Here is a 144,179-nt window from a genome sequence, read left to right as displayed (position 1 = left end):
TAAACACACAGGTGGTGCCATTTGAAAGAAGAAAGAAGAGAGAGCTACCCATCTGGCACTCACCCAGAGGAGACAGCAGAGTCAGTGTCTACATGATAAAATGAGGAGAGAAGAAAAACAACAGAGATCAAACAGTGGATCACAGGAACAGAGGGGAATAATATCTGGAAAGGAGGAACCTTACCATCTACCCCAGGAAAAGTCCTAAAATCTAGGAGGGATACAGAAAAGATTCTGAGTGTCCAATAGAAGAACAGATTTACTTATTAAATGTTTGTTGTGCTTTCTGGGTGGCACACCAAAGAACTTTACCAAATGTCGTTATATTTATTGAAGAAATGCCTCAATAAAGTTTATATTGTGTTGGATAGGGATGTTAATTCATTTGAAACTAATTGGCAATCAAAATAAAATAGCAATTTTCATTTTATTTCACTGAAAAAAAAGGGAATGGAAAGTGTTTTTTAATTCTATCCAAGCCTATGGGGCAAGCGACATTGCAGGGTTTATATATTTTTCCTATTCAAGGTAAGACACTGACACTAGATTGAACAGAACTGAGATGAGAAAGTGACAGGAAGGAGAAGAACCAATCAAAGTCAAGCACTTTTTTAACCAGCCTATCCTAGAAGACATCTGCATGAATTGACAATGAGTTCCTCATTTGACTTTCAACCTGAAATTGAAAGCAAGCTACTGCATAGTCATCATTTTTTATTGATTCATTGCTCTTCTGGATTTAGGAAAGAGAGGTTGCACTGCTGAAGTTGTTTCATAGAACCAAAGAAAAGATTGAAAAAAATATTTAGAAAGGAAAGGAAAGAAAAACCTAAAGCAAGGTGGACTGTGCAGTTTCCTGTTGTTACCCAGTGTCATTATGTAAGAGGAATCACTGCAATTTTCAGTCAGATCATTGTTGCAGAAAGATAGCATATCATTGAACATGTTGCATGTCCCGGCCACGGCAGGCCCGCGACCGGCCCTATACACCCCTGGCACCTGGGTCCCGGATCTGGCCCTTCCTCTTTAGCAATGGTAGGTAGCCGCCTATGTGCCCACACTCCTACCACTTCCCCAGGTTCCTCCGGCTGCTCCGCAGTCTCCTCCGGTCCCAGTCGGGTCTCCCCATGTGCGCACAGGGGAGACGCCATAACCTCGTAATTCCAGTCATTACCTTAGGAGTGCAAGCATGCACCTTTCCCAACTTTAAAGGGGCCATGGCAGGAAACCTGCCCACGGCCCCAGATGATGATGTCACCGGGCCTGCTATTTAAGGCAGGCCCCGCCATTTGGTCTTTGCCTTGACAACAGGTCTCCACATTTGTCGTGTGCTTAATTGATACTCCTTCGTTCCTGTTCCTGCTCCTGTGCTTGTTCGTTCCAGTCCTGCGTTCTTGTTTCCAGTTCCTGAGTTCCAGTACCTGTTTCCTGTTCCTGATTACCTTGGATGGATTCCTGGCTTTGACCTCCACTTGTTCCTGACCATGCTTTGGACAGATTGCTGGTTTTGACTCTCGCTTGTTTCAGACCATGCTTTGGACGGATTCCTGGCTTTGACCCTCACTTGTTCCTGACCACGTGTTGGACGGATTCCTGGCTTTGACCCTTGCTTATTCCTGACCATGTTTTGGATGGTTTCTTGGCTCTGATCCTTGCCTGCACCTGACCTCATCTCCAGCCGCCTGCCCTGACTTCAGTCTGGACCTAACTTCATCTCTAGCCGCCTGTCCTGACTCCAGCTTGAACCTGACTCTGCCTCCAGCTGACTACTTGGACTTGGCCTTTCTTAGGCTCTTGCCTACTTATAAGCCTATGTATTTCTCACCCCTTGTTTTATGTATTTCTCACCCCTTGTTTTATGTAAATGTATTTCTCACCCCTTGTTTTATGTAAATGTTTTATGTAAATGTATTTTAATATTTATGTATTTAATATTTATGTATTTTATGTATTTTAATGTATTTTATGTATTTTAATATTTATTTTATTATTGTATTATTATATGTATTATTATTATATGTATATATTATTATATGTATTATTATTATATTATATGTATTATTATTATATGTATTATATGTATTATTATATGTATTATTAAAATACATAAAATACATATTAAATACATATATTTAATATGTATTTTATGTATTTTAATATTTATGTATTTAATATTTATGTATTTACTCACCCCTTGTTTTATGTAAATGTATTTCTCACCCCTTGTTTTATGTAAACCGACATGATACGAACTCCGTGAATGCCGGTATAGAAAAATACAAATAAAAAATAAATAAAAAATAAATAAGCCCAGATTTAATTTGTTCTTGTTCTTTAGCCTGCCTCAGCCTGTCCGGGCTTCTGGATCCAGGCCCTGTCTTGAACTCAGTTCCTTCGGACCCTGTATCTCCGTTGCTTCCTGGCTTCCTGCCTCGAACATCTTCCTCAGGAACCACACAGAGGCCTGTGCCACCAGGGACTTTTGGCAAGTCTTGGGGGACCCTCCTGACCCCCACAAGACTTGCCAAAAGTCCCTGGTGGTCCAGCGGGGGTCCGGGAGCAACCTGGGCCGTTGGCTGCCAGTATTCAAAATGGCGCCGATAGCCTTTGCCCTCACTATGTCACAGGGGCCGACCAATGGCACCGGTAGCCCCTGTGACATGGTGAGGGCAAAGGCTATTGGCATCATTTTGAATACCGGCAGTCAAGGGCGTGAGTGCAGGAGATGGCTCCCGGACCCCCCGCTGGACCACCAGGGAATTTTGGGAAGTCTTGGGGGGGTCAGGAGGGTGGGGGGGGGGGGTTTGTTTAAATTTGCTCCTTTAGATGGCCGAATAATTCGGCAAAGATTTGTTGTATTCGTGGGGAATCGCGATTGTTTTGCTTCCCCACGAATACAACGAATATGGCCCTATACGTTGCAGATTACCAATATGTAAGAAATGAATGCACACCCCTACTGTTCCCTCAAGTGCTTTCTCTTTGCTTACTCCAATGACCAGCAAGACAACTGGGCTCAACTACTTCCATGGGCCAAATTTTCTCATAATTCGCACTTTGCAGCAGCCACAGGAGTCTCTTCTTTCTCTCTGGTGTATGGCAGATAACCACAGCCTCCTTTGCCAGTTCCTCTCTCAGTGCATTCTCCAGCAGCTCAGGCAACTGTGGACGCCCTTCAGGCCCTTTGGACCCGCATGAACCAATGTTTGTGCCAAGCAGTCATACGTGCCAAGAAATCCTCAGACGTCCTTTGCAGACCTGCCCCAGAATTTCAACCGAATGATAGGGTATGGCTGAACACCCGCTATATTCGTTTGAAGCCTCCCTCCCAGTGGTTCGCTCCCAGATACATTGGGCCTTTTCTGGTCACTCGAAGCATTGGCCCAGTGACCTACCAGCTTTGCTGGTACTCATATTGGGAATATACAATTCCTTCCATGTCTCGCTACTTAAGCCTCTAGTGCTCTCTTGGCCTTCGTGTAAGGCTCACAAACCTTCTCAAGTCATCTCGGAGACTGACACAATCACTGAGTTCAAGATGTTCTAGACATCCGGAGGAGAGGCTGCCGTTGGAAATACCTCCTTTCTTGGGAGGAGAACGGCCCCGAAGAAAATTCCTGGGAACCAGTGTGTAATATGCTAGACAAAGGGCTTCTTCAGTGATTCCATCAAGCCCATCTGGGCAAACCCAGCCCGCCAAGAGGGGGGTGTAAAGGGATGGTACTGGGATGGTACTGTTGCATGTCCGTGTTGCGGCAGGCCCGCGACTGGCCCTACTCAGTCACGGTACCTGGGTCACGGACCTGGTCCTTCCTCTACAGCAGCGGTAGGCAGCCGCCTACGTGTCCGCCCTCCTACACTTCCCCAAGTTCTTCCGGCTGCTCCGCGGCCTCCTCCGGTCCCAGTGCGTGCAGGTGAGATGTTGCTACCACGTAATTCCAGTCATTACCTTAGCTGCGCGCATGCACCTTTTTCAACTTTAAAGTGGCTGTGACAGGAAACCTGCCTATGGCCCCGGATGATGATGTCACCGGGCCTGCTATTTAAGGCAGGCCCTGCCACTTGGTATTTGCCTTGGCAACAGGGCTCTACGTTTGTCATGTGCTTAGTTGCTACGCCTTCATTCCTGTTTCTGCTCCTGTGCTTGTTCGTTCCAGTCCTGCGTTCCTGTTTCCAGTTCCTGAGTTCCGGTTCCTGTTACATGTTCCTGATTACCTTGGATGGATTCTTGACTTTGACCCCCACTTGTTCCTGACCACGCTTTGGACAGATTCCTGGCTTTGACCCTCACTTGTTCCTGACCACGCTTTGGACAGATTCCTTACTTTGTCCTTTGCTTGTTCCTGACCATGCTTTGCATGGATTCTTGGCTCTGATCCTTGCCTGCACCTGACCTCGTCTCCAGCCACTTGTCCTGATTCCAGCTTGAAACTGACTCTGCCTCCAGCTGGCTACTTGGACTTGGCTTTCCTTAGGCTCTTGCCGAACTTAATTTGTTCCTGTTCTTTAGTCTGCTTCAGTCTGTCCGGTCTCCTGGATCCAGGCCTGTCTTGAACTCAGCTCCTTCAGACCCTGTGTCTCCACTGCCAATGCTTCCTGGTTCCCTGCCTCAAACATCTTCCTTGGGTTCAACCACATGGAAGCCCGCTTAATACCAGCCGACCCCAGTACCTAAGGGCTCAACCTGCGGGGAACGAGGGCTGGTATTGGTGAAGCTCCAGTCAGCCTCTGCTTCCCAGTCTGCTCCACCTCCCAATGGTGGGAACCCATGGGGATTTCCCCATGGGTAGCGTCAACTCCACCTCGGGCCAAGGGTCCACCTCCGCAACAGAACAGGCAAGAGTGTGCCTCTTTGTGTTGATTTGCAGTACAGAGAGAGATCTGTGTTTATTTTAACAAGTGCAGTGTCTCTGACCTGATCACAGACTATTGCACTGACCTGATTCAACAGTAGCCTCTCCTTTCTTTGTTCTCTTTAAATTTTACAGTATTTTATTTCTAGTTTTTTAGCACTGTAGGTATTTCTCTGTCCCCAGAGGGCTCATAATCTAAGTGTATACCTGAAGCAATGGAGAGTGAAGTGACTTGCCCAAGGTAGCAAGGAGCAGCATCAGGATTTGAACGCTGGCTTACCCCATTCATAGTCCAGTGCTCTAACCCCTAGGCTACTCCATGTGACTTTTTATTTTACACAGGTTGTGTCATTTGCTAGTGGAAGTCTACATAGTAATAGTCAAGCAGACAGTGATTGGCATACTTTTTAACAAAAGACTGTATGTGGTATCTGTATGTCTTCAGATGACACTAGCACTGGTAGAGTACTACAGTATACTATATTTATTTATTTGTATTTATTTATTATATTTAAGAAAAAAATTCCCAGTGAATAAGAGGCTGGTACAAATTCCATCATGTCACAGGGATCGAAATGAAGACATGATGGTGGCATTAGTAGCATCAAGAAGGGGAAAGGAGGAGAAAATGTTTTTCCTCCAAAGGTAACTAGGACAAGCACAAGTAGCACTGCTTATGATAGGAGAGAGATGATGGTGACTCCCAAACCTATAATAAAGATATAATTTTTTTTTAACAGGGAGAAATCACAGGCAGAGTTGGATAAGATTTAAGGTTTATTAATTTTTTCTATACCGTCATCTCGGTAAAACTGGTGTACAATGTATCCAAAGCATGAAAATACAATAAAAGATAATCAATAAAAACAGAACTAAATATAATAACAATAGAAGCATCATAATAGTTAAAACAGCATAAAATATAATTATAATAAAATAATCTTTAAAAAATAAGTTAGAAATAAGATTAATAAAATAGATAAAGTGACAAACAGTGCTTGGTTAAAGCTATCCTTGTTTTTTTTATCATTGCGCTTCCGCGTATGCATGCTTAAATAGCCAAGTCTTGAGATCTGCTTTACATTTTTTATATCGGCTTGTAGTCTTATATCCATAGGAAGAGTATGCCATAGTTTTGTACCAGCTATAGAAATTACTCGTTCGCATACTTGGCTAAGTCAAGCTGATCTGATTGTTGGAACCGTTAGTAGACCTTTATGAGCTGACCGCAGATTTTTTTGAGGAACATGTAAGTGTATGGAAGTATTTAACCATTCTGTATTGGTACCATATATTATATTACAAGTCGTTAAGCCCGTTAAAACGGGCTACATTAACATTTTTTTTGGATCATTTCCTTCCCCCTCATTCTCCCTCCCACCTCCCCCACTCTCTCCCCTCAGTCACTCCTCTCTCTCCCCTCCTCCCCCTTCCCCTCAGTCACTCCTATCTCCCCCTCCCCCAGTCCTCCCTCAGTCAGCTCCCCCCTCCCCCCAGTTACTCCTCTCTCGCTCCCCCTCCCTCTAGTCACTCCTCCCCCTCCCCTCATTCACTCCTCCCGTCCCCTCAGTCATTCACTCCTCGTCTTCCCCCTCACCCCTCATCACTCCTCTCTCGCCCCTCTCCCTCAGTCACATCACGGCCCCCATCCTCCTCCTCCCCTCAGTCACTCCTCTCTCTCCCGCCCTCGCCACCCTCCCCCCCTCCCCTCAGTCACTCCTATCTCCCCCTCCCCAGTCACTCCTCTTCACTCCCCCCTCCCTCGAGTCACTCCTCCCTCCCCCCTCCCCTCAGTCACTCCTCCCCCCCCAGTCCCCTCAGTCACTCTCCTCCCCTCCCCTCCGTCAGTCACTCCTCTCTCCCTCCTCCCTCCTCCCCTCAGTCACTCCTCTCTCCCCCCTCCCTCCTCCCCTCAGTCACTCCTCCCTCCCCCCTCCCCTCAGTCGATCTCCGCCGAAGACCCAGAGCGGCGGCGGCATGCGCGCGAGGGAGGGACAGACTTCCTTCCGTCCGTCTGTCCCTCCCTCGCGCGCATGCCGCCGCCGCTCCGGGTCTTCGGGCCGCCGCCCCTGCCCGGGTCTTCGGGCCGCCGCTGCTGCTCCCGCCGCTCCAGGCCGCCGCTCCTGCCTGGGTCTTTGGGCCGCCGCTCTTCGGGCCGCCGCTGCCGCTCCCGCCGCTCCGGGTCTTCGGGCCGCTCCGGGTCTTCGGGCCGCCGCTCCTGCCGTTCCGGGTCTTCGGGCTGCCGCTCCGGGTCTTCGGGCCGCCGCTGCCGCCGCTCCTGCCCAGGTCTTCGGGCCGGTGCCGCCGCCGCCGCTCTTCGGGCCGCCGCTGCCGCTCCCGCCGCTCCGGGTCTTCGGGCCGCCACTCCCGCCGCTCCTACAGTGCCATTTTTATTTTTAAGAGGCACACTGTGACCGACGTGCTCGCATGCGCGGTAGAGCTGCTCTCTACTGCGCATTTGCGGCACGTCGGTCAACCTTCGTTTATTAGGTTGATGGATAATGCAGGCCGTTTTGTATTGTATTCGGAAGTTGATTGGTATCCAGTGCAATGAAATAAGTACTGGGGTTATATGGTCAAATTTTCTGTTGCCCGTTAAAACCCAGGCAGCAGCATTCTGCAGTACCTGGAGTGGTCAAATGATGCTGTGTGGCAGACTCAATAACAGGGTATTGCAGTAATCAATGTTCGCAAATATCAGTGCTTGGAGAACTGATCTGAAATCATTTAATAAGAAGTTCAAGCTAGAACCACATCTGTCACTCTTATTTTTCTTCCTATGGTGCAGGGGAAGAAGAAGGTTGGGTCAGTGGAGGATAGCATCAGCAGTAGAAGGGTAAAGTCACTAGGAATAGAGCACCCTATAGCAGCAGATCACAATCTCCAATTCCTCCTCAACAGTATCTGCTGCAAATCCTTGGAAAAAGCATTGATACTATTAAATAATATGATGATTTCTCAGATTTAGAAGATTTTGAGAGGTCAATATTCAAAACTAAACATTTTAATGGATAATTTGTAGTTAGATGAATAACTTGGATAACATGGAGTTAAATGAATAACTTATGAGTTGCATGGATAACTTGGCGTTAGATAGATAACTTGTGACTTATCCACCTAAATTACTTTGGATATTGACCTCTGGCTGTCTAGTAGCTCAGGAGGGTTTGGAGAGTCTATTTACTAGCATGCTATTTCATGAGCAGCCACAGGCAGGGGCAGATTGAAGGAAAATAGCCTGGCAAATATTTTCAAAACCAGTCTAAGGGGTATCTTATGCCTTCATGCACTTTCCCTGCAGCACGTATGTCAACAGCTCCCAAAAGCATGCCAAATCAACCATGGAACCTGGCAGACTTAAACCAAAATATCTCTCCAAAATAAACTTCATCTTTCTTAAATAACTGTGAAATTGAACACATTCTAGACCAGGGGTGAGCAGAGCTGCAGTCCGTGTTCTATTCATGCAAATTGGTTGGGCACTCTTCACATCTGCTTATATCTCTTTTGCAAGTATAATATTATACATGACATTTGTGCTACAAATTGTACTTGTTTACCTAGGCAGAAGGGCACTATAAGCTAGATAAAGATGCTGAGCTACAGGTTGTAGAACTGATATGAAGTTAATTGAAATTCCATCTAAAAACAGAAATGAGGTCAGTTTACATTCCATCTAAGATTATAGAAACATATCTAGAAATAGAATAAGAATGAGGCCAATTGACATTCTATCTAAGATTATAGAAAATATTCTTAGAAAAAACACAAGGTTGCTAATGTTGGAAAATTCTAAGAAAACCTTTACATGCAAGATGATAATTAAATTATGATATGGCTATTTAGATTATTTGTTTTAATAAAAGGCCAATCATAGAAACTTTGAGAATTATGTAAGCTAGTTTAGGGGTTGGAAATATACAACTGAAATTCTATAATATGCTTTGTTATTAGTAAAATTATTTGAGAGGGAGTTTATGCTAGTGCCTTGCCTGACACTCTGCCTCTCCAGAAGGCCTTATTATTTAATATTATTTTATAGCATTTAATAAAAAGCTTTTCTCTACAGCTATTGTTTTTAATCAGACTATTTCAATGAACCACAGGTAAAACAGTAACTGCAGGCTTTGTCTCAAAATGCACAGTTTGAAGACTGCCCTCTTAGGGGTAGATTTTAAAAGAAGCGCACATAGGGGCGGATTTTAAGAGCCCTGCTCGCGTAAATCCGCCCGGATTTACGCGAGCAGGGCCCTGCGCGCCGGTGCGCCTATTTTACATAGGCCTACCGGCGCGCACAGAGCCCCGGGACTCACGTAAGTCCCGGGGTTCTCCGAGGGGGGCGTGTCGGGGGGCGGTCCCGGTCGTCGTGGCGTTTTCGGGGCGTGTCGGCAGCGTTTTGGGGGCGGGTACGGGGGCGTGGCTATGGCCCGGGGCGGTCCGGGGGCGTGGCCGCGCCCTCCGTACCCGCCCCCAGGTCGCGGCCTGGCACGCAGGAGGCCCGCTGGCGCGCGGGGATTTACGCCTCCTTCCGGGAGGCGTAAATCCCCGGAGAAAGGTAAGGGGGGGGGTGTAGACAGGGCCGGGCGGGTGGGTTAGGTAGAGGAAGGGAGGGGAAGGTGAGGGGAGGGTGTTAGAGGATTCCCTCCAAGGCCGCTTCGATTTCGGAGCGGCCTTGGAGGGAACGGGGGTAGGCTGCGCGGCTCGGCGCGCGCCGGCTATACAAAATCGATAGCCTTGCGCGCGCTGATCCAGGTTTTTAGCAGATACGCACGGCTCCGTGCGTATCTACTAAAATCCAGCGTACTTTTGTTTGCGCCTGGAGCGCAAACAAAAGTACGCGCTCACGTGTTTTTTAAAAATCTGCCCCATAGGGCTTTGAAAATCCGGCCTTTAGTGAATAAATATTACAGCTCTATCTGTTTTTCAAATCATGCTGAGAAAACTCTTTGCCATTTTGTGCCAAATATGTTATGTGGGTATTTTAAAAATAGTTTCTTTGGGATCACCAGTCTTTCTTAAACTTAGATCCCTGCATTGTGCATTCCAGTCTTTTTGACTGGTTCTGGAAGTTTTGTGTATTGCTGCTGTCTTAATTACTGTCCTATTCATCATTAATATTGATGCTTGACCATCTTCATTTAAAAGAGATCATGGTTTCCTTAAGAAGGATCTGGGGTTGCACTTAGAAAATTTTTCAAACCTTGAAGGAGGTTTTAAAAATTCCAAAATTGTTCCTGCCTTGTATTAAGTGAAAAATTCAACTTGTTATATTTGGAACGCCCACATTTTCTCTTGAATTTATTTTCTATTCATTTATTTGGAGTTTTACCCTACCATATCAAATGCAAAAGAGCAGTCCATAAGCCTACCTGTAGAAAATGTCACCCAACCCATGTCACAAACCAATTATGGTTTATAGTTTATTGTTTTTATATACAGTCACATCGGTGTGGCCTTCACAATGGTTCACATTCGATAACATACAGGAAAAATACAGAACATTTATCAAAATATAGTGGCATCTAAAATCTGTTAGAAGTACATAAAATATATTTTAGATGCTTAAACGATAAAATTTTTTAAATAGTAATAGTCTTAAAAGTCAAAATACATAACAATCTATCTATTGTCATAAAAGCCTAGCGACGGATAAAATAATAAAAACTCATAAACATAACAATATAATAACAACTATTTAAAACAGATTAGTTTAAAATAAAAGACACTAAAATAGCTAAGGGAGAGAGATCATACTGTACTGATAAGATTCACTATTCATTTTCTGCATATGCGCATTTAAAAAGCCAGGTTTTCAACTCCGTTTTACATTTTTTCTTATCTGTTTGTAGCCACAGGTGCGTGGGGAGAGAGTTCCAAAGTTTAGATCCTGCTGTTGATATTGCCCATTCTCTTATTTGGCTTAAGCGGGCTGATTTGATAGTAGATATTGTCAAAAGACCCTTATTGGCCGATCTTAAGTGTTCAGCCATTCTGTCTTTTCTCCATATATTGGGGTAGATTTTACAAATTTGAGCACACGTGTACTTTTGTTCGCGCACCAGGCGCAAGCAAGAGTATGTGGGATTTTAATAGATACACGGGTAGCCGCGCGTATCTGTTAAAATTCGGGATCGGCGCGCGCAAGGCTGTGAAAAATTGGCAGCCTGTGTGTGCCGAGCCACGCAGCCTGCCTCCGTTCCCTCCGAGGCCACTCCGAAATCGTAATACAAACAGTCTAACTTCAGTTAGTCAGCCAGAGTGACTCACTGCTCTCTTGATTAATTAATGTTCTTCTTCCACTGGAGCCCTATGATTGTGCCATAAGACTGAAGCCCAACACTGAGTCACTGAGCCTCTTGATTAATTAATGTTCTTTCTCCACTGGAGCCCTATGACTGTGCCATTAGACTGAAGCCCAACACTGAGTCACCGAAGGGTAGGATGTACCCTCTCTCAGCTTTTGAGAATAAAGCAATGTCAGAAAACATGGAAGAAAATCTCCAGAAGGGTTTTTCCCTACCATCAGGGTCATCAGCTGGTGCAGACTTTTGCTTTGGGGGAAGAGAAGACGATACTATACCCATTGAATGTTCTTCAATATCTTGAGACGAAGACGATACTATACCTAGTGAGTATTCTTCAATATCTCTAGACCCGAAGAAGATACTCTTGGCAACCAGCCAGTCTGTATCTGCTGGCAATGCCATCAACTCATATCCAGCAATAACTACTGGAGAATCACCAGTTGAAGTGGTTTCTGGACGTTCCTTATCACCGCCACTTCCACTGAATCCTTCAGTGACGTCCACAGCAGCTCATTCCTTTGCTGCTGATATCTACAAACTTCTTCCAGAACTCAAGATCCACCTGTCATCGATGCAGAAGTCGACTTAGAGATTAAGATCAAAGAGATTCTGGATGTTCGTAAAAGAGGCAAGACTTTTGAATACCTTCTGATATGGGAGGGTTTCGGCCTCAACATAATCTCTTGGGAGCCTCAGATCAATTTCTTGGATAAAGAGATGCTTCGTCAGTTCCACCTCACGCATCCTTCAAAACCTAAGCCTGGTACCCGAAGAGGAGATCGCCCTTTGAAGGGGGGTACTGTTGTGACTGTCGCTGCTCGACATCTTCACTCTGCCCTCTTTACCTCTGTGGCAACTCCCTCCAGGTCTGAAGGACAGCTGGCTGCCACGGAATCTCCCTGCCGTCTCTCTCTGGTGTCCCCGGGCCGGCTCGAAGCTGCAGATCTGCAATGTTGCCTGAAGCCTAGGGTGCGCGCGCTCTGAGTGAAGTACCAACAAGGACGCGAACCTCAGGGACATCTCCCTGAGATGACTTCATCCACTTCTGAAATTTAAAGGTATCTGATATCACTACTAGTGGAGTTAGCAAGGACTCGGCTAAGGTTCAGATTGGGTTCCCTGCCTAAGCTACTCTGCCTCCTCGGACTTACCAGAGGTACCCGCTCCTCAGGAGCCTCGCTCTCTCTCTCTCTTTGCCTTTCAGGTTACAGACAAGAACCGGTACTCGCTTCTCGAGGGCCCTCGTTCCTGACTTTCTGCTGATTCTCTTCTGCCTGGAAGTCATCATTATCTATATCATTGTGAGTTACCATCACCGTCTCAGAGCTTTCCCTGGAACCAGGTACTCGCTCCTCGAGGGCCTATCCTTTCTAGCTCCTGAGCTCCCTGAGACCAATATGTGAGTGTTGTCATCTAGTTCTGTTCATGAACTCTGCATAGTCTGCCTACTCATTGTCTACAGTTTCTCAAAAGCTCAGCCTTCCAGGGATCACTGTTACAGTATCTGAGGGACTTCAGCCCTACCGGGCACTTCAGCTCACTACTGCCACCTCTGGTGGTTTCAAGACCTGTTTAATAAAAGAACTAGTGTGTGTCTGTCTCCATACTCTAAGCCTAGCCGGTGGTCTCTCTCGGGATCTTCCCCCGGGGGCATGGTCATCTGCCACCGGCCCAAGGATCCACTTACTACTGTCTTCGGCAGACTATAACAACAGATTGCTAAGTCTGCCTATGGAATACATCAGATTGACACTCCTATCTGATTGATCCTCCCATCAGCATAGTGGATCATGACAATTGGCTCCCTTCTTAGTAAGAGCCGTGAGTGGCGCCATCATCCAGGAATACTGGGGTATAAACTGGCGATAGAAATTCACGAATCCAAGGAAACGTTGTAGTGCCTTAACCCCTACCGGCTGTGGTCAATCCTGAATTGCTGCCACTTTATCTGGGTCCATGTGGAAGCCCGTGGACGAAACTATATATCCGAGGAAGGGTAGAGATTCTTGCTCAAACTGACACTTTTATAGCTTGGCAAAGAGACGATTGTCCCGGAGCTTCTGGAGTAATTGCCACACCTGTACGTGGTGCGTGGACTGATCTTTGGAGTAGACCAAAACATTGTCAAGATACACTATGACAGAGGTATGCAACATATCCCTCAAGACCTCATTCATAAGGTTTTGGAAGACCGCTGGGGCATTGCATAAGCCGAAGGGCATGACCAGATACTCGTAATGCCCGTCTCTAGTATTGAACGTGGTCTTCCATTCATCGCCTGGTTGTATTAGTACCAAATTGTATGCTCCCCAGAGGTCCAGCTTGGTAAAGATTTTTGCTCCTTGGAGCCTGTCCAGTAATTCAGGAATCAAAGGCAGGGGGTATCTGTCCCGCTGCATAATGGCATTGAGGCCGCGGTAGTCAATGCAGGGTCGGAGTGACCCGTCCTTCTTGGCCACAAAGAAGAACCCGGCCCCGGCAGGGGAATTGGAGGGTCGGATAAAGCCTCTGTCGAGATTCTCCTGGATATAAGCAGACATGGTTCGAGTTTCAGGGAGCGATAAGGGGTAAATCCATCCCCTGGGAGGCGTGGTGCCCCTGGGAGGTGTGGTGCCTAGGATCAAGTTGATGGCACAGTCAAAGGGCCGATGTTCAGGAAGAAGTTCTGACTTCTCCTTAGAAAAGACATCCACGTAGTCTTGGTACTGTGGTGGAAGTGGCAAAGGGGTGGTCAGAAGAGGCATACTGGGGCAAGGAATAGTTGTCATGCAGGAGTCAATGCAAGACGAGCTCCAGGAGGTGATCTGGAGGGTATCCCAGCGGATAACTGGGGAATGTTTCTGAAACCAGGGCAAACCCAATATAATTGAGTGAATGGACTTTTCCAGGATGAGGAGTGAGATTTCCTCCTGGTGTAGAAGGCCCGTACGTAGCACCAATGGCTTGGTGCAAGTAGAAATACTCCCTGGGAGGAGGGTACCATGAATGGAAGATACCCGGATGGGAGGAACTCGAGGGTGAACCCAAATCTGCAACTGCCGAACGAGGTCGGCGAGGATGAAATTCCCTCCGGCCCCGGAGTCGACCAGGGCCAGCGTGTCGAAAGTACCCCCTGGGTAGATAAGAGTAACCAGAATGGTGCATGAGGAGGCGGGACTTGTATTACCTAGGGTCAGCTCCTTGATGACCCTAAGTTCTGGCGTTTCCCGGCCGCTCACCACATTGAGCCAGAAAGTGCCCTTTATTGCCGCAGTATAAACAGAGACCTTGGGTTCGTTAATGTCTTCTCTCTTCCTAAAAGATCAGGCCTCGTCCCAATTGCATGGGTTCCTCCCCTTGGGCACCAACCGAGGAGATGGGCATCGGTCAGGGAAACATAGAGCCCGAGTTATTGGGCTTAAGGCCAGATTTCCCTTCGCGAAAGCGGCGTTGGATTTGGCGGTCCACCCGCCCTGCTAGCTCAATCAGGCTATTCAGGTCATCAGGAAGGTCCCTCATGGCTAGTTCATCCTGGAGACGAGAGGACATACCTTCTAGGAATATGCCATGAAGGCTGTCTTCCCTCCAGTCCAGCTCAGTGGCTAAGATACGAAATTCCATGGCATATTCGGCGAGGGACTGAGTGCCTTGGCGTAGCTGAAGTAATTCGGTGGCAGCGGTGGATCTGCGAGCAGGCTCGTCATAGATATCTTGAAAGACTGAGACAAACTGCTCTAGGTTCCCAAGGATCGGGTCCTTACGTTCCCATAGCAGGGAGGCCCAGGCCAGGGGCTTCCCATCTAGTAAGGATATAATATAGCTGGTTTTTACCAGGTCTGTCGGGAACTGAGAGGGTAGTAGAGAGAAGTGGATGTAACACTGATTGAGAAATCCGCTGCACTATGTTGCCTCTCCTGCATACCATGAAGGCACCGGCATTTGTGTGGGCGTGGCTGGTATGGAGTCAGCCGAGGCGACTGGCGCAGGTGTTGCAAGTGCAGGTGCCACGTCAATCCGGTTGGCTAGTCTCTCTACTGTTGCCATCATGGCATCAAGGCAGATCTGCTGTTGCTGTAGTCACTGGGCAATTCCTGGAATGGCCTTCAGGCCCGTCACGTCCTCTGGGTCCATGGCCTTGTAAACTGTTAGAACGGTGGACCCTTGAGCTGACTGGGACAGATGAAGATACACCGTGGGAGCCCCACAGTGATGGTCTCCTGTGAGACCCGAAGAATGCTTCACCACTGGAAACCCAAAGAATGCTTCACCACTGGAAGTCTGAAATTTCTCCAGGAGGAGCCCATGAGGATCCGGACCGCTTGGACTTAAGGGGTCTCCTGTGGTCGAGTCTCTGAGAAGGTATCCAGAAGCGTGAAGATGTAGGAAGTTGCTAGGAGGCCAGCTGGAACTTCATCACTGGAAGCCCGTGATCCCCCCGGGAGGAGCCCGTGAGGACCCGAGCTGCTTGGGCTTAGGAGGGGCCTCCTGGATAGAGTGGACAGGATAACAGAAAGTGTGCCAGGGTCCAAAGTCAGGAACAGCAGCCGAAGTCAGAAGCCAGGAACAAGCCGAAGTCAGAGGCCAGGAACAAGCAAAAGTCAGAAGCAGCAACTAGCAACTCAAAAGAGTGAACCTCGTTGCAAGGAACTGAGATGCTTGTCAAGCCAGTTTAAACACTGGCAGCATCTTACGTCACATCTTGAGGCAGTAAAAGGTTTTCCCGTGCTGGTCCCTTTAAATGTTCGGGCCTCTGTGCGAGCGCCTAGGGGGCGGGGCCTGTATTGATGTCAGCGGCGTTTCCCTTGCTGAGGGAACACTGCGAAAGAAGTCGCGGGCCCGACTATGCCTCAGCCATGCTGCCGCTGCTGCCAAACGCCCCAAGGTAGGTGGGGGACCGGCCCGCGGACTACCGCGGGTCAGGCACACAACAATTTCAGTCAAAGTACAGTGGATTTTTGTTTTTACCAATTGTGTCTTGAAATTTGTTGATGACTTACGTTGGGATTTTTTTCCACTGTTTTTCCCGTTATTCATGCAGATTGAAATTTATTGTGATTGGGAGATTATTTTTTAATACATTGTTGCTTCTGAATGAGTTAGCTTTAAAGTTAAGGGAATGTAGATAAAGAAAATATGTGGTTCTCACGAATGGGTGCATGAAGGGGCACACAAAGGGGCTTGCCCCTTTGTCGCACTCCTTGGGCACATGACGCCCCGGCCCGGTGCACACACTTTATGGCCCCCCCCGACGCTCTGTTGGAAACACCCAGAGGCAGAGCTACAATAAGAGGGGAACAAGTGCGGCAGCTAACCGGGCTTCGGCGGAGCAGGTAGACAGTTTAATCCCCACACTCTTCTTTTACCTCCAATGGAAGTTGAGGTAGGAAAAACAGACAGCACAGCGACAGCAGCTTTAACAACTCATTTGCATTCAAGCAACTTCATGCAGATATACTGGTCTGTGCAGTGGGCCTAAAAAACTTTCTTGCCCTGACCTCTGCCCACATCACAATAGCCTTGCTGTTCCATTCTGATCTGAGCCCTACCACACCTGAGTTGTCTGTGCCACTTATTCCCCCCCATCCTCGGCATTCTCCTGGGCCCTTTCCATCCAATTTGTTTGCTGATTCTCCAACCATGGCTCTGGTTCTGAATGCTGGGACTCCACTGCAATTTCACTTGCCTTTCCAGCAGCCATATAATATGTTCCTCTAACCAGTACTCTTGGGTGTATACAACTTATAGAGTTTCTTCTTTCCCAGTATCATATGCAGACTTTTGCACTGGTTGGCCTCGCTTTTGCTGTTGTACCGTTTTCTGAACTTCTCTGTGATCAGGGATTTCCTTCTTCCTGTTGACATGAAAGTAGCTATATTTATACTGCCCCTGGAGTGGACTCACTCACATACAGTGTCTACCCTACACAGTCTGATGACTGATTGGCACTGGAGACACCCAACTTTCTATCAGCTCTCTTATAGTCTGGTCATCAGCCTTCCTCAATGGATCTCTCTGTGTCAAATTAGGGACACACAGAGTTCATTACATTTCTAATGTCTTTATCCCATTTTTCACAATATCTTTCTCTTGCCCTGATTCTTCTTCTTGTCCTACGCTCTAGGAAATAAATGTATTGAGAATTTGCAGATTATCCATGATTTTCAAAGCCCCTTTAATCTCCTGGTTATTCAGACATTTCCTTAAGTTGTTTTGCTGCTATTTTTCTTCATTCTCTTCTTCTTATTGAATCCCACACAGTGCCCTTCGGCATGCTACTCAGTCTCTGGAAAAGTGACTTTATCATGTGCTATCCTAGTAAACAAGTAAGGACTGCACTGAGTAATAGGGATGTGCCTTCATTTTACAAAAAAATGGTTTTTTGAAATGATAAAGTCTATTTTTGGTTTGTTCCAAATAGAATGAAATAAATAAATTTGCCCAAATATATCCAAATATTTTCAGATATTTTCAGTACATTCCAAAAAATATAAACACATTTTTTAAGAGGTAATAGATATCCCATACCCCTCCTGCTGCTTCCTCAGGTCCCAGAGGCATCCCAGAGCCATAATGGAGCCTTCCACTCCTCCAATTGCCACCACTAACTCAGGGCTGAGGCCTCCCTGAGCTGGATTGAGCCAAGCCTAGCTGAGGGTTCCCCAGGCCTCTCAGATTCCCTCTCCCCCTACCCCCTACCCCCCCCCCCCCCCCCAAAGAAGCCAATGCCTGGGTTTGGGCCTCTCATTGACCATTTATCCCTTCTGCAAGGGTCATCATTTTCCAAAGGGGAAGGAGTGATTTCCAGTCACACCTGCCCCATTGGCAACCCTTTCAAAAATGGCACCGATCAGCCCTAAGACCTGTGCTAAGTTTGATAGCAAAATATACACCTATATCACGACAGGCGGGTGCCATTTTTAAAAGGAATACAAGTAGGACAGGAGCAAATGGGGATTGTTCCTGCTTTTTGAAGGATGAAAACCCTTATGAAAGGGATAAGTGGGTTGGGGGAGGCTAATTCTCCAGCATCAGCTTCTTTGTAGGTGGGAGGTAGCCCAGTCCAGGAAGGCTATGGCCCTGATTACTGGTAGGAAGCTGAGAGTAATAGAGGGGCCTGGGCTGGCTCTATAACCTGAGAATGCAGTGAGGAATCCAAAGAGACCCCCATTTCTTTAATTTGCTTTGATTTTTTTTTTTAATTTACAGTTTATTTTGGTTCAGCAAATGAACTGAGCAGAAATAAACATTAAACAAACCAAAAAGACAAATAAACACCCACAAAATAAAAATAACAAACGAAACCAAAATATTGTTTGTGCATATCCCTAGTGAGCAAACATATGCATTACTAAGAAAAAGCAGTTTATTAAACCAAATATACAGAAAGTAATTTTCAATACTGTGCATAAGCCATTACAAACACACATAAATATGTGCAATACAGTCTGTAAAATACCACTTGTGCATATTTCAGAACACACCTATTTTTTAATGCAGGGAGCTACATACTTTCTACACTTCTTTTATAAAAGTACACGCATATCTTCTACATGTGAAACAATTCCAAAACGTGTGCACAATTTCTGCAGTTTTTATGCAGAGGCAGCTATTCTTCAAAGTATGCACATTCTCTGCCTATGAAAATACTTGTGTATGTATTTTTAAAAACCAGTTTGATGATATCTCCACTGGTTAAGAACATGCCATACTGAGTCAGACCAAGGGTCCATCAAGCCCAGTATCCTTTTTCCAACAGTGGCCAATCCAGGCCACAAGAACCTGGCAAGTATCCAAAAACTAAGTCTATCCAATGCTACTGATGCTAGTAATAGCAGTGGCTATTTTCTAAGTCAACTTAATTAATAGCAGGAAAAGGACTTCTCCTCCAAGAAGTTATTCAATCCTATTTTAAACCCAGCTACACTAACTGTACTAACCACATCCCCTGGCAACAAATTCTAGAGTTTAATTGTGTGTTGAGTGAAAAAGAACTTTCTCTGATTAGTTTTAAATGTGCCACAAACTAACTTCAAGGAGTGCTAGGTGAACACTCTGATGTCAGTACTGCCTCTGAAACAGCTGTGGCAGTGCTGTCATCTGTGTCTTAGCAGGCTCATGTGACACAATGCATCCAATGTACAAGTGCATATCTTCAGATGCACATGGATGTCAGCTAGGGAAGGTGGCTGTAAAATGTTGACTTTTTGATTGATACTTTTAGCTGTCAACTTGTAGCTTTAGGTTGCGCCTTTAAGCAGCTGAGCTACTTGTGATTTATATGATTTCTAGAGCAGTTGGGCTCCATGTTCATGGCCCTGCTGGAATTCCATCAGACCTATACAACTATGACACCCACACGTGAGGGCTAGGGCAGGGTCCAAGCAGTAGGGCAGCCAAGCAAGAAAGCACAAGCTAGGGCAGGTTGTGCTGGCAGTCCAATACAAACACTATTGTGAGGCATGGCACTTTTAGACTCACTATCAGTCAGAAAAAACTAGGCCAACCAAATGTCTTTGGAGAACATAAGAACATAAGAAAATGCCATACTGGGTCAGACCAAGGGTCCATCAAGCCCAGCATCCTGTTTCCAACAGTGGCCAATCCAGGTCATAAGAACCTGGTAAGTACCCAAAAACTAAGTCTATTCCATGTAACCATTACTAATGGCAGTGGCTATTCTCTAAGTGAACTTAATAGCAGGTAATGGACTTCTCCAAGAACTTATCCAATCCTTTTTTAAACACAGCTATACTAACTGCACTAACCACATTCTCTGGCAACAAATTCCAGAGTTTAATTGTGCGTTGAGTAAAAAAGAACTTTCTACGATTAGTTTTAAATGTGCCCCATGCAAACTTCATGGAGTGCCCCCTAGTCTTTCTACTATCCGAAAGAGTAAATAACCGATTCACATCTACCCGTTCTAGACCTCTCATGATTTTAAACACCTTTATCATATCCCCCCTCAGTCGTCTCTTCTCCAAGCTGAAAAGTCCTAACCTCTTTAGTCTTTCCTCATAGGGGAGTTGTTCCATTCCCCTTATCATTTTGGTAGCCCTTCTCTGTACCTTCTCCATCGCAATTATATCCTTTTTGAGATGCGGCGACCAGAATTGTACACAGTATTCAAGGTGCGGTCTCACCATGGAGCGATACAGAGGCATTATGACATTTTCCATTTTATTCACCATTCCTTTTCTAATAATTCCCAACATTCTGTTTGCTTTTTTGACTGCCGCAGCACACTGCACTGACGATTTCAGTGTGTTATCCACTATGACACCTAGATCTCTTTCTTGGGTTGTAGCACCTAATATGGAACCCAACATTGTGTAATTATAGCATGGGTTATTTTTCCCTAAATGCATCACCTTGCACTTATCCACATTAAATTTCATCTGCCATTTGGATGCCCAATTTTCCAGTCTCACAAGGTCTTCCTGCAATTTATCACAATCTGCTTGTGATTTAACCACTCTGAACAATTTTGTGTCATCTGCAAATTAGATTATCTCACTCGTCGTATTTCTTTCCAGATCATTTATAAATATATTGAACAGATCCCTGAGGCACTCCACTGTCCACTCCCTTCCACTGAGAAAATTGCCCATTTAATCCTACTCTCTGTTTCCTGTCTTTTAGCCAGTTTGCAATCCACGAAAGGACATCGCCACCTATCCCATGACTTTTTACTTTTCCTAGAAGCCTCTCATGAGGAACTTTGTCAAACACCTTCTGAAAATCCAAGTATACTATATCTACCGGTTCACCTTTATCCACATGTTTATTAACTCCTTCAAAAAAGTGAAGCAGATTTGTGAGGCAAGACTTGCCCTGGGTAAAGCCATGCTGACTTTGTTCCATTAAACCATGTCTTTCTATATGTTCTGTGATTTTGATGTTTAGAACACTTTCCACTATTTTTCCTGGCACTGAAGTCAGGCTAACCGGTCTGTAGTTTCCTGGATCGCCCCTGGAGCCCTTTTTAAGTATTGGGGTTACATTTGCTATCCTCCAGTCTTCAGGTACAATGGATGATTTTAATGATAAGTTACAAATTTTTACTAATAGGTCTGAAATTTCATTTTTTAGTTCCTTCAGAACTCTGGGGTGTATACCATCCGGTCCAGGTGATTTACTACTCTTCAGTTTGTCAATCAGGCCTACCACATCTTCTAGGTTCACCGTGATTTGATTCAGTCCATCTGAATCATTACCCATGAAAACCTTCTCCATTATGGGTACCTCCCCAACATCCTCTTCAGTAAACACCGAAGCAAAGAAATCATTTAATCTTTCCACGATGGCCTTATCTTCTCTCAGTGCCCCTTTAACCCCTCGATCATCTAACGGTCCAACTGACTCCCTCACAGGCTTTCTGCTTCGGATATATTTTAAAAAGTTTTTACTGTGAGTTTTTGCCTCTACAGCCAACTTCTTTTCAAATTCTCTCTTAGCCTGTCTTATCAATGTCTTACATTTAACTTGCCAATGTTTATGCTTTATCCTATTTTCTTCTGTTGGATCCTTCTTCCAATTTTTGAATGAAGATCTTTTGGCTAAAATAGCTTCTTTCACCTCCCCTTTTAACCATGCCGGTAATCGTTTTGCCTTCTTTCCACCTTTCTTAATGTGTGGAATACATCTGGACTGTGCTTCTAGAATGGTATTTTTTAACAATGACCACGCCTCTTTGACATTTTTTACTTTTGTAGCTGCTCCTTTCAGTTTTTTTCTAACAATTTTCTCATTTTATCAAAGTTTCCGTTTTGAAAGTTTAGCACGAGTCATTAAATCAAATTTGATCATATTATGATCACTATTGCCAAGCGGCCCCACCACCGTTACCTCTCTCACCAAGTCCTGTGCTCCACTGAGAATTAGATCTTTACTTTAAGTAGACTTTTTATACTCCACTCTCGTGCTCCATTGTCAGGATGTAACCTAACTAGGCCTAAGTGGTTTCTGTTTCACACTGACCCAGATGGAGGACCACTGAGTAAAAGAAAGATAGAGAGGAGAGCAACTGGAAACTGCTGGGCTCTCTTCCATGGAAAAGGAAGATGTAGTTGAGGCCTAACAGGCAAAGTAGTATAATATGACCCTTTGATGAAGCTGGTTTCCAGTTAGATTTGTATCCTCAGCTTCTGCAGGTGGACATGAGGGATCTCTGCTACTCTGGGTGGGGCATACATTAAAGTTCCCCATGTCCATACAGTGAAATCTACTTTTGAGAACTCCAAAGGTGTATTCTATGACACAACAAGTAGAACATATAGCTTTTTTGTACCTCGTCTCCACCGGTAAATTGGGAATAGGAATGTGGATTAGAAGTCTGGTCCTGCAACTGTATCCCAAATCTCCTGTGACAAAGAGAGAATGACTGCATCACTCACACCACCATGATTTTGTGATATCGCTGCCAACCCACAGCATGCTATAAGACAGTAAAGGCTTAAAAGTATCTTTCCCAACCCAAAGTCCATGGCATCTTTTTCCATGACACTATATGAACTCTACAACACTTGTTTATGCTATGCAGATCTTCAAGAATGGGAAACTGCATCTGGGGTTCTTATCTAATGGGTGCATGTCACTCATAACCAAGCTATTGCTACTGTTTCTACTACTCCTCTAACACTGAAGCAGTACTTCACAGCTGCCACACACATCATAACAGAAAAACATCCCTGGCTGTTCTACAGTATGTCTTCCAGAGATATACATTTGTCTGATTTAACAACAGTGAATATGCTAGAGCCAAAACTCACAGCCCCCAGCTTATGTTTTACCTGTGTGATGATCAAGAAAAACTTTGACTGACATTCTAGATGACCAGTCACTAACAGGGAACACCTGATCTAGGAGTCTCTACCGTGTAGATAACAAAAGTTTGTGAATAACAAGTGGGATTTCAACTGCTCCAAATGTGATGACTTGAAAAGGCAATTGTTTAAAGTGAACCCATAGAAAGTGTGTAGTGGCTGCTCACACTCAAAGCTTTAAGGCAAGTGCATTATTTGGGCATGCAACATTAGCAGGCCTCTCCAGTATGGAGAGAGAAAGCAAAGCCGTGGCTCAATGGCTTGTAGATGTAACTGTACTAGCCACTTGTCATGTAACCATGCTGTCCATCCACGACAGCCCCTCATGTCAGTACCGTTGGCTGGAAACAAATAGCCAGAGAGGGAATAGAAAAAGAAGCATCGCTCTTACCTATGAGCCTACCATCACCGTAGAGGCTGTCTTCAAAATTGTCAAACAGGGCCAATTGCCTAAGTATAAAGGAGTCATGCGGAGCTTCCAGGTACCTGGCCACCATGTTGAAGATGCACATTTGAGTGTCATAGACCACTTGCATGTTGGTGGAGTGGAAGTGCTTTCTGTTGCACTAGATCTCCTCCCTGCCACGGGGTGGGATGATGGCTACATGAGTGCAGTCAATAGCTCCCAGAATTTTAGGAAAGTTGGCAATGGCATAAAACCCTCGATTCAATTCCATCAAGTCCTCCCTGTCACTAGGGAATGCTATGTAGTGATTAATGTTGTCATGTACAGCTGTTATGACCTGGCCCAGACAACAGGAAAAAGAGGTTTGGGACATTCACCTGATTATCCCTGACTTGTTTGGAAGGAGCCAGATGCCATGAAATGCAGGGTAGACAATTTTGGTGAGGCCCGGTATAGCATGGGACCTTTTGTGACTGGATCGAGATCTCCTTCGAGTTCTTCATAAAATTCCATGATAGCCTGAGTGCTGAGGTGATACTTGGTAATCACATGTTCCTCTGGCATGTCCAACAATGTGATTCGTGGAGGAAAGATGCGCTCCTGTGTGATCACCATGCCCTCCTGTGTGGCAAGCGCTTCTATGGGCCCTGATGCTCTCCCGGAAGGGACAGTGGCTTTGACTCTGGTGCAGGGACTTCCCTAGGAGGAATTTGACCTTCTTTTGCCTGTTGTTGTGGTTGATGTCTTTGTTGTTGTCAGCTCTGAGCATCCTGAATCAGCCAGTATTCCACTACAAGTAAACATCCTCCAAACATTGTAGCTTTAGGAAGACAGAGTAAGTAAGGAAAGGTGATTTTATTGGCTCACGAAGGCTTGGTAATTGTGCCTGATAGAAGGCCACATTTTGTTGCATGTGACAATAGCCATAATCCACGATTACGGCTGCTGTCATGCACTAAAAACCCATTGGCCCCACTAACACAAAAAAGAAATAAAGGTGTTCTTTCCCACAATAAATCCCACATTATTGTGTGTTAAATCACCGCAAAATATGATAGGAAACTATAATTTGCATTAACTCCTCCCATTTGCATGATCAAAATAAAATGTACATGCTTCCTTGAGTTGCAATATTTATTGTACATGTAATGCACGTTAGACACCGTTTAATACACATTAGAGCCTCAACTGATTTGAAAAATAACCCTGTTAGCCAGATAACGCTGAAAATCGGCTATTAGCCAGATAACTTTACTCCTCCCTGAAACATTTCCAGAATGTCTCTTTTTTTATCTGGCTAAAATGTAGCCAGATAAGTGGCTCAATATTCAAAACCTTGCCATTTATATGGTTAATTTGTGAGTTATCTGTCTAAATGGCTTTGAATATTGACCTGTTAATTTTTTCTGAATTTTATTGCATGGGTTTCTAAATGCTGAAACTGAACTGACATAAGATGCAAGCTGGAAATTAAGGTATATAAATAATTTTTTTTAAATAAATGCAATTATTTAAACTATGTTTATAATATTTGAACATCGTCATAACTTTAGAACTTACAATGCTGATGAAGAAGATGTTAAACAGTTTGATTTTAGAATTATCGAAAAGCTCTGGTAGATTTTACTGTTTTCCACTTGTATTGATCTATAGCCCTACCAGTGGCAATAGTACACGTTCTGCACACCTTGGACAGGGAATAAGAACAAGCAATGGCAGATGTAAGCAACTGAAGTGCACTACAGGTGCCTGAGCATATGAAGTGGGTACAGCTGTCACTTAACAGATGACTGCTTTCTCACCAAGCAGTGGAAATGATACTAGCACCTCTGTGTCCACAGAGAGGAGCAACTAAAATTGCTAAGGATGATTGAAGGGGATTATGTCTTTCCGAAATTTGCTGAGTCTAAAAATAAAAAGAAATTGCTCATAGATACACATCATTACTATTTATTCCTCATCCACTCCTTCATCCTGAGTTTTTACCTTGGTTCTTCAGCTTGATTCATATAATGCAAAAAAAAAAATAAATTACACATTTCGAAGCCTTATACCTACAAATCAGTGCTAAATGTAATGCATGTCCATATCAAGCTAAAAAGTATGTGATACTTACAGATTAACTGACAGCGGGGTTGATTCACCTTTAGCATTTTTGGTGGTGCAGTAGATGAATAGAAGTTATATATCAGGTTTTCCTGAACATCTGCTGTCATAAAAGAGATATTCAGCCAATGTTCAAATGATCCAAATGTTAATCACAAAGATCTGAATGAAGATATTTGCAGCATGCAGGAGGTGGAGCTGGCCTATACTTTCTTTCTTTCTGCCTCCAGTGTAGGGTTTTCACCTCCGCCAGTTCAACTCAAATAGGCTAATTGAATCTGGGTTCATCCCACTGCATGCATAGCATGAGTTCCCAAAGAAAAGCAGAACTACATTTCCATGCATGCAATGGAGCAAAACCAGAATTGGACCAGCCTGTGTGGGTTAAAACCTAGGTATGTGGCTTTTATTCATCTCCCCAAGGTCTCTACTCCAAATGCACCTACGTTCAGAGCAAATGTAAGTCCAGTTGATCTCCCTTTTGACTGAAGATCTCATTATTTTCTTTAGGAGGAAACATTTATTCTTTATTTTATTGTACATCCATGAAAAATCCTGGGTGTTGTAGGATTCCACACTCTTTTTTTTTTTTGCTTTATTCAATTCCATTAGATTGGAATTGGAAAACTAAAGTTACTTAAAAGTGCTTCTGGGATCTGTTTCTGACCATGATTAAAGAGCAAATCAAAGCATTTCTTTGATGAAAAGTAGCTATATTGGGTCCTACCTGCTGTACAAACATCATTAATACTCCAGTTGCACATGTTACCCTGTGCTCCATCCCAATTATATCACTATAGTATCTCACAAGCACTCTTACAACTATATACTTTCTGGACCTATGATGCTCACTTGTGCTCACATTTCTGCTGTGACACCCGTCATTTATGCATACACACCACTAAGCTTAGCAAAACCTATTAAGCTTAGCAAAAATTAGAAAGAATACCAAGGGGCCTATTCATCTTTAGCGTGCATGTTAAGGATCTCTTCAGTTTGCTAAAAATAGAAAGCTATGCAGAAGGACCTTTCATACACCACTAAAGGCTTCTGAAAAGTTGTCAGCATGAGCATAAGCAGGATAGGGGAGACATAGAGATAGGGAAAGATTGACAGAGAGAGAGAGGGAGAAGAGGTGACAGGAGAGTAACACAGGAATACACTTACGCACGTCAAAAATTAAGCCACTTTTCTTTACATAAGGCAAATGTATTTCAAAGCAATAGAATCCCAAAGGACAAAGGATGACATTGTCAGCATAGTCAAAGACCAGCACATGTGTTCAAAAGCTTGAGGCTAAAAATAGTCTGAACCTCAAATGCTTTTTGAAGCTGTCCATTTGTTTTGGTTTGAATACTGAGCTCAGGTTTGTGAGCTTTGAGGCAATATTATTGTGGTGCTTACACTATAGGGTGGTCAAAGAGGGGGAAAAAGTAAGATGCTGGTGTCCTGAATCAGGGTGACCAGATTCTTTCCTATTTCTCCCATTGCTTGCTCCTTTTTTTTCCCCAACCATGTCTTCTCAGATCTTTGGACATCTTTATTGACACAGAAGACAGATGGTTCTAAAAACACAGTCATGTCAGTTTTCTGTTCCTCTAGACTCGCTGCTGTCTTTTGACTTCATCATCTAGCGTGTAGTTGATTGCCCACTTCTTTCCACTATACTAACAAGCAACCCACAAGTAAACCTGACTTGGAATCTTAAGATGAAGAGAATTCATATTGAGTACCAGTGCTAATTCCTTGACTCACCCTTCCAAACTCTGATGTAGGTTCTCTACTAGGGAAAAGAAAAACTTCCAAAGCCTGAAATGTTGTGTGCTCTTATTCTCTAGTGTCAATTCTTAGTCAGGACTCTGTGGTGGTGTTTCAACATTAACTACTGGAATTTTTGTTCAACATGAAAATTGTGGCCCTGGTATAGTTTTCTCTTGGTAGTATCCAAAACTCAAACTTAAACATTAAATTAGTGACTGTGTTTATCTCTCCCTGAGAGTCCCTTCTGTTCTTTTACTGGAATTTGAGGCTGCCTTAGGCAAACTGGAAAAGGTCCTCCCCGATAAATATCCCCTTAAATACATGTGATTCACTGCTTAATCTTTACTCTTCAAATTCTCTCGTTTCCTTTTCTGTAGACTTTGTGGACACCTCCTTTACTATCTCCACTGGGTAAGTACAAGATTGGTAGCTCTTTTCCTCCTCTCCTGGATTGCTAAGGTGGGATATAAATGCAATAGAACAATACTGACCCCCAATTCAAGGCTGCTTTAACCACTTATTGGGCTTGGGCAAATTTTGTATATGGGCCCTCCCAGATTGACCCCACCCTGTGTAAGGAACAGAGACATGCTATACTATTACATGATTTATTTTATGTTTAAAATTTTTATTAAATAAAGATGTTCAAACAAGTACCCAGTACAGATTGATTCCTTATGTACCTAATGCCAAAAATATAATACGGTTTTCAACTTTTTCAAATTTCAAAAACATGGAAACCCTCTCTTCACCTAAAACATTATCAATACAGACCCCATCACCATCTACCTCATGATATGTGGTAAATTTACTAAATAAGCCCCTTTTTTAAAGGACATCTTCTGGCAGAGGATCATGGACCTAGGGAGGCAGATGAGAGGGAGAATGAATGCAAGGTATCAAAGCAGGCTGATGAGAGGGAGCAGGCGATACATATGATAAAGATATTGATGGGACCACCAACTGTGAAAGTATCAAATGTCACATTAACTCTAGTAGAAGAGGAGATTTTAGGAAAAGGTCTCTTCTTTATACCTCATTGAATCATTTACTTGGAAACTTGAGTACAGCATTTTTTTGCAAAAAAACTGCAAGGCACGTGGATTTTTCTCTGGTCAAGAAGAAATCTAAGTGGATACCTCCTGGGCCTATCAATCCATTGATACATACAGTTCAAACCCTTGTTCTGAAGGATATTGAGGAATTGGAGCAGAAGAAAAATAGGGTCATCTATAATCTTACTAACAGGATCAATCATCGAATCATATTAGGGCCTTAACATATACGAAATGGGGGTCTAACACATGTAAATAACACAATATTTATTGTGGAATGTGTTAGAATACAAATTTGATAATAAGTATGCAAAAGTGAGAAAATTATGCAAATTAGGGTTTCCTACTGCATTTTGCAGTGAGCTTTAACATGCTAAATAGCAAAACCTTTTTTTTTTTTTTTTTTTTTTGTGAAGAGGGCAAAAAAAAGTTTTTATCACATCACAGAGCTGCTGTTGTCGTGGATTGCGGCTATTTTCATGTGATAAAATGAGGCCTTCTATCAGACAAACCTACCAAGCCCTCTTGGGCCAATAAAAACACCTGACCTATCTGCCTACAATGTTAGGGGAAAGTTTACTTATAAAGGGATACTGGCTGCTTCAGGCTGCTCGGTGACAAAGACAGCAACAAGAACAACAAGGATCACAACAACAGGCAAGGGAAATTCAAACTCCTCATAGGGAAGTGCCAGCACTGGATCAGAGCCACTGGGCCTATGATCAAATGACCTGGCCCTCGGCAGTGTTGGCTAAGCAGGAGAGCATAGAGGCAATACAGGGAGCACATATTTCATCCATGAATCATATTGCTGGGCATGCCAGAGGAACATGTGGTTAGCAGCTCTCAGACTATCATAGAATTATATGAAAAATTTAGAAGGAATCTGGATCTTGTCATGGAAGTTCCCATGCTATACTACGCCTCATTAAACTTTTGTGCACCCTGCATTTCATGGCATCTTCCAAACAACACTTGGGGCCATCTGAGGAATGTCCCAAATCTCTTTTTCCCGTATTCTGGGCCAGGTCATAACAGCTGTATGTGCCCTCATTTCTCAGCACATATCATTCCTTTGTGAAAGGCTGGACTTGATGGAACTGAAGAGAGGGTTTTATGCCATTGCCAACTTTCCAAATGTTCTGGGAGCTATCAACTGCACTCGCATAGCCATCATCCTACCCCTGTGGTAAGGAAGGTGATCTATTGCAACAGAAACTCTTCCACTCGCGGACCCCAGCTGGACCCCCAGGGACTTTTGGCCAGCTTGGGGGGGCCTCCTGACCCCCACAAGACTTGCCAAAAGTCCAGAGGGGGTCCGGGAGCGACCTCCTGCACGCAGGCCGTATTGCCAATATTCAAAATGGCGCCGGCGCTACCTTTGCCCTCACTATGTCACACGGGCGACGTCGGCCCGTATGACATAGTGAGGGCAAAGGTAGCGGGGGTCCGGGAGTGATCTCCTGCACTCGTGACGTCGGGAGCCAGGAACCAAAATGGCGCCGGCGCTACCTTTGCCCTGTCATATGATAAGGGCAAAGGGCAACCGGCGCCATTTCTATTAATGCAGCCATGGCCAGAGAGCGGGAGATCGCGCCAGGACCCCCCCACTGGACCCCAGGTAATTTAAAACATTTTGGGGGGGTTCGGGAGGGTGGAGGGTTTGTTTTAAAGGGTCGGGGTGGGTTTTAGGGTTGTTTTGGTGTGCCGGTTTTCCCGCCCTCCCCCCTCCCCCGATTTACAATTTTTTGACGATAAATCGGGGGAATTGCTATTGTATCGCGGCTCTAATGATTTTTGACAATTTAAAATATATCTGACGATTGTTTTAAATCGTCAAAAAACGATTCACATCCCTAAACAGCAATGACTTGGGGTCTGTTGGGGATGTGACATCGTAGGTGACATGACAAGTGGCGTGTACCATTAGGTTGACAAGAAATCAAGGCAGAGCCTGGCTTTCTCTTTCCATGCTAGAAAGGCCTGCTCTTGTTGCGTGTCCAAACAATAAACTTGCTGAAAAGCTCTGTGTATGACCAGAGACTACATTCTTTCTACTGGTTGACTTTAGGTAAGTGGCTTATCAAATACTCCCATGTGTAGGTATTGAAATGTCATTTGTATATCAAAATTCTTTGGTGTGCACCTTGCAGAGGCTCCCAGGTCAGGTATGCCATGTTAGTGATCTGCTAGCCAGGATTCAGCCATACTTTGGTTAAAGAGAAGCTAGTGTTGTGCATTTACACCCTATCAGAGTCACTGTTGCATGTTAGACAAATGTGTATCTCTGGAGGACAAACTGAAGAACTGCCAGGGACACACATTAACATACCATAAGGTTGCTGTCTTTCTGCTATGACATTAGTGGCAGCTGTGATATGCATTTTAGGTATTAGAAGAGTGCTAGAAATGGCTACCGAGAGCTGTGTTGTTAGTGACATGGACACATTGTGTACGAACCCCACAAACTGTTTCCTATTCAGGAAGATATGATATAGCAAAAGCAAGCACTAGAGCATTCACATTGTGTGACAGTAAAAGGTGGCCATGAACTAAGGGCTTGCTAATAGCATTTTAAAGCTCATGTGAGTCCAGAGCCTAGATTCTATTGTTTGATAACATGCTGTGTGTTGGCAACAAGATCACAAAGTTAGGGTGGTATGAATGATGCAACCGTTCTCTGTTTCCCACAGGAGATTCAGAATACGGTTGCAGGATGTGGCATCTCACACCAGTCACTATTCCCAACACACTGGCAGTAATGTGGTACAAGGAGGCCTTATATTCTATCCACTGTGTCATAGAGCGCACCTTCGGAGTTCTCAAAAGTCAATTTCACTGTTTGGACTAAATGGGGGGAGCTTTAATGTATCCCCCACCCAGAGTCAATGAGATAGTGCTGCTCTGCTGTGTATTCCATAATATTACTATACAGCATGGTCTCCCAGTAGATGTCATTCCCGATCTACCCCAGGATTTTCCGTGTCCCCCCACAGACGCCAGGGAGACCTCATGGACTGGCAGCAGGCTTTGACAAAGCATCATATAATGCTGCTTTGCCTGTTAGTCCTCATTTACTCCTTCCTCTTCCATGGAAGAAAGCCCAGCAGAAGGTTTACAGATGGTTTCATCTCTATGTTTCTTGTACTCACAGGTCCTCTGTCTGGGTCAGTGTGTCACAGAAACCACTTAAGCCTAGTTAGGCTACCTACTCATAATGGAGCAATAGGTACAAGAGACTGTAGAAGACAATATACATGCTAAATAAACCTAACACTAATGATATGTGGCTGGCCTAATGTTTTCATGGTGATTGCCATCCCAAAAGAGTAACGTCTCACCATAGCTTCGTGTAGGACTGGCATCACAGTATACAGAGCTTGCCATAGCTGGTGGATTCTTGCTTGTCTCGGCTATGCCTTGGACCCTGTCCTAGCCCTCACATGTTGATGAGATATTGGCCTAGGTACGATGGAACTCCAGCAGGGCCTAGGACATGGAGCCAAGTGCTCTAGAATCACAAGTACCTCAGCTGCTTAAAGGCACAAGCTGAAGTTACAAGAATATACTTAATGTCATCAATCATAGACTCCTCTTCTTACAGCCTGATTCCATAGCTGAAATTCATGTGCATCTTAAGATCTCTACATGTATATTGGATGCATAGTATCACTTGGGCCTGCAAAGACACCAGTAATAGCACTACCTCAGCTGTTGCTGAGGCAGTGCTGACAGCAGATTGCTTACCTAGCAGCCCTTCATTTAAAGTGTTTTGGCAAGCACATGTCAAAGATAGTGGCAAGCCCAAACTTCTCACAGTTCATTGCCAACTAGCATATCTCATTGGGGTTGTACACCCTCAACATAGCTGGCCCCTACTACACCTAGCTAAGCAGTCAACTCTCATGTACAGATGGTGAGAGCCTTGGCCCTTGAGCTGTCACATTATTTATGTTAGCTGCTTGGGGAGGTTGCACTAGATGCTGATATGACTCTCTGAAGGCTGGATTGGAAATAGGATGCACTGATACCTTTACTTGTAGTAGAACGTCAGCTCAGAAAAGTAAAGCTCAGAGTATATTTAGTGATGACTACAACACTCACAACTCATGGAATCCAAGGCAAAGCTGTTTTATAAGCTAATAACCTAGCCTGGCATGTCACAGTTAAATACTGGGAAATATTGAGATGTGAGGGTACAGCAAGGCCCTTGGCCTGTCCAACTCAGGTCTAGTCATGGTGTCCTACTCTATGTAGGTACATAGAAAATAGGCAGAGTAGTTTGTATATTCCAGTTTGTAGTAACTGTTACAGCCCTTATCCTCTTTGTGGTGGGGAAACAACCTTGCAGAATGGTTATTTTCCAAGCAGAGTGGCCACCATTCATCTCTTTTATGATTTGAGACCCTTGCTTGTCCACAAGGCTGCCAGGACTGGTGGCCAACCTAACACACTAGCTGTCCTATAGGAAGCATCTCCTATGATGTTTGAGCATTTTGGACATTGTAGATACTGAGATCCAGGTAGATGTGTTGATAGACTGTCACTTATCAGCTCTGTTCATAGCATTAAGGCTAGAGAGGGTGTTGTCAGCTGATGACCTCATGAGCCTACACCCAGCCTCTATCTAAAGCCTGGCACTGTGCTAAATAAAGAAGATAAGGCCATCACAGAAAGATTAAATGATTTCTTTGCTTTGGTGTTTACTGAAGAAGATATTGGGGAGTTACCCATTCTGGAGAAGATTTTCATGGGTAAAGATTCAGATGAACTGAACCAAATCATGGTGAACCTAGAAGATTTGGTAGTTCTAATTGACAAACTGAAGAGTAGTAAATCACCTGGTCCAGATGGTATACACCCCAGGGTTCTGAAGGATCTAAAACATGAAATTTCAGATCTATAAGTTAAAATTTGTAAGCTATCATTAAAATCATCCATTGTACCTGAAGACTGGAGGGTAGCTAATGTAACCCAATATTTAAAAAGGGCTCCAGGGGCGATCCAGGAAACTACAGACCAGTTAGCCAGACTTCAGTGCCAGGAAAAATAGTGGAAAGTATTCTAAAGATCAAAATCACAGAACATATAGAAAGACGTGTTTAATGGAACAAAGTCAGCATGGCTTTACCCAAGGCAAGTCTTGCCTCACAAATCTGCTTCACTTTTTGAAAGGGTTAATAAACATGTAGATATAGATGAACAGGTGGACGTAGTGTATTTGGATTTTCAGAAGGCATTTGACAAAGTTCCTCATGAGAGGCTTCTAAGAGAAGTAAAAAATCATAGATAGGTGGCGATGTCCTTTCGTGGATCACAAACTGGTTAAAAGACAGGAAACAGAGAGTACGATTAAATGGACAATTTTCTCAGTGGAAAAGGGTATATATAGTGGAGTGCCCCAAGGATCTGTACTAGGACCCGTGCATTTCAATATATTTATAAATTATCTGGAAAGGTGGTGCATATAGGGAAAAATAACCCATGCTGTAGTTACACGATGTTAGGTTCCATATTAGGAGCTACTGCCCAGGAAAGAGATCTAGGCATCATAGTGGATAATACTTTGAAATCTTCAGCTCAGTGTGCTATGGCAGTCAAAAAAGCAGAATGTTTGGAATTATTAGGAAGGGAATGGTGAATAAAATGGAGTACGTCCTAATGCCTCTGATCGCTCCATGGTGAGACTGCATCTTGAATACTGTGAACAATTCTGGTCGCCAGATCTCAAGAAAGATATAGTTGCGATGGAGAAGGTACAGAGAAGGATGACCAAAATAATAAAGGGGATGGAACTGCTCCCCTATGAGGAAAGACTAAAGAGGTTAGGGCATATCAGCTTGGAGAAGATAAGGCTACGGGTTGATATGATAGAGATCTTTAAAATCATGAGAGTTCTAGAATGGATAAATGTGAATCGGTTATTTACTCTTTCGGATAATAGAAGGACTAGAGGGCACTCCATGAAGTTAGCATGTAGCACATTTAAAACTAAATGGAGAAAATTCTTTTTTACTCAACCCACAATTAAACTCTGGAATTTGTTGCCAGAGGATGTGGTTAGTGCAGTTAGTGTAGCTGGGTTTAAAAAAGGTTTGAATAAGTTCTTGGAGGAGACGTCCATTACCTGCTATTAATCAAGTTGACTTTGAAAATAGCCACTGCTATTACTAGCATCAGTAGCGTGGAATATACTTAGTTTTTGGGTACTTGCCAGGTACTTGTAGCCTGGATTGGCCACTTTTGGAAACAGGATGCTGGGCTTGATGGACCCTTGGTCTGACCCAGTATGGCAATTTTTTATGTTTATTTATTTATTTATTTATTATTTTTTTTATATACCGACATTCATCTCAATTGAGATATCACACCGGTTTACATTCAGGTACTGTAGGTATTTCTCTATCCCCAGAGGGCTTACAATCTAAGTTTTTGTACCTGAGGCAATGGAGGGTAAAGTGACTTGCCCAAGGTCACAAGGAGCGACAGCAGGACTTGAACCTTGGTCTCCTGGTTCATAGTCCACTGTTCTAACCACTAGGCTGTTCCCAGAGATATCCAGAGTGCAGGAGGTCATTCAGCGGCGGTCCGGAACCCCCGCTGAACGACCTCCTGCAGTCGATCTCCTGCCGGCGCCATTTTCCGTACGAAAAAGATTTGCGGCAAGAAATCGCTCCCGGAACCCCGCTGGACTCCCAGGAAACTTTTGGCCAGCTTGGGGGGGCCTCCTGACCCCCACAAGACTTGCCAAAAGTCCAGCGGGGGTCCGGAACGACCTCCTCCGTCGAATCGTTTTTGTCTATGGCCGCCGCCATTTTGCGGCGGCCATTTTGAAAAATGGCGCCGGCTGAAGACAACACGATTCTATTGAGGGGGCCGTTCCGGACCGCCGCCGTTCTGGACCACCGCCGGATCCCCAGGTAATTTAAAGCATTGGGGGGGGGGTTCGGGAGGGTGGGAGATTTAATTTAAAGGGTCGGGGTGGGTTTTAGGGGGTTTTAGTGTGCCGGTTTTCCTGCCCTCCCCCTTCCCCCGATTTACGATTTTTTAACGATAAATTGGGGGAATTGGTATTGTATCGTGGCCCTAACAATTTTTTGACGATTTAAAATATATCGGACGATATTTTAAATCGTCAAAAAACGATTCACATCCCTAATACAGATGAACAAGAATTAGGGTTCTATGTACTTTTTAAGTAGGCTTCAGACTAAAGACATATGTGATGCCAGCATTTGGTGATAGACCCATTGATTGGTCCGAGGTGCTATATCTTCACCAAGCAAGAGGCCAATGGTTTGTTATAGCTGCACTATGACATTCACATAGCTATATAACCTATTGGTCACCAACAGAGTGAAGACATAGCAACAGCACCTCTAGCCAAGCAGTTCTACACCTATTCCACCAGACAGCATTTAGAGGTGAACACTAGCTAAATAGTGGCCATCTCACATACATGCCCATTTCCCTAACTCTTAGTTAAGAGTATGCTCTTTGGAGAAGGCACCAGGAGCCAATTGTGAAGCTCCACAGTAAGGATTTTCCTGTTTTGCTCTTGCTGTCTTCCTTGGGAGCATACAATGAGCTTTCTGTGTAATGGCCTAGGCCATATGGACTTGCATAGTGCCTAGATGCAATGGCCAATCGCATTCCATCATGCAAGATTATGTAAATCCCAAACTTTTTACCTTGTAAACCCTTCAGACAAAAACCTCACAAAGAAATGAGACAGCAAGATAGATACATTTCAAAACATGAGACCAGTTTATTAGACAATTGTAACAACAGAATCAAAGTCACCGACTTTGGTAATCACATTCTGCAAGGACAAGAGATCAAATAGCATATGACACTGTAACAGAATGATCAGCACATTTAGTGTAGAACTGTATATACATAGTTATAAATGACAACATGACTTATACAGTAGTAGCACATTATCCTGTTCCAAAAATCATGATTACAGCAAAGAACATAGAAAGTAGAAATGACAACCCAATAGCTAAAGTGCAGCTCTAATGTTAAAGCTGATACCAGCACAACTATATGATGGTAAATAGGAGGCCCAGACAGTCCGTATTGAAAGAGTGCACTCAAAGTGGGGGGGCGGGGGGGGGGGGGGGGGCAGCCTACAGGCCACAGCAGCAAAATTCAAATAAAAGGCCCAGATAGTCCATGTTGAAAGAATGCATTCAAAGCAGTGGTGGAACACAGCCTAAGGGCCACAACAGCAGAGTTCAAGTAGAAGGCTCCAGGACCAGGCCTGGAGAGGGCAGCAAGGAGGCAGCAAGACCAGGTGATGACACAGCAGCATGGAGGAAGGAGTCCCAGGATATGACCCAGCAGCATGGAGGTAGCAGCAGGATGAGAAGAGACACCAGCAGCAGGAACAGGAGATAAGACATGATAAGAAGAGACACTAGCAGCAGGCCCATGACTCGAGACTACATCAAGAAGACAAGAGCTTAGAGGATTTAAGAAGGAAGCAGCAGGACAACGCATGATGACAGTAAAGCATCCTCATCAGCAAGCTGGCACAGGTACTCTGTAGTGAGGACAGGCCCATCAGGCTTCTTCCATCTATCTGGCACTGGAACTCTGTAGTGAGGATGCACTCAGTAGTTTTTCTTCATCTAGCTGGCACAGGAACTCTGTAGTGAGGACAGGCCCAGCAGGCTTCTTCCACCTATCTGGCACTGGAACTCTGTAGTGAGGATGCACTCAGTAGTTTTCTTCATCTAGCCAGCACAGGAATTCTGTAATTCATTAGTTTAAGAGAGCAGTTACAGACACTTTTGTGAAGTAGTCAATTAGTTTATTGTAGCAGCATAAGGTTTAATATGCTACAAATATTTATTTTTTTATTTTGGTTTTTGTTTATAAGTTTGCTACAGTTACACAGTGAAAAGCACTATAATGAAAGATAAACAGAAATTATATGCATTATCCATAAGCCAAATTTTCACTTAGTAATTTTGCAATGCCAAACTAATTAATCCAGATGAAAGGTAATTAGGCCAGTGTTATCTCACCCTTATCCAGTCAGGTCACACTCCTGCAGAAATCAGGAATCTATCTCAATATGCCTCAATACAAGAACTCTGTAGTGAGGATGAGCCAAGCAGTCTTCTTCCATCTAGTCAGGATAGGAACTCTGTAGTGAAGACTGCCCTAGCAAGTTTGAACAAGTCATCTTTAAGTGAAATGGAAACCCTTTAAAAGGATTATTACTTGGAGATGAGGCCTCACAGTCTCGACTTTTCCTCACCTCAACTTTTTGGTTGGTTGGGAGTGGAATTTGTTTGGAGGGCCTACCATTAGCCTTCCCAATAGCTGGGGAATGCTGTGGGAGTGGACTCGGGAGGATGGGGATGGCACTGGTGGAGGAACTGACAATATTTGAAAAAGTTACCTGACAGCAGATGTCAGGTTGTTGACAGAGGTGGCAATGGTGGTAAGGTTCTGTGTTAGGGCAGCTGTGTACACCTGCAAGGCACTGGTGGTCATGATGTAAGCCCTCTTCAAATGTACCAGATATGCCAGTACATGGTGCAGTTGAGAGGCTATGCCTCTTCTTAATGCTGTCAATGGTTTTGTGGACTGCTGTTCCTCTGCTACTGGTACTGTGGTGCTGTTGGAGTTGATGGTGTTGCAGGTGGAGGCTGAAACAGTGTCTGCGGGACCAACACTGGCATGTCTGGGCTGGTGGGCTGACCAAGCTTGGTGTCTGTAGGATCTTTCTGGGAAATGGGCATGCTGGAGCGAGTTGGGTACTGGGCAGCTTGGTCTCATATCAACAGGTTGGAGAGAGTAAGGTTCATGCCCAGTTATAGGGCTGAACCAAAAGGTGAGAGCAGATGTTGCTTTTCTGATGGCTGCTGCTGGAGCTGCTCCTCCTCCTCTTCCTCGCTCCACTGTGTCTGTGTATCTAATTGGAGGTTTGCAGTATGAGCTGCTGCTGCTGCTGCAGTGCTGGTCTCTGGAGGTGTGCTGCTGGTCATGGGGGCTTGATGGCTGAGACCAGCAGTTTCCTGGGTCAGAGCTGTGGAAACAAAGAAGAAGACCTAAGTATAAATGCTAAGAAGTTCATATGTAATGCTTGGCATAAGATATGTACTTTGCATCAATCCATCTATCTACCAATGTGAGCAACTTGTGACAAAATATGTGTAGATCTGTAGCAGACTAGACATTTATAGGTGGGGTGAACTTTCTGGCCCCAGCTCGTATGGTGTCCAGGGCCTCTTCCATCCCTGTTAAATCAGACACTGCTCCATGGCAGTCAGGATGATAGGGCAAGGGGATCCTCCTCCTGTCTGCCGGTGATACCTGTTCCTGTTTTCCACCTTGGTCTTGAGCTAGGCATTTATATCGCAGTAGTGGTGTGCCACCTGCTCTCCAGTCTTCCTTATTCCACTGTGCCAGGATATGGCCTGGGCAATGGTGCGCCATATCTCTTGCTTGGCAAGCCTGGATGGCTTTGTGGGGACGTTTTCCAAAGAGCAGACTATAGTTCTCAAGGACCCCAGTGATGAGCATCACTTTGTTCTCAATGCTGAAGTTTAAGGCCCTTAGATGAGGCATCCCTAATGCCTAGCTGCCAGATGATCGGGTTGCCACTTCTAGAGAGGTATCACTATCCTTGCTCTTACTGTCGCTCCCACTCCCCCTCCCCTCCCTTCTTCCCCCCTCCTTCACCTGTCCTGCAATCTCCCCTCCCTACTGCCCACTTTGTTTATCCTAAGCCTGCTGTCCTTCACCCACCACACTCGCTTGTCTATCCTCTTCCTGCTCCCACCTCCTCCTATTCCTTCCCTTCTCCCTATTTCTACTCATTTCCCTGTCCTTACTAGGGATGTGAATCGTTTTAGGACGATTAAAATTATCGTCCGATAATTTTAATATCGTCTTAAACCGTTATGGAACACAATACAATACAGATTCTAACGATTTATCGTTATAAATCGTTAGAATCGTGAGCCGGCACACTAAAACCCCCTAAAACCCACCCCCGACCCTTTAAATTAAATCCCCCACCCTCCCGAACCCCCCCCCAAATAACTTAAATAACCTGCGGGTCCAGCAGCGGTCCGGAACGGCAGCGGTCCGGAACGGGCTCCTGCTCTGAATCTTGTCGTCTTCAGCCGGCGCCATTTTCCAAAATGGCGCCGAAAAATGGCGGCGGCCATAGACGAAAAAGATTGGACGGCAGGAGGTCCTTCCGGACCCCCGCTGGACTTTTGGCAAGTCTCGTGGGGGTCAGGAGGCCCCCCACAAGCTGGCCAAAAGTTCCTGGAGGTCCAGCGGGGGTCAGGGAGCGATTTCCCGCCGCGAATCGTTTTCGTACGGAAAATGGCGCCGGCAGGAGATCGACTGCAGGAGGTCGTTCAGCGAGGGTTCCGGCGCCTCGCTGAACGACCTCCTGCAGTCGATCTCCTGCCGGCGCCATTTTCCGTACAAAAACGATTCGCGGCGGGAAATCGCTCCCTGACCCCCGCTGGACCTCCAGGAACTTTTGGCCAGCTTGTGGGGGGCCTCCTGACCCCCACGAGACTTGCCAAAAGTCCAGCGGGGGTCCGGAAGGACCTCCTGCCGTCCAATCTTTTTTGTCTATGGCCGCCGCCATTTTTCGGCGCCATTTTGGAAAATGGCGCCGGCTGAAGACGACAAGATTCAGAGCAGGAACCCGTTCCGGACCGCTGCCGTTCCGGACCGCCGCTGGACCCGCAGGTTATTTAAGTTATTTGGGGGGGGGTTCGGGAGGGTGGGGGATTTAATTTAAAGGGTCGGGGGTGGGTTTTAGGGGGTTTTAATGTGCCGGTTTTTCGATTTTTCGATTTTTCGATTTTTCACGATTTTTAACGATTTTTCACGATATTTTACCCCCCCAAACGGCAAAAATACGATTCCCTCCCCCTCCCAGCCGAAATCGATCGTTAAGACGATCGAGGACACGATTCACATCCCTAGTCCTTACTTCTACTTCTCCTTCTCCTATCACTCCTGCCTACTTCCTCCCTCCTCCTCTCCTCCCTTCTCTTCTCATGCCTCTCCTCTCTTATCTCCCCATTCTCATGCTCCATCCTCTCCATCTCCTCACCATCACTCCTCACCACTACCATCACCAGCACTCCTCATCACCAACCCCACCCTCATTCCTCACCAACACCACCACTCCTTCTCTAGCACCCAAAGACAGACAGACAAACTTGACAAAGTAAGAAAAACTTTCACTCATAGCTCAAGACAAGAGAAAAAAGGAAAGGGAAACAGATGAGAAACAATAAACAGGACACCTCACTCAGAACACACAAAATACCTCCACTGACCTCCAACCAACTACCAACTCACCTCCTCTCTTCCCTCACATGCCTTTAACACCCTCAAAGAGGCAGATGCAGGAAGTATATATAAACAAAAAAATCTATGTGCAACATGTAAAATGACGCACAACACATAAAATGATGCACTATGTGCTACAGCATCCCGTGACACACTAACCTACCATGAGCTGCGCAACTTTGTTACGTGATGCGCTAAATAAGATATTTCATAACCACACCCCTTTTTTTTATCACAGTCACTACTGTGCCATATTTCTGCATTATTTATTAGAGATGTGAATCGTGTGCCGATCATCTTAACGATCGGGTTCAGCTGGAGGGAGAAAAAAATCTGATCACTGGAGATGTGAATCGTAATCGGTTCCGATTACCATCGTTAATTTTTTTTTAGTGAGGCCCGACCCTTTAAAATTGACCCCTTACCTTCCCCCACCCCCCCAAACCCCCCAAAACTTTTTACGAGTACCTGGTGTTCCAGTGGGGGCGCGGGGACCAATCTCCCGCTCTCGGGCTATTGGCGCCATTTTGACTGCCACTCAAAAATGGCGCTGATGGCCCGATTAAAAAAAACCCCACCCGACCCTTTAAAGATGACCCCTTAACTTCTCCCACCCTCCCGATCCCCCCAAAATATTTTTAAATTACCTGGTGCTCTAGTGGTGGTCCCGGGAGCGATCTCCCATTCTCGGGCCGTCGGCTGCCACTCATAAAGATGGCGCTGATGTCCCTTTGCCCTTACCATGTGACAGGGTATCCGTGTCATTGGCCCGCCCCTGTCACATGGTAGGAGCACTGGATGCCCGGCGCCATCTTTAAAGATTGGATTGATGTATATGATTGGAGTGACATCCTGTCACTCCAATCATATACATCCTCCTTAAAATCCATAAGTCAATGCAAGTTCTACCAAACCACCCTACAGTTGCAGAAATTGTCTCTATTTTAGAGACATTGTCAAAGTTCACTGATGTGTTTCTTAGACTCTTTGTACAGAAAATTCCTTCACATGTGCAGGATTCATCACACATTATAAATATGTTGAGATCTAATAGATGTAATGTTGATGATGTTATGTTAGAAATATTGGACATTGAATCATTGTACACAAACATCTCTCAAATGGAAGCTATCAACATTATCAGGGAGACATTAAACAAGAGAGAGAGAGAGAACAACCTGAGGGTTACTACGGAATTCACTGTTGAACTTGCAGAAATAGCACTGACAAAGAATTACTTCAAATTTCAGGACAACTTTTAGCAACAAATCAAGGATATGGCCATGGGAGCTGCCATAACCTGGATATTGATAATCTATATGTGGCTGATTTTGAAAGGAAGTTTTTTTTACTAACTATGCCTTTAAAAACTATGTTAAATTATAAAAAAGGTACATACATGATATCTTGATTTTATGGAAGGGGATTCGGAGCAGCTGCAGGAGTTTTATGATTAGCTCAACCAAAGGGATCCTAATTTGAAATTTCAAATGAATGGTAGTTATGTTGAAATCCCAAATCTAGATATACTGATTGGAAAGGATGCAAATGACAAGTTCTTTATCACAATTTATAGAAAACCTACTGATTGTAACAAGTTATTACATTTCCAGAGTGAACATTATAGATGTTTAAAGGAAAATGTTTCTATTAGTCATTTTTGTGTCTTAGAAGACTGTGCTCCATTGGTGATGTGTATAAGGGTTAAGGAAATGAGGCAAAGATTTATGTTGAGAGTATCCTGAGCAATGTATTTCTCAGGGTTGCAAATAGGCAGTACAGAGTGAAAGGAATGTATTATTAAAAAAAAAACCAAAAAAAAACCAGACAAAAGAAGTAATGATAAAGCTGTATGTTCATTGGAATTTTCACATTTTGCAACAGGCATCAGTAAGATATTACATAAACATTGGTACATCATTCATGTTCTAGATTGTTTCTCAAATAAGGACTATCTTTTCTCCTATAGAATCATAGAGACATGTTTGTTCATTCAGCATTAGATACAGAAAGTAATGTTATCGAAAGGAAATCCTATGGGCATTTCAAATGTGGCGGTTGTTCACTCTGCCACAGATGCTACAGACTACAATTTTTGTTGATCCTTTCATTTAAAACTTTTAAACAAAATTTCAAAATAAGTAATACAGAAATATAACCCAGTATAAATACAGTTACATAAAGAAAAACTCAAGGGAAAATACAGTATTTGAGACGAAAAATCTTCTAAGTACAAAGGAAGGGTGAGATCTGGGGATAATTGTATCTGATGATCTTAAGGTGGCCAAACAGGTAGATAAAGCCATGATAAAAACCTGAAAGATGCTTGGCTGCATAGGGAGAAAAATGGTCAGCAGAAAAAGAGAAGTAATGTTGCTCCAATATAAGTCCATAGTGAGGCCTCACTTGGAATGTGAATAATTTTGGAGGCTGCATCTTCAAAAGAATATAAATAGGATGGAGTCAGTCCAGGGGGTGTTTACTAAAATGATCAGTGGTCTTTGTTCTAAAGTGAATGGGGATAGACTTAATATCTAAACAACTACTCACTAGAGGAAAGGCGAGGTTTAGGAAGATATGATAGAGATATTCAAATATCTCAAAGGTTTCCATGTACAGAAGGTGAGGCTTTTTCAATGGAAAGGGGACTGTGGAACAAGGGGTTATAAGATGAGATTGAAAGGGGGAAGACTCAGGAGTAATCAGGAGATATTTCTTTACAGAGAGGCTGGTGGATGTGTAGAATAGCCTCCCAGTGGAAGTGTTAGAGACAAAAACAGTATCTGAATTCAAGAAAGCACAGGATAAATATAGGGGATCTCTAAGGAAGTGATAACAATTATAATGCTGAATTAATTGGATGGATGGATGGGCAGGCTAGATTGGCCATATGGTCTTTTTCTGCCATTATGTTTCTATGCAGGGCCCCCATAAACTATCTATTTTGTCTATAGGTAAAAGCAGCCCTGTGTGAGACCTACAGCAGCATCATATGAAAAGACACTGCCTATATGCAGCTTAGCAGGAATACTTTTTAAAACTTCCAAGTCAAATCATCCAGGAGTCAGATTTACTCCATGAGCTGGGGTTGCTGCAGAGGTAGCATTCACAGCCCCTGAGAAGAGGAAGTTGCAGTTCTGCAACGATGATACCCAGTAGCTGGATGTAAGGTCATGATTGTATGATCACTGTCTAGGACTGTCATTGTGATGATTGGGCTATGTGCGTGGGATTAGATAGATGGGAGGGGGGGGGGGGGGGAGATCCCTGGTTCGTTGCAAATAAAGGCTCATGGTGCCATATCCCAACTGTGGTTCTGATTGAGCTGGATGCCCAAAGCAGAAGAAGGAAACTGCTGGGCACAGAAAAACAAACAACTTTAAACCTAAATTTTCCTCACAAGTGATATAACTTAAAACCAAAAAGTGATGCTTTGTTGTAACTGGCCACTGTATTACCTAATATTTTCTCTATTAAAAGTGGCAGTAACGATTCCACACATTCTAGGGATTGATAATGGTACTCAAAGCAAATCCTGCAGTGCTGTCTTTCCTCCTCCTTTGGGCATCTATGGAGGGCCTATTTGCATACTTTTACCTGTAGCATGATGAGGTGTTTTTGTGCTCAGGGTTTGGGCTGTGGTTTGGAATTACATTTGCATTTTCAAAAGTTGCATGTAATTTTTCTTGCACAATTTAGGAGGTGTAAATGCATGTGGATAGTTTTTCTTACATAATTCCCAAAGGGAAAATACGCACATACTTTCTCTTTGAAAATTAGTGTAATTTGTTAGGTTGATATTCAAAAGCCATTTAGATGGATAACTGAAAAGTTATCCATCTAAATGGAAAAACAGCAATATTTATCGCCATATGTGGCTACATTCTACTGGAGATGGGTGGGAAGCATTTTCGAGAGGAGTAGAGTTAGCTAACTCTGGTCGTGCCTTAGGGCTAAAGTTAGCCAGACATACTGGTCCAGCTAACTTTAAGATAGCCAGGTACATTTTGCGGTGTGGCTGTGCCGCTAAATATCCTGGTTAAGTTAGCCAGTTAGGTGTATCCAGCTAGCTTAACTAGCCACTCCATGGCTGAATATCGTCCCCTGTGTGTTAAGAGTACCCTCAGACTTAATACGAATGCGCACAGTTATAAATGACCACCATACAGTATATATGAAATTAATCTCTCTTCAGCTTTCCATGTTGTGTGCCATGCTGTGACTTTTATTTCTAGCCCCTAGAAGAATCATTAAGCTCAAAGTTAAGGTCTAATTCCTCTATTAATAGATCAGAAAACAGATGGAAAGCTGTACACTGCCTCTTTATTTGGTGATGGCAAATAAAAATAGCAATTTGTGTTGTTAGATGCTCCCCAGTTACAATGTGCACAGCAGTATTCAGGCATTATCACATTAATGCAACCATTATCTTTCCCCAGAAGGAGTCTTGGTTGGGTAATTTGAACAGCAGTAAAGACAAAAATCTCATATTTTTTAATACATAGTTTGAAAAAAAAGATGAGACAACTGCTTCTCAAACCACTTTTCCTCATGCCTTCTTTGAAGAAGTAGCCCCTGCCAGCATTTTGAACTCTGAGAGTTCCCTCCTTTTCAATTGCTCTCTGGTGAACTAGCAGTGACAGCTTTACAGTCAAGTATTTCCCCCTTCAGCATGTCTTCCTCTGTTAAAGGTCTGCCACCCTTAGTTTCTGTTTGGTTTTGGAGGGGGAGTGAGTTAGATTTTGTAATCTGGGCATTGTTCATATGGAAGTCCTAACAAAGAAAAAGGTATTTTCTGCATTGTAATTCTACATGGACATCTGAGGGTTAATCACCCTCAGCAGGCTTTGGAAATGGTAGAAAATGGCTAACAACCCCCCTCCCCCCCACTGCCCCACCGCCCCCCCCCCCCCCCTCCCTCCAGATATTTTGACCACTTGGTCATAAATAGCACAGTTCAACAGTGCAAGAAATCATACAGACTGTGCAGGGAGACATAAAAGCACTGAATTATGTATTAATATGTCAAATAAAAAGAACAGGCACTAAAGAAATACTGTAGGAAAAATAAATAAAACAACCATTAAAAGGAGCACATCCCATTTGGTCAGTGCACTAAACATAAAAACAAAGAAATGCATCATTTAAAAGTCAAAACCGTTTTAAATTTTATTACTGATGTTATCATTGGAAATCATAAAAAGGTGTGGCCATCCCACAGGCTGGAGGATTGATTTTATGTCTGCTCACATCTAAATCAGTGCTGCTTCTCCACAGTCTGGAGGATTAAAAGATCTATCCAGTTACTTAAATTAAATCAGATCTTAACTTGTTCAAAAGGGAGAATGTAGATGGAAATACTGATCTGAAATAGCCCAGTTCTCATGTCAGAGTTATTTTCTCTAATTTATTTGAGTCATGTGACAATGCTCAGCATGATGCCGATGTGATTCAATGTATAAAGGTTAATAATACATACATATGTCATCACATTTTTTTAAATTATATCATATTTTATAGAAATATCACAAAAAAAACAAGAGTATGAGAGATTCTACAGTATATACAGTTCCAATTAGTGGGTATGTAGAACAAAGAGTCTGTACTATACAGCTTTCTCAGGTGAACAGAAATACATATTGGGGCACAGCCAAATGTTCCTGGACTCAGACACTTGCTCTACCACCCAGTGAACAAAGGTATTTCATTTGGAAGTGGACCCTTGCCCTGGAGCAGTGGAGAACGGCTCTGTGGTAGGGACCAGGAAGCACCTGCCCCAGGGGGCGGAGCACAGGAGGAGACAGAGACTAGGATGAGCTTCACCACTGGAAGCCCGCGGTCCCCCCGGGTGGAGCCCACAGGGACCCATTCCGGTCACCACCCACCAGGGCCCATGGGCTGAGTAAAATGCCTTTCAGGAGCCCAGCCAGGAGAAAGCCCCAACAAAGCAGGCAGGCCTGCAGCACCCTGGACAGCTGCCAGAGCAGGAGGCTGTGCCAACGCAGCAGATTCCGCTCGAGCAGGCACCGCACCGGGCTCCCTCAGGTAGGACCCCGGTCCTGCAACTCCTCCCCCGTCGGTCCTGACTGCCGCTGGAGCGGCATGCCTGCGCGATTGGCTTCTCAGGGCCCGACCCCCCGATGCTCCCCATCCCAGCATGATGCTTCCCACGAGCAGGCACTGCGCACAATTCTTCATTTCCTCCCATCCTCAGCGGCCCGCTCAGCAGCTCACTCACTGCGGGGATCCCTGCCATTGTGGCAACATCCCCGACTGGCCCGGCTGCCAGAGGACCTCCCTCCATCGAGCCTCCGATCTCCTCTCCCGCAACTGCAGCTTCCTCCGACTCCATCTCCATGGCGAAACAGCACACCTCAGGTCAGCACTGCTTCCTCAGAGAAGGCAGAGAAGTGGCCACAGCAGCAGAAAAGGCACGAATGAGCATTTGCGCCATTGCTAATGTATTCCCCACTTCAGTGCCTTCACTGTTTACAAACATTCCCCCTCCCCCAGCCAATGAGGACTCTACCTTCAAATTTAAGCTTCAGCAGGAGACAAATGAATTGTCCCCTGCTCACAGTCCCCCCCCCTTTCCTTCCCCCCTCAACTAATCTAAGGTCCATAGGGAGCATTGCTCCCTCCCTTTTCCTAACTCCCTCTCATCTTCCTACCCCTCCCCCCTTTACCACTTTATTTGACACCGAGCCAGCTGCCTCATGAGCCTGGCACCTATTACATTGGCCACGCAGGCAGGAGCCCTGCTTAGCCCTCCCAGTTTTATAGTAGTGCACACTAAAACCAAATCCCAGCTGCCATTTCAAAAATAACCCCACTGAACTTTCTCTCACCACCATGGGCTCCTCTGGACTTTCCCTTATCATAATCAAAAACTGGCTTGAAGTCATCCTCAGTTGTTCCTACCCCACATGTGCCATTTCTCATAATTGCACCAGGCTTTTGAAATTTTCCATGCAGAAAAATGGCACCACAGGAGGTGGAAGAAAGGACAGGAGGGCTATTGAAAAATAGAGAACATTGGGGGTTTTTCTGTTTTGGTTTTTTTTAACAGCAGCAGTGCACAAAATGAAAAATAAACAACATTTTTTTTCTTTTGTTTCATTTCAAAAACAAAACAAAATCATAAATATTGATGTTTCCTATTTCGTTTCAGATGACAGCACATACCTATTGTCTAGATCCATGTCAAGAGCTGCAAGAGCCACTCCAGTTTGGATAGCATTACATGCTAAGACTTGGGCTTCTGCTCTTCAGGTCCACACATTCAAGATATTATAATCGTGAGCAGATTAGCCTTTGCTGTTGGACATTGAAGCATCTACTTGGCAAAACAAGCCACATAGGAAACAGGTGAGGAATAACAGGGAAAAGATCACACAGAGATAATCATCAGAAACAAAACCAGACACTATAAGACACTTCCTAATTTATGAAGAAAGTGACAGGTTTCCCCTAGCTTAATCATCCTTCAATTGTGCAATTTGTCTCAACTAGTTTTATTTGATTGTTTATGCTGCTATAATATAATTTTATGCTGTTTTAATATAATTTCCTTCCTCTCTACATCTAGGTGCTCTTGGCTACATTTATTTTAGGTTTCATGCATTATATATTTTTTATTTGTGCAACTTTAATGAAAAGGTAGAAAATAAAAATAAGTAAATACATAAATAAAAATAAGAAATTAAGTATACTTTGTCCCTGCTAGGAATATGCTATTGTTCTGTTATTTCATTTAGTGCATGCTATTATTTTGTGTGCACTCAAATATTTCAGTGTGCACTAAAATGATTAGCACTCACAGGGTTGGTAACGTTTAATCTGCTACAGAAGCGCACATGTGCATGGGTATGTTGGCCTGCGTCCAGAGACACAGGTATTTTATAACTTGCATGCATATATGTTATAAAATAGACTGGCCACAACACATGTACATGTGCCCCAAATTTTAGGTGCATGCAAATGCTGTTTCTACCATGTAAATCAGGAGATTTAAAAAGATGTATGTGCCAATGCCATTTCCAGTTTTACCAGTTCATCTCCAGTTCACCAGGTTAAGAGGTAAGTCTTCCAAATCCTGCTGGTTTAAAATCTCCGACCCTTAAAACCCCACTGTTCTATTTATTTTTATTTTATACAAGCATCTATAGCAGAAGTAAAGTTACAAGACAGAGGGCATCGGAGCGCATCAAAGTGTGTAAGTATTAATGTGCACATCTCAACTTCATGCCCCGAAACAACCATGCTCCGTTCAGACCATGCCCATGCCCTGCCCCCTTTTGAAAACTTCCGACACGTGCGCGCTGTGGCATTTACGTGCATAAGAACATAAGAAATTGCCATACTGGGTCACACTAAGGGTCCATGAAACCCAGCATCCTATTTCCAACAGTGGCCAAATCAGGCTACAAGAACCTGGCAAGTACCCAAACACTAAGATGATCCCATGCTACTGATGCCAGTAATAGCAGAGGCCATTCCCTAAGTCAACTTGAACAATAGCAGTTAATGGACTTCTCCTCCAAGAACGTATCCAAACCTTTTTTAAACCCAGCTATACTAACTGCCCTAACTACCTCCTCTGGCAACAAATTCCAGAGCTTAATTATGCGTTGTATGAAAGAGAATTTTCTCTGATTTGTTTTAAATGTGCTACTTGCTAACTTTATGGAGTGCCTCCTAGTCCTTCTGTTATCCGAAAGAGTAAATAACTGATTCACATTTACCTGTTCTAGACCTCTGATGATTTTATAGAGCTCTTTCATGTCCCCCCTCAGCTGTCTCTTCTCCAAGCTGAGGAGAAGTCCATAAACTGGTATTAATTAATAAGGAATAGCCACTGCTTGTTGCTAGCATTAGTAGCATGGGCCTTTCAGTGTTTGGGTACTTGCCAGGTAGTTGTGACTTAGTAGTTGCCAGGTAGTTGGAGACAAGATACTGTGCTTGATGGACCTTTGGACTGTCCTAGTATGGAATATCTTATGTTCTTAACGAGTACTTTCTGAAGGTGAGAGACACCGGTATTGTTAATTGTGAGGAGGCAACAGGATGGTGGGAAAAGTGCCTTCTCAACTAGATTTCTCTTTGTGGATGTTTTCAGTTTCTTGGGATATCAGCTAACAAAATGTCCCTGTTCTGCACAGTAGAGACAGAGGTTATGCTGTCTTCGCCTCTGTTTTTCTTCTACCAAGAGTTGTGTGCTGCCAAATTGCATGGGTTCTTTAATGGTGACTCCAATTGCATGGGTTCTTCAATGGTGACAATCCTCCCTGGCTCTGGGACAAACTGTAGGCACTTCAAAAGCTTGGGAGCCACAGGAATAGTTTGATGAGAAGCTTTCCTCTCTCAAGCCAGTTTCTGGAATATCAGATCTATTCAAATAGCCAGGGTAAAAAGTACTTCTAGGGACAGAGGAAGGTCCCAAGCTGCTAATTTGTCCTTAATTCTGGATAATCCTTGACAAAAATGGTTTGGCTGTCTTCCCCCCAACCAAGCTCAGAAACCAAGGTGCGACATTCTACTGATTACTCGCTAACAGTGCGAGTGCCTTGATGAATGCAAAGAAGTTCTGTGGCAGCAAATGAGGCGTGCCTGGGTTTGGTCAAAGATCAGGTGAAGTTATCCAAGTTTCTGAGAAGCAAGTCATCTTATTCCCACAAGGAAGAAGCCCAGGCGAGAGTGGGACTGTCCAGCAGGGTAAGGATATATGTTATCTTGACACCATCAGAAGAAAAACAAGTGGGCCATAGCTCAAAATGCTTTTTGCAAACATTGAGGAACTCTCTGCATCCCTTAGAGTCACCACTATACCTCAGAGGTGGTGGGAGCAGTATCATGGATTCCATGGTCGGGATGGGTGCCAGTGCAAGGTTTACCAGAGCTGGTAATGGCTGAACCTTATCTAAAATCTGAGACAAGGTCTGTAGTAAACGTTTTGCTTGATCAAGCTGCTACTGAGCCTGTTGCATAAACATGTGCAGGACGCTATTCAATTCATTTTTTTTTTTGCTCTTGCATCTGGATGGCCAGTGAGGCAATGGCCCAATGTGGAGATGTGTTCACCGAGCTCATGGTCGCAGCAACTTGTTGTGAGTGACAAAAGTGTAAGCCACTTTTGCTGTGCCACAGTTGACACAACCTCATGGGCAGAGCCCCAAGGTCTGTGCCGATGGCAGGTATACAAATCTTTGCACAGGCCAGGCTAAGGCAAACTGCTGGAGTCTATAACTTAAGTCAGATCTCAAGAACAGGCTAAGGCTGAAGACCAGACTGAAGCTGAAGAAAAGGCTGAAGCTGAAGACAAGGCTGAGGCTGAAAACCAGACTGAAAACAAGGCTGAGGCTGAGGCTGAAGACTGCAACTGAGGATGATGCAAGGCTTAGGTTCAAGGCATGGCTGAAGCTGAAGACAAGCCTAAGGATGAAGATGAGGCAAGGCTGGGGTTGAAGACAAGGCAAAGCTGAGGCTGAAGATTGTGGCTGAGGATAAGGCAAGGCTGAGGATGAAGCAAGGCTCAAACTGAAGACAAGGTGACCTGTTTGCTGAGGCAGCAAAGGAACGTCAAGAAAGGACTTTTATAGGGTGAAGAGTTGTGAAATTATCCAAGGGTGCTGCGGGCTTTTCCTGCTGCATGCCCTTTAAGAGAGCTGACTTCGGGCATGCATGGGCTTAGGAGGAGGTCTGGAGGTAATGATCCATGTAGCGTCCTTCCACGTCTTGTCGCTCGGCAGCATCCTGCCATGGCAAAGCCTGCTGGCCTTGGGGTGAGTGCAGCTGCTTGCAGGTCAGCCCTGCAAGTGGCAAACTTAACACAGCCAGGGATGTGGAAGCTGTGAAGGCAACGTTTATGGCCCATGGAGGGAAGGAGTCCCATTCATTGCACAACAGCAACAGCTAGTGACAGGACTAAAGTTCAATGACTGCAAGAGTCTGGAAGGACCCTGAGCCACAGCCCTCAGTTAGGCCCAATGCGGGTCTAACCAAAACCCTGTGTAGGCTGAAGAAGGGAGGGTAGGATTCCTCCAAAGTTCTTTCCAGACCTGGAGGAGGCTACCTCTCCAATAGTGCAATCACAATTATGCATTTATGTCATTAGAGGGGGGCCCTAGCCAGTCATAAGTGTATGGCAGCATCGCCCATCTTGCGTGCCTCTTTAAATGGCCTTGTCCCCAGCACTGTAATTACTGGGTTAAGTGAGTTGGAAGCACATATAAAGTAAGGGCAAATCCAAATAACATTGCAAATGAAGGCTCAAGGAACCAGGTCCTGACTCCCATTTTGATTGAGCTGGAAGTTCAAAGAACCAGATGGAAACTTCCTGACCCAATTAATGAATTAATTGATTGAAATATATAATAAATATGATTTCAGTTTAGAGACAATATCATTTCCCATGGATCACAGGGAAATGCAGAAAATCTCTATAAACTTGTTGATATTTATTTCAGACAACGTTTGTGCTTGTGATCTTATTTCTAGTAAAAATCTGCAGATACCATAGATATAAGCAACTGTAGGGTTTCAGTTAACCTTTATTTGGAAGAGTTTTGCTTTACTTAAAAAAATATATCGAAATAAAGAGCATGAGGTAATTTGACAGTATAAAATGTTCCTGTCAGCTTAACCAATAGTCACTTCAGTGGGCTCTATCTAAAAGTGAAAGTCTGTAGGAGCTTCACAACTGAAATAACATTTAAGTTAAAGATAAAAATAGAACCTATGGGGCTTTTATGTTTCTTTCATATTTCACCTTCAAGACCTATCAGTTACCCTGGTTAGAGGTTCTGTTCTCAGTGTAAAAGCCCTTCACCTTGCCATTTTTGGCTTTGAAATTTGATTCACAGCATTTATCTGCTTATACAGTCCTTATTTTAGTCTAGTGATATTTCCTTAATATAAATTATAAAAATAATATTCTCATGGTTCCCAATCTCCCATGATTCCATAGCCATGGGAAAAATGCAGGCCTTCTTGTGGAATTCCCGAGTCTTCGGGGAATTGCAACTGGAAATCAGAGGCCATGTTGAAGTAGTCATAGCGGGAGCATCTAGGGTAGCTTGTCGATCTTCCTAGATCACTCTCTCCTTCTGGCCTTCCTCACGAGGCCTTCACTTTGGTTTACTACAGGAACGGAGCATAGCGTCAATGTTGAGATTCAGGCTGCCTACTCCACCTCTGCTGCCAGGATCCAAGAGTCAAACTTTGAACTGCACTGCACTACAATGTCCTGCACAGTTCAAAGCACAATGTTGGGAGCCCGGCAGCAAAGGAGGAAGAAGCAGCCTAAGTGCTGCTTTGCTGCTCTGCTCCTCCTTATCCTTCTAGGAAGCCCATATCATGGTGGGGAGGGAAGGGTTGGGGGTGGGGGAGAGAGAGAGGAGAACTGATGTGCTCTTCCAGTTGCTCCTGCTACTGCTACTACTACTGCTTCATACCTTGTCAGATGAGAAGATAGGGACGGCCTGAGATGTTGCACTGCCGTGCTGTGAGGTAGAGTGAAGGGTCAGAGAGGTAAGAATGAGAGGATCTCAGTGGTTGCGAGAGGAGGGAACATGAGTGAGGGGTGCGGGGGGAGGACTGGAAGGAAGGGAGTGAGTGAAGGGATCAGAGGGGGAACAGGGGAGTTAGTAGAGGTGTGAATCGTGTAATTGATCGTCTTAACGAACGATTTTGGCTGGGGGGGAGGGAAATCTGATCGTCGAGGTGTTTTTTTTCTAAAAATCGTTAAAAATCGTAAATCGGGGGAGGGCGGGAAAACCGGCAAACCGGCAAACCCCTAAAACCCACCCGAACCTTTAAAACAAATCCCCCACCCTCCCGAACCCCCAACACAAAAATGTTTTAAATTACCTGGGGCCAAGTGGGGGGGGGTCCCAACGCGATCTCCTCCCGCTCTCTGGCCACCGCTGCGTTGAGAAATGGCGCCGGTGGCCCTTTGCCCTTATCATGTGACAGGGCAAAGGTAGCGCCGGTGCCATTTTGTTTCCTGGCTCCCGACGTCACGAGTGCGGGAGATCGCCCCCGGACCCCCGCTGGACCCCCAGGGACTTTTGGCCAGCTTGGGGGGGCATCCTGACCCCCACAAGACTTGCCAAAAGTCCAGCGGGGGTCCGGGAGTGACCTCCTGCACGCGGGCCATTTTGCCAATCTTCAAAATGGTGCCGGTGCTACCTTTGCCCTCACTATGTCATACGGGCGACCCGTGGCTGGTGGGCATGAGGATCGCCTAGTAACATGCCTACCTGGTGCGAAGGTGGCGAACCTCACGCGTCACCTAGATAGGATTTTAGAAAGTGCTGGGGAGGAGCCGGCTGTCGTGGTACATGTGGACACCAATGACATAGGAAAATGTGGGAGGGAGGTTCTGGAAGCCAAATTTAGGCTCTTAGGTAGAAAGCTTAAATCCAGAACCTCCAGGCTAGCATTTTCTGAGATACTCCCTGTTCCACGCGCAGGTCACTAGAGGCAGAGCTCCGGAGTCTAAATATGTGGATGAGACGATGGTGCAAGGAAGAGTGATTCAGTTTTGTTAGGAACTGGGGAACCTTTTGGGGATGGGGGAGTCTCTTCCGAAGGGATGGGCTCCACCAGAGTCCATCCCTTCTGGGTTCCACCAGACCAGCAGTCTGGTGGAACCCAGCAGTGGAACCAGACTGCTGGCGCTAACCTTTAAAAAGGAGATAGAGCAGCTTTTAAACTAGAACAAATGGGAAAGCCGACAGTCACTCAGCAGTGCATGGTTCGGAGAGAGGTATTCAAAGGATACTAATGATGCATTAAGTTAGGGCATCCCGACAGTGAGGTTCCAATAATAAGAAAAGTAGTCCAAGTGCCTGTATCTATAAATTCAGCTGATCTAAAAAATTCTAACTTTTCCCTATCAATTAAAAAGCAGAATGAAAATACAAACAAAAAATGAACTTTGAAATGTTTGTATGCTAATGCCAGAAGTCTAAGAAGTAAGATGGGAGAATTAGAATGTATAGCAGTGAATGATGACATAGACTTAATTGGCATCTCAGAGACATGGTGGAAGGAGGACAACCAATGGGACAGTGCTATACCGGGGTACAAATTATATCGCAATGACAGAGAGGAGCACCCAGGAAGTGGTGTGGTGCTTTATGTCTGGGATGGCATAGAATCCAACAGGATTAACATCCTGCAAGAGACTAAATGCCCAATTGAATCTTTATTTATTTATTTATTTATTTTTATATACCGGTATTCGATTTTACATAGGAGCACAGGATGGCCCACGGCATTTTTAAAGATGGCGTTGGCCATCCAGTGCTCTCTCCATGTGACAGGGGCCGGCCAATGGCACAGATAACCTGTCACATGGTAAGGGCAAAGGCCATTGGCGCCATTTTGATTAGTGGCAGCCGACGGCCCGAGAGCGGGAGATCGCTCCCGGGACCCCCACTGGACCACCAGGTACCTGTAAAATGTTTTGGGGGGGGGTCGGGAGGGTGGAGGAAACAAAGGGATTAGTTTTAAAGGGTCGGGGTGGGTTTTTTGTTTATTGGCTCGAGCGCAGACAATAAACAAAACTGTGATCGGGCCCGATGAAGAAACCTCCACATGTGAATCGGAACCAGAATCCGAACTGATTCCGGTTCCGATTCATATCTCTACTAGAGAGATACAGTTCCTGGATGGAATAAATGACAACTTTATGGAGCAATTGGTTCAGGAACCGACGAGAGAGGGAGCAATTTTAAATCAAATTCTCAATGGAGCACAGGATTTGGTGAGAGAGGTAACGTTGGTGGGGCTGCTTGGCAATAGTGATCATAATATGATCAAATTTGAATTAATAACTGGAAGAGGAACAGTATGCAAATCCACGGCTCTCGTGCTAAACTTTCAAAAGGGAAACTTTGTTAAAATGAGAAAAATTGTTAGAAAAAAAACTGAAAGGAGCAGCTACAAAAGTTAAAAGTGTGCAAGAGGCATGGTCATTGTTAAAAAATACCATTCTAGAAGCATAGTCCAGATGTATTCCACACATTAAGAAAGGTGAAAGAAGGCAAAACGATTCCCGGCATGGTTAAAAGGGGAGGTGAAAGAAGCTATTTTAGCTAAAAGATCTTCATTCAAAAATTGGAAGAAGGATCCAACAGAAGAAAATAGGATAATGCATAAACGTTGGCAAGTTAAATGTAAGACATAGATAAGACAGGCTAAGAGAGAATTTAAAAAGAAGTTAGCCATAGAGGCAAAAACTCACAGTAAAATCTTTTTAAAATATATCCAAAGCAGAAAGCCTGTGAGGGAGTCAGTTGGACTGTTAGATGATCGAGGGGTTAAAGGGGCACTTAGAGAAGATAAGGCCATCACAGAAAGATTAAATAATTTCTTTGCTTCGGTGTTTACTGAAGAGGATGTTGGGGAGGTACCCGTACTGGAGAAGGTTTTCATGGGTAATGATTCAGATGGACTGAATCAAATCACGGTGAACCTAGAAGATGTGGTAGACCTGATTGACAAACTGAAGAGTAGTAAATCACCTGGACCGGATGGTATACACCCCAGAGTTCTGAAGGAACTAAAAAATGAAATTTCAGACCTATTAGTAAAAATTTGTAACCTATCATTAAAATCATCCATTGTACCTGAAGACTGGAGGATAGCAAATGTAACCCCAATATTTAAAAAGGGCTCCAGGTTAGCCTGACTTCGGTGCCAGGAAAAATAGTGGAAAGTGTTCTAAACATCAAAATCACAGAACATATAGAAAGACATGGTTTAATGAAACAAAGTCAGGATGGCTTTACGCAAGGCAAGTCTTGCCTCACAAATCTGCTTCACTTTTTTGAAGGAGTTAATAAACATGTGGATAAAGGTGAACCGGTAGATGTAGTGTACTTGGATTTTCAGAAGGCGTTTGACAAAGTTCCTCATGAGAGGCTTCTAGGAAAAGTAAAAAGTCATGGGATAGGTGGCGATGTCCTTTCATGGATTGCAAACTGGCTAAAAGGAAACAGAGTAGGATTAAATGGACAATTTTCTCAGTGGAAGGGAGTGTCAGTGGAGTGCCTCAGGGATCTGTATTAGGACCCTCACTTTTCAATATATTTATAAATGATCTGGAAAGAAATATGACGAGTGAGATAATCAAATTTGCAGATGATACAAAATTGTTCAGAGTAGTTAAATCACAAGCAGATTGAGATAAATTGCAGGAAGACCTTGTGAGACTGGAAAATTGGACATCAAAATGGCAGATGAAATTTAATGTGGATAAGTGCAAGGTGATGCATATAGGGAAAAATAACCCATGCTATAGTTACACAATGTTGGGTTCCATATTAGGTGCTACAACCCAAGAAAGAGATCTAGGCGTCATAGTGGATAACACATTGAAATCGTCAGTTCAGTGTGCTGCGGCAGTCAAAAAAGCAAACAGAATGTTGGGAATTATTAGAAAGGGAATGGTATCTGTATCTGTATCGCTTCATAGTGAGACCGCACCTTGAATATTGTGTACAATTCTGGTCACCTCATCTCAAAAAAGATATAATTGCGATGGAGAAGGTACAGAGAAGGGCTACCAAAATGCTAAGGGGAATGGAACAGCTCCCCTATGAGGAAAGACTAAAGAGGTTAGGACTTTTCAGCTTGGAGAAGAGACGGCTGAGGGGGGATATGATAGAGGTGTTTAAAATCATGAGAAGTCTAGAACGGGTAGATGTGAATCAGTTATTTACTCTTTCGGATAATAGAAAGACTAGGGGGCACTCCATGAAGTTAGCATGTGGCACATTTATTTATTTTATTTATTTAAAAAATTTTCTATACCGTCGTTAAGTTAAATACCATCACAACAGTTTACAGATGGACACAATAAAGAGAAATATGGGTGGTATAGATTACAAATTACTCGTGTGCCATCATAGTACGGTAACAATTTAAAATAATAAACTAGGTGTGTAAGTTAAACCTGATTGTTAAGAACAAATTAGGCAGTTTGATTTTAACATTAATATGCTTATGTAGGTTACTAAAAACTTCTAGCTTGGTGCATCCTTATCGCTCAACTATTTTTCTCCTTTTCTTTATCTTTATAAAATGCTTGTTTAAAAAGCCAGGTTTTCAGATTAAACTAATTAAACTAATCGGAGAAAGTTCTTTTTTACTCAACACACAATTGAACTCTGGAATTTGTTGCCAGAGGATGTGGTTAGTGCAGTTAGTGTAGCTGTGTTTAAAAAAGGATTGGATAAGATCTTGGAGGAGAAGTCCACTGCTTAGCCACTGCTTAGTTTTTGGGTATTTGCCAGGTTCTTATGGCCTGTATTGGCCACTATTGGAAACAGGATGCTGGGCTTGATGGACCCTTGGTCTGACCCAGTGTAGCATGTTCTTATGTTCTTATGTTATGTTCTTATCCTTTCAGAATCAGCACACCTAAGTCTATGCGGTTATCTGGCTAGCATTCAGCAAGCCTCCCCCATCCCATCGACACTCACTTTCTCCCAGCATCCCCTATGCCACAATTCCCCTTCCTGGCACCTTAATCAAATAAAAAAAAACAACAACCTCCTTCAATACGCTTATCCCCCCTCCCGTCCCCTCCCCTCCCCTCTCAATCCCACTACCAGTATCTCAGTGTCCTCTGGATGTACACATACCCTCCACCCTCTGGAATTAGCACAATCCTAAAGGGTTCCCTCTTCACCAACAGGAGGGATGTGACAACTCTTCTGCCGGCACCTCAATTAACTGGTAGGAGACATCATTCATCGGAAAGCCTTGATGCCACTAGAAGAACTGTCACATCCCTCCTACCAGGGAACTGAGCTGCTGGCAGGAAAGCTGTCACATCTCTCCTGTCGGTGAACAGGGGACCCTCTGGAATTCTTAGTGTTGATGCCAGAGGAGAGACTGTGGGGGAGGGGGAGGTCTAGCGGGTACTGGGATACTGGGAGTGGGATTGGGAGAGGGGATCAGTGTTTTCCGGGAAGCATTTTTTTGACTTGGATGAAAAGGAGGGAATGGAGATGGCGGCGAAAGTTTGCTGAATGCTAGCTGGACAGATTTAGGGCTGTTATTGCAGTGCCTAGATTTGGCTGACCAAATTAGTGCTAAGCTCCTAAATTTCCTGCCCCACCCTAACCTCATCCCTGTGGTCATCCACTGTTTTCCTCCTAACTATAGGTGCCCTGCGTTTCACATATAGTTTCAATATTGGGCAGGGTGGAGGGGGTGTCGCCTCCATGCATTGCTCTGGCTTCAGGCAGGAGAGAGAGGGATGTAGGGGGGGCATCAGGGGCAACATTCTTTTCCCATGGGGGTGAAATGGGGATGTGAAAGGCTGGCAACTTCACTCCCCCCCCCCCCCCATAACATTTTAGGATAACAGCTTCTCTTTCTCCTGCAAGGATTAAAAAAAAGGTTTGAGAGGTTCAAGGAGGGATAGCCCCCATTTTTAAGCAGGGGAAGGGGTCATAGGGCCACTACAACTCCGACCATTTTTTTTTCTTTGTTGGGAGGTGACGGGGAGAATTGGGCCAGTGCTGGGTCGGCCAAGATTTCTCTCTCTTTAACTGGCAAAATTCAGAATAAAGCTGGTTAGGATTAAAGTCACCTGGGCAAAATTACCCAGATAACTTTACCATCTATATTCAACGCCATGGCTACAGTTATCTGGGTAATGTTACCAGGGTAATTTTAGCTGGGCATTTTCAGTGGGAGACTTGACCTGCAGAAAATTCAGCTAAAGTCATACAGCTAACTTTACCCAGCTAACTTTGCCTCTTGTTGCCTTACTCAGTATGGACCGTCTGGGTTTCAGTTTTCAAAATGTTTAGGTGCCTAACTTTGGGAGTTTTGGGGCCAATATTCAAATAAAGTTGAGTCCCTAAATTAGGTTCCTAAGGACTTGATTCACTAAGCATTTTTCCCGTACACAGAATGGGAGAAAAGCCTTAGTGAATCAGGCCTTTATAAGTTAGGACACTATTTTCAGCTGAACTTAGGGGCCTAAGGGACCAATTTTCAAAAGGCTAAGGCTCCTAATGTTTCAAATTCAGCTCCTAAATTGGTTCTTTTGAAAATTGATTAGGAATGAGTCCCTAAATGTAGAGAAACTAGGCTCCTAAATTTTGGATCCTAAAAAGTGGGTGGCAACAGGGGCAGAGTTACGGTGAGGAAAAAAAAGTTAGGAGCTTAGCACTGATTTTTTAGAACAAGGCATTTAATTTAGGCTCCTACATTTAGGGAAATGAATAGCAAACCTAAATTTAGGGACCTGATTTTTAGGGTCCTAATTTTATGGGAAGTTTCAGTCAAAAATGTAGGGTCCTAAATTTAAGAGCTCAGGGTATTTTGTGATATTGTCTTCTAACAGGGTCATTTTTAAATTTGCGTTAGGGCCTTATCATGTGCGATAAATATTGCAATGCAAATGTGTATGCAAATTCTACATTGAGCATGTAAGTGGGAGGACAGTGGGAGGGGTTAATGCAAAGTAGGGTCTCCTGCCACTAATTGCATTACATTAATGCACAATAACACAAGATTTAATAACAGAAATAACTAACCTATTTTTTTTTTGGAGGTACAGGCAAAAAAACGTTTTTATCACAAGTATGTGGCCATTCGCATGGTTCAGGGCTATTATCATGTATGATAAAATGATGCTTAATAGCGAAATCACCAGCCACACCCTCCTGGGCCATTAAAAACATCTACTCCTACCTGGCCTGCCTTCCTATAAACATTATGCTTTTGGCAACTGTACTTGTGAGAGGATACTGGATGCTTGAGGAGGATTGCTGCAGCCAACAAGAAGAAGAACAGCAACAACAACAACTTCCAGAACAGGCAAGGGCTGTTCTCACTCTCCCCCCCCCCCCTCCTAGGGAAGTCTCTGCACCGTAGCCTGAGCCTCTGGCCCCTCGGGGAGAGCGCCAGGGCCCACGACAGTGCTTGGCATGTAGGCGGCCATGGCGGAGGAGATGCAGGGAGCGCATCTTTCCTCCTCGATCATCTTTGCTGGGCATGCCAGAAGAATGTGGTGTAAAGAAGGTATCACATCAGCTTTCAGGCTATCCTGGAATTATATGAGGAAATAAGAAGGGATCTAGATCCAGTAACATAATGGTCTCATGCTATACCTGGCCTCAGAAAACTATTGGCCACCCTGCATTTCCTGGCATCCATCTTCTTCCAAACTGCAGTAGGGGTGGTCTGGGGAATGGCCCAGAACACTTTTTCATGCTGTCTGGAAGCAGTATCTGACCACATAGCATTCCCCCGGGACAGGCAGGACTTGATGCTTTTATTCCATTACACATTTTCCCAGTGTAGTAGGAGCTATCGACTGCACTCACAAAGCCATTATCCCACCATGTAACAAGGAGGAGTTCTTCCACAACAGAAAGCTCTTCTACTCCATCAATGTGCAAGTAGTCTGTGACGCACAACTGCACATCCTCAATGTCATGTCCAGGCACCCTGGAATCGCACACAATTCTTTTATTCTTAGGTAATCCGGTCTCTCTGTAGAATTTGAGAACAGTGTTTCCGGTGATGGATAGCTCATAGGTGAGACACATGTTTCTTTCTCTATTTACTCTCTGGTCTGTGTTTCCATCAACTGGCTGGGACTGGGGGGGTGGGGGTGGGGGTGGGGCTGTGGAGGAGATTACAGCTTGTTTAAAAGACAAATGCCTTGTACTGTTAGGTGTACATGTCACAGCACCAGGGCCTGACTTTCCCCATGCAGGAGAGGCCTGCTACTGTTGCGATTCCACACAATACACTTGCCAGAAAGCTTTGTGAGTGGGCAGCCACTACACACTTTATAAGGCTTCACGGAATAAATTTGTCATTTGCAAGTCTCATATTTCCAGCACTTAAAAATATATTGGGGTACTCACATTCTTTTGGTATCCATACTGCTGTGACTGCCAGATCATGAGTTGCCGGTTAGGATGTCAGCCACAGTTTGTCTTGACCATCACACAGATAAGACAAAAGCTGAGGCATGCCCATGATTTGGACTATCATCTTCAGTGTGTATCTGGAGAGGACATACAGTGAGCAGCCAGGGACTTGCACTATCATACCATGAGGTTGAAGGTTATTGGCTAGGACATGTGTAGCAGCTGTGATGTACAGAGTTTGATGAGGGCTAGAAACTGGTACCCTTTGCTTCTTTATGAGTGACAAGTACACAGGAATACCACATAGCAATTCTGGAAGAGCTGACACAGAATAAGCAAGTCCTGAACTTTTCATATAATGTACCACCAAAGGTGCCATGGACTTTATGTAAGGAAATAGTATTTGAAGGGCATGTCTTGCCATTGATATCTTCAAATCTCTATGGGGTGAATGATATAGCTATTCTGTGGTTTTGCGCAGGAGATTCAGGATATAGTTGTCGGACCTGGCTCCCCCCACCCCCACAATTCCCAACACTCTGGCGGAGATGAAGAACAACAAAGCCTTATGTTCAACTCACTGTGTCATAAAATGCACCTTTAGAATTCTGAAAAGTAGATTTCACTATTTGGACAAAATGGGAGAGCTTTCATGAATGTGCCAACTAGAGTAGTGGATATTGTGTTGCTCTGCTGTGTATTCCATAATCTCACCCTATGCCAATGTCTACCAATAGAGATACCTCAGAACCTATCCCAGGACCCCCCCATGCACCCCCCCCCCCCCCCCCCAGAAGCCAAGGACACCACGCTGGGTGGCAGCCAGCTTTGCCAAAGCTGGCTGCCACCCAGACACAAGCTCTCACCCAGGCACCCATTCACACCCACACACACAAGCTCTCACCCATGCATCCATTCACACCCTCACACACAAGCTCTCACCCATGCATCCATTCACACCCTCACACACAAGCTCTCACCCAGGCTTCCATTCACACCAGCTCTCACCCAGGCTTCCATTCACACCCACACACACAAGCTCTCACCCATGCATCCATTCACACCCTCACACACAAGCTCTCACCCATGCATCCATTCACACCCTCACACACAAGCTCTCACCCAGGCACTCATTCACACACAGACACACCAGCTCTCACCCAGGCACTCATTCACACACAGATACACCAGCTCTCACCAAAAACTTCTTCTTCCTTCACTGCAGAAATGGGCTCCAGTTCCACCGCGGCTTTACTCCAGCGGGCCTTCTTTTTTCGCTGCCATGGGAATGGGCTCCCGTAGTGGCCTCGGTCGGGGTTGGGTTTCCTCTTCACGGCCATGGTCCCGTGCCGGCCTTGCTTGGTCGAGGTCGGGTTTTCTTCATGACCACCATGGGAATGGGCTCCCGTGGCGGCCTTGCTTCGTCGGTGTTGGGTTTTCCTATTCGCTGCCACAGGAATGGGCTCTTGTGGTGGCCTTGCTTTGTCGGAGTTCAACACTGTTATTCCTCCCACCCCTGCCCCTGGGCTATGTAATGCCTGCCTCACCGGCCAATCAAAGGCTTCCTCCCTACTCCCACTGGCAGGTAGAAGGGAGGAGAATTCCGATTGGCCTGCGCGGGGGCAGGCAGAATGAAGGAGGCTTCCCATTGGGCAGTGGGGATAGGAAGAAAGGAGGCTTCCAATTGGCTCGCGGGGGCTGGAAAAAGGGAGAAGGAAACGGGGCAGTGGGACACCGGGAGACGCGACACACCTGCTGGTGTATGGCGACACTCTGTTGTGTCGCAACACACCTGTTGAGAAGCACTGCTGTAGGCATTCTGCCTTGCCTGCTTCCTTGATCCTCTGTTCCTGAATCCCTCCCTGTTGCTGTCCTTCTTCCCCCTGCTTCCTTGCCTTGCTGCCTTCGGGCCTTTGTGGTTCCTGTTCAGTGTAGTCTTGTCTTGGTTTGTCTAGTTCAGTCATTATCTGTCCTGCTCGCCCTGGTTCTCTCATCCAGCTCACACCTACCTACATTCAGTCTCACGCTTACCTGCACGCTATCCTGATTCCACCCATACCTGCACTCAATTCCTGTGTACAGATCAGGCTTACCTGCACTCACATCCACGTGTACCCACTTGCTGTTCCAGTGTTTCCCAAAGTTCACCCTTACCCCCACGCACCCAGCACCAGAGACTATCTCAGCCATCACCAGAGACTCCTTCAGCCAGCACCCTGCACCAGAGGCTCCTAACATCCTACACCCGGCTCCAGAGACTCTAACCAGCCTTACCAGATATTCTGCTGTTGCTCCTACTCTCCTGTCCTGAGTCACCCCTACAGGTGGGGTTCACCTACATGGCTATCATCCTGTATATGGCTCCAGAGACTCTAACCAGCCTTACCAGAGATTCCGCTGTTGCTCCTACTCTCCTGTCCTGAGTCACCCCTGCAAGTGGTGTTCACCACACCTGGCTATCATCCTGCACCCGGCTCCAGAGACTCCAACCAATATTTCCAGATATTCTGCTGTTGCTTCTATTATCCTGTCCTGATTCACCCCTGCAGGTGGTGTTCACCCCACCTGGCTATCGCCCAACCGTAACACCTGCCATCCTCCTCCCTCCATTTTTTCCTGCCTATCCCCTCCTTCCTGTCCCTGCCCCAGGGCTGGCAGGTCCATTAGGCAAGCTTAGGTGGTTGCCTATGACGCCGACCCTTGGGGGGCGCCAAAGATTAGCCAGGTGGTGTTGCGAGTGGAGCCGCTCATGGCAAAGTTGAGTAGAGATTCGTCAGGCCACTAGCAGCATGCACTGCTGACGGCCCTGAGAAGCATACAGTAGGCGGTGCAAATGAGTTAGGAGGAGTTGGGCCCGAGACTGATGAGGGCGGCACGAATGGGGGGTGTGGTGCAGTGTGAACAGGAGTGGTGGGCACAAGGCAGAAGTCACCTAGGGCACCCACTACCCTTGTACTGGCCCTGCCTGACCCTACTTCTCCTTCCCCTAGTACTCCTGCCCTCATCCTTCCTCCTCTTCTCCTCTGTCTTCCCCTCCTCACCTCTCGTCTCCTCTATCCCCATGCCTCTCACGCTCCATCCTCTCCAACCCTCCTCACCACAACCATGACTTCTCACTCCTTCTCACTAGTTCCACCATTCCTTCTCACACCTCCTCACTCCTTCTCACCACCACCACTCTTCCATTCCTCCACATTTCTCCACACCACTATTTCTCATGTTTCCTCACTCCTCCTCACCACAACCACCACTCCTCCACTCCTCCTCACTCCTCCACAGAAAAATAAACACAGACAAATGGGACAAACTACAAAAATCTTTCGCACACAACAAAAGACAAAAGAAACAATGGAAAATGGAAACAGAAGAGAAAACACAAACCAAGCAACTCACTTAATAATCACTATAAAGAACCTCCAACTATCCACCAACAATACCTACCTACCTCCTCTCTCCAAACTTCTGACACACCTTCAAAGAAGCAGCTGCAGGAAGCTGGAATATATAAACAAAAAAAAATTAGCATGCAATGCATAAAATAACACAAGATGTGGCTAATGATGTGCAACATGCTGACTCATCACTTTTTGCAGTACAGTATCACGCTTTGTGGTAGAGTATCGCACTTTGCACTACAGTATCGCAATTTACAGAAATTACCTACGTGATGCGGATGGAAGGCTCTTCCCCTAACCACGCTCATATTTCTGCTATTTATAGCAAAATGATATTTCTGCTATTTCTAAGCTGAAATTCACATAAATTTAAGATTGTAAAAGTTAAGGTTACTATTCATTTGCCTAGACTTAGGTGTTTAGTTCTGAAAATCAGTGCTAAGCTCCCAATATTGCTTTCCTGCCCTGTTTCCCCATAGCCATCCACTTTTTAGGACCTTAAATATAGGACCCTAATGAAACTAGGAGCTCAAATTTAGGGACTCAACCCTACTATATTTTTAAAATAAACAATTTAGGAGCCTAACTACATGGTAGGAGCCTACATTATTTGAATATTGGCCCCTATGTGGCTGTGTTACTAGTGTTCAGAAGTACTAGAAGGACATTTTATCCAGAATAAAAACTGTTTTGAGCATCCACAAGGACATTTCTTTTGGCTCTGTTATATGGAAATCCTTGCTTTGAAATCAAGCTATACCTGCAAATGATCATAAGCTATGCAGATATATTGCTATCTCTAGCTACTCCACTAATCTTTAGCCATTTGAAAAATGTGTCCATAATTGAATGGAATTCCTGGTGCAACATGATCCATTTAACCTACAGGTATGAGCTAGCAGTGGCAAACAGTTTTGACAGATGTAGACAGCTTCAGAATAGCCCGTGAGTTTCTATGTATAGTGATTTAGATCATTTTCTTAATTCTATCTCTGTTTTCATTTGGCAAACTTTGACAGTATTTTTACCCTAACTTGTGTTCTATTGTATACCATGATTTACAGTTGTAATTTTGTTTTGTACACATTGCAATAAATCGGCTTGAACACAAACGTTTATTTCCTAGTCGAGATGAACAAAAAGAAAATCACTTTCTATGTTTTCAAAAGGTTGTTGAGAGAGCCCATGCAGCCAGAAAGAAATGAACAAACTCCTGTACTCTGGGTTTTAGGCTTGTCCTTGCTTTCCAGTAAGTACTACATTCATTATAATTTACATGACCCTCATTATCCTTTTCAAAATATATCAAATAGGTCTGGAATTTGAAAATGGGTGAGAAGCACTAAGAACCAGCAGAAGGTATGATGTCTGTGGGGTATATGGCAAAAAGCCAAAAATGTTTGCCCATACTTCAATCAATTCGCTGCCTCATTTAAATAGCCTCTCAAATAAATATGCAGGCTAGCAGAGTTTTAACCAGCTAACTCCCAAAGTTAGCTGGTTAAATTTTTTCAAGATCCACTCCACAGTATTTCAGCACTTTACCCACCTGAATACAAAATAGCATGTGGAAGCTACAAAAATTAGAATGGGTGCACTGAATCAAGAATGCTCTGTTGTCCACTTTTCCTCCTTACAAATCGTATGAAAGAATTGTTGGCACAGGGTAATTATTCTTGGTGCTGACAGGAGGAGAGTGAAGGCAAGTCAAACCCTGGAAAAGAGATGGGAGGAGAATAAAGACGAGTTGAAGGGGAAAAAAAGATGTCTGAGTGGCATATCATGTGTCTTTGCTTGCTGTGTATATATAATTCCTTTCCATTATTTGTCCATTGTTCCAAGTCAGTGGATTATTGGGTGAGTGAGTGAGCTAGTGAGAGTGTGTTTCTGTCCTTCAGTCTTCTGTGTAAATTTGGGTTTTGAAAGAACAATGTGAAAGAACATGGTTGGGGAGAGAATGGATCATGGAAGGGGCCAAGTAGTTGTGTGCTTGCATGGTCATGCAAGACAGATGAAAAGTGAAAGTGTCTGTAGGTCCAGCAGGCAAAATATGGAAGAATAGGAGTGTCTGGAGGAGAGAGGTGGTTACAAGAAGGAAGCCTACAACAGTGCAAGGAGAGAAGGAGGAGCAGGCCCAACGCCACAGGGGTGTGCAAACCGTGCAATTACACAGGCTGACACACCCGGGGGTCGGCATCGGGAGCAGGAAGAGGACGTGCTACCACTGGTGAATGCGATTCCCACCAGCAGTGGAAGAAGCAGGAGACGTTTGCTGCTGCCAGCGGGCTCCATCCCACTGACAGCAGAAGCATGCGGCCAGACCAGAAGACAGTCCATCCTGCAGCTTCTCCTCATGTGTTGGCCCTGCAGTATTTCAACACTCGCGGTGCTAGAACTTCCTGTATTCTTATCTCGCGATGCACAAGACAAGAATACAGGAAGAGCTAGCACTATGAATGATGAATTACTGCGGAGCCAGCATGCAGCAGAAGCTGGAGAATGGCTGCTCTCTGTAACGAAGAAGGTACAAGCTGACAGCAGTACCAGTGGAGGAGGAATGACCCATGGACCCTGACTGCCTGGTCTGTTTGTGTGTGTGAGTGAACTAGAGCTGCCTGTGATGGGTGTGTGTATGTGTGAATGGGAGGCTACCTGGGATGGGGGTGTGTATGTGAGTGAATGGGAGGTTGCCTGTCATGGGTGTGTGGGTGTGAATGGGAGCCTGCCTGGGATAGGTGGGTATATGAATGGGAGCCTGCCTGGGTTGCATGTGTGTGTGTGTGTGTCAATGGGAGCCCCCCTGGGATGCATGCATGTGTGTGTATGGGAGCCTGTCTGGGATGGGTATGCATGTGTGTGTGTGTGTGTGCGTGCGTGCGTGTGTGTGTGTGTACATGGGTACACATCCATTCATGGTACTTCCTGGGATGGGCAGAGCGTGTGTGTGAGAGAGAATGGGATCCTGCCTGACATTTGGGTGGATGTGAATGAAAGCGTGTCTGGGGCATGTGGGTGTGAATGGAAGTTTGCATGGGGTGTGTGGGTGTATGTGAGAGAGAGAGAGAGCAAGAGAATGGGGCTGCAGGTGGACTCCAACCTGCCAGCAGCTGAAATGAAGATGAGGGCCCACAGCTGCTAGCAGATCCCAACCAAAGAAGACCTGGAGATGCCTGGGATTTTGTCTGAGAGGGAGTGTATGTATGTATGAGTTTGTGTGTGTGTGTGTGTGTATAAGAAAGAGAGGAGAAAGTTTGTGCATCCCACTACCTTTAATTCATGACAATCTCAGAGTGACTGGCAATCAAAAGTTCCAGGTATGGAGAACATTTCAGTTTTATTTTGTGAATGTTATTTAATGTCTGCCATTTTTATATGGGTTTAGGATGCTTAAAAAAATTGTATGTGAGATTTTAATTATTTGTTTTTTTTTATTTGTCATCTGTTTTTGGAATATTATTATTAGTATGTTTTTAGTATTACCACTATTTTGTTTCTTGATTTTGATGTTTGACAAATGGTGATGGTTCTGGTTTTTTATTGTTGTATTGCATAGAGAGTCTGGCTTCTTGTGATTTCTAGTTCAGATCTTGTCACATTTAAATTTCAGCTTTATGGTTGCTCTATTCTGTATTTGGTGAGGGTCTGTTTGTGTTCTGCATGTGTGACTAAAGTGAGATATTCTCCTAATAGGAAGTGTTTTAGGGATTTCTGAGGGTCAATTCTACACACAGCACACGTTACAATAGGTCTAATATCTCATGCGATCCAAGTGTGCTTTTGCAGGGATTTCTGGTTGGCATCACAGCAGTGCATGTAAGTATAAAATAAGTGATATTTTTACCTCAGAATAATTTACTTTGATATTTTTCATGTAAAATGCATAACTCCTAACTATGGGGGTCATTTATCAAAATGCGATAAGGCGTTTTTGCATGCGAAAAGCCCTGTTAACGCATCATATTGTATGGTGCAAATTCAGAAAATAGGCCTGTTTCAGGGGAGAGAGAGAGAGAGAGAGAGAGAGAGAGAGAGAGAGAGAGAGAGAGAGAGAGAGAGAGAGAGAGAGAGAGACTGGCCATAATATCATAGCCCATAGGTAGGTATTTGTATCCCTATGGTAGGCCCACCTAGTAACTCAAGGTGGGGATTAGGTAAGAGTGTAGGGGGTTAGGGGCCACTTTGACATTCTACGTGACACCTACGAAAAGAACAGTGGTCTCTTGTGAAGATTTACTGGCCTTCGGAGTGAGGAAACTCACTCCAAGATGAGATTTGGGCAATGTTCTCTCCACCTAGCTTGATGTTCCTGTCGGGGGCGTTCCGGGGGCGTGGCCGTGGCCTCCGGAACAGCCCCCGGGACCGGACCACGGAGCGGGGCAGCCAGCCGATGCGCGCAAAGGTAAGGGGGGGGTGAAGGAAAGTTCCCTCCGAGGCCGCTCCGAAATCGGAGCGGCCTCGGAGGAAACAGGCAGCGCGCGCTGGGCTCGGCGTGCGCAGGTTGCACAAATGTGCACCCCCTGCGCGCGCCGACGCCGGATTTTATAAGATACGCACGGCTACACGCGTATCTTATAAAATCCAGCGTACTTTTGTTTGCGCCTGCTGCGCGAACAAAAGTACGCGCTCGTGCAAGTATTTAAAATCTGCCCCTAAGTGAACTTAATAGCAGGTAATGGACTTCTCCTCCAATAACTTATCCAATCCTTTTTTAAACACAGCTATACTAACTGCACTAACCACATCCTCTGGCAACAAATTCCAGAGTTTAATTGTGCGTTGAGTAAAAAAGAACTTTCTCCGATTAGTTTTAAATGTGCCCCACGCTAACTTCATGATGTGCCCCCTAGTCTTTCTATTATCCGAAAGAGTAAATAACTGATTCACATCTACCCGTTCTAGACCTCTCATGATTTTAAACATCTCTATCATATCCCCCCTTAGCCGTCTCTTCTCCAAGCTGAAAAGTCCTAACCTCTTTAGACTTTCCTCATAGGGGAGCTGTTCCATTCCTCTTATCATTTTGGTAGCCCTTCTCTGTACCTTCTCCATCGCAATTATATCTTTTTTGAGATGCGGCGACCAGAATTGTACACAGTATTCAAGGTGCAGTCTCACCATGGAGCGATACAGAGGCATTATGATATTTTCCGTTTTATTCACCATTCCCTTTCTAATAATTCCCAACATTCTGTTTGCTTTTTTGACTGCCGCAGCACACTGAACCGACGATTTCAATGTGTTATCTACAATGACGTCTAGATCTCTTTCTTGGGTTGTAGCACCTAATATGGAACCCAACATTGTGTAACTATAGCATGGGTTATTTTTCCCTATATGCATCACAATGCATTTATCCCCATTAAATTTCATCTGCTATTTGGATGCCCAATTTTCCAGTCTCACAAGGTCTTCCTGCAATTTATCACAATCTGCTTGTGATTTAACTACTCTGAACAATTTTGTGTCATCTGCAAATTTGATTATCTCACTTGTCGTATTTCTTTCCAGATCATTTATAAATATAATGAACAGTAAGGGTCCCAGTACAGATCACTGAGGCACTCCACTGTCCACTCCCTCTGAGAAGATTGTCCATTTAATCCTACTCTCTATTTCCTGTCTTTTAGCCAGTTTGCAATCCACAAAAGGACATCGCCACCTATCCCATGACATCGCCACCTATCCCATGACTTTTTACTTTTCCTAGAAGTCTCTCATGAGGAACTTTGTCAAACGCCTTCAACCCCTAAGAGGTAAACTGGCAGCTACATTATTAATAAGGGAAGTGTATTCTTTTTCAACAAATGCAGAAAATTCAACAAATGAGGTCATTTTTGGATGATTTCAAATAGAACAAACCGAAAATAGCATCCAACAAAAATATCCAAAGTTTTTCAGGTAATTTTGTAATTGTTGCATCAAATAAAAGCTTCTCAACCACTGTGCTGTGGCAAACTGGTGTGCTGCAGCAAGATCCGTGCTGTGTCATGGCGGTCCCCCTTCCTCCTCCTTTCTCCTATGGTAGTGTAGGGCACTGCAGCAAGGGTTTCATTAGCATCAGGCACACGGGGCTCATGCCCCTAGTCTCAAGCTCAGTGCCCTGAGTCTCAGTAGCTCCACTATTTTTTTTCAATCCCGGATGAGCTTGGGCCAAAGAAAGAAGGCTGCTGAGTGAGCCTGGGCCCCAAGGCTGAAGATTGCTGTGTCGGGCCCAGCTGTGTGGCCCAAGAAAAGGCTACCACGTCAGGCCTGAGCCAAGCAGCTAAAAAGAGAAGGCTACTGAATGGGCTTGGGCCAAGCATCTGAAGTAAGAAAGTTCCCTTTTGTATCTGGGTTGTGCAGCCATTGTCACGTCAGTCCTGGGCCAACACGGCAAAACAGAGAACGTTGCTGCATCAGGCCCAGGCTGTGCAGCAAAACAGAGAAGGTTGATTCAAGTAGTGGAACAGAGGTGGTTGCAGCATCGGCAGAAGGGTCACCGGAAAAATGCACATTCAGGAGGGAGAGAGAAAGAGTGTGAGAGCTTGCGTCAGTGAGTGTGCACAGTAGCATATGCGAGAGGTCACGTGTGTGCAGTAGCATGTGCAATAGGTGTGTTTGTGAGCAATAGCATGTGTAAAAGTTTATGTGTGTGAGCAATAGCATATGTGAGAGAGTGTGTGTGTGTGTGTGTATGTGTGTGTGAGAGAGAGAAAGAGAGAGAGAGTGTGTGTGATGCTACATGGGTCCGAAAAGGAAGCTGATGCTGCCTGCACATCCCAGGGAGAGAGAGAGAGAGCATGCAATAACATATAGGGGAGAGAGAGAGCTTGTGTATGAGCATGTCTGTGTGTGAGAATGAGAGACAGAGAGGGATTGGGAGTCTGCTTGTAATGTGTGCCTGTGAGAGAGAGAAAGAGAGAGAGAGAGATTGGAGCCTGTGAGAGAGATTGGAGCCTGTGAGAGAGATTGGGAGCCTCTTCTATGTGTGCCTGTGAAAAAGAGAAAAAGATTGGGAGCCTGCTTGTTTGTGTGTATGTGTGTACCTGTAGGAGAGAGATAGAATGGAGAGAGAGATTGAGAGCCTACTTGTTTGTGTGCATGTATAAGAGAGTTTGGGAGCCTGCTTGTTTGTGTGTCTGTGTGACAGAGAGAAAGATGGGAAGCCTGTTTGAGTGTGTGCCTGTGTGAGCACACATGGTTGTAAAAGGTTATATGTCAATACAGGATCTCACAGACACACACACACACATCTATGAGGAAGAAAAAGCCTGTGTATGTGAGAGAAAGGGAGTGTATATGAGATCATAGGCATGTATGAGAGAGGGAGTATGTGAGAGAATGAATGTTTTATTAAGACAGTATGTGAGATAATGAATGTGTTATTGTGTCTGTATATGAGAGAGGTAAGATAAAGTTTGTGCAGATCTCCCTCCCCCAATTCACAACAATTTCAGGGTGACTGGAAATCAAAAGATCCCTGGTATGGAGAGCAGGAATTTTTTAAATCTTTATTTTAATTATTGGGTGGTGTTTGAAGTTTCTGTCATTTTCAAATATTGTATTGGGAAATTTATAACATTTTTTTTAATTATTGGATGTTTGATGGCTGTTTTAACATGTATTCTTTTTATTAGTATGATTTTAATATTATGATTGTTTTATTTCTTGATGTTTTATGAGGAATGATGATGTTTCTGTTTTTCCATTGTTGCACTGCATAATACAGTCAGGCTTGTAGTTTCTAGTTCAGTTTTTACTTGTTCATTTTTATATATAGTTTATGACCTTTCTATTTGGTTTTGGTGAGGATCTGTCTTGTGTAGAGATGTGAATCGTGTGATCGATCGTCTTAACGATCGATTTCGGCTGGGAGGGGGAGGGAATCGGATCGTCGCCGTTTGGGTTTTTTAAATATCGTGAAAATCGTGAAAATCGTGTAAATCGAAAACCGGCACACTAAAACATCCCTAAAACCCACCCCGACCCTTTAAAATAAATCCCCCACCCTCCCGAACCCCCCCAAAATGCCTTAAATTACCTGGGGTCCAGAGGAAGGGTCCCGGTGTGATCTTTTACTCTCGGACCTCCGGTGCTTGTAGAAATGGCACCGGCGCTACCTTTGCCTTGTCATATGACAGGTCAAAGGTAGCGCCAGCGCCATTTTGTTTTTTGTCCCCCGAGGTCAGGAGCATAGGAGATCGCTCCCGGACCCCCGCTGGACCCCCAGGGACTTTTGGCCAGCTTGGGGGGGCCTCCTGACCCCCACAAGACTTGCCAAAAGTCCAGCAGGGGTCCGGGAACGACTTCCTGCATGCGAATCATTTTTCCGTACGGAAAAACCAAAGGTAGCGCCGGCGCCATTTCTACAAGCACCGGAGGTCCGAGAGTAAAAGATCACACCGGGACCCTTCCTCTGGACCCCAGGTAATTTAAGGCATTTTGGGGGGGTTCGGGAGGGTGGGGGATTTATTTTAAAGGGTCGGGGTGGGTTTTAGGGTTGTTTTAGTGTGCCGGTTTTCCCGCCCTCCCCTTCCCCCGATTTACGATTTTTTGACGATAAATCGGGGGAATTGTTATTGTATCGCGGCTCTAACGATTTTTGACGATTTAAAATATATCGGCTGATATTTTAAATCGTCAAAAAACGATTCACATCCCTAGTCTTGTGTAACATTAATTCTTCTGTGAAAATTATGGTACGTCTCATCACTGCCTTTTATGGCATTATGGTCATCCCTTCTTCATTTCTATTTTAACAAAGGTTAAATACATTCCTTTATTAATTTATTCACATGCAGACAGCAGTTTTGAATATTATTGCTTCATATACATTTTATTTTCACTGCTGTTACATATACATTTTATATGAAATATAAATATTGTTTCATATACATTTTATTTTCACTGCTGTTAGTAGATATAGGCAATTATTTTAAGCAAGGGATGGACTTAGTCAATGTTCCTTTAAGGATTTGGTTGCTGTGAGCATAAAAGTGATAGGTTTATTGCATGAAGAAAAATAGTGCTCACAGGGTAATGTAACCAAAAATTATTTCTCACTTGCAAAGATTTTGCACACAGCAAACCCAATCCTTAAAGGGAACACTTGGAATTGGGGAGGAGGAGATTGGGATTGGATCTTAAGAGGGGTTGGATTTAGAAAGAAAAAGAGTGCTGTTGGGGATGGCCCTTGGGGAGGGAAGGCAGGGTAGTGCTGTTCAATTTAGTTAAAAGTACATTCCCTGGCATTTTCACAGTCACATGGCCAGTGACCAGCGGGTATGAATATATTTGAAATTATCACATTTGGTTCAGTGCACCACGAGGATCAAGCAAACTTTAAAGTGTGCCCTGATATAAAAAAAAAAAAGGTGAGAAGCTCTGAAATAAGGGATGGTATATCCACTTTATTGTAATTCAACCCATGAATGCCTGAACAATGTGTAAGTAGTGTTATTACTAATTTATTCCCTGAGATAAATTGATTTGTGGAAAATATCTACTCAGAAATAAAAAAATATCCTATCTTATGTCCTAATATGATCTGTATATATTAAAAAAAACTGGCTATCATACTGGTGTTATGGCTTACTTATCACCTGACAGAAAATTATTTTCACTAAGGACAATTTCCATCCAATCTATAAAGAAACAATCTTCTTAGAGTTGTTGTTCAACTAAGAATCATAACATTAATTTGTTAATTGATTGCAAATCTTAGAATTTGGATTCAGTAAAAGAAAGAGAGAAAAATCAATGAAAACCAATAGATTTCATTAAGTTTATTTTCACTCACATAATATTTTCAGAACAGTAATAAGAAACAATACTGAGGCCCAATCAAAGATTTTACACGCTCAATGTACAGCTGCATATCAGGGATAGGACAAGTCAGATTTTTTTTCCCAGAATAAACTCTTTATATGCAATACTGTATTAGCTGCATTAAAGGTTTTAATTATGCCTTCTGCACTTTAAAATACCATGAGGTGCATTTATGTACTGTCTGAACAAAAATATATTTAATACAGTATGTTTTAATATTACAAAATCTGTTAAATAACAACAATATAATGCAACTGATTCAGTAAATATAAATAGTTTTTATTAAACTAATGTCTATCTTACAATTATAATATTTCATGCTCTTTTGTGTTGAAAGAAAACAGCAAAGTGATGCCAAATATTTTCTCTGGAAACTACTTAGATTTTATTAGGGTGGTTTTCAGACAAGCTACATAGCTGCAGTACATGCGCAGACTTTACCAAGTATTTTCAAAGCAAACTTATGCACATAAATTCATTTTGAAAATCCTCGGGTAATTGGCCGAGTCTGCACAACACAATACTTTGCATAAAGTTCCACCAGCTCTTCAGAGGCTGTAACTTCTGCAGGCCATTTAGGTACATACTTTTAAAATAAGTATAAGTTCCGACTCCACCTCCAACTCTGCTCCCTGGGATACCTCTCTGCAGTTCACATAAAAGTACACGCATAACACAATTGTGTGCATGCTTTTATAAACACAGAGCCCGATTTTATGCATGGAAATAGCTAGGCAAGTTACTCCCTATAAGGGTTAAGTGAATGTTATTACTATTTTTTAAGGCTTTGATTTAAATTGTGAAAACCAGTGGTTAATTTTCAGTAGCAACATTACTGTGCCTTAATCTGCCAGCAACATTTATGCATTTATGTGTCTATGCCTGCCTTTAAGTGCTTCCTTCAGAACAAAAGAGAGACCAGCCATGAGGTTGCTCATAATATCTGTTTCAGTCTAAGTGGAATGCTTTGATATTAAATGTCATTTTTTTCCTCAGTATGGAAGCTGTATTAGACTATCAAGAAAAGAGGCAAATACCAAATCATTTAGACAAATTTTACAGCTCTGTGAATGATGGGTACTTTTTTATGTTTTTGAAACTACCATACTGCAAACAATAGCAGCCTTAATATTTCGACATGAAGGTCATTTGAAAGTTTTACAGCCTGCAAGCTTGATCCATTTTGATGACAAAAGACTCTCTCAGGACTCTTTAAGGTGCCCCAGCCTGCCTGACTTTTTTTCTGTCTGGATTTTTGTCTCCCATTCTGGCTCCCTCCCACCAGCCTAATTATCAAGTCATTAAAGCTGTCCTAATGAATTATGTTACAGTTTCAGGAAAGGGCTTAGGATAAATGCCCATTTAAGTACTCAAAGTAGGAAAGAGGGACAGACAGATTACTACTTCTGTCAACACTGGTAGCTGAAGCTAACTTGATCTGACCAAGTCCAATTCACAGAGAAAAAAAAATCATAAATATTTCAGCAGAAATGAATTTTAGATTGATATAAACATGCTCTTGGGAGGAATTGGTTTGCTAATGTTCCTTGGCTCCAGAGAAACTGAATTTGTATAAGGGGAGGTCAAGAGAATGTAGTAAGAAATTCTCTGGTGCACTGAGCTTCCCCAAAGGACGAGTCATATAAATTAAAGAATAAGACTTACCAAAGTGTAGAGCAAAAATAAATCCTCATCATTTGCTTAGGGTCGTCAGATATTTTGATAATTTCCTGATGCCCTGTTTGAGGGGGGGGAATACAATTTAAAGAGTAATGAAATTAAGAGGAGCGTGGCCATCTCTGATGCAAAGAATCGGAAAAATCCCACGATATATTGCATGGGATGATGTCATGAAGTGCAGTTAATGTCCAGCTGAGCCTTGCGGTCCATATCTACTGTCATATTCTGTTTCTAGAGGAAGCAGGTACAAATGTTAAGCACAGAAAGAGACAGGACACTGTTCGTAAAAAATGAGAGAAAAAAACATTTCCGTGAGGCGTTTCTAAATACTGAACTAAAGGTGTTCTCTTTTTATCTGTTCAATTCTCTTCTTTAGATTTTCCCTTACCACCTTTCCCCTAAAATATAGATAATAAATTTACCTTCTTAATCACAGAGAGCAGTTTATCTTTCACCTGAAATTGCACTAGTCTAAGAAATGAAATAATAAAGTAAAGCTACTGGTAGTTGACATGAATACACAGGCAGTATGTGTTCCAATCTGATTCAAAACAAAGGCAAAATGTCCATTGCCTCTACAAAAGAAAATGGAATTTCTAGTGTAACATATAGTCTCTACTTATTTGTTCCAGCCACCCTGAACCGAAGGCAATAAAGGACTAGTCGCATATTGAGCATGCCCTAACAGGTGGCAAACTTAGGAGTTTTATGCTAAGACTTAAAACAGTTGGCTGTGTGTTAGTAGCTTTCTTCTATGATGCCATTCCAGAGAATTAATCTCCCTATAGAGTGAGTTTAAGCTTCAGGAAAGTTAATGACACCAATTCTGAATTGGATTCTCCATCCTGGAGGCTCCAGTTCCAGCATCCAGATGTATGAGTACTGTGGGCTTCCCAGTGCACCAACGGGAGGTGGATAACACTGCAGTGAGAGCAGACAAGTTAACTGCTAATGGGATTAAGTGCCAGGAGGTTAAGTGCCATCTACAAAATGATAAAATGCTAGCAAACTGTTGAAATTCAAAATGCATGAAACATTCATTAATTACTATCCTTTTGTGGTACCTGTGAACTTATATATCTAAGCATTGTGAGTGAACAGAGCATTATAGTTGCACCTCAAGAAGAATAGTGCTGCGTTTAATTTCACAAGTCTAGTGCATAATAGTATCCTAGATGAAAGGCATCCTTAACAATGAAGAGTGCCCAAAATCCACTTCTCCATCTGAAAAACTAAGTAAATGTTAAGAACCCTGTAAATATGCTGATGTGACTAACTCTTATTCCAGGTTAAGAACCTGGCATACAATAGATGCAAGGCTTGGCCCTGTCAACAGCTCTATTCAACATCTATAATCTCTAGCGATGTGAATCGTGTCCTCGATCGTCTTAACGATCGATTTCGGCTGGGAGGGGGAGGGAATCGTATTGTTGCCGTTTGGGGGGGTAAAATATCGTGAAAAATCGTAAAAAATCGAAAAAACGTAAAATCGCAAAACCGGCACATTAAAACCCCCTAAAACCCACCCCCGACCCTTTAAATTAAATCCCCCACCCTCCCGAACCCCCCCCCCCAAATGACTTAAATAACCTGCGGGTCCAGCGGCGGTCCGGAACGGCAGCGGTCCGGAACGGGCTCCTGCTACTGAATCTTGTTGTCTTCAGCCGGCGCCATTTTCCAAAATGGCGCCGAAAAATGGCGGCGGCCATAGACGAACACGATTGGACGGCAGGAGGTCCTTCCGGACCCCCGCTGGACTTTTGGCAAGTCTTGTGGGGGTCAGGAGGCCCCCCCCAAGCTGGCCAAAAGTTCCTGGAGGTCCAGTGGGGGTCAGGGAGCGATTTCCCGCCGCGAATCGTTTTCGTACGGAAAATGGCGCCGGCAGGAGATCGACTGCAGGAGGTCGTTCAGCGAGGGTTCACTCGCTGAACGACCTCCTGCAGTCGATCTCCTGCCGGTGCCATTTTCCGTACGAAAACGATTCGCGGCGGGAAATCGCTCCCTGACCCCCACTGGACCTCCAGGAACTTTTGGCCAGCTTGGGGGGGGCCTCCTGACCCCCACAAGACTTGCCAAAAGTCCAGCGGGGGTCCGGAAGGACCTCCTGCCGTCCAATCGTGTTCGTCTATGGCCGCCGTCATTTTTCGGCGCCATTTTGGAAAATGGCGCCGGCTGAAGACAACAAGATTCAGTAGCAGGAGCCCGTTCCGGACCGCTGCCGTTCCGGACCGCCGCTGGACCCGCAGGTTATTTAAGTCATTTGGGGGGGGGTTCGGGAGGGTGGGGGATTTAATTTAAAGGGTCGGGGGTGGGTTTTAGGGGGTTTTAGTGTGCCGGCTCACGATTCTAACGATTTATAACGATAAATCGTTAGAATCTCTATTGTATTGTGTTCCATAACGGTTTAAGACGAGATTAAAATTATCGGACGATAATTTTAATCGTCCTAAAACGATTCACATCCCTAATAATCTCTCCTATCTGCAAATTTGTATCAGGTCTTAGTGTGGGGTATAGATTATATGCAACAATATTCAGTTTTCTGTACTTGCTTTATCCACATGGTCAAAAATGTTTGAGTTGATATCCATCTGTTTATTTACTGTACAATGTTGGCTATTCCACAATAAGCTGTGTTGACAAAATGGAGTTGATGATCCTTAATAAGTTTACATCCGATAAAATTCTTTCCATTTTTCATTTTGAGAGTTGTGAGATCCCAATAATGATAGATTATCATAATGATAATAATGATCCCAATAATGATAGATGGGTAGATTTTCAAAGGGTTACGCACGTAAGATACGCACGTCTTTCTCACTGGAATTCTTTGCTAAATTCTCTATGAACAATAGATGACATAAAAGTTCACAAACAATTGAAGGTATTACTTTATCAGGCAGCTTTTACCTAAGATAAGTTTATTGTTTTGCATTGTTTTGTTTTTGTGATTTTAATGTAAATAGTATGTTTATTTTAATTATGTTTCATTGTCCTGCTTTATATTGTAATCTACCTAGTAATGGATTTCCTAATAAGTAAAATATAAATATTTTTAATAAAGAAATAATAATAAATAATGTGGGACATGGCAGCTAGGCAGAGTAGCAGCAAGACTGCTAAGATTGTGGTGAATCACAAACAGCACAAAGGTATCTAAACCAGCAAGGTGCACATTGTAGGAAGCCAAAAACAGCATAAAGGCTTAGAAATGCCTTTACAGCAAGATAAAAAACAAAACAAAACATGTTTTTTCTGTTTATTTATTCTATACTGACATTTGATCTGAGATATCACATTGGTTTACATTTAGGTACTTCCCTATCCCTAGAGGGCTTACAATCTAAGTTTTGTACCTGAGGCAATGGAGAGTAAAGTGACTTGCCCAAGCTCACAAGGAGTGACAGCAAGACTCAAACCCTGGTCTCCTGCTTTGTAGCCCACTGCTCTAACCACTAGGCTATCCCAGTATAAGCAACAAACAACCAGGATTGGAAAATTACACTGAAATCCAAAATAGCAAAAAATATGGAGGCACCAAAACTCCCATACTGGTATATTATAGGAATGGCAGGTAGGCATGCTGACAGCATGACCTTGAAGGTGATATACTGGGGCAAGGCAGAGCAGTGGCAGCAAGATCACTAAGGTGGAATAGTAGGGGCATGACAAATAAGCAGAGAGATAGCAGCAAGACCCCTAAGGTGGTATATCTAGGGCATGGCAGGTAGACAGACTAGTAGTAGCAAGACCCCTAAAGTGGTATATCTGGGGCATGGAAAATATGCATGCAGCAGCAAGGCCTTCAACGTGCTTTCAGTCATCTCTCCACTTGCATGGATATTCTTGAAACCCAAACAAAGGCAATTTCATTTTCAAAAAGTCCAGCTTTTCCATCAACTGTTGCACAAGCCTTGAGTGATGCGGGCTCATGATGTCCCCTGACATTGAGAGCACATCTTCACTGGGCATGCTAGATAGTGGGAAAGAAAATGTTGAGCTACCTTGTTTAGGTTTGGCCAGACTGCAGACTTATGTGGCCAATATTCCAGCACATCTGTATCTATGTCATTGATAGGATTTATAAGATGGAGTTTTACAGATATTTCTGCAGTAGTCACCTTTGTTGATGTAGGCTGAAGGTCTCTTTTGCCAGCTGCTTTAGCTATGGTCTATTTCATGAGAGTTGCTTCTTTGTAGGCAATGTGGCTTTGGTGTATTGAGGTGGGAAAGAAAGTGGTAGCTGACAGGGTGCTGCTCCTGCTTGCACTACTCTCTAAGGTGGCCAGTCTTTCCTTTGCTACATCCCCACTGCCTCTGGTGCATCTCTTCACATACCCTATTAGCATCTCCTTCATGAATGTGAGATGCTGGTATTGGAAGAGGAGACTTTCACCCATGGATCACAAAGTATAGCAAGTATATACTCTATATGCTGCAACATTTCTGCTTTCATTCCCTTACCCAGTGTGATGCTTTTTGAACTCAGATCTTCCATAGAATCCTTAAAGTTCTTCAGGATTTGTACCAGATATCTCATCTCTACCCAATCATGATGTCCCAGGGGACCTATATCTTTTTCCAGAGACAGATCATGAAGGGGTGTCTGCTGCTCCACTAACCTCTGCAGCATGATCTAGTGGAATTCCAGAGGGTGCCAACATCTTGAATCAGACACTTGTGAGACATCCCAAATTGTTCCTGCTTCTCACAAAGAAGCTCTCCCACATTCACACTTCTATGGAATTGCCCTACTATTTTCCTTTACCACTCTATCAGGTTTTCAGAAATAGATTTCCATTGTCCTCAGAACCAGTCCCAGGGCATCCTTCTCTGCCAGGTGCAGCAAGTGTGCAAAATAATGGATACCCTGAAAGTCCCCATTTACTGTTGCCTTTACTATAGTTGTACTACTGTCTGTCACAAAGCAACCTGCCTGAAGACTCCTGCCTCTCCATTTTAGCTGCCTACCTTCCAGCGTCTTTGGCTGTTAAAATATTGCATGAGTTATGGGGACTATGCATCAACTGGGTGTACAGCAAAGCCTACCGGCACCCTCAGTCAGGATCCACCAGTGTGCCATCAGAGACAGGTAGGAGAGTATAGTGTTCATGCTGGTCTAGATATCACTGGTGAAATGCACACTATTCTCTTTGCCTTAGCCAGCTGTGCCTGTACCTGCAAGCAACGCTTCCCCCCCCCCCCCAAATAAATAGAAGGGTCCCACAAATGAAATGAATATTCTTTGACCCATTCATTTATGTTTTCCTTTCATTTCTCTGGCTCTCTGAAGACTATAGCGATGTACTGCTGAGAAAAAAAAATAACAATAACTATAGCAATCAGCTCTTGCCTGTATGACCTACTACCTTGTCAGAGTCTTTTCAAATCTGAGGCAGGAAACTACCCAGAAACTACCCAGAAGACAAATCACAGTGAAACATATTTCTAAACTAGCCAGTAGCTGCTTTCTGGAGCAAGTAATGCTGACTTCCACCCACTATAAAATCTAATTATGTCCAAGAAGTACTGTACTAATTCTGCAGATTTTTGTGAAGAAGGATGTGATACCAAATGGGCTCACAGAGTTTTAAAAAAAAACTTACAAACTTTGGGATTTGGCATTGGTAAACAGCTGTTTCTGTACTTTTCTGTACTGAAGTGGTGACACACACTCGCTGTGCCAGAAAGAGAAGCAGTGCATTGCTGATGATTTTGATTGTTTTCTTTACTGGGGGAAGGTTAGGGTGGGAGACAGTGTAAAGACTGGTTGCAACACTACTAGAAATTATTTTGTCTCTGTTTACCTGGACAACAGTGAGGTAAGCATTTCACACTCAGAGACTGAAGAGAAGAGTTTTACCAGGCTGCCAGTCTTTCTGGGTCCAGAAATGCCATCATGGGCAGGGTCAACCCTATAGTAAATATTCTGGAAAAAAATAAGAGTGTTTCTGTGAGCAAGGTGGAATGGAAGCAGACTTATTGCAATTAAGAACATAAGACTTGCTATACTTGGTCAGACCAAGGGTCTATCAAGCCCAGTATGCTATTTCTAACAGTGGCCAATCCAGGTCACAAGTATTTGGTAAGATCCCAAAACAATAACTAGTAGGGATGTGCAGCAGGGATGGATTCGTCCCATTCGGTATTCGTATTTGTGGGGAGCCAAATCTGTTGTATCCATTCTCAGGGGACCCCGGTTCGTTCATTAGTTACGGTGCCATTGGTTGGCCCCTGTCACATGGTAAGAGCAATGGATGGCCAGCGCCATCTTGTGCTCCTACCATGTGACGAGGCTGACCAATGGCACCGGTAGCCTCTGTGACATAGTAAGGGCAAAGGCTATCGGCACCATTTTGAATACTGGCAGCCGAAGGCCCGAGTGCAGGATATGGGTCCAGGACCCCCGCTGGACCACCAGGGAGTTTTGACAAGTCTTGGGGGATCAGGAGGGTGGGGGTTGTAGTCAGGCCCCCCCCCCCCCCAAGACTTGCCAAAAGTCCCTGGTGATTCAGCAGGGGTCCTGGAGCCATATCCTGCATTTGGGCCATCAGCTGCCAGTATTCAAAATGGAACTGATAGCCTTTGTCCTTACTATGTCACAGGGGCTACCAGTGCCATTGGTCGGCCCCTGTGACATAGTAAGGGCAAAAGCTATCGGCACCATTTTAAATACCGGCAGACGACAGCCCGAGTGCAGGAGATCACTCCAGGACCCCCGCTGGACCAGCAGGGACTTTTGCTAAGTCTTGGGGGTGTGGTCAGGAGGGTGGGAGGTTTATTCGCTAGATACGTTGTATTCACGGGGGTTCGCCATACGTTTCGTGACCCCACGAATACAACGAATAGGGACATATATGTTGCGGATTGCCAATACGTCGAAAACGAATGCACACCCTTAATAACTAGATACCATGCTACTAACATGCAGTGATAAGTAGTGGCTATCTCCCAAGTCTATTTGGTTAGTAATTTATGGACTTCTCCTACAGGAACTTGTCCAAACCTTTTTAAAACTCGGATATGCTGCCATAACCACATCCTCGGGTAATGAATTTCAGAGTTTTTGTGCACTGAGTGAAAAATAATTTTCTACAATTTGTTTTAAATGTGCTACCTAATAACTTCATGGAGAGTCTTTGGAATTTCTGGAATCCTTGCAGCAGCAGGAAATCTCATCCTCCAGTCTCAGCTTCTCAAATTCATGAAGTAAAGCCTAGTAGCTAAGGTATGTGAACAGCAGTGCTAGAAGCAGAGGCACAGTGGGAATGTAGCATATGAAAGAATGACCATCTCAGACAGTACTGCAAGAAGGAGCAGCATCCTGCCAGTTACTATTTCCTCAATACACCAAAACTACCTTGTCCACAAATAATCATCTCTCATAACACAGGCCATAGCTAAAGCAGCTAGCAAGAAATAACCTTGGCCCAACCTAGTAAAGGAGACCCCCAGCACAAATTTCTGTGATACGCTTTCGCAGAGCAGGTCGAGAAGATGAACACAGATGTGCTAGCATAGTGGGTACACAAGTCCGCAGTCTAGTCAGACTTACCTAAGTTGGCTTAGCATTATCTTTTCTGCCCATCAACTAGTTTGCCCAATAAATGCATCTTCTCAATTATAGGGTACAGTGTGAGCCCTCATTGATCAGGGCTGGTGCCATGGTTGATGTAAAAGCTGGTCTTTTTTGAAAACCATTCTGCCTTTGCTTAGGTTTTGAGAATTTCCATGTGAGCAGCAAGATGACTGAAAGCACCTTGCTGCCACTCTGTCCATTGCCATGCCCAAAATGTTCCACCTCAGGAGACTTGCTGCAACTTTCCTACCTGTCAAGCCCATGATATACCACCTTAGTGGTCTTGTTGACACACGCCTACTTGCTGTGCCCCAAATATACCACCTTAAGTGTTTTGCTGTTACTGATCTATCTACCTGCTATGGTCCTGATATCCCACCTTAGAGGTCATGCTGTTAATGTGCCCACCTGCCATGACTATTATGTACCATCATGGGAGTTTTGGTGCCTATATGTTGTTTGCTGTTTGGATCTCAGCCTATTTATTCCATCCTGTTTGTTTGTTATAAAGGGGTGTTTTGTCCCCAGAAAAAAAATATTTGAAAAAAGAAAAAAAAAAGGATTTTTCTGGTGCTCTACTGTACTGTTTTGTTGTACATCTCTATGGAGCCCAGACTTGTTCTCACACCCTTCTTCTTTCTTGGTTATACAGCGGTGTGTTGTTCTCAAAAACTGTCAGTCAGAAAGAAGATATGCAGGCTCAACAGAATAGAATAGTTTCACAGGAAAGACCTTTTACATATTCTGAATGTAGTAAAGTTTTCAGTCGAAAGAGAGATCTAATGCAACACCAGAATCAAAAATAGGAAAAGAGACTGTATTCAGCTACAGAATATGGGAAAATCTTTCTTAATAAAGCAAACCTCACAACTTACCAGGAAAGAGAGACTTATGAGAGACCTTTCTCATGTTCTCATTGTGATAAAAGTTTCAGTTAGAAAGTAAAATTCACAAGGAACCCAAAACTCAATTTCAAATAGAAAATATAATACAAGCTTATGTCACAAAAATGATACAGATGACAGGTCATTCAACAGGAAGATAGACATCTCCAGCGCCAATCTGCCTTGCTGTGGTACTCCTTATTCTACAACTTAGGGGTCTTTCTTCCACTCAGCATTGTTGCTATATTCAGACATTGCAACTTGAGGGTCTTGCTGTCACTCTGCCTTGCTGTAATTTCCCATATTCTACACCTTGGAATGTTCTTGCAACTGTAGGGGTTACTTTGCACCTCTCATGGTGCCTTGGTGTGTTGATGCCACTCTTTGTGTTGCTTTATCTTCTCTCAATGCCCTGGTGTTTTTCCTTCCACCTTTTCTGCTTTTTTCACTCTTCATGGAGCCTAAAGTTGTTGATGCCATTCTTTAGGATAATTTTCCTTTTGTGCTGCCTTCAAGGGTTCATGCTACTGTTATTGGTGCCCTCTTCTGAAGCCTTTGGATAGTCTTTCCACTCTTGATGCTTCTAACCTTCCATACCAAAATAGCACCAAATGCCAGCATTCACAGCAACCCAGTCCTTAGAGAAAACATTGGTAACAGAATGCACACAAACCTTCACACACACACACACCCTCTAACACACTTGATTATTCACTCTCATATGCTCACGCATACAGGCTCATTCTCACAAAAACACATACATACACACTCTCATGCCTCTCATTCACTCCCCAGACTCTCATGCATATGCACACTCACTCAGTTCTCCTCTTCTACCACACACACACTCATCTCAGTAACTGCAATCTCTTCACTGCCAAACACTTTGAGAACACAAACACTTAAAAATAAAAATAAAAAAGGGGTGAACCCTACCATGGCTCGCTGATCTTCCTGCCATCGGGTACAAAAGCTTAGAGGGAACAGTGCTCCACATCCCACACCCCCCTAAGGATAATCCTGGTCTCTGCTGGCAGTTTCTTCATTTTGGTCCCAGGGGCTCTTTTCTTTTTAGCCACTGGCATATTGAGTTCTGTCAGTGTGGGTGGGGTGAGGGCCTGCAGATGAGCCCCCCCCCCTCCTAGCTGTAGTCCCCCCACCTTAGTATGCTACTGCACTTCAGATATATGGTACTAGGTCTCAATACATTGGAGAATGGTGTGTCAGCTGCATCAGTGGTACCAGGGCTCAATGCTTCTTTTGGCTTTGGCCGGGCAGACGAGCTCCCAATGATGTCGATACCCTAATATGGATAGTTCCATATTTGGCATGCTAAACGTCACTTCCTGTGTTTCAGTCTGTCGATGGAATTCCTTTAAATTCAGTGTCCTTTGGCGCCTCAAGCTGTCAGTCGGTACACAGAACGCTGGCAGGCTGCATTTCTCGTGGTGCACGTAAGTTCCACTATCTTTGGGATGACTGCCCGTTTTTTCCAAGGTTTAATAGGTTGAATTTTCACAATCTTTTTGAACGTTTTCAGTGCACAAGCGTATGCTGTTTGTTCACCGAAGGAACTGACCGAATAAATATTGAGTAAGTTCTAAGTCCAGAACATATGCCATTGTATTGTATTAGCCTGCAGGCATTTTTAAGAACTCTCAACTGTGTTTTGTTTCCACGCAGAATTGTATAGTCGGCTCAATTTACCCTGAAGGTTCCTGAAGAAGGAGTAATTTAACTCCGAAACACTGTAAGTGTCGGAGGAAGCTCTTCAGGATTATTTGTCATCTTACCTCACATGGATCAAGATAAGTGCATACACTAGTTTATGAAATTTTACAGTGTCTGCATTTTTTTGTAGCCCTGTTTTGGTGCACAGCAAGTGTTGTCACAACCTATGATTATACAAGCCCAGACCATTATGGGCTTCATAATATAAGCCACAAGCGTTCTGAGGCCATTTATGACGGTTGTGTTATACACTTCTTCAGAGTTTCTTTTTACAGCTGAATCTCCTGCTGTAAGGCTTCAGCAGCTCTTCAGCTGACCGTAGCATCAGTAACATAGAAACATAAAAATGACGGCAGAAGAAGACCAAACGGCCTATCCAGTCTGCCCAGCAAGTTTCACACTTTTTTTTTTCTTTTTTCTCATACTTATCTGTTACTCTTGGCTCTTTGTAACCTTTTGGTTCTATTTCCCTTCCACCCCCACCATTAATGTAGAGAGCAGTGTTGGAACTGCATCTAAGTGAAATATCTAGCTTAATTAGTTAGGGGTAGTAACCGCCACAATAAGCAAGCTACACCCATGCTTATTTGTTTACCCAGACTATGTAATTCAGTCCTTGTTGGTTGTTGTCTGTATATCCACTTTACTTCATTCCCCCTGCTGTTGAAGCAGAGAGTTATGCTGGATATGCATTGAAAGTGAAGTATCAGACTTTCTCCCCTGCCGTTGAAGCAGAGAGCTATGCTGGATATGCATTGAAAGTGAAGTATCAGACTTTCTCCCCTGCAGTTGCAGTAAAAAGTGAATGTAATCTATGATTACACTAGAGATGCATGGACACACACCCACACCAAAGCCAGTAATGAGAAAAATGGTTTGTCTGACAGGTGCTTTAACTTAACTTCTGCCCTGACCCAGGTGCTAGAAAACCAACTTAAAAACTCCACACTAATCGTTCTCCCTGCTAGCACAGTTCCCTGCATAGTCTGTGAATGGATAATTGCCTCCTCTACATGCAATTTGCATGCACTTGCACAAAAGCTGCCGTGGTTTTGTGCACGCGTTTTTCCCCACGCTAAATACGTTATTACATACTCGCATAAGAGCAGCACAGGAAACTGCTAGTAAAAAACCATGGCAGGATGTGCATGGCTTATTACAGCGAGCCCAATATATATTATTTACATGCCTGTTAGCTTTACCATATGTGAATATAATACACATGCACATGTCCTGAATAAAATAAAAATATATGTTCATGGGCTCATTAAGGCCCCAATTTACTTAAGAGATTCTTAGTAACAAGCCTCTTCCCTCTGCCCCCAGAAAAGAAGCTCCCCAGCGCGTAAAGGACTCTTACCCCTGAGGCCCTTTCCCCCCAGGTCCTGGCACCCCTACCTACCCCCTTAGGTAATGGGTAACAGACCTCATGGTAAGAGCAATCTTCACTCACTCCTCTCTTGCTCACTCCGCTCTTCAAAATGGTATAAACTGACCCAAGGTGTCCTTTCACCCTGCATTGATGGAGCTGATGTATGCTGAAAACATGAAAGAGCGATAAAAGCCAAATTTAAGTAATTTGATGTCACTTTATGTTTGCTGCAAAATAACTGGTGTTTTGCCGTTTGTGTTTTTGAGTCTGACCCAGATCCAGTTAAATCTTACTGCTGGTCTGGGAATAAGAGTGGGATGCCCTCCCTTCTGGATTTCAAGAGATCCAAGTGGTAAGGTTTTGGCCATGGATGCCATGTTGACTGATGGAGGATTAGCAGGGAGTATGGGAGTCCGAAAGACTTGCTGTGACTAATGGATGTGCATTATATTATGAGTATTATCCTTCACATGTATCTATTCCAGCATGGATTCTTGCATGTGATGTGACTGCATGTACACTTTCCAATGGCGATTGTGCCTGTCTCGGTGTGGCAGGTGCTCTTTTGTATTACTTCATTTGTGTCTGACATGAATCTGGTTTTATACACTGCATGTCTGTTTTTTCATTATCTGTCTTTGTACCTGAATGTATTCAATGGGTTTTAGTTTCAGTTTTCTAGCTTGGTCACAGCATATACACAAACAAACATGTCGCTTGCAAAAGAAAGTCATATGCTGTTTGTGCGCAGAATGAATAGCATGTTTCAATATGGCTTCCACCTATCCTATCAAGTATTGCATTATCTATCTTTTATAACTTTCACATTTTGTCTATGGTTATATGTCTTAGGCCTGTATTTTCTAAGGTTGCAGACCTTAGAGAATCCAGCGGTAATGGGGGGCGGGGGGGGGGGCGAAGCCAGCAGCAATGGCTCCTCCGCGGTGCCATCGCTGCCGGCTTTCGCACCCAATAGCGCCATCGTAAAAGGTGGTGCTATTGGGTGCTCTACTGGCAGCGAAAAGGATTCTTACCTTTTCGCTGCCAGCAAAGTTTCCGCTGCATCCGCCCCGACGACGCCCCGACTCCTCCTCTTCCGGGGCCGACTCTGCCCCGATCTAGTTATCGTACGCGAAAAGGGACTTTTCGCGTGCGATATGCTACGAAAATGACCCCCTTAATGTCCAAAAAATAGCAAAGGATAAACACTGAGGATCCTTGGTGGCAAGAGAATGATAATGAAGGCACTGAGCAACCTTCAATGAGCAATGTTGCAGCCCAGGGCAGCAGTGATATGGCCGCATTGTGCTTCCTAGATGGCACAGGGAAACCTGCAGGGAACAGCAGTTGCAACCCTATAGGGACACAACTAGATTGAGGATTGAGTTTCATGTGGGAATTTAATCTAAATTTTTTATCTAAATTTAGGTAACTGCACATAAAATCGCTGCTTGTAGATTAGATGGGCAGTTTGATCTTTATCTGCCATCATTTACTAAATTACTAAGTTTTCATCTTTGTACATTTCTACCTCTCTTCTGTTTTTTATTTTTCTGAATACACAGACCACTAGTACCTGTCAGAAAAAGCTTCAGTCAGGTTTGACTCTGAAAACCTACTTTTGGAGGTAGAGCTGGATGTGTTTATTTCTGTGTGATAAGAACATAAGAACTGACATACTGGGTCAGACTGAAGGACCATCAAGCCCTATATCCTGTTTGCAACAGTTACCAATCCAGGTCACAAGTACCTAGGATAATCCCAAAAACAGTAGACACATCCCATGTGGCTAACATCCAGGGATAGTTAGTGACTTTCCTCAAGTCAATCTGGTTAATAATAGTTTATTAACTTCTCCTCTAGGAACTTGTCCAACCCTTTTTTAAACTCAACTACACTAGCTGCATTTACCACATCCTCCTGCAATAAATTCCAGAGTTTCATTGTGGGTTAAGTGAGAAATAATTTTCTCCAATTTGTTTTAAATGTACTACTTACTTGCTAACTTCTTGGAATGTCCCCTAGTTTCTGTATTTTTTGAAAGAGTCAATAACCAATTCACTTTTACTCATTCTACATGAGTTGCCTTTTTTCTTTCAGACCCCTTTCCTCCCAAGATGTACTCTTCTAATACTGTCAGCATTCAGATAAGGCAGACGTTGTCCAGAATTTCTGTTCCAATGAACCCCTGGCCTGGCACTAAAAATAAAACTCTAAAATGCACATTTTTGTTCCAGGCTCATCAGTAAAATTATTGTATTTTTAAGGTTATTGTCTTGTGGCCTACTGTAATACTTAAAAAGTATTGTTGATAAAAAGATACATATCGTGTTATCCAGTGGAGAAAAGCTGACAAACTAGTACCTGTAGTAACTTGGGTGATTAACTTGGGAAACAGCCAGGAGGAATAAGGAGACAGAATCTGGCTTTTTCCTTTATAAGGAATTTATTTACAGTGCAAAACAAATAAAAAATGCAGCTCATCTTAAGTTCACGTAGTACACGCATCAAACATAGGAGGTTTTAGCGTAGACTGTCTTCCTTCCTGCTCTCAGGGGCCTCTCTAACCCTTCTAGGCCTTGAATTCTTATACTCTGGTGAGGAGGTTGCTCCCTTCACCCAGGATTCCTTGTAGGTCTAGAGCTAGAGAGACAGCTGTGCCCAGTCCCTTAAGGTGGTCTGAGGGAATTACTTATAGACTTCCTTACATATCCTCCTCCTCAGCTCACCCTTATTCAGATAAGCGCCTGCCTGAACCAGGGACATCTCTCAGGAAAGGAAATCCACATTGATATTTTTCTTTCCTCCCTATGTTATATTTTGTAGTTGAAGGGCTGTCTATCACCCTCACATTGGATTCCTTATTTCTATTTATCCAAAGAAGCGGTTGGTGGTCCATTATGAGTGTGAACTGCTGTCCCAGCAGGTAGAGGCACAAGGCCTATAAAATCCACTTGACTGCTAAGGCCTCCTTCTCAACTGTTGAATAATGACTTTCCCGTGGCATAAGCTTCCAGCTAATGTATGTCACAGGGTGTTCTTGGATGGGCTCAAAAAGCAACAAGGTAGGCGATCCAATAAAGCCGTGAGGAAACAACAAAAAAGTGGATGCCACAGAAAAGTCTTTTTCAATTCTTTAATAAAGGAGACGTGTAGTATTATTTAAAAATTGCCCGACTCTGGCTGACTTTTGCCACAATTAGTGGCTGCCTCAGGGGCTTATATATGAGAGCAATGATAAATTGGAAATCCAAATTAACATCTGCAGTGCACATATATCCTTTAATTACATGTCAGCACAAACCGTCTCCACTCGCGTCAGTTCAAGATGTTAATTTGGATTTCCAATTTATCATTGCTCTCATATATAAGCCCCTGAGGCAGCCACTAATTGTGGCGAAACTTGGCCAGAGTCGGGCAATTTTTAAATAATACTACACGTCTCCTTTATTAAAGAATTGAAAAAGACTTTTCTGTGGCATCCACTTCTTTGTTGTTTCCACAGGGTGTTCTTGGTCATCCTTCTCTTGGACTATGACTAATCCCAAGCCTAAATCTAAGGCATTGGTCTGCACAGTGAAAGTTTCACTGAAGTCTGGACTTTCAGTGCCTGAAGGCCTTCTCTGTTTCAGCTGACCACTGAATCTTCTCCGGTGCTTTCTCCATCAACAGCCTTGTGAGAGGCTCTGCCTTCTCTGAATAACTGGCGATAAATCTTCCCTAGTACTCCATGATTCCTAATGATAATCTCACTTTCATTTTGTTTGTGGGACTGGCACCTGAGTGATTGCCTCAGTCTTCTGGATCTGAGGATGAACCGTGCACTTCCCCAGGGTTTAGCCAAGATATTGGACTTCTTGCCCCCTAGGAAGCACTTCTTAGGGCCATCGATCCTGCTTTCCTCAAACTGATTAGCATAGCCTGGAGTTGGCTTAGGTATGTTTTCCAGACTGGGCTGTACACCACAATGTCATCCAAATAGTGGCTGCATACCCTTGATGTGAGCAGAGCTGGTGGGTGACCAAGTACTGAAACATTGCAGGGGTACCATGGAGTCCAAAAAGGAAGACAGTGAAATGGAAAAGTCCCACGGATATCGAGAACGCAATCTTCTCCTTCATTGCTGACATGAGAGGGATCTTTTGTAAGTTCAGGGTAGAAATGAAATGGACTGATCTTAGATGCTCAGAGAGTTCATTCACTTGAGGCATCAGGTATGCATCAAGTTTTGAGACCTTGTTGATCTTTTTAAAGTCAATGCAGAACATTAGATGCCAACACTATGGGTGAGGACCAACCACTATTAGACTCCTCTATAACTCTGAGCCAGAGCATCTCCTTCATTTTGGTCTCATTGACACGGTAGCTGGTCTCAGAAATCCAAGAGTATCATTGCCGCCAGGAGACGTATTGATTTCATGGTGCCCCAGGTGTGTATAACCAGGTAGGTTAGGGAAGCTCTCCTTATTTTGCTTCACCAGCTGCTTTAAGTCAGCTGACTGTGCATTGGATAGCTGCTCTCTGAAAGGAATCTGGGTTTGGTCCACTTCAGGTCTGAACGCTGGACCAAACTATTCTTCTTGTATCATTCCACATACATGTGGAACCCACTTCTTTAGAAGGTTTACATGATAGATCTTCTTTCCTTTATCAGGCTGGGCTATTTTGCAATGCACAGACCCTGTTTTCTCTGAAACTTCATATGGTCCTTGCTAATGGACTAATAGCTTGCTTTCTGAAAAGAGAATGAGAACAAGGATGTGGTTCACTGGCTGAAATACTCTTTAGACCATGGGGTGATTATAAACGCTGGCTTGGGTAGCCTGAGCCTTCTCTAGGCACAGATGAGCCACCTTTCCAGCTTTTATTAGGCAATCCTGCACTCAAAAAAAGTAGTCCATGAGGTTCTACCCAGGGTTTCCTTCATCTTCTCAAGTGTCCTGAGCTATGTCCAAAATTTCTCTCCACCTCCTCTCATACAGTAGTTCAAAAGGGGAAACCCCCATCGAGCTCTGGAGCATTTCTCAGATTGTGAACAGCATGTATGGCAGCAAGGAGTCATAATTATTTCTGTCTTCATCCACAAATTTCCTCAACATTTGCTTGAGTATCTGGTTGAAGCGCTCAATGAGGACATCGGTCTATGGGTGATATACTGAGTGTACAGTCTTGATCTTAAGTAAGGGGCAGAGTTGTTTCATTACTATGGACATGAACAGGATCCTCTGATCAGTCAGGATCTCCTTGGGCAGCCCAAGTCATGAAAAAACTTCCATTAGGATGGTCGCTACCATCAGGGTCTTCATGTTCAATAGTGGTACTGCCTCAGGATATCTTGTGGCATGGTCCAGAATGATGAAGATGTACTTATTTCCTCGAGTAGATCTCTCGAGAGGCCCCACAAGGTCCATGCCCATCATTTTGAAAAGGGTCTCAATTATAGGCATTGGTATGAGAAGTGCTACCCATATACTTCACAGGCTTTGTGAGTTGGCAGGTAGGGCAGGACCAGCAATACAACTAGACCTGTTTATGTAGGCCTGGCCAATAGAACTGTGCCAGTATTTTCACTTGAGTCTTTCCCTCCCCTAGATGACCCCCTAGAAAGTGGCTGTGAGCTAGTTGCACAGTAAGCAATATAAGGGTGTTCTGCAACCTTTCTGATACTGCACACTTCTTTTCCCTTTCACACTTTTCAAAATGGATGGTGTTACAGATAATTATCTCTATCACCTCCTATACCTATAAAATATGAATAGCTCAGAAAAGACCACGAGTTTTTCATAGAAACATAGAAACATAGAAACATAGAAATGACGGCAGAAGAAGACCGAATGGCCCATCCAGTCTGCCCAGCAAGCCTCACACATTTTTTCTCTCATTCTTATCTGTTACTCTTAGCTCCTTGTTCTATTCCCCTTCCACCCCCACCATTAATGTAGAGAGCAGTGATGGAGCTGCATGCAAGTGAAATATCTAGCTTGATTAGTTAGGGGTAGTAGGGGCAGTAACCGCCGCGATAAGCAAGCTACACCCATGCTTATTTGTTTTACCTAGACTATGTTGTACAGCTCTTGTTGGTTTTTTTTTTCTTCTCCCCTGCTGTAGAAGCAGAGAGCCATGCTGGATATGCATTGAAAGTGAAGTATCAGGCACATTTGGTTGGGGTAGTAACCGCCGTAACAAGCCAGCTACTCCTCGCTTTGTGATTGCGAATCCTTTTTTTTCTTCACCCCTGTCGTTGAAGCTATGCAGGATATGCGTGAAGCATCAGTTTTGTTTTGTTTTTTTTTGTTGTTTTTTTTTTCCCCCTGCCGTTGAAGCAGAGAGCTATGCTGGAAATGCGTGATGTATCAGTCTTTCTCCCATGCCGATGCAGCAGAGAACCATGCTGGATATGCATGGAAAGTGAAGTATCAGGCACATTTGGTTTGGGGTAGTAACTGCCGTAACAAGCCAGCTACTCCCCGCGTTTTGAGTGCGAACCCTTTTTCTTCTCCTTTGCCGTTGTAGCAGAGAGCTCTGCTGGATGTGTGAAGTATCAGTTATTCTTCTCCCCTGTCATTGAAGCAGAGAGCTATGCTGTATATGCATTGAAAGTGAAGTATCAGGCATATTTGGTTTGGGGTAGTAACCGCCGTAACAAGCCAGCTACTCCCCTCTTTATGAGTGCAAATCCTTTTTTCCATTACCTCTTGCTGTTGAAGCTTAGAGCGATGTAGGAGTCACAGTAAGCATGTGTATGTTTATTTAATAAGGGTATTGTGTCAATAGCCATCATTCTGGCGAGTCACCCACTCTTCATTGGTGGCCTCTTGACTTTATGGATCCGCAGTGTTTATCCCACGCCCCTTTGAAGTCTTTCACAGTTCTGGTCTTCACCACTTCCTCCGGAAGGGCATTCCAGGCATCCACCACCCTCTCCGTGAAGAAATACTTCCTGACATTGGTTCTGAATCTTCCTCCCTGGAGCCTCAAATCGTGACCCCTGGTTCTGCTGATTATTTTCCTACGGAAGAGGTTTGTCGTTGTTTTTGGATCATTAAAACCTTTCAAGTATCTGAAAGTCTGTATCATATCACCTCTGCTCCTCCTCTCCTCCAGGGTGTACATATTTAGATTCTTCAATCTCTCCTCGTACGTCATCCTATGAAGATCCTCCACCTTCCTGGTCACCCTTCTCTGTACTGCTTCCATCTTGTCTTTGTCTTTTTGTAGATACGGTCTCCAGAACTGAACACAGTACTCCAGGTGAGGCCTCACCAAGGACCTGTACAAGGGAATAATCACTTCCCTTTTCTTACTTGATATTCCTCTCTCTATGCAGCCCAGCATTCTTCTGGCTTTCGCTATCGCCTTGTCGCATTGTTTCGCTGTCTTCACATCATTAGACACTATCACCCCAAGGTCCCTCTCCTGCTCCGTGCACATCAGCCTTTCCCCCCCCCATCGAGTACAGTTCATTCGGATTTCCACTCCCCATATGCATGACTTTGCACTTCTTGGCATTGAATCTCAGCTGCCATATCTTCGACCACTCTTCCAGTTTCCTTAGATCCCGTCTCATTCTCTCCACTCCTTCCGGCGTGTCCACTCTGTTGCAGATCTTAGTGTCATCCGCAAAAAGACAAACCTTACCTTCTATCCCGTCTGCAATGTCGCTCACAAAGATATTGAACAGGACTGGTCCCAACACCGATCCTTGCGGCACACCACTTAAAACCGCTCTCTCTTCAGAGAAGGCTCCATTTACCATCACACATTGTTTTCTGTCCGTCAACCAATTTGCAATCCAGGTCACCACATCGGCACTCACTCCCAAGCTTCTCGTTTTATTCACCAGTCTCCTGTGCGGAACCGTATCAAAAGCTTTGCTGAAATCCAAGTAGATGACATCTAGTGCTCTTCCTTGATCCAATTCCTTGGTTACCCAGTCAAAAAAGTCAATCAAATTTGTCTGACAGGATCTTCCCCTGGTGAATCCATGCTGCCTCTGGTCCATCAATTCTCCAGACTGTAGATAGTTGACTATTCTCTCTTTCAGCAGTGACTCCATTACTTTTCCCACCACCGAAGTGAGGCTAACCGGTCTGTAGTTGCCTGCCTCTTCCCTGTTCCCACTCTTGTGAAGCGGGACCACCACCGCTCTTCTCCAATCACTCGGCACCACTCCCGTTTCTAGGGATCTATTGAACAGGTCACACAGCGGACCCACCAGAACATCTCTGAGCTCCCTCAATATCCTTGGATGAATCCCATCAGGCCCCATGGCTTTGTCCACTTTCAGGTTCTTTAGTTCTTCCCACACATTTTCTACAGTAAAAAGATTTTCATCTATTCCCCTTCCCTCCAGTTTCTTGTTGTTTAGAGATGGTCCTTCTCCAGGGTCTTCTTTAGTGAACACAGAGCTGAAGTATTCGTTTAATATTTCTGCCATTTCTTCGTCTCTCTCTACACATTAATCATTACCACCTTTCAATTTCACTATACCACTTTGGACCTTTCTCTTTTCGCTGATGTATCTGAAAAATGTTTTGTCACCATTTTTTATCTCCTTGGCAATCCTCTCTTCCGCTTGACTCTTTGCCAACTTGATTAATTTCTTTGTCTCCCTCAGTTGATACAAATATTCTTCTTTGTGCTCCTCCCTTTGGGAGGAGACTTTTATTTGTCAGACTTTTCAGGTTTAGCAGTTAGAACAAAATAAACAATACATATCTCTAAAGTCCTTACTACTTGGTATCGGTTTATACTGAGTAAAGCTTTGTATCATATCTGAGACTTTAATTTGCTTTGGGTATGTTAATAAATGTAATTAGTAGGGATGTGAATCGTTTTTTGACGATTTAAAATATCGTCCGTTATATTTTAAATCGTCAACAATCGTTAGAGCCGAGATACAATAACAATTCCCCCGATTTATCGTCAAAAAATCGTAAATCGGGGGAAGGGGGAAGGCGGGAAAACCAGCACACTAAAACAACCCTAAAACCCACCCCGACCCTTTAAAATAAATCCCCCACCCTCCCAAACCCCCCCAAAATGCCTTAAATTACCTGGGGTCCAGAGGAAGTGTCCCGGTGTGATCTTTTACTCTCGGACCTCCGTGCGTTGTAGAAATGGCGCCGGCGCTACCTTTGCGCCATTTTGCGCAAAATGGCGCCGGCCGTACGGCAACACAATTCGACTGCAGGAGGTTGTTCCGGACCCCCGCTGGACTTTTGGCAAGTCTTGTGGGGGTCAGGAGGCCCCCCCAAGCTGGCCAAAAGTCCCTGGGGGTCCAGCGGGGGTCCGGGAGCGATCTCCTACGCTCCTGCCGCGAATCGTTTTTCTGTACGGAAAATGGCGCCGGCCATACGGCAACACGATTCGACTGCAGGAAGTCGTTCCCGGACCCCTGCTGGACTTTTGGCAAGTCTTGTGGGGGTCAGGAGGCCCCCCCAAGCTGGCCAAAAGTCCCTGGGGGTCCAGCGGGGGTCCGGGAGCGATCTCCTATGCTCCTGCCATCGGGGGACAAAAAAACAAATTGGCGCCGGCGCTACCTTTGCCCTGTCATATGACAGGGCAAAGGTAGCGCCGGCGCCATTTCTACAACGCACGGAGGTCCGAGAGTAAAAGATCACACTGGGACCCTTCCTCTGGACCCCAGGTAATTTAAGGCATTTTGGGGGGGTTCGGGAGGGTGGGGGATTTATTTTAAAGGGTCGGGGTGGGTTTTAGGGATGTTTTAGTGTGCCGGTTTTCGATTTACACGATTTACACGATATTTAAAAAACCCAAACTGCGACGATCCGATTCCCTCCCCCTCCCAGCCGAAATCGATCGTTAAGATGATCGATCACACGATTCACATCTCTAGTAATTAGTGAACTACACTAATAACTTCAGGAGATTACTCTGTTGCATCCTGGAGCAGTTTTTGGCTGGTGGTCTCGGAGACAATCTTTGCAGAAGACAGCTTGAATTCTTGGTGCCTGTCACTTGCTGGGCTGAGAAGGCTTTTCAAGGACTCTCTTACATGCAGACATCTAGAACCCCGCTATTCGGGGGATGCAGGGGGTTGTCGGGGGTTTCTGAACCAATGTTTTATACGGTTCTCCTTGTTACCTGGTCAGTTTCCCACGGACTCGGACAAAGTGGCCTATATTCTCTCCCTTTTGGATGGGAGGGCCCTGAACTGGGCATCTCCTCTGTGGGAGAGGAACGACCCCATGTTGAACAACTTGTCTCAGTATGTGGAAAACTTCAAACAAGCTTTTGATGAAACTGCACACATGGCTACCGCTACCTCTGAGCTTCTACAGCTGCGCCAAGGATCTCGCTCTTTAGTGGACTACCTGGAGGGCCTTTCGGCTCGGATAATGGATGAGCTAGCTTCCAGGGATCTCCCGGAGGATCTCAATGCTGTAATCGATATAGCTGGACATAGTGACCGACGCCTCCATCAAAGGACAAAGGAAGGGCGCCCTCCTCGTCGAATGGCTCCTTTGACTCCCGCTTTTTCCAGGCCTTTGACGCCTCCAACTAGGTCTGGTGCTACACACTCAGAAGCTACGACAGAGGAGCCCATGCAGCTAGGGTGTACCCCCTTGTCTGCAGAAGAGAGACGTCATCGCCAAGCTTTAGGGCTATGCCTTTACTGTGGCAGCAAGGGGCATTTCCTGGCTCAATGCAAAGAACAGCCGGAAAACACCAAAGCCTAGGTGATATAGGGGAGCTACTCCTAGGCTGTGTTAATTCTGCTCCTCAATGTACTGTCCCTATTACTCTGAAGTATCCGGGAGGGTCTTTCCAGACTCTTGCTTTCATTGACTCTGGTACGAGGGGGGGGGGGGAATTTCATTCTCTCTGACTTAGTACAACAACTTCAGATTCCCACTCTCTAGTACTCCTCCACTTCGGATCACATCTATTCGAGGAACAGTTCTTCCCGGAAGTATCTCGACTATCACAGTTCCTCTCACCCTCAACACCTGAGTTTTGCATTCAGGGGAGATTTCCTTTTTTGTTCTAGAAAAAGCAGTACATCCTGTTCTTGACTGCCTTGGCTGCAACAACACTCTCCGGTGATCCATTGGGATACTTTACAAATCATGCAATGGAGCTCGTTCTGTTTCAATAATTGCCTCAAGGCTCCTTGTGCTCCCCACGTGCCCTTGCTACACACCTCCGTTCTGCCTCCCACGCCTTACGAAGAGTTTGCGGAGGTATTTTCTAAGGAGAAAGCGGAGATCCTACCACAGCATCGGCCTTTCAACTGCACTATAGAACTTCTGTCCGGAACTATGCCACCCTGAGTAAGGGTCTACCCTCTTTCTCTAACAGAGACTCAAGCGATGTCGGAGTACATTTCCGAGAACCTCGCCAAGGGATTCATCTGTCCCTCCAAGTCACCAGCAGGGCCGGATTCTTCTTTGTAGGAAAGAAGGACAGCTCCTTGAGACCTTGTATTGACTACAGGGGCTTGAATGCCATTACCAAGAGGGATCGGTACCCTCTCCCATTAATCCCTGAACTCCTGGATAGACATCAAGGAGCAAAAATCTTCACCAAGCTAGACTTACGAGGGGCATACAATCTTGTCCGAATTTGACCTGGAGATGAATGGAAGACTGCCCTCAACACCCGAGATGGGCACTATGAGTATTTAGTAATGCCCTTCGGGTTATGAAATGCCCCAGCAGTCTTCCAGCACTTGATGAACGAAGTACTTCAAGAAATGTTATATTCTTCAGTAATCTTTACTTAGATGACGTGTTGATTTACTCCCGCGATTTGAAGGTTCATCGCCAACATGTCAAACAAGTACTGCAGGTGCTTAAAGACAATCATTTGTATGCAAAATTGGAAAAGTGCATGTTTGAGCGAGACTCTCTACCATTCCTGGGATACATCGTTTCCGCGACAGGATTCCATATGGACCTGGAGAAGGTTTTGGCTATTAAGAAGTAGCCTCGCCCCAAGGGGTTGAAAGCCTTACAACGCTTCCTTGGGTTTGCATACTTCTATAGATACTTTATTCCTCAGTACTCACGTATAGTGGCTCCACTTACTGCGCTTACTAGGAAAGGAGCAGATGCCAGTGATTGGCCCAAAGAGGCCTGCCTAGCCTTTGAAAACCTTAAAGAGGCCTTCCTACTAGAAACTTGCTTACATCACCTGGACTCCACTTAGCCCATTTATTGTGGAAGTGGATGCATCTAATATTGCAGTAGGTGTAGTGCTTTGTCAAAGTTCCAGTACCGGCCGATTACTACCTTGTTCTTACTTCTCCAAGAAGTTCTCCCCTACAGAGTGTAATTACAGTATAGGAGACAAAGAGCTACTAGCCATCAAGCTAGCCTTTGAGGAATGGAGACAGTGGCTGGAGGGAGCTAGCCATCCTATCACAGTGTATACAGATCACAAAAACCTAGAGTTTCTGTGTCAAGCTCAGCGCTTAAATCCCAGGCAAGCTCGCTGGTCTCTGTTCCTCAACCTGTTTAACTTTGTACTTCGCTACCGACCAGCCTCTAAAAACATCCGAGCGGATGCCTTGTCTCGCAACTCGGAGTTGGAGGAGGGTGAGGAACAACCACAGTACATCATCGATCCAACCAAGATCAACTTGTCTGGCACCACTGTAAGTGCTCAAGGAAGGACTGTTGTCCCTCGTCGAGATCGCAAGAGGGTCCTAAATTGGGCTCATGACTTTCTCACGGGCGGCCATGTGGGCCGAGAAAGAACTTTAGATCTCCTTAATCGCTACTACTGGTGGCCAAACATGCGGCAAGACGTCCGCATATACGTACGTTCATGCTCTACTTGTGATAGAAAGAAGCCATTAACTGGACGGCCGTGGGGGCTTCTGCAACCCTTGCCTGTGCCTGTGGAGCCCTGGACCCACATAGCTACCGATTTTGTGGTAGATCTGCCGTCGTCTGAGGGGGAACACCGTTATCTGGGTGACAATGGATCGCTTCTCTAAAATGGTTCATTTGGCCCTCTTCCCAAGTTACCTTCTGCTCCTGAGTTATCTCAACTATTTACACAGCATGTCTTTCGGGCCCACGGCCTTCCGCAAAGTATCGTATCGGAGCGCAGTCCCCAATTTACTGCTTGATATTGGAGGGCCCTATGCAAAAAATATGGGGTACAATTGAACCTGTCTACAGCCTTTCATCCCCAAAGTAATGGGCAAACTGAGTGAATGAATCGTTCCTTGAAGACATTCCTCCACAGCTTTGCTACAGAAAGGCAAAACAACTGGGTAGCACTGCTACCATGGGCCGAGTTCTCTTACAACAATCACACCCATTCAGCTACTGGAAAATCGTCCTTCCAGATTGTATTTGGTCGACAGCTCAGACCTCCCATTCCATTGCCAAGCCCCGTTCCGTCGCCAGCAACTCAACTCTCTGCTGATAAATTACAGAACCTCTGGAGATCTGTGCAGCGCAAATTCTCCAAAGCGGCAAAACTCGCACAAAGGATTGCTGATCGGCATCGACGACCTGCACCTGTCTTTTTACCAGGCGACAAAGTCTGGTTAAGCACTAAGAATCTTCACCTTCGAGTGCCATGTCGGAAATTAGCACCCAGGTATCGTGGACCTTTTCGCGTGGCAGAGAGGATTGGCTTGGTGTCCTATTGGCTACGTCTTCCCACTACATTACATGTGCACAATGTGTTCCATATATCTTTACTAAAACCTGTGGTGCTCTCCAGATTTCATCGTTGATTGCCCGATCCGGCGGCCATCCAGATTCAAGAGGTTAGAACGTATCAAATCCGCGAGGTGCTCGATGTTCGCTTTTACCATTGGCGATGGGAATACCTCCTGACTTGGGAGGTGTGTGGCCCAGAAGAGAACACGTGGGAGTCCGCCCGAAATATCCTGGATAAATCCCTACTACACCAATTTCATCACGGACATCTTGGTAAACCGGGGCCTTTAAAAAAAGGGGGCGTAAGAGAGGGGGTACTGTTGCGGTCCCGGTCACGACCCTCGCGACGGGTCCTTACCTTGGTGCCTGAGGAGAACTGCCAGCAAGTCCGGGGATCCTCGGGGCCTGCTTGGGCCGTCGAACACTGCGATAGCTCCTCCCCCTTAGGCATGTGTGTGCGCAGAGGGAACCCTTTTAAAGGGCCTCTGGCATGAAATCACGGCCATTCCCTTTCCATGATGTCAGACAATGGTGGGGATTTAAACCCGGTGTCTGACCGAAGATCCCTGCCTTGCAACGTGGTTGACTCCTTGTGAGTGGTGAGTTGCTGTTCCTGCTTGTTCCTGCTTATGCTTGCTTGTTCCTTGACTCCTGCCTCGGATCCGGTTCCTGGTCTTCCGGCACCCAGCCCTGTGGGTCTCCAGTAGCTGGAATCTGTCTCGCTGCTGCTCCGCTGCCACTCCTATTTGCAGTTCCAGGTGCTGGTATACTTTCCTTTGGATTGCCTTCAGGTTTTGACCCCGGCTTGTCTTCTCGTGTGCTGATCTCCACCTGTCCTGACCCTGGTCCGTCTCCTCGTCTCTCCAACCTCCGTGGTCCGCCTAAGTCCCAGCAGTCCGGATCCCTACAGGCTCCTCCTGGGGGGATCTCGGACTTCCAGGGTGAAGCTGCCTAAGTCCCAGCGGTCCGGACTGGCTTTCCATTCACTTTGTATATGTTCCCAGGCCACAAAGTACTCATTCTTCTTCTGGGCTTATCTGAAGCTCTCCAGATCACCCCCCTTTTCCCACTCAAAGGGTTCAGGTAAAACATTTTGGATGGGTTGCTGCTCTTTCCCTGATACCAACTCTTCCTCCTCATCTGCCTCTAAATTAGCAGCATAACACTATTTGTCCTTTCGTTGTTGCCTCCGGGACTTAGAAGTCTTATTCTTTATGATACAGATCTAGATCATCCAAGGGAAAGAGTTCTGGAAACTCCATTGTTCTGGCTAGATGAACCTGTTGTGAGCTGTTTCCACAGGCTCTTAAAGTTTGGACAGTCCCATCCTGTCACAATGGGGTAGGGTATCCAAGGAAGAACACCCACCTCAATTTTGTCTTTGTTGACCAGGGTCTTAAGTTCTACCTGGCTTCTTGCATATATGTTTATCCCTCATGGATGCATACCAGGGTCACTATTTGGTCGAAGTTAATCTGGACCCACTTAACTAACTCTCTTCGGATGAGCGATTTCTCACTTAGAGTCCACCAAAACCTAGGTTGGAACACCATCTTTCTCCATTGCAAATACAAAAGTAGAGCCTCCCTGGCTAGAGACATCCATGAAAATACAAAAGTATGGGACAACATCATTATTGTCCATTAGTTCCTCTTCCCCATGGGAACAATCTCATGTAAAATGGCTTCTCTCACCACAGCTGAAACATTGCAGTCCCATGCGTTTTTGCAGTTGAGATGAGAAATCCTGGCTATCTGACTCCATCTGCTGTCAGGGTCTTCTGTCCTTAGGACTTTGGCATCCTCTACTGGACTGGGATGCCTTTTCTGAGCCTGTGGTGATTCAAGAATTCTGGTAATAGGCCTCTGCCATCTTTAGCATTCTGGTGCCTGGACACCCACTGCCACATAGGGTGTTCTAGGCCATCTAAGAACTTTTCCAGCAAAACCACATTGGCTTCCTCCTTTTCTCTTTTGGGCTCCACCATTTCCAAGCCACATCCTTAAGCTAGTGGAAAAGGTTCTGTGGGTTTTCTTCTCATTGAAGAATTTCTTGCCGAATGCGTTGTCTGTAGGCTTCTGTGGTAAGTCCAGCTCTCTTTAGGATGACTGTTTTGACTTCGGCATATGTAGCCCTTCCCTTTGGATTGGCAGTTTGGAGGGGAGCTTGACTGTTCTCTGTAAGTAGGTTTCCCAGATAGTTAGTTCATCTATCTTCTGGTCACCCTGCCAAGCGAGTAGTCTGTTCAAAATTCTTCAGGAAACACTCGGGATCTTCTCCCAGGGCCATTTTAAGTATGACTGGTGACAAGGGAGGTGGCCTGATCATAGCAGACTGTACAGCCTGTGCTACCTGTGTTAGCACTGTGTTTTGCTGCATAACTTGTTTTTGTAGCACCTGCGGCTGGCCAATTTGCTTTTGTAGGGTGTTCTCAATTGCTGCTACCCTGTAGCTAGGACCTTGCTCCATCTTCCCTGCTTTCCGAGCTGCCCCCAAACTGGAGATCTCTCTAGAGAAAGGCGAGGGAGAAAAAAACCTGCTGGCCGTTCGGCCCTGACTCACTGCTTGAACCCTGACTACACAGGCCGGGTATCCTCTTGTCCTGTTGTAGCTTCAGCTAGGTGAGTGAAACTGGAAGGCCTCAGGAAAAAAAACAAAACTCTGCAGGATTTTTTTGTTTTTCTTCTGCTCCTGAAGCTGTGGACTCTTGCCTGTGCTTCTCACTAAGGCATGAGATCCCATACTGCTACCATATGTGGTAATTTGGGCGATAGTGGCTTGAGAAACAGCCAGGAGGAATAAATAGGCAGACTCTGGCTGTTTCTTTTATGTGCAATTTATTTACAGTGCAAAGTAAACACCCTAGGGCCTCTCTAACCGTTCTAAGCTCTGAATTCTTGTACTCTGGCAAGGGGCTCCTCCCTTCACCCAGGAGTCCTTATGGGTCTGGATCTTAAGGAAGACTGGGCAAGACAGCTGTGCCCGGTCCCTTAAGATAGTCTGAGAGAGATTCCAATAGAGTCCCTCACCTTACCTTTAAGATCTGTCCTGACTTTTTTTCATATTTTATATGAAAGGAAAATGAAAAAATGAAAGGAGAGAAGGCAGTATGGCCTTCATCCCACGAATTTCAATGGAATTGAAAGAATATAAATGTGATAATTTTCCTCCCATAGACTATATAATGGGAGCTACATGGAATAAAGAAATACAGCACAGACTTATTCCTCCCCTAGCCAGGAATATATATTTTTAGAATAGAGGCCTCTGGGAGGCAAATAAAAGCTCTGTAAATATCAGGGTGAAGAAACTCCTGATAGTCTGAATCAGGGACAGAATGGGTGGTGTTAATGCACAATATATAGTGACTCTTCTGTTTAATCCAAAAATCTTTTTTCAAGTTGTGTCACATATGTGTTCGTAAGCAAGAAATAGTTCAAATAAACCCTTTTACAACAGTCAGTATTCAGGAGAAATCTGGTAACTGGAGATATTCACCATAAGGAAGCCCAAAACAGTGGCAGTGAACTGACTCCTTTGCTTTTAAGCTAGGGACATGATTATGGTACATTAGAGAATTCATAATCATAATGCAGTATGTTTAATTAAAAAATGATATATTTCAGTCCCTTGCTTTTCCCCTTTTTCTTTATTCCTTGCCAGATCTTATTTTTCTCTTACTCATGTGATTTTTTTAAAAAATATGTGTTTAAAACGAAACAAAAGCTAATTCAAAAGCAATTAGTTGTCAAATATAACTAAATTGATTTTCTAGAATTAAATTGAAACTGAAAAACATTCAGTTTTAGCTTTAATTGCATAAGTAAATGATACACATTGGTAACGCAGAAACTCACATTATACCTTGCCTGAAACTAACTATCTCATTAGCTTAACCTAATTGAAGATTGGAGATGCTACTGTAGCCCTCCTGTGTCTGTTATCACCTTGTCATGAGGTCATTTTTTTCAGTATCTAAAATGATAGATGTTATTACATGCTATTCTTCTAGAACATCACTTTAGAGCACAGGTAGCCAACTCCAGTCCTCAAGAGCCATAAACAGCTCCGGTTTTCAGGATATCTGCACTGAATGTGCATGGGAGACTTGCATGCATTGCTTCCATTGTATGCAAATTTATCTCATGCATATTCATGATGGGTAGACTGAAAATCAGATGTTTGTTTCTCTTAAGGACCAGAGTTGGCCAACTCCCTATTAAAGGTACATTAACAAGCTTATTACATGAGTAGTCTATCTTCAGTCCACCTGCACTGGCATTATCAGCTTTCCCACCCCTTCTAGATAATGACATAAGAGCAGTTGGTAGGGGGAAAGAGGCCACAGCTTTTACTTGTTAATTAACATCTAAGGGAGCAAACTGTGCTCAGAACTGTAAAGCCTATGGATACTTTTTACCTGCAAATTTTATGCCAGTTTTCAAAGGGGAAAAATTTCCCTTTTAAAATTGATTCTGAAAACAAGAAGCACACAGATCTGCACCTGTATTCATGCGGGTACTTTGTCCAGGAAATTATGTGTACATACTTCTGAAACTTGAAAAGTACAAGTGTAAGTGATAACTTCTCCCCAGCCCCACGTTTGTGAATGCCTCTCCTAGCATGGTACTACACAAGCAACTTAATGTGCAGATAGAGTGAGCAATTCTCAAAGACCCCATTTCTGTATATATAATAATGGGATTGAGTTGACATGATCATATTACTCTTATCACAGCATTGCATTAGCTTCCAGTTTCAATGAGAATTATAATTATATGAGGAGCACATGAGAAGCAGATGATAGTCTAATGAGAATTTTAAAGTGCAGCATTCGTAAGTCTGTTTCTTTTATAATGGTTTTAATGTATAATGTTATTTTTATGTATTATGTGATGATTGTATGAATGTAAAAGCTGTAACCTGCCTTAGATTTTGAATTGGCGGAATATAAAATGGAATAAATAAAAAATTAATTCAGATTTATAATGATAATCTTTAAATCATTACAGGACAAAGCTCCAAAATATCTTAAAGTTATCAAAAAGTATGTTTCCAGTTCTGCCTTACAGTCCACTAAAGAACATCAGTTAGTAAACCCTTCTGCTAAAAATGTTTTGGCTTCAAATAACAAATGTGCATGCTTTCTAAGCAGCAGGGCCTGGTTTATGGAACAGTTTACCTTTGCCTCTAAGATAAAATTACTGATATCCCTGTTTTTAGGAAGCAGCAAAAAGCTTTTTTTTATTTCAGGAAGCAAATCAGAACTGGATTTTATGTAAGTTTACCGTATGTGATATTATTTATTTTGTATGTTCACATTTCAATGCAGTGTTAAATTTTGGAATCGGCCTTGTACAATTTATTTGAAAAAGGCGGAACAGAAATTTATTAAAAAAATCATGGTTTTATGTGTGGAAATGGCTATGAAAATTGCCTTCCCCGTATTGCATAATATGATTAAGCTTTGGTGCTCAGATGACGCTTTGCCTTAGCTCAAGAATTCCCATAGTGTTGTGATTATACTGTTTAGTGGACCCTTGGGCCGGCCTGCCGGAGACTATGGTAAGATGGACTATTGTCTCCGAAGAAGGGGGAGCAGGCCAGGAGGCGGACACCAGGCCGGGTGAAGGAGGTGGCCTTCACACCGGGCGCCCATACTCCCCAGGAGGAGCCTGTGGGAGTCAAGGGATAGGGCTAGGAGAACTGAAGAGGTGTCTTCACCCTGGAAGCCGAGGCTCCCCCGGGAGGAGTTCGTAGGAGCCCGGCCGCTGGGACTTAGGCAAGTAAGGATGCTGAGAAGGTGAACCAGGATCAAGCAGGTATCTTGGCTGGAACTGAGGCAAGGCATGGAAGCTGGAACCAGGCTGGGACTGACGCAGGGTACTGAGGCAGGAACCTGGCTGGAACTGAAGCAAGACACAGAAGCAAGAACCAGGCTGGAACTGAAGCAGGGTACTGAGGCAGGAACCTGGCTGTAGCGATGTGCATCCGTTTTCCACGTATTTGTAATCCGCAACTTATTTTTTGCAATCTGAAAAATACGTGGGGAGGCAAAACGCATCGCGACTCCCCACGTATTCAACAGATTTCTGTTTAATTCGGCCTAAATAAAAATTTAAACCCCCCCACCCTCCTGACCCCCCCAAGACTCACCAAAACTCCCTGGTGGTCCAGCGGTGGGGTCCGGGAACTCACTCACACCCTCGGTGCTAGTTTCATCGTGGCGCCGATAGCCTTTGTCACAGGGGCTACCGGTTCCATTGGTCAGCCCCTGTCACATGGCCATCGGCACCATCTTGTGCTCCTAACATGTGACAGGGGCTGACCAATGGCACCGGTAGCCCCTGTGACATAGTATGGGCAAAGGCTATCGGCGCCATTTTGAGTCCTGGCCTGGCGTCGAACGGCAGATCGCTCCAGGACCCCCGTTGGACCCACAGGGACTTTTGGCCAGCTTGGGGGGGCCTCCTGACCCCCACAAGACTTGCCAAAAGTCCAGCGGGGGTCCGGGAGCGACCTCCTTTCACGCCGGCCGCTCGATCCCAATACTCAAAATGGCGCCGATCGCTGCCATTTTGAGACTCAAAATCGCCGTCCCGCCAATACTCAAAATGGCGTCGGACGGCAGGTCTCTCCGGGACCCCCGTTGGACCCACAGGGACTTTTGGCCAGCTTGGGGGGGCCTCCTGACCCCCACAAGACTTGCCAAAAGTGCAGCGGGGGTCCGGGAGTGACCTCCTTTCACGCCGGCCGCTCGATCCCAATACTCAAAATGACGCCGATCGCCGTCATTTTGAGTATTGGCGGGACGGTGATTTTGAGTCTCAAAATGGCGGCGATCGGCGCCATTTTGATTATCGGGATCGGGCGGCCGGCGTGAAAGGAGGTCGTTCCCGGACCCCCGCTGGACTTTTGGCAAGTCTTGTGGGGGTCAGGAGGCCCCCCCAAGCTGGCCAAAAGTCCCTGTGGGTCCAACGGGGGTCCCGGAGCAACCTGCCGTCTGACGCCAGGCCAGGACTCAAAATGGCGCCGATAGCCTTTGCCCATACTATGTCACAGGGGCTACCGGTGCCATTGGTCAGCCCCTGTCACATGGTAGGAGCACAAGATGGCGCCGATGGCCATGTGACAGGAGCTGACCAATGGCACCGGTAGCCCCTGTGACAAAGGCTATCGGCGCCACGATGAAACTAGCACTGAGGGTGTGAGTGAGTTCCCGGACCCCACCGCTAGACCACCAGGGAGCTTTGGTAAGTCTTGGGGGGGTCAGGAGGGTGGGGGGTTGTAGTTAATTTAGTAGTAACGTATTTACAGATCGACAGCTTATTGAATTCTCCATACTTCCGCATGAAACGGAATTGACCCCCCACGAATACGGATCACGTACGCAACGAAAACTTTTTGCCTGCACACCTCTACCTGGCTGGAACTGAAGCAAGACACAGAAGCAGGAACCGGGCTGGAACTGAAGCAAGACACAGAAGCAGGAACCAGGCTGGAAATGAAGCAGGCTACAAGCGAGAAGTTAGCGAACTCCGAGGCACACAGCAACTAGGAACCACAAGGTAACCTCATTGCAAGGTGTCTGCTAGAGGCAGGAGCCGACCTTACATACCCACCGGCGCCTGACGTCACGGGAGCGGGTGGAGCTGTGAGTGGCGGGAAAGGGCCTATATCTTCGGCCTCTTTGCGCGCGCCCGCGCCTAGGAGGAGGGCGGCTGGCTTGGGCATCCCGATGGCGTTGCCCCCGCGGGGACGCTTCGTGATAGTCTACGCATGGCCTTAGTGAACCGTCCTTCTTACTCACGAAAAAGAAACCCGCCCCAGCTGGCGATTTGGACAGGCAGATGAAACCTTTAGCCAGGTTTTCCGAGATGTATTCCGACATGGCCCGGGTCTCGGGTAGAGACAAGGGGTATACCCTACCCCGAGGAGGCGTTGTTCCGGGTAGTAGCTCAATGGCACAATCGAAAGGACGATGCTGGGGAAGGATCTCCGCCTTTGCTTTTGAGAATACGTCGGAAAAGTCTTCTTGGGTGCAGGAAGACTGACGGCAGCGTGCAGAAGAGGGAGGCTGGGAGCCTGGGGCACCTTCAGGCAGTTGGCGAATCAAAATGGATTCCACTTAGTAATTTGCAAGGTGTCCCATTGGATGGTTTGAGAGTGTTTCTGTAACCATGGCAACCCTAGCACCATGGGGTGGACGGCCTTCTCCAATACCAGAAAGGCTATCTCCTCTGAATGGATCGCCCCGGTGCGTACGGTGATGGGTGCCGTGGAAGCTGTGATGCGGCCTGGAAGAAGGGTTCCCTGGATGGAGGTAATCCATAGAGGTGTCTCCCGACTGTGTGGGGATCTGTAACTGGTGTACCAGATCATTCAGAATGAAGTTACCTCCCGCGCTGGAATCCAGGAAGGCGAGGGTTTCCAGGGACTCTCTCGGGTACTCCAGGGTAATAGGTACCATACATTGAGGAGCTGCAGCACAACCCAGTAGGAGTTCCTCACGACCTCCTAGGTTCTGGCGTTTTTCCAAACACTCCTGGCAGCGCATCAGGAAATGGCCTTTCTGACTGCAATAGAGGCAAAGGCCCAGTGTGCAGCAAAGTTGTCTCTCCTCAGCGGAGAGTGGGGCACGCCCCAACTGCATAGGTTCACTGGAACAAGTCTCTGGACGCACAGTCTTGGGAGAGGACAATGGTTTAGACGGCGCAGAAGCCAACAAAGGAGTGCATCTGGCCGGCCATAACTCTCTGGCCTCTGCTGGAGGCAACGGTCGATGCGAGTGGCCATTTCTATAAGACCATTGAGGTCCTCCGGGAGGTCACGAGTGGCTATTTTGTCCTTGATACGCCCGGCCAGGCCCTCCAGGAAGATGGCTCTGAGGCTGTCATCCCGCCATCCCACTTCTTGGGCGAGCGTGCAAAAATCCATGGCATAGTCCACCAAGGAGCGTACTCCCTGGCGCAACTGCAGCAAGTCAGTTGTGGCGGGTGGCTAGTCTAGCCGGCTCATCGAAGGCTTGTTTGACGTTGGAGATGAATTATGGCAAATCGTCGAGAGAGGAGTCATGATGTTCCCAGAGCGGGGAGGCCCAAACTAGCGTCTTCCCATCTAGCAAGGACAGGATGTACACCACCTTGACCGCATCGGTAGGGAACTGCTGAGGAAGCAGGGAGAACCGTATGAAGCATTGGTTCAAAAACCCTCGACAGGTTTTTGCTTCCCCAGCATAGCGTGATGGTGCAGGCAGCTGAGTAACAGTGCTGGAGTTTCCCTCTTGAGCCGGTGGTGCAGCAAGCGGAGGGTCCGAGGGCATAGTATCTAGGCGCGCAGCTAGCTGCTCCACAGTAGCTGCTAGAACATCAAGGCAATGCTGTTGTTGTTGCATTCGTTGGGCCATTCCAGGAATGGCCTGAAGGCCCTGCATGTCTGCTGAGTCCATGGCCTTGCAATCTGTTGTGATTATATTGTTTAGTGGACCCTTGGGCCGGCCTGCCGGAGACTATGGTAAGATGGACTATTGTCTCCGAAGGAGAGGGAGCAGGCCGGGAGGCAGACACCTGGCCGGGTGAAGGAGGTGGCCTTCACACCGGGCGCCCGTACTCCCCAGGAGGAACCTGTGGGAGTCGAGGGATAGGGCTAGGAGAACTGAAGAGGTGTCTTCACCCTGGAAGCCGAGACTCCCCCGAGAGGAGCCCGTAGGAGCCTGGCCGCTGGGACTTAGGAGATCGGTGGTGATGACTTCACCCTGGAAGCCGAGACTCCCCTGGGAGGAGCCCGTAGGAGTCCGGCCGCTGGGAATTAGGCGAGTAAGGATGCTGAGAAGGTGAACCAGGATCAAACAGGTATCTTGGCTGGAACTGAGGCAAGGCACAGAAGCTGGAACCAGGCTAGGACTGAAGCAGGGTACTGAGGCAGGAACCTGGCTGGAACTGAAGCAAGACACAGAAGCAGGAACCAGGCTGGAACTGAAGCAGGCTACAAGCGAGAAGTTAGCAAACTCCGAGGCACACAGCAACTAGGAACCGCAAGGTAACCTCGTTGCAAAGCGTCTGCTAGAGGCAGGCGCCGACCTTACATACCCGTCGGCGTCTGACATCACGGGAGCGGGTGGAGCAGTGAGTGGTGGGAAAGGGCCTATATCTTCGGCCTCTTTGCATGCGCGTGCACCTAGGAGGAGGGCAGCTGGCTTGGGCGTCCCCGCGGGGACGCCCAAGCCAGCATCGCCCCCGCGGGGACGCCGCCTAACAGGCCCAGAACCCGGCGAAACTCTCCAGCGAGACTGGACCCGATGCCAGAAGCCAAGAGGTAAGGCCCTGGTCGCGAGTGCCGCGACCGGGACCGCAACACATAGTCCTCATACTTGCTTTAGATTTATAAATATAGCTTCTTCTGTCTTCACAACCTGCTACATGAACCTGGCCACCATAGCCTCTTTAGAGTTCACAACTGGCTCCAATGTAGGATCACTAGTGTCAATCTAAAGACCAGATAGTGCATGTTACATGTTGGAGAGAGGCTCCGTAACTGAAAAAGGAGCACTATCTGGTCCTCAGACTGACACTAATGATTCTACATCATATGTAATATACTACAATATATTACTCAATAACAGATGTTTCTACTTTTGAACAAGAACATCAATAGATAAATAATAAATATTGCGCATAAGCCACTGAAGCAGCCCCCTGTAAGTGGGCGAAACTTGGCCAGAGTTGGGCGATTATTGGGCAATTTGTCTTCACTATAATAAAGATTTTTAAGGACTTCTGGATCTATCTTCTTTTTCTTACCCTAATGGAAGGGTAAAGCCAATCAATCATAAGGTAAGTTATCTCCTCTTCTTGAATTCTGGGTGGATTTCCTGTTATCGTAACTAAGCTTTCCATTTGCAGGGCTTCACACGTGAAACCCACAGCCATACAGTTATTAACACTTCATTCATCTAATTTTTCATTCATTTAATAAACAAAGGAACACAGAACTTATTCATCTTTTAACCAACCTTCAAATAAAGGCTAAGCTTAAGCAAAAGATATTACAATAATTATTAGACTAGTCATAGCTGGCTTCACGGTAAGGCCAAACATTTCTCAGAGTATGAGACTACTACTACTACTTAACATTTCTATAGCGCTACTCAACATATGAGTTTTAGACAGTGACAATACCCAATTTAAGGCTCCCTGAGCCAGATTCTCTTAACTTGATTACACTGTCAAGAGGCAGATTGATGAAAACACACACTAATCTAGGTCTATTGGTTTAATTACAGAGTTCTACCTTCACAGGGAGATGGCAGCTGTTCCTCCGTTACCATTGTGTTAGCTCCGATCATGTAAAAATATCAGGGCATTGATGGGACTAAATACCCTCTATAACTTCTCATAACTGCTAAATAAACCTTCAAACTTTATTCAATATACCCATAAGGAAAAAAAGAACCTCACAATGCCAGAAAATCACGCTCCTAAAATTAGATAAGCTGGGCAACAAGTTCAATACTCACAGCCAAATTGACAGGCTATTTTGGTTTAATAAATTAAAAACAAAAAAATCTTTTCTTACTATCACTCAAGGGCATCATCAGTAATTATACCTTCTGTATACCAATTCTTAATTAGTCAGCAGGGACCCAATCTGATCTCTAGAACCTTTCTAGTGGTCTGCAGAATTTCCCCTTATCCATATATTCTTTACTTTATTTCTTTTCTCACATGGGGTAGATTTTTAAAAACTATGCATGCCCGTCCGGCGACCGCCTGCTGGCCTGGGTCATCAAAGGTGCGTTGGAACGTGGAAATAAAATGAGGGATCTCCTGTAGCAGGGAATCAGAATGCTCCCAGGGCGGGGAGGCCCATGCCAGGGCTTTCCCCTCCAGACATGAGAGGATGATGGTAACCTTTGTCAATTCATCTGGAAACAGAGAAAGTTGCAGCACAAACTGCATGTAACATTGGTTAACGAACCCTTGGCAGAGACGACAGTCCCCATTGTACCGGGGAGGAGCTGGGAGGGCCAGCAGTGCCCGTAAGGGCAGTGAACCAGAGGAAGCGCTACCAGCTGGGGTTAGCCATGGCTGACTCTTCAAGTCATAACTGTAATTTTTCCACCGAGGTGGCCAACACCTCGATGTATTGCTGCTGCTCCCGGACACGTGTAGCCAGGCTCAGAATAGCCTGCAAGGTGGAGGACTCCGCCAAGTCCATGGCCTTGGCAACCTGTTGTGCTGGAGGTGGACCCTTGGCCTGGCGCAAGATTGGTACGGCTCTCTAGCCGGATTTACGCGCGCAGGGCCCTCGTGCGCCGGTGCGCTTATTTTGCATAGGCCGCCGGCGCGCACACGGCCCCGGGACGCATGTAAGTCCCGGGGCTTCGTAAAAGGGGCGGGGAGGGGGCGTGTCTGGGGTGGGGCCGGGGTCAGGGGGCGGTTTGGGGCGGGGCCGGGGGCGTGGTGCCGGCCCGGGGGTGTGGTCGAGGCCTCCGGACCAGCCCCTGGGTTGGGTGATGGCGCGCAGATTTACGCCTGCTTTCAGCAGGCGTAAATCTGGCAACAAAGGTAGGGGGGGGTTTCGATAGGGCCAGGGGGGTGGGTTAGGTAGGGGAAGGGAGGGGAAGGTGGGGGGAGGGCGAAGGAAAGTTCCCTCCTTGGAGGGAACAGGCAACGCGCGCCGGGTTCAAAGCAGATTCAGGTACTGTATTAGCAGTGTTGTAAATTTTAAAGAATTCAATAACACATTGTAGTAAATTGTATTTGCTCATGTTGTTGGATCTCAGAAATGGTTCCCCTATGAGGAAAGGCTAAGGAAGTTAGGAGAAGTTCAGTTTGGAGAAGAGACAACTGAGGGGAGATATGATAGAGGTCTCCAAAATCATGAAAGGCTTGAACAGGTTAATGTAAATAGGTTATTTACTCTCTCAGATAATAGAAAGACTAGGGGGCACTCCATGAAGTTAGCAAATCGAAGACAATTATTTTTCACTCAGCACATATTTAAGCTCTGGAATTCATTGCCAGTGGATGTGGTTACAGCAGTTAGTGTAACTGGGTTTAAAAAAGGTTTGGATAAGTTCCTAGAGGAAAAATCTATAAACTACTAATAATAAGCAATAGTAGTTTGAGATCTATTTAATGTTTAGGTACTTGCCAGATACTTGTGACTTGGATTGGCCACTGTTGCAGACAGGATGCTGGGCTTGATGGACCCTTTGTCTGACCCAGTATGGCATATCTTATGTTCTTATGTTCTTATCTCCCATTTATCCCAAGTAGAACTCTGGCCATCATCTTCTTTATCCCCATTTCATTGGTTGAATAGTTGGAAATTACTTTATTCTTACTATTATTAGTCTATATATAACTATATCTTTCAACCCCCAAATGATTTGCCTCAAGGGATTTTTAATTGCATTAATCTCACAAAATTCACAATGACTCCCTTATTGCCATTAAGGATCCAATGTAATAAAATGTGAATAAAACAAGTGAGCTATATTTTCGCTCAAATTTTCTTTTCTGATGTGGTAAAATTTGAATTAACTCCTGATGCAGTATGCTACTCATTTGATAATACATTGGGAGTTTAAAAAAACATGCTAACTTGAAAATGTGCACAGAAGAGATGTTTAGTGTACATAAAACTATTTATATGCATAAAACATTTCTTGACTAGAAAATGTATTTTGTGCGGTCAAATGGTGTCTTCTGAGCACAAAACACATTTTGTGCCTATAAAAAAATTAGTAAGCAAAGTAAATAAATTTGATTTGTGCATAAATAGTTTTTGTGCATATACAGTAATTTCCATGTACAGGACATACCCTCCACAACCACAAACCTAAACTTCGTTTTCAGCCCCATAGACTAACATTAGCCTGAGGTCTGCCCAAGAATGTTCTAGCATTAGGAAACCAGAGTTAAGCCTACACATTGGGAGGGGTACTAGCTAATGACTTCATTAACATGACATTTGAAATGACAGGTACCAGGAAGTGGATCCCAACTTTAAGCAAAAGAAAACCTAAAAACCTAAAATCCAATGCACCAGGAAAGCCACTCTTCAGATCGCGACTAATCCCATCCCCCTGCCCCCGCTCACCTGCCCTGGCCACGTCCATGGGTGCCGGTCTCCGGAGCAGCCCCAGTCCTCTCTCCCATCCTCCCGGGGGCAGGCGAGAGCGAGAGCAGCCCGGGGCGGATCGCGAGGCGGCTTCCAGCAGCCCCCGCCGGCGAGGGTGCAAGAACGCACGCCTTGACCTGAGCGCCTGGCTGGACGTCAGAGGTCACGGCGTGCGCCCATTCACCATCGCCAGCGAGGGCTGCTGGAAGCCGCCTCGCGATCCGCCCCGGGCTGCTCTCGCTCTCGCCTGCCCCCGGGAGGATGGGAGAGAGGACTGGGGCTGCTCCGGAGACCGGCACCCATGGACGTGGCCAGGGCAGGTGAGCGGGGGCAGGGGGATGGGATTAGTCGCGATCTGAAGAGTGGCTTTCCTGGTGCATTGGATTTTAGGTTTTAGGTTTTCTTTTGCTTAAAGTTGGGATCCACTTCCTGGTACCTGTCATTTCAAATGTCAGTTGAAATGACATTTGAAATGACAGGTACCAGCGCACCCAGGATACTGTATAGGCGCTGTATAGCGCCTATACAGTAAAATGGATTGTGCTTCATGGACTCGCGTTGGACGCAGCCTGCATTTGCATGCCATTTAAATACAGTATCGAGCGGTATGTGATCCAAACTGTGCATGCGGGGAACGAGGGTGCACTCGGCACTGCTGCACCTCTTTCTACCGCACCTTACTGTATCGGCCTGATAGTAAGATTGATCCCACACCGGGCGTGTACTAAGGTGTAACAAAGCACCTTCACAAATTCTTACAGGTAGGTAAAGAGGGGGAGAGGTTGTTTGAAAGTAGCACTGAGAAATGTTTCCTCTCATCCCAAAGTCGAGCAGTCCCAGCGCACTTCCCCTGCGCACAGCCACCTTGTACTGCAAAAGAAGGGCTCAGCTTTGTGGAACAATTCAGCAGTTTGTTGGAAAACTTGCGGGGACTTTTGAACACATGCAGCTTAACACCTTTACAGCCCAAGCTACCAATCAATCAATTGTTTCTTAAAAAACCCTCAGATCCTGACATCCAGCTTGTGACCCTTCTAAAATCCAGATTATTAAAAATATGATGAACTGCTCCGGCCACCTCGCTCACATGTACCTCTTAAAATATTAAAGAGAGGCAACACCACAATAAAATGGGCAGCCAAGCAGCAGATTAGCCTTATCACTTATCTGCAGCAACTCAGGGAACGGAAGGCAATTTTCCCCGGTGCAACAGTCAGGATAGCTTCAATACGCAGGATAAAAAGAGTGGCTTTTCCTTTCTCCCCAATTCATTCCTGTCTTTTTGTTGTTGTTGTTGTTGTTGTTTTCCATTTCTTAAAGACAAAGTAGGGACGAAAGTGTGTGCTGGACGGAAAATGCCCGCGCCTCCTATTTTGGAGCTGGGAGAAAATGTCATTGGGGACTGACGGAAGCCATCAAGCATCTGACAAAAGGCAGCTTTTCTAAATGATGTTGGAGCTTTATCTCCTGGCCTATCCGCACATTCACTCTCTCTATCAGAGCCAGGGCTGGCAGCTGGGAAGATAAATTTAGATAGCCATCCACCAGTCGTTGATAACAAGTCCCTCAAATGTCAGACAGCACAAAGGGCAGCATTGATTGCTGCCGTGCTCCTGCATTTTCCTTTCTTCTGCACGCTATTTTTTTTTCTTTTTTAATATAGCAAAGCCTCTGACTAGGATAATCTGCTGGCAGAAAGGCAATTGTGCTGCAACAAGCATTGTGTGTTTTGCTAAATGGACTTTTATCAACATTTTTTTCTAATCATCCCCCCTCCCTTTTTCTCCTTCTTTCTCCCTTTACTTTGCACATGCTGCTTCCTGAAAGAGGGAGAAGGTAGAGAGAAAGGAGACGGCATGCAGAATAGTAATGGGTTGCAAATTCAACAATGGTCTTCAAAACTGCACTCACCTTAACACTTTGCAAAAAAATCTCTGAATTGCAAATAAGATATCGTTATGCGTCCATTCTTGACAAAGAAAAGTTATGCTTTTCTGTGATTTTTTTTAAGCCACCTCCTTTGCTCCATGTTGTCAATGACATTGTGATTGAATTCATAAACAGGATCCAGCCAACCACCATTCCGTATGGTGTGGTTCGAGGTGTTCTGAAAGGGAGCTGCAGCACATGAGAGTTAATTAAGGACCTTCAGTTGTAGCAACCTAACAGCTCTTTTTTGTTGTTGTTGTTGCTATAAAGTGGGAATTGCTATTTGCCATATGGAGTTCAGAAACCATACAGGCAGGATATGATAGGAATGGTTTTCTTTTAATCTAGTACATTTGAATCTTGAGGTGAACGATTTATGAGGAGTTGACCCTAGTAGTTAGAGCAGTGGGCTGTAGAACCGTGGAAACCAGCGTTCAAATCCCACTTCCCCCATTGACTCTGCTTTTAATGTTGGGTAAATCAGTTTATCGGTTGCCTCAGGTAGTAAAAAGGAGACACATTCTTTATTTGTGGAACTGGATTTGCGTGTGTAAGTGAGCAGATGGAGATGTATCCTAGTATTTTATAAATTGCATGGTGGTAGCTGCATAGTTTATAAAATACTGCATAGTTCTGCTCTGAAAGTCTGCACACCTATTTCAGTACCACAGATATTTGCAATGCAATGAAAGTGCTTACTTTCTCTACTTATTTCATTAACATATGCGCGTATATTTTAGGTGTGAAAAAATATACAATCTCTGTTTAATAACCCCGATTTATACGCTGAAGCAGGTGTTTTATAGAGTATGCATATACCATTTTGAAAATATTTACATGCACGGTTACTTGAAATCACCAGTTTGCCAATACTTCTACCAGTTCACCAACGCTGTCTTCAGATCACCTAGACCCCTCCACATGTCAATCTGAACTCCCCAGTTCACCCCTACCCAAAAAATGGCAGACAAGTCCAATTTCATTTCTGCTAGCCAATTAGCAGGTGTTAAATTGTGTGAATGAATGTGATAATTTAAATGCATATATCTCTTATAGCATCTTCCATGCATATTTCTTGCTTCTGCCCCAGAATGCCCCTAGCTTACCTCTTTTTTTGTGCTGGTAAAATGTACATGTGAAACTGAAAATACCCTCATACTTTCAGTGTTTCTAAAACAGCAATAAGAGAATACAAGCTATTGATGCACGTATGTACTATTTTTCTTTTCAGAGCCCCTTTGAAAATGTACTCATTAGATTGTAAACGATGTGGGGCCGGGACTTACTATACCTGAATACTAATAACACTGTTATCCACTTTATTTGGCAAAGTGGGCTGCATACTTTTACCCCCACTATTTGCATACTTGCACTTACCAAGAGTATAATTTCATTAGTACCTGTTTCTGGATGGATTTAGGTGAACATTAATTTTGAAGTCAGGTCACAAATTCCCAAGACAAAGTCACAATTTGGCCTATTCCTGGAGCATCTCTTTTGCTCCCTGTTGAAATTAGAACCACAATGTACTGTTAGGCTACCTAACCTAAGGTCCCGTACTCAGTCCCAATCAGTGCGCAGTCATGATAAAAGGCAATCCCCACCCAAAATAAATAAATAAATAAAAGAAGAAAAGGAGGAGTGTGATAGGAGATTATCGTGAAAGCAGTGAGGCTTAAGACTGCTCCTGCTACAAGTTTTTCAGTTCCGCTATCTGAATAATATGTTGAAGACAACAATCCCAGGGTTTGTAGTGCTAATTTGTAGCCACTGGCTGATATGAGAACACTCCTTTGTTTCCACTCACAAATCCTCTCCACATACAGGTAATTTGCAAATCTTGATGACCCAAAACACAAAATAAATTCTGAATGCCTGAGCTAAGTTGCTGGAGACTGCACTTAAGTGAAGGCTTTTTTTCCTCTATTATATATCATCTACAGGAAGGCTTAGGAATTTGAAACACACTTTTCTCTCTAATGAGGAGATTATTTCTAGCTTTGAAAGTGATCTTTGACACTCCTTGTCGCTATCACAATTTCAATTACTCTAACTATATGAAATGAATTTAGCCTGTAAAAATAGTGCCTTCTGAATCATGTTGTCTGGGAGATAAAACAGATGTTTTAAAAAAAAGATTTTGTTTAAAAGAAAATTGTGCTTATTTTACTCTGCTCAGTGCTACAAAAACTTCACTTTAAGAGAGAGAATAGTATCCTCTGCATATAATTTATCATTTTTATTGTGCGTTGCTGTGTTTATAACTAAGGTTTAGGAAGTTCCCTGTTATGCCTTGTAGCAATATGTTGGCAGGAATGTCACAGGGGTCACACACAACTACCTTACTAGATGAAACCACACATGTGAGGGTAAAATTTTAACAGAGCATCTAAACTAGCAACTCTGTACTTTTTCAGTCTGCTGATTTTTAAACACAAGGTACTTGTATATTGTTCTATGACTGAAAGTATGCATGTATGCTTACATGGGGTTAAACAATGGTGTGACGCCTGTGCATTAGCAGCAAACCTAATAAATGCATGTTATGGGAGTCTCTGTTTAGTGGACCCTTGGGCCAACCTGCTGGATACTGGGAAAGGTGGTCAATGTCTCTAATGAATAGCAGGCCGGGAGGCAGATGTTCAGGCAGGACGTAGATGCTCTTCACCCTGGAAGCTGGTACTCCCCCGGGAGGAGTCCGTAGGAGCCCAACCGCTGGGACTTAGGTGGCTTCACCCTTGGAAACCGAAGCCTCCCCGGGAGGAGCCCATAGGGGCCCAGCCACTGGGACTTAGGCGGGTTGTGGATCAGGACAGGTAACTGGAACCAGACTAGGACAGTAGCAATACTGTAACTGGGCTCGGGTTCTGGAACCAGGCAGGAACTGTAGAAGGATTCGGGTACTGGAACCAGGCAAGAACTGTAGCAAGCAAGCAGGAACCAAGCAGGTACTGTAGCAGGCAGGCAGGAACCAGGCAGGTACTGTAGCAGGAACGGAGCGACGAAGCAAAGCGAGTCACTTCGGGGCACAGCGCAACAGGAAACCGGGAGGCTAACCCATTGAAAGGCAAAGACTGGATGGCCGCGGCCGGCTTATGAAGGCCGTGGGTCTGACGTCAGGAGTTGGGCGGAGTCACCACTGGCGGGAAACGGCCTAGAAAAGCACCCAAGTGGCGCACGCGCGCGCTTAGGAGCCGGGCGTCCAAGGGAGACCTCGCAGAGGTGGCGCCCCAGCGGGGACGCTGCCAAACAGGCTGAAACCCAGGCCTCTGGAAGCGGGAACAGGTCGGGGAGCCTGGAAGTAAGGGCCTGGCCACAGTGCTCGCTGCCAGAACCGCAACAGTACCTCCCCTCTTACGCCCCTTCTTAGCCGGTCTGGGTTTACTTGGGTGGTCCAGATGGAACTGCCGTAATAAGTCCTTGTCGAGGATGTTACGGGCCAGTTCCCAAGAATTATCCTCGGGTCCGCAACCCTCCCAGGCAAGCAAGTATTCCCATCAGCATTGATGAAACCGGACATCCAAAACCTCACGCACTTGATACGTGACCTCATCCAGTACTGAAGGATCCGATGGTTCAGGAGCCCGGGAGTGGTACCTGGATAACACAAAAGGCTTCAGCAATGACACATGGAACACGTCATGTATGCGCATGGAGGAGGGTAAGCGCAGACGGTATGAGACTGCTCCCACTCGTTCAGTGACTCAAAAAGGCCCACTGAATTTCGAAGCTAGTCTTCTAGACGGGATACATAGCTGTAGATTTCTGAAGCTAAGCCAGACACCGTCTCCTGGGAGGAAGATGGGTGCTGGCTGACAATGCCTATCTGCCCACTTCTTAGCAGACAGGGCAGCTTTACGGATCTTTTCCTGGGTAGAGATCCACAAGGAACGAAGCTGGCAAGCTGAGAGTTGCACTGCCGGGAGTGCACTAGGTTCAGGTGAAGATAAGGGCGGACGAAGTTGCTTCCCATTAACAACGAGGAACGGCGAACTTCCAGTAGCAGCATGCGTGTGATTATTATACGAGAACTCCACCCACGGGAGTAGCTTAGCCCAATTATCTTGTCGTTCGTTCACGAAGGCACGAAGAAAAGTCTTCAAGGTTCGATTGGTTCGTTCCGTTTGCCCATTACTTTGAAGATGGAACGCTGACGAAAGACTAAGTTGCACATTGAAATGTTTGCATAGGGCTTTCCAATAACGAGCTGTAAACTGTGGTCCTCGATCAGAGACTATATCCTGCGGGAGACCGTGAAGTCTAAAGATATGCTGGGCGAACAGGCCGGCCAGGTCAGGTGCAGAAGGTAGCTTAGGCAAAGGAACAAAGTGCGCCATGTTGGAAAATCGGTCCACGGTTACCCAAATGACCAAATTACCTCCTGAGGCAGGAAGGTCCATGACGAAATCGGTGGAGATGTGTGTCCAAGGCTCTACCGGGATGGGCAATGGTTGCAACAGGCCCCTGGGCTTCCCGATGAGTGGCTTTTGAACAGCACAGGTAGGGCATGAGCCTACAAAAGCTTGGACATCCTGTCTCACCATTGGCTACCAGTAGAAATGGTTTAATAAGTCTAAAGTCCTTTTCTAACCAGCAAGACCTGCAGTGAGTGAGTCATGGGCCCAAGCGAGAACTGCTCTCCGGGAGTGACGTGGAACGATGGTCTTCCCTTGGGAGGACACTAAGGTGGCAGCAAGACTTACTTTCTCAGGGTCCAAGATATATTGGGGTGTATCAGGAGTCTCTTCGACATCAGAGGAGCGCGAGAGCACATGAGCTTGAACGTTCTTTGAGCCAGGTCGGTAGCGTAACGTAAAATCAAACCGGTCAAAAAACAGCGACCACCGGGCTTGTCTTGGATTAAGAACATAAGAACATAAGAAAATGCCATACTGGGTCAGACCAAGGGTCCATCAAGCCCAGCATCCTGTTTCCAACAGTGGCCATTCCAGGCCATAAGAACCTGGCAAGTACCCAAAAACTAAGTCTATTACATGTTACCATTGCTAATGGCAATGGCTATTCTCTAAGTGAACTTAATAGCAGGTAATGGACTTCTCCTCCAAGAACTTATCCAATCCTTTTTTAAACACAGCTATACTAACTGCACTAACCACATCCTCTGGCAACAAATTCCAGAGTTTAATTGTGCGTTGAGCAAAAAAGAACTTTCTCCAATTAGTCTTAAATGTGCCTCATGCTAACTTCATGGAATGCCCCCTAGTCTTTCTACTCTCCGAAAGAGTAAATAACCGATTCACATCTACCCGTTCTAGACCTCTCATGATTTTAAACACCTCTATCATATCCCCCCTCAGCCGTCTCTTCTCCAAGCTGAAAAGTCCTAACCTCTTTAGTCTTTCCTCATAGGGGAGCTGTTCCATTCCCCTTATCATTTTGGTAGCCCTTCTCTGCACTTTCTCCATCACAATTATATCTTTTTTGAGATGCGGAGACCAGAATTGTACACAGTATTCAAGGTGCGGTCTCACCATGGAGCGATACAGAGGCATTATGACATTTTCCGTTTTATTCACCATTCCCTTTCTAATTATTCCCAACATTCTGTTTGCTTTTTTGACTGCCGCAGCACACTGAACCGACGATTTCAATCTGTTATCCACTATGACACCTAGATCTCTTTCTTGGGTTGTAGCACCTAATATGGAACCCAACATTGTGTAATTATAGCATGGGTTATTTTTCCCTATATGCATCACCTTGCACTTATTCACATTAAATTTCATCTGCCATTTGGATGCCCAATTTTCCAGTCTCACAAGGTCTTCCTGCAATTTATCACAATCTGATTGTGATTTAACTACTCTGAACAATTTTGTGTCATCTGCAAATTTGATTATCTCACTCGTCGTATATCTTTCCAGATCATTTATAAATATATTGAAAAGTAAGGGTCCCAATACAGATTCCCTGAGGCACTCCACTGTCCACTCCCTTCCACTGAGAAAATTGTCCATTTAATCCTACTCTCTGTTTCCTGTCTTTTAGCCAGTTTGTAATCCACGAAAGGACATCGCCACCTATCCCATGACTTTTTACTTTTCCTAGAAGCCTCTCATGAGGAACTTTGTCAAACGCCTTCTGAAAATCCAAGTATACTATTTATTTATTTATTTATTTATTTATTTATTTAGGTTTTTTATATACCGGCATTCATGATAGGATCACATCATGCCGGTTTACATTTGAACAAGGAGTGTAGGGTAACAATAAAACTGAACTAGTGCATAAGAAATGAAGTTACATTGAACAAAGGTAATGGAACTAGGAGAAGAGAGAGAAAGACAAAAGTAAGTTAACATCTACCGGTTCACCTTTATCCACATGTTTATTAACTCCTTCAAAAAAGTGAAGCAGATTTGTGAGGCAAGACTTGCCCTGGGTAAAGCCATGCTGACTTTGTTCCATTAAACCATGTCTTTCTATATGTTCTGTGATTTTGAGGTTTAGAACACTTTCCACTATTTTTACTGGCACTGAAGTCAGGCTAACCGGTCTGTAGTTTCCTGGATCGCCCCTGGAGCCCGTCTTAAATATTGGGGTTACATTTGCTATCCTCCAGTCTTCGGGTACAATGGATGATTTTAATGATAAGTTACAAATTTTTACTAATAGGTCTGAAATTTCATTTTTTAGTTCCTTCAGAACTCTGGGGTGTATACCATCCGGTCCAGGTGATTTACTACTCTTCAGTTTGTCAATCAGGCCTACCACATCTTCTAGGTTCACCGTGATTTGATTCAGTCCATCTGAATCATTACCCATGAAAACCTTCTCCATTACGGGTACCTCCCCAACATCCTCTTCAGTAAACACCGAAGCAAAGAAATAATTTAATCTTTCCGCAATGGCCTTATCTTCTCTAAGTGCTCCTTTAATCCCTCGAACATCTAACGGTCCTACTGACTCCCTCACAGGCTTTCTGCTTTGGATATATTTTAAAAAGTTTTTACTGTGAGTTTTTGCCTCTACAGCCAACTTCTTTTCAAATTCTATCTTAGCCTGTCTTATCAATGTCTTACATTTAACTTGCCAATGTTTATGCTTTCTCCTATTTTCTTCTGTTGGATCCTTCTTCCAATTTTTGAATGAAGATCTATTGGCTAAAATAGCTTCTTTCACCTCCCCTTTTAACCATGCCGGTAATCGTTTTGCCTTCTTTCCACCTTTCTTAATGTGTGGAATACATCTGGACTGTGCTTCTAGAATGGTTATTTTTTAACAATGACCACGCCTCTTGGACATTTTTTACTTTTGTAGCTGCTCCTTTCAGTTTTTTTCTAACAATTTTTCTCATTTTATCAAAGTTTCCCTTTTGAAAGTTTAGCACGAGAGCCTTGGATTTGCACACTGTTCCTTTTCCAGTCATTAAATCAAATTTGATCATATTATGATCACTATTGCCAAGCAGCCCCACCACCGTTACCTCTCTCACCAAGTCCTGTGCTCCACTGAGAATTAGATCTAAAATTGCTCCCTCTCTCGTCGGTTCCTGAACCAATTGCTCCATAAAGCTATAATTTATTCCATCCAGGAATGTTATCTCTCTAGCAGGCATTGGGCTTGCTTCAAGAATGCTAGGTTCTTGTGATCGGTGTAAATCATAACCGGATGGTTGGCTCCTTCCAACCACTGTCTCCATTCCTCCAGGGCAAGTTTCACGGCTAGCAACTCTTTGTCACCAACACAGTAGTTACTCTCTGCCGGGGAGAATTTCCTTGAGAAATATGAACAGGGCATCAGCTGTTCAGAATCAGAGTACTGACTCAGTACGGCCCCCACGGCCACATTGGAGGCATCAACTTCCACCACGAAGGGCCGGCTGAGATCCAGATGGCGAAGGCAGGTGTCTAACAAGAAGGCTTCTTTAAGGGCCTCAAAAGCTTGACAGGCAGAAGCAGGCCAATCCACTGCGTTAGCCCCCTCTCAGGTGAGGGCATTTAACGGGGCCATAATATGAGAGTAATTGGGAATAAAGTGACGGTAGAAATTGGAAAAGCCGAGGAAGCATTGCAACACTTTAAGACCCCTTGGCCGGGGCCAATTCTTAATAGCCGCCACTTTCTCAGGATCCATTCAAAAACCAGCTGCAGAGACTATGTAGCCTAGGAACGGGAGGGACGTCTTCTCAAAGCTACATTTTTCCAGCTTCGCGTACAGACCATGCTCCCTAAGTATCTGGAGCACTTGACGGACATGCTGACGGTGTGATGACAGATCCTGGGAGTAGATTAACACATCGTCGAGGTAAACAATTACGCAGGTGTTCAGAAGCTCCCGCAACACCTCATTCATCAGGTGCTGGAACACCGCCGAGGCATTACATAAGCCAAAAGGCATCACGAGGTACTCGTAATGCCCATCTCGGGTATTAAACGCGGTTTTCCACTCATCTCCGGGACGGATTCTGACTAAATTGTACGCTCCTCGCAAGTCCAACTTTGTGAAAATCTTCGCTCCTTGAAGTCGATCAAGGAGCGGGTAGAGGTCTCACTTGGTAATAGAATTTAGGCCTCGATAGTCTATGCACGGCCTCAGTGAGCCGTCTTTCTTGCTGACAAAAAGGAAACCTGCCCCTGCAGGCGACTTGGACGGGCGGATAAAGCCCTTGGCCAGATTTTCCGCAATGTACTCGGACATGGCCCAGGTCTCAGGTATGGATAAGGGATAAACCCTTCCTTGGGGGGGGGGGGGCATAGTACCAGGTAGGAAGTATATAGCACAGTCATATGGACGATGCTGCGGAAGAATCTCTGCCTTGGTCTTGGAGAATACATCCGTAAAGTCCTCATAAGGTGCAGGAGGACCCACGGCAGCGTGCATCAAGGGAAGTGCGGGAGTCTTAGGCACTTTCATACAATTAGCTAGGCAAAAAGGACTCCATTTGACAATCTGTTGCATATCCCACTGAATCGTGGGTGAGTGTTTCTGTAACCACAGCAACCCTAGCACCACAGGGTGGACAGCCTTCTCCAACACTAGAAAGGTTATCTACTCCAAATGGATCGCCCCGTTGCGGACCGTAATGGGTGCTGTGGACATCTGGACAGGTCCTGGAAGAAGCGTCCCCTGGATAGAGATAATTTGTAATGGGACTTCCCGTCTATGTGTAGAGATTCGCAAATGGGAGACTAAGTCCTGCAGGATGAAATTACCTCTGGCTCCAGAATCCAGGAACACCATCGTCTCAAAGGAGCCTCCGGGATATTCCAAGGTAACAGGGACAGTACATTGAGGAGCTGTAGCACAGCCTAGGAGGAGCTCCTCCCGACCTCCTAGGCTTTGGCGTTTTCCGCACGCTCCTGGCAGCATGCCAAGAAGTGGCCCTTCTGGCCACAATACAAGCATAACTTCAACTAACAGCGACTTTGCCTTTCTTCAGCAGAAAGCGGGACCCGACCCAGCTGCATAGGTTCGCAGGTGGGAGCATCTGGACGAGAAATCTTGGGGGAGGGCACAGGTCTCGGTCCACGAGCTGGACTATGGCGAGAGGAGCGTTGCTCCTTGGCCCGTTGTAGGCGGCGGTCAATGCGGGCAGCCATCTCAATCAAGGCGTTGATGTCCTCCGGCAGATCTCGAGCAGCAATTTCATCCTTTATGCGTCCGGAGAGGCCTTCCAGGAAGATGCCGTAAGACTACCATCTTGCCAACCTACTTCTTGGACCAAAGTCCGAAACTCCATTGCATAATATGCCAAGGAGCGAGACCCCTGACGAAGCTGCAGCAGGTCAGACGTAGCTGTGGCTACTCGGGCGGGCTCATCAAAGGACTGGCGAAAGTTCATGATGAACTGTTGTAAGTCCGTAAGCAAAGAATCATTGTTTTCCCAGAGGGGAGAAGCCCAGAGTAAGGCTTTCCCATCAAGCAGGGACAGGATATATGCCACTTTCACCGCATCCAAGGGAAACTGCTGAGTCAACAAGGAGAACCGTACAAAACATTGGTTCAAGAAGCCGTGGCAGGTCCTTAAATCACCAGCGTAACGAGAGGGTGCTGCTAGCTGAGTCACAGAGGAGCTGTGACCCTTGGGGGCCCTGCCAGCGGAAGGCAAGGACTCCAGGCGTGAGGATAGCCGTTCCACCGTGGCTGCCAAGGCATCTATGCAGCTCTGGTGCTGTAGCATCTGCCGGGCCATCCCAGGCAGATCCGAGGGAGCGGGTGCATCCGCCAAGTCCATGGCCTTGCAATCTGTTATGGGAGTCTCTGTTTAGTGGACCATTGGGCCGACCTGCTGGAGACTGGGAAAGGTGGTCAATGTCTCCAATGAATAGCAGGCCGGGAGGCAGATGTTCAGGCTGGACGTAGATGCTCTTCACCCTGGAAGCTGGTACTCCTCTGGGAGAAGCGCGTAGGGGCCCAGCCACTGGGACTTAGGTGGGTTGTGGATCAGGACAGGTAACTGGAACCAGACTAGGACAGTAGCAATACTGTAACTGGGCTCGGGTTCTGGAACCAGGCAGGAACTGTAGCAGGATTCGGGTACTGGAACCAAGCAGGTACTGTAGTAGGCAGGCAGGAACCAGGCAGGTACTGTAGCAGGAACGAAGCGATGAAGCAAAGCGAGTCACTCCAGGGCACAGCGCAACAGGAAACCGGGAGGCTAACCCGTTGCAAGGCAAAGACTGGATGGCCGCAGCCGGCTTATGAAGGCCGCGGCGTCTGAGGTCAGGAGTTGGGCGGAGTCACCAATGGCGGGAAACGGCCTAGAAAAGCGCCCAAGTGGCACGCGCGCGCGCCTAGGAGCCGGGCGTCCAAGGGAGACCTTGCAGCAGCACAGTCCCAGCGGGGACACTGCCAAACAGGCCGCAACCTAGGCCTCTGGAAGCAGGAGCAGGTCCGGGAGCCTGGAGGTAAGGGCCTGGCCGTGGTGCTCGCGGCCAGAACCGCAACACATGCATACATTTATTTTTTAAATCAAGAGGGTAATTTGCAAAGGAACTTCTGGGATTAAAGTTGTGCCTCACCCACAGAAATTACGTTTTAGAAAATTGCTTGATTGATACGTAACATTATGCACATAGAAGAGAGTCTGAGTGGGGTTTTGGGACAAGCATACTTATTTTTATTTTAAAACTTATACACATAAAATCTCCTGAAAAACTATGTGCACCATATTTAGAAGGGTCAACAAATTTTGCCTATGTAGAAGGCACTTAAAAGGCCTATACAATGAAGAAACATCAGGGTTCACTTGTGCACATTCAATAAGGAATTAATATGTAAGGGTATTCACATGAAAGCTTTTCATTTAGTTTTGTTTTTCATTTGTTTTCTTATTTTGTTCCTTGTTGATTCCAAGATAATGGCCCTGGCCTCTGGTTGTCTGGTGGTCATTTGGAATGCCAGATCAGTGAGATAGAGCACATAAGGATCGCTTTTGCCCCTACACCTGTGGACCTAAAATAGGGTAAGGGCTGGCAGAAAATAGGGAGTTCTGAAGCCTGGGGTGGGCGCCTTTGGTTAAGCAAGTTTGGTGGATGGAGGGAGGGACCCAGACCTGTAGTAGAATGTAGTTGTTTTATTTAATTTGGCAATGAATATTCAAAATGAAACAAAAGAAAAACAAAATTTCATTCATTTTTCTTTCATTCTGTTTTGAAAATGAAATGAAACAAAATAGAAAATTTCATTGACATTTCCTTTTTCATTTCTAATGAATGCAAATCCCTTTTAATGTACACGTTAAAGTGGCGTGGAAAGAATTAATATGACCATGATACAGTTAGCATTTCTTTTTAATGAAAATGAGGTTTTACCAAATCATGCTAAATAGCATGGTATGCTGACATCTACATGCTATTTGATGAGTGTTCACTAATAGCGCACTATTTAACCACATTCCTTGGACCAGGTAATGTCTTGTTAACATGCACGCTATTGAGAATACTCAACTAACTACAAACAGAGGGCCTGAAAAATGAAGGCCATGTGCAAGAGATGGCACTGTAAAACCGTATCTAGAGGTCCTTCAGAATGAGGAAATTTGACAAAATCTCTACTTTTTATCATTCAGTATGGTACTAACCAACTCAACAATTTGTATTGTATTACTGTTGGAAAGAAATTGAGCAATATAAGACAGGAGGGGGACTGAAGAAGAGAGACAGTGAGAGCTCTTATATTTCAGCAGTACACAAAGTGCAACCAGACACAGAGGTACTTAAGCATTTTCTGACTGGAAAATGAATTCAATACTGTCTGAACCAGAGTAAGTGGATCTCATTGCAAAGAAAGTGCCTTGCTGTGATTCCCCTAATTACAGACTTGCTAAGGTGACTAACGGCATGTATCCCTTCCTCCCATAACACCATTTTGCTACTGTTCTATATATCAGAAGTACCTATAGCACTTAAGATTCACCTGCCGAAAACTAACAATTTCTTTTGAAGTAATTAGCTACCTCCCGCCACCAACAATTAGCCAATTCTACTGGCACCAGACATATTACTGACAAGCCTGTTGCACACTTTAAATGCACAGAGGTCAATATTGAAGGACATTTATCTGGACAACGTTTGAATCATCAGAATAAATGCTGAGTTTTGAATATCATCGACACTCATTTGATTAAGTGAGAGGTGTTTCAAGATATTCCAGGATGGAGTTGAGTTAGCTGAATTATTTATCTGACTAACTCCAATAAGTTATTCAGCTACCTCAAGAGGTGGCCAAGAGCAGGGTCAAAGTTAATCAAGAAAATGAACTCTGATAACTGTAGCCTTAACCTTAACTGGCAACATTAAGAGAATCTGAGCCTTCTTGCCCCCACAGAAAATCCCCCAAACCTGTTGCACCGGAGGTGGACCCTTGGGCCAAGGTGGGGTTGATGCTACCTGAAGGAGGGATCCTATGGGTCCCCACCATTGGCAGGAAGAGAGGGCTGACAAACGGAGGCTGGCCGGCGCTTCACTAATACCAGCCCTTATTCCCCGTGTGTTGAGCCTTTGGGTGCAAGGGGCGGCAGGACTTAGGTGGCCTCAGTCGGTGGTCATGGATGGGTGGATCGAGGTCAGCCCAGAGGCAGCAACTAGTATAGGTATCAGTCTGTACTGGACAAGGTGAAGTTCCGGAGACCCGGGTGCCAATAGGAACACAGTCTGACAGAGGGCACCCGAGCAAGAGCAGGCAGAAGCTTGAATGAACCATGTCCAGGACAATGGCTGAAGAGGCGTCTTTGAGCAAGCTGGGTTCAGGGCTTGCAGTAGTCTGGAAGCAGTGGCAAGCAAAGCTGAGGTCTAGATGAGGAGAGAGTCAAAGGATGGTCAGACAAAGCAGAAGTCCATGGATGGAGAGAAGCAACAGCATGGTCAGGCGATGCAGAGGTCCAGGGCTGGAAAGAGGCAATGGAGTAGTCAGGTGATGCAGAGGTCAAACCAGGTTAGCAATCCAAAGGAGAGATGAAGGAACAGGAACACCAGAATAAGGAAACAGGAATGAAGGCTTCAGGATCGGGAACCAGGAACTGAGGAGGCAACGAGTACTGACTAGTGAAAGGACCTGTTGCAAAGGCAATTTGAGAGAGCAGAGCCCGGCCTTATATACGGGAGCTTAGCCAACGTCATCATCCGGGGCCACAGCCAGGTGTCCACCACAGGCCCTATTAAAGGATCAGTTGTGCATGCGCACACGCCTAGGGAGGGGTGTGGAGCTGGTCAGGACGGCATCTCACCGCAAACCACGTGGAGAGGCCCAAAGCAGAACATCAGGAACTTTAGAAGAGCCAGAGGCCCCAGAGGCAGCCCGAGGATGGAGCCTGCAGCCCACAGCAGCCAGAGACGAGGGACCAGGTATTGGATCACTTTGAAAGAGGTGAGGGGGCCGAGCCGCGGGTCTGCTGTGGCCAGCGCGCACAACAAAACCTCCTAATGTCACAAGAAGCTCAATCTCCAGCTTCTGGTATATCCAGCGTTGCTGTCAAAGCAATACTCTGACAGTACCGCTGGTCATGCCAGAAGCTGTATGATTTTTCTGGGCTCCTGAAGATGGTAAAGGTTTACGGGCTAACAATAAATGACATGATGGTTAATACAAACCTCTCACTACAACCACATATGCTAAATGAGAAAGATGGTTACAATATAACTATCCGTCAAAAACAAAAAAAGAGCCGAGAATTCCGTTTACAAATTGTCACAGAAAAAGGAAAAAAGAATGTAATTTCTCCACTGAATTGCCCAACCGTTCGCATTAAATTTTAATTAATTTTTTTTATTTAATATTGATTTTTATATTATTTGCAATGGACTGCATCAGCAAGCCAGGCAGCGTATCACATGTGGAAAATGAGATCGCTCGGTCGAATCAATCATTTGCGATGCATTGCTGTATGTAGATTTCAAAGAGAAGGTTTTGCAAATTGAAATTCAAAAGGCGATTATATCGCATCTCTCTAATGGCAGTAGCTATTCTCTAAGGGGTAGATTTATAAACCGCGCGATTTGGCGTACTTTTGCTGGCGCATCAGGCGCAAGCAAAATTACGCGGGATTTTAGTAGATACGCGCGTAGCCGCGCGTATCCACTAAAATCCTGGATCCGCGCGCGCAAGGCTATCAATTCCGTATAGCTGACGCGCGCCGAGCCGCGCAGCCTACCCCCGTTCCCTCTGAGGCCGCTCCGAAATCGGAGCGGCCTCGGAGGGAACTTTCTTTTGCCCTCCCCTCACCTTCCCCTCCCTTCCCCTACCTAACCCACCCGCACGGCCCTGTCTAAACCCCCCCTTACCTTTGTCGGGGGATTTACGCCTCCCTGAGGCGCCGGGACGCAACCTGGGGGCGGGTCCGGAGGGTGCGGCCACGACCCCAGACCGCCCGGGCCGTAGCCACGCCCCCGGGCCCGCCCCCGGAATGCTCCCGGCACGCCCCGAAAATGCCGCGCGGTTCGGGCCCGCCCCCGACACGCCCCCGACACGCCCCCCTCAGAAAACCCCGGGACTTACGCGAGTCCCGGGGATCTGCGCGCGCCGGTAGGCCTATGTAAAATAGGCTCACCGGCGCGCAGGGCCCTGCTCGCCTAAATCCGCCCGGATTTGGGCGGATTTAGGCGAGCAGGGCTCTTAAAATCCGCCCCTAAGTGAACTTAATAGCAGGTAATGGACTTCTCCAAGAACGTATCCAATCCTTTTCTAAATACAGCTATACTAACTGCACTAACCACATCCTCTGGCAACAAATTCCAGAGTTTAATTATGCGTTGAGTAAAAAAGAACTTTCTCTGATTAGTTTTAAATGTGCCACATGCTAACTTCATGGAGTGCCCCCTAGTCTTTCTACTATCAGAAAGAGTAAATAACCGATTCACATCTACCCATTCTAGACCTCTCATGATTTTAAAAATCTCTATCATATCCCCCCTCAGCCGTCTCTTCTCCAAGCTGAAAAGTCCTAACCTCTTTAGTCTTTCCTCATAGGGGAGCTGTTCCATTCCCCTTATCATTTTGGTAGCCCTTCTCTGCACCTTCTCCATCACAATTATATCTTTTTTGAGATGCGGTGACCAGAATTGTACACAGTATTCAAGGTGCGGTCTCACCATAGAGCGATACAGAGGCATTATGACATTTTCCGTTTTATTCACCATTCCCTTTCTAATTATTCCCAACATTCTGTTTGCTTTTTTGACTGCCGCAGCACACTGAACCGACGATTTCAATCTGTTATCCACTATGACACCTAGATCTCTTTCTTGGGTTGTAGCACCTAATATGGAACCCAACATTGTGTAATTATAGCATGGGTTATTTTTCCCTATATGCATCACCTTGCACTTATCCACATTAAATTTCATCTGCCATTTGGATGCCCAATTTTCCAGTCTCACAAGGTCTTCCTGCAATTTATCACAATCTACTTGTGATTTAACTACTCTGAACAATTTTGTGTCATCTGCAAATTTGATTATCTCACTCGTCGTATTTCTTTCCAGATCATTTATAAATATATTGAAAAGTAAGGGTCCCAATACAGATCCCTGAGGCACTCCACTGTCCACTCCCTTCCACTGAGAAAATTGTCCATTTAATCCTACTCTCTGTTTCCTGTCTTTTAGCCAGTTTGCAATCCACGAAAGAACATCGCCACCTATCCCATGACTTTTTACTTTTCCTAGAAGCCTCTCATGAGGAACTTTGTCAAACGCCTTCTGAAAATCCAAGTATACTACATCTACCGGTTCATCTTTATCCACATGTTTATTAACTCCTTCAAAAAAGTGAAGCAGATTTGTGAGGCAAGACTTGCCCTGGGTAAAGCCATGCTGACTTTGTTCCATTAAACCATGTCTTTCTATGTGTTCTGTGATTTTGTTGTTTAGAACACTTTCCACTATTTTTCCTGGTACTGAAGTCAGGCTAACCGGATTGCCCCTGGAGCCCTTTTTAAATATTGGGGTTACATTTGCTATCCTCCAGTCTTCAGGTACAATGGATGATTTTAATGATAGGTTACAAATTTTTACTAATAGGTCTGAAATTTCATTTTTTAGTTCCTTCAGAACTCTGGGGTGTATACCATCTGGTCCAGGTGATTTACTACTCTTCAGTTTGCCAATCAGGCCTACTACATCTTCTAGGTTCACTGTTATTTGATTCAGTCCATCTGAATCATTACCCATGAAAACCTTCTCCATTACTGGTACCTCCCCCACATCCTCTTCAGTAAACACCGAAGCAAAGAAATCATTTAATCTTTCTACGATGGCCTTATCTTCTCTAAGTGCCCCTTTAACCCCTCGATCATCTAACGGCCCAACTGACTCCCTCACAGTCTTTCTGCTTCGGATATATTTTAAAAAGTTTTTACTGTGAGTTTTTGCCTCTACAGCCATCTTCTTTTCAAATTCTCCCTTAGCCTGTCTTATCAATGTCTTACATTTAACTTGCCAACATTTATGCTTTATCCTATTTTCTTCTGTTGGATCCTTCTTCCAATTTTTGAATGAAGATCTTTTGGCTAAAATAGCTTCTTTCACCTCCCCTTTTAACCATGCCGGTAATCGTTTTGCCTTCTTTTCACCTTTCTTAATGTGCGGAATACATCTGAACTGTGCTTCTAGAATGGTATTTTTTAACAATGACCACGCCTCTTGGACATTTTTTACTTTTGTTGCTTCTCCTTTCAGTTTTTTTCTAACAATTTTTCTCATTTTATCAAAGTTTCTCTTTAGAAAGTTTGCACGAGAGCCTTGGATTTGCACACTGTTCCTCTTCCAGTCATTAAATCAAATTTGATCATATTATGATCACTATTGCCAAGCGTCCCCACCACTGTTACCTCTCTCACCAAGTCCTGTGCTCCACTGAGAATTAGATCTAAAATTGCTCCCTCTCTCGTTGGTTCCTGAACCAATTGCTCCATAAAACTATCATTTATTCCATCCAGGAACATTATCTCTCTAGTGTGTCCTGATGACACATTTACCCAGTCAATATTGGAGTAATTGAAGTCTCCCAATATTACTGCACTACCAATTTGGTTAGCTTCCCTAATTTCTCTTAGCATTTCACTGTCCGTCTCACCATCTTGACCAGGTGGATGGTAGTATACCCCTATCACTATAGTCTTCCCCGATACTCAAGGGATTTCTACCCATAAAGATTTAATTTTGTATTTAGTCTCATGCAGGATATTTTTCCTTTTGGACTCTATGCCATCCCAGACATAAAGCGCCACACCTCCTCCCGGGCGCTCCTCTCTGTCATTGCGATATAATTTGTACCCCGGTATAGCACTGTCCCATTGGTTATCCTCTTTCCACCATGTCTCTGAGATGCCAATTAAGTCTATGTCATCATTCACTGCTATACATTCTAATTCTCCCATCTTACTTCTTAGCCTTCTGGCATTAGCATACAAACATTTCAAAGTTTGTTTTTTGTTTGTATTTTCATTCTGCTTTTTAATTGATAGGGATAAGTTAGAATTTTTTAGCTCAGGTGAGTTTTTACTTACAGGCACTTGGACTATTTCTCTAATTATTGGAACCGCCCTGTTGGGATGCCCTAATTCTAATGCATCATTGGAATCATTTGAAGATACCTCTCTCTGAACCATGTGCTGCTGAGCAACTGTCAGCTTTCCCCTTTGTTCTAGTTTAAAAGCTGCTCTATCTCCTTTTTAAAGGTTAGCGCCAGCAGTCTGGTTCCACCCTGGTTAAGGTGGAGTCCATCCCTTCGGATGAGACTCCCCCTTCCCCAAAAGGTTCCCCAATTCTTAACAAAACGGAATCCCTCTTCCTTGCACCATCGTCTCATCCACGCATTGAGACTCCGTAGCTCTGCCTGCCTCTGGTGACCTGCGCGTGGAACAGGGAGCATTTCAGAGAAGCTACCATGGAGGTTCTGGATTTAAGCTTTCTACCTAAGAGCCTAAATTTGGCTTCCAGAACCTCCCTCCCACATTTTCCTATGTCGTTGGTGCCCTCATGTGCCACGACAGCTGGCTCCTCCCCAACACTGCCTAAAATCCTATCTAGGTGATGCGTGAGGTCCGCCACCTTCGCACCAGGTAGGCATGTTACCAGGTGATCCTCATGCCCATCAGCCACCCAGCTATCTACATTCCTAATAATTGAATCACCAACTATGACGGCCGACCTAACCCTTCCCTCCTGGGCAGTAGGCCTTGGGGAGATATCCTCAGTGAGAAAGGACAATGCTTCACCTGGAGAGCAGGTCCTTGCTACAGGATCCTTTCCTGCTGCACCTGGTTGGTGCTCTCCCATCATGAGACCTTCTTCCTCCAAGGCAGCACCAGGGCTGCCAGTCTGAAGTTGGGACTTGACTACTATGTCCCTGAAGGTCTCATCTATATACCTCTCTGTCTGCCTCAGCTCCTCCAGGTCTGCCACTCTAGCCTCCAGAGATCGGACTCGTTCTCTGAGAGCCAGGAGCTCTTTGCATCGCATGCACATGTACAACTTCTCACCGGTGGGTAAAAAATCATACATGTAACACTCTATGCAAAAGACTGGGAAGCCCCCCTCTTGCTGCTGGACTGCTGCCTTCATCTCAATTTTGTTCAGTTCCAAGTTAAATTTTAGGTTGCTATGGGAGTAGGAATGTGTCTAACGTCCTTTAAATGTATTAGTGAATTCACTATGTGTCTAGTAGTGGCCTACCGTGGTCTGATCGAATTCTCAATAAAGTTTATGTTGATGTTTTTTGTTTTGTTTTTTTGTGAAAGTGGCACCTGCCTATAAATTAAGGCAGGTGCGTAACTGAGCTGAATTATTCAACTTTTTTACTTAGGTATACACTGCTCCTAGCTTATTTCTAGCTTCTGGCTACTTTTTGGGGTTTTTTTTTTTTTTGTTTTGTTTTGTATTTTTAAATACAAACACTCAGTTCTTTAAAAGTCTGCAGAACACTCAGTTCTGCAGACTTTTAAAAATAAACACACTACCTACTGCTTACTAGCTACCTTATTGACTATTTAAAAATACAGTCTAACTTGTTTATTCATTGCCTTTTTGACTATTAAAGGCACAAACACACAAACACACTAAATAATATTCCCAAATAGTTAACTTTGCCCCAATACATTTAAAAAAGACAATGTCCCAAGCAAAAACTTACTGATTCCTTTCAGCCACCAGCAAGGTGATCATCTCCTCTCAGTGTTCCCACTGGAATGTGAAATGCAGAAATGAAGTCTAGGCATACTCCAAACATTTTACAAAGAGCCTTCCAGTATCTAGCCATGAACTGTGGACCCCTGTCAGAAGTGATGTGAAGAGGAAGTCCATGAGTGCAAAAATATGTTGTATGAAAATTTGTGCCAACTCCGGTGCTGAAGGAAGTTAGGCAGAGGCACAAAATGGGCCATTTTGGAAAACCGATCCACGGAAACCCAAATAACGGTCTTCCCTTTGGATGGTGGTAGATCCACTACAAAATCTGTAGACAAATAAGTCCATGGTTCAGCAGGGATTGGTAGCGGTTGAAGAAGCCCCCAGGGGCGACCGGTCAGGGGCCTTTCTCTGGCACAGTTTGGACAGGAATCAACGTAGAGGTGAGCATTTCGCCTCATGTGAAGCCACCAGTAGTATCGAGCACGTAGCTCTAAAGTTCTTGCTCTACCAGGGTGTCCAGCTGTAAGGGAGTCATGGTCCCATGAAAGCGCCTTTTTTCTCAGTTGAAGAGGAACTATTGTCTTTCCAGGAGGAGCCACATCCGTTGTCGCCACGACAACATTTGCAGGGTCCAATATGTACTGGGGTGGATTCAGTGAGTCTTCAGATTCTGTAGTGTGAGATAACGCATCAGCTCGTATATTCTTCGCTGCAGGCCTGTAGCATAGAGAAAAGTGGAATTGACTGAAAAATAGAGACCTGCGGGCTTGTCTTGGATCTGTATACACCACTATAGGATGCTCCACCCCCTCCAGCCACTGCCTCCATTCCTCAAAGGCGAGTTTGATAGCGAGGAGCTCCTTATCCCTGATACCATAATTTGCTGGTCCAGCAGTTCTGGAATGAGCGGGAGTGGATACTTATCTCGGCGAGTGATAGCATTGAGACCTCTATAATCAATGCAGGGTCTGAGGAACCCATCTTTCTTAGCAATAAAGAAGAAACCAGCCCCCGCAGATGATTTAGAAAGGCAGATGAATCCACGATCCATGTTTTCTTTAATGTAGTTAGATATGGCTTGTGTCTCTGGGAGAGACAACGTGTATATCCGTCCCCTAGGAGACGTTGTGCCAGGCAATAATTCTGTGGCGCAATAAAAAGGCCGGTGCTGAGGTAAACATTCCGCCATTTCCTTAGAAAAGGCATCCTGGTAATCAGCATACTGGGATGGTAGTATAAGTGATGTAGCCATCAACGTTAGGCCAGGCTGTGGTATAGTCGGGAAGCAGAACGAAAAGCAGCGTGGGCTCCAGGCTGCTATTTGCAAGGTGTCCCAGTGGATGGTAGGAGAGAGTTTTTGAAGCCGCGGTAGTCCTAGAACAATTGGATGAATGGCCTTCTCTAACACTAGGAAGGAAATCTCCTCCATATGGAAGACTCCGGTACGGAGCGTTATAGGTACAGTGGACGCCGAAACACACCCAGGAAGCGGCGTGCCATGGATAGATGAAATCCATAGCGGAGGATTACGAGGGACCATTGGGAGTTATAACTGTTGAACCAAATCAATCAGGATGAAGTTCCCTCCAGCTAAAGAATCGACAAATGCGAGGGTGGAAAAAGTTCCCCCGGGATACTCGAGGGTTACAGGTACCGTACATTGAGGAGCAGACTTGATGCAGCCTAGGGATAGCTCCCCGATGATGCCTAGGCTCTGACGTTTTCTGGCCGGTCACCACATTGGGCTAAGAAATGCCCTTTATTCCCACAGTATAGACAAAGGCCTAGCGAGCATCGACGTCTCCTCTCCTCCTCGGAAAGAGAACTTCATCCCAGTTGCATGGGTTCCACACCCTGACTGCCTGAAGAGGTAGAAGGAGAAGACATGGGTCAAGGCAATGCAGGCACCAGGGTAACCAGTCTTCGAAGTGTTTTCCCCTCTCGAGACCGTTGTTGAAGCCTGCGGTCGACCCTTCCTGTCAGGTCTATCATGCTGTTGAGGTCATCAGAAAGGTCCCTTGCTGCTAGCTCATCTTTGATTCGAGAGGGCAATGCCTCCAAGAAGATACTGTGAAGACTGTCCTCCCTCCAGTCCAATTTGATTGCCAACGTGTCGAACTCGACCGCATATTCGGCCAGAGGACGAGAACCCTGGCGCAGGAGCAGCAATTAGGCCACTGCCATGGATTTACATGCTGGCTCATCAAAGATGTGTTTGAACGTGGTTACAAATTGTTGAAGATTACCCAGAATGGAATCGTTGCGTTCCCATAATGGAGAGGCCCAAGCCAGAGCCTTTCTGTCCAGCAAGGATATGATGTAGCTGGTCTTCACTAGATCCGATGGGAATTGGGTAGGCAGTAGAGTAAACCATATGGCGGATCAGAACCAGGGGACCAAGAGGATCTTCACCACTGGAAGCCTGAGGTCCCCCCGGGAGGAGCCCTTGGGGACCCAAGCCACTTGGACTTAGGTGCAGTCACCTGGGGATGAGAGTCTGAAGAGAATCCCAGAAGTCATGAGTCAAGAGAGAAGTCAGAGCCAGTAGACCAACCAGATTTTCACCACTGGAAGCCCGAGATCCCCCCGGGAGGAGCCCTTGGGGACCCGAGCCACTTGGACTTAGGTATGGTCACTTGGAAGAGGATGTCCAAAGAGAGGTCTGAATCGAGGCCAGCAGCAAGGAGATAAAATGTGGAAACAGACCAGAAGTCAGGGCAGGCGGCAGATAGCAGAACCAGAGACAAGCCAGGAGTCAAGATGGGCAGCGAAGCAGAATACTGGAGGACAGACCAAGGTCAAGAGCCAGGAGACGAGCCAAGGGGAAGCAGGAACAGAAGCAGGCAAGGACGAGCTGGAACAGGAACAAGACTAGAACGAAGCAGGGATCAGGAACAAGCTGGAACAGGAACAAAGACAGCAATTAGAAGACTCTAGGGAGCGGACCTCGTTGCAAGGCAAAGAAGGAGAGTCTGAGCAGGGTTTAAATAGTTGGAAGTGTCTGAATTCACTTCATAGGAGGAGTTAGATTTCCCACACTGGTCCCTTTAAATCAGCAGCCCCAGGGTGCGCACGCGCACCCCCGAGCACAACACAGGGCTCATTTTTACAAAAACATAACACTTTAACCCTGCTTTTTGCCATATTTTAGCTTATTCAATTATCTCGAAATATACACGTACTCGGATAATTTCGAAACCTCATCAGTAATATTAAAACATAGCCAATTAGGTTTCAGAGTTATCCAGGTGGTAGACTAGGATAATTTTATTCGAAAACATTCAGCCTGATGTCTATCCCACTAAATATTCCTGGTAACTTATTCGGATAATGTTCACTGAATAAGATATCCATTTTACAAATTTTTGAAAAATGACCTCACATCATGTTCTGGATCATACTGGCAATGATGCCATTCGTGACATCATGGGGGTATATTTTCGATGGCTTAGGACCTATGCATTAGCATTTCTACTAAGGGAAGGTATTTTTAAAGTTATTTCTACAGATAAAGCAGTGTTTTACCCTTGGAAAAGGACTTAGAAAATTGTCTACTGTGAGTGTGCATAAACGTGCATGCGTAGAACCACCACATGCATACTTTTATCCATATTGTAAAGAGGCATTCCTGAGATGGGGTTGGGAGAGGAGTGTACTAGTAAGCCTGGTACATGTTTTTTGTTTTTCAGTGCTAATATGGAAGCAGCCCCATTTCTCCATTTTTAAGCCATAATGCATTCTGTTATTTGATCCTTTCCAAAGAATACCCTATAGTTTTGGGGTCAAGGCTCCCATATTCCTGGTGGTGCCCTGTGCAGGATATTGTTCTATATGGGGGTGTAAGTTGGTAAAGTCAACTAAAATCACTTGCCCAAGGAGAAAGGCCCCTGCATATATTATTTGCCCATGGTGGAGGTGCCTACATCAATGACTAGCCATATGGATGGAGTGTGGTGGAAGAATAGAACCTCTCAGGCAACAGCTGTTGTGGTTCAAGCCTAAGATTTCTGGCAGTGGACTTTAACTGCACCAGATGCATTTATTTATTGAAGATTTAATCCTGTTGCTTTGGCACTGATCGTTACATCATCTTGTCCCAAATGGGGTCAAAAAGTAGGGCATTAATACCCCATATTCAAGAACATTCATTCTCACCCAAAAGTCGAATGCTGCACATCATCTTAGACCACGAAAATCATTGGGCCGGCTGAGACAGTAGATGGTATGCTGCGGAGGCCCACAGCGAGCGTCACAGCCGGGAGGCAGCACGGAAGAGACTCGGAAGAGGCTTCACCACTGGAAGTCTGAGGTCCCCCCAGGAGGAGCCCGTAGGGACCCAGACCTCTTGGACTTAGGTGGGACCCTATGCGACCAAGGATCCGGGCTGCGGCCGAAGAGATGGACGAAGGATGGCTGGGCCCAGGTAGCTGAAGAGACTTCACCCTCGGAAGCCCGCGGCTCCCCCGGGAGGAGCCCGTGAGAGCCTGAGCCGCTGGGACTTAGGAGAACCCTCTGGGCCAGCAAGTATCAGATACCTGAGGTGATGACGAACTTGAGTTCAATGCAGCAACTAGAGACACAGAGGAACTGTGTGAACCTTGTTGCAAGGCCCCGTCTTCATGGAGCTGCAGGGTTTAAATATCCTGCAGCATCTGATGACGGGGGGCGGGGCCAAGCGCGTCGGGCCGGCGGCATCTCCCTCGCTCAGGGAGAGCTGCGGCAGGCCGCGAATCAGGCCTATGTGGCCTAGGGAGCATCCGTGAGGGCCGTGCCGACCCGGAGGTAAGAGGAGGGACCGGGGCTCGGCCCAGTCGAGTAACAAAACTGACCTTTTTGGAAATCCTTTTTAAAGACTGTACTTTCTACATTTTGAAGTTTACAACAATACTTGAGCCCCAGTTATCATGTGTTTTCCTTTTATTTGAAAATATATCTTTGTGTTGTCAATAATGTGAGTTTGTGTAGAAATTTTCAAATGTGTGTTGGTATCTTTTGGTTTTCCAAAGAGACGGGTGGCAAGATGTATTATACTACAAATGGTCTGTAGGTAAACATTTACAGTATGATCCTTTGTACATGATCTTCATCTTTCAGTCACATTTGCTGACAGCTGAGTCCTTGAAAAACATGCATGCTAAAACGTTAAATGCTAAAGTTCTATTTACATATGAAATTCCTTCATTTACATATGCATAGATGGTAATTTTAGTGTTCTCCCATTAATATCTTATCAGACAGTTTTGACATGTCCAAAAGAAGTAATTTCCAAAAGCATATACACACTTAAAACTGAGTTTTACACATATAAGTACACTTTACGCAGATAAGTGGGCTTCTGAAAATTGCTACGATATATATCATTGAATTGTCAGTAGATTTTATCCATTTTAAGTGCACTTAACATAGGTAAATAGACTTTTCTAAATTACTATGATAGTATATTACATTTACACATGTAACTTCTTTGAAAATTACCTCAGAAAGTCTTAGCATGATATTTTTAGCATTATCAAAATGGTCTTAACATGCATGTTAAGCAGGGGGCCCAAATTTAGTCCTCAACGGCCATAACCTAGACAGGCTTTTAGGAGTTCCACAATGAATATGCATGAGAACTATTTTCATGCACTGCGTCCATTGTATACAAATAGATCTCTTACATATTCATTGTGGAACCCTTGAAAACCCGACTGGGTTGTTGCTCTTCTGAACCAAGTTTAAGGACCTTTAATGTTGTTTTACAGCATAGCCCCTACTGCAGGAGTAGACACCTCCAATCCTGGAGTGCCACAAACAGGTTTGGTCTTCAGTATATCTGCAATTAATATGCATGAGATATATTTGCATAACATGGAGGCAATGCATGCAAATCTACCTCATGCATATTCTTTGTGGATATCCTGAAAAGCAGACTTGTTTGTGGCACTCCAAGACCAGAGTTGCCTATACCTACACTATGATTTTCTTATATCTGTAAATGTTGTTGCTTTTCTCTGTCAATTTTCCCACTCCTCTGCATACACATCAATCTCCCCCCACCAAAAACCTTTTATCATATAACTTTACAGTTTTGAAAACATACACAGGGGGTGCCAACTTCAGTCCTCAAGAGCCACAAACAGACCCATTTTGTCAGGATATTCCTAATAAATACACATGTGGTATATCTGTATAAAATGCAAAAATATCTGATGCAAATTTGTTGTGGATATCCTGAAAAGTAAACCTATTTGTGGCTCTTGAGGTGTGGAATTGGCCATGCCTGACATATACCACCATATTAGCATTGGAATATAACCTATAAGTTGCATGAATATTTGGCTAACTTCATGCTTAATTCATTTTACATTCACTTGAGTGCTCCAGGGATTTTTTCTGGGACTACTGCTTTTTAATATATTAATATAAAATATATTATATTATATAAATATATATATAAATATATAGATATAATATTAAATATAATATATTTAATTTTTAAATACCTATAATACCTGAATGTATTCCACTTTGAAGTGCTGAAAAAAGTGCAAAAAGCAGAATATACAGCTAAAATAAATTAAAAATTAATATATTTATAAATGAGCTGGAAAAGGGAACAAGTGAAGTTCCATTAATACAAATTTAGTCTAAGTTGTTAAATCACAAAAGAATTGAGATAAATTGCAAAATCACCTTGCAAAACTGGAAGATTGGGCATGCAAATAGAAAATGAAATTTCATGTGGACAATTGCAAAGTGATGCACTTAGGGAAGAGTAACCAAAATTATAGCTACACAATACAAGGTTCCATATTAGGAGTCACAATTCAAGAAAAGGATCTAGATATCATCTGCTCAGTATCAGCAGCAGTCAAGAAAGGAAATAGAATGCCATGAATTATCATGAAAGG

At 44.9% G+C, this 144,179-nt stretch overlaps 1 protein-coding gene across 6 annotated transcripts; it reads right to left on the bottom strand.

The window, feature by feature from the left end:
* Positions 1-36,959: 36,959 nt before the first annotated feature.
* On the bottom strand, positions 36,960-117,865 carry LOC115087221. 6 transcript variants are annotated; one of them, XR_003855460.1, is made up of 7 exons: positions 117,680-117,865; positions 82,237-82,358; positions 76,415-76,660; positions 64,989-65,042; positions 61,542-61,684; positions 47,821-47,971; positions 36,960-38,335 (listed from the first exon to the last, which is right to left on the bottom strand). XR_003855460.1 is itself a non-coding variant. In XM_029594124.1 (2 exons), exons 1-2 carry the CDS (start codon positions 46,900-46,902, stop codon positions 37,702-37,704), a joined length of 663 nt encoding a protein of 220 aa, XP_029449984.1. In that variant the 5' UTR covers positions 46,903-46,986; the 3' UTR covers positions 36,960-37,701. The 6 variants fall into 6 exon arrangements, 1 of the variants encoding a protein (XP_029449984.1); XR_003855459.1 differs by having other exon boundaries at positions 61,542-61,721; positions 64,993-65,042; XR_003855462.1 differs by having other exon boundaries at positions 64,993-65,042.
* Positions 117,866-144,179: the final 26,314 nt, after the last annotated feature.

The sequence above is a fragment of the Rhinatrema bivittatum genome, chromosome 3, assembly GCF_901001135.1.
Source record: "Rhinatrema bivittatum chromosome 3, aRhiBiv1.1, whole genome shotgun sequence".
Lineage (NCBI taxonomy): Eukaryota > Metazoa > Chordata > Amphibia > Gymnophiona > Rhinatrematidae > Rhinatrema > Rhinatrema bivittatum.
The sequence above is the reverse complement of the archived record's forward strand: the minus strand, read 5'-3'. Positions and strand labels throughout refer to the sequence as shown.

Excerpts from the sequence above, each read along its gene's own strand:
- LOC115087221 (XM_029594124.1), bottom strand. The coding sequence starts at position 46,902 with ATGTTGCCACAATGGCAGGGATCCCCGCA. Across the intron at positions 38,336-46,873 it reads CAATGGCAGGGATCCCCGCA|CTCTGACCCAGGAAACTGCT; the intron begins GTGAGTGAGCTG and ends TTGTTTCCACAG.